Genomic DNA, 144,179 nt, shown 5'->3' with positions numbered 1-144,179 from the left:
CTTGCATTGATGTTAGACTGGGTCAGTTACTGTAGAATAATTAGGATTTGTATGCACCATTCACTGAAGTTAGTTTTCAGTACTACGAAACAAATATGTATTTCAGGTGGATGAATATTTCTGATTATAATCTTGTGAAAAGTTGATTATAAATCCACATACATGAACATGAATGAATTTAGAAAGTGTATATTAGACACATATATTTCATATTTTGAAAAATTTGGAGAGTATATCTATATCTATATCTATATCTATAACTATATCTATATCTATATCTATATATCTATCTATCTATATATATATATATACACACACACACACACACACACACACAACACTCACAGACATTAAAAAGTACCAATATAAATGCCAATCAAAATTCATCAGTAAATATATATCATCCACAAATGCAAAAATATTTATTTTACTGAACATGAGTTTATGTATAATGTTGTTCTACTAGGACGCTCTTTTATAGGTTGAATTTTCATTTCCAACAGCATTTAGGAGGAGTGAACTCTTCTCAAAATTTGTATCTGCCAAGACAGCCACTTCACAAAAATGTACGTGTGATACCTGATAGGATTCTATATATGCATATAAATATACATGTGTGAATGGGCTATAGAAAAGGGAAACAAGAATTCAAATATTTGTTAAGTTTAAAAACACATGGAGAATATTTCAATTAAAATTTGACTTGATTTATAACTCCTACCTTATATAATGCAAATGTCAAGTCCAACTATACAACATGTCTCCTCTGAAGTGCTTGTATTTTTATTGTGTTGGGTTAATTTTCTCCATTATATTGGAATGAATAGTCTGAGTCTACTAGGTATGGGTTAGTGTCAGGGATTCAGTATTTCGAATGGAAAATTGGAAAATGAATCCAATGTGTATGTAAATATATGCTGCACAAATATCCTCCCACTCTCATCCAGAACAATGTTTGACATTACCTTCACCCCAAGTAAGACACAATTAGAGGAGAAGAGTTACAAAATCAGTGAATACATATCTGGAATGGAAAATGCTCAGGAGTTCACAACCTTGGAGGTGGTAGAGGAGTTTCCAAAACTAAGGGACAGGGTAAACACTCCACAAACATGGAGCTCTGCTGACCTAAAAACTTTTTGAGAAAGTGCCTCTGAGCTTCCGCACTTGAAATATATGTTGTTTTCAGGAGAATTGGCTTCCTTTGTAGTGAGACCATCGAAGCTGAGTCTGCCTCTATGTGACCTGGAGGACATGGTTTCTTATTTTCCAATGAACAAGATGAAGCAGTGCTGAATCCTCTCTTTGTAGGTAAACTGAGGCCACTGGGGCCTAAGTGTCTCCCCGTGTGGACTGTGAAGCCATTTGGTCCTCCTCCACTTTTTGTGGTGTTTTTGCTGCTGCACTGTGAGTTTGGTATTTGTTTCACGAAATACTAGGAGCTAAACTGGGACACAGTGCTGGAGGGAGTTCTGTCACGTGTGGTGGGTCAGGGTCTGCAAGAGAATGCACCAACTAGGCTTCTATCTCTCACAGCTTGCCCCATTGCCCCCTTGTCCATATCAACCTGATTCTTAATTTTCCTCTGAAAACTCTCCATATAACAAGATGGCTTTACATATAAGGGTCTGCTGGCTCTATCATGTCAGTTACAAGCCATTTGGAATCCAATGGTAGATCCACATGGCCCCACCACGGATTTTTTATCAAACACCTCCCCACCACTGCTCTAGACCCTCTACTCAGCAGGCTTCAACTTACTGGCATCTCTGTTCTACACCATTTTCATGAAATCCAGTAAATCAAGGCACTGTCTGGTATACTCATGATCAGCAACAGGACATCCAATGTTTCTCCAGTGCCACCTGGTCATAGGAATTTCAAAAATTTCATGGTATTTATCTAGCCATTTTTCAAGCATGATGTTGGAGGCACTGTGGGTTTCAATTCATTCAGCAAACATTAAATGGTGAGGAAGCTCATTTCAATGAAATCTCTGGAGAACTCTCACAGGCAAGGCTTCCCAAAGAGTGGACAAAAGGTCACATTAGGCCAGGCCCATTGAGGTCTACAATGTGAAGTCCATTTGTTTTTTGACTCTCAACTCTGGCTGCCATTTTTTAAGAATAAATCCATGTGATATCCTTGCTGAGATTCCCAGGCCTCTGTGGAAATCCACCCGGGGCCTAGGTCTCACTTTCCAAGAGCGACTTTCATGTGTGGCCTCTTAAAATCCCAACAAAATTCATGGCAATGCTTCTCTGAGTTCAGTTCCAAAACCCAGTCTCTAAGGGGAATCACACCAGAGTTCAAGCCCACGTGGACCCAGTCATTTTTTCCAATGCCACACAAATGACCAAAATTAAAACCAAAACACTCCCACATGGCCCTCATCTTATTCCATATAGTCAATCATCTTAACCTCTGGCTGGGGGTTTCCATGAGGGGCGCAGCCCAAGACAGTGTCCAAAATCAGCTCGCTTGCCCCTCATTTGCCTAAAGACAGGGTGGCCTGGACACCGTTTCTGTGTACCAGGAATGATCAAATAAGCCTGCCGTTAATTCTTCTGTGTTTCTCCAATTTGAAGCCTACTGATTTCAGGAATCGATTCTTCATGTGATTTGAAGTTATTAGAAAACCCAAGCACCTCTGCAGAGATTTGAAGAACTTATTTGATCCAAAGAATCTCTATTCTCACTTGATGGCGTTCGGGAACCTAACAGAGGAAGGCAAGAGACTTCATCCACAATGAATGATTTTTCCCCTTATGGTTTTGGACGCACGCATGGGATCATTCTTTAGATTCATCAGGTGCTGAGAATCTAAGTCACAGCCACACAGAAGGCCAAGAGGCTGATTCAGACACATCCATTCTCAAAGCAATGAAGCAAGAAGCCACAGGTGATGCCCATTCATTTGTATTTGAAAACTGTTTTCTTCAGGTTTCACAAAGGGATGGCCTGAGGCAAAGACCTTCCTGACATTCAGTGCAACACAACAATAAGTAAGCAAATTGCCCAAAGCAGGGTTTCTCCACTGAGACTTTCCTGGTCACACTGATATCTGAGTTTTCTGAAATGCTCGCCATTCTGTTCAGCTATCCATTACATAGACATGTCACAGAGCTTGGAGGTGGTAAATATTTTGGACACAAAACCATGAGCCTATTCTGGAGAGTGGCCAGAATTCAGGAAGAAAACAGCAACTTAGAAAGATAGCAGGTATTGCACATCGATAAGACAAGCTGCAGTCCATTCATATATTGGGCAGGGTGAATTATGGGAAGATTTATACTAGACAGGACACATCCACTAATGCATTCTCTTTTTAATGTCTACAACAACAGACACATTGGGATACACCGAAACAGAAACACTCGCCGTATCAAACTACTTACTAGAAACTGTCCACTCCAAACCAAACAAACCGCCTTTCCTATCTATTCTCAGAACATGAGACAAAACAACAAACCCACACCCAGTCCCACAAAGGCACCTCCTTCCCCCAAGTAGGTCTGTGACTATCCGGAGTTTCCTCTGACTGGTGGGCCATACTATGTTCCCCCGAAATGGCCTGTCTTCTCTCAGATCTTGTTTCCTTGATCAACTCTGTGTAGTTGTCAGGAAAAAGTGGTGAGCCACTACCTGTTTTCTCAGGAAAGGTCCCTCTTCAGAGTTCACCTGGCATTAGGCCATCCTCTCATCAGTAGGTACCAAGAAAACTGACTCTATCCTTGGTAAATCCAAACAAGTGAGTCCACTGTGTCTGGGACTGGGACTGCCTCTGGGTGCCTGGCTTCTTGGATACAAATTTCAGAGAGTTCCATCACCAAGAAAATGAGGTATGTTACTTTCTTTGGAACTGAATGAGGTCACTGCCTTGGCAACCACTTTGTCCTAACTGTTGCTTCCAAGGGTCCCATGAGATGGAGGCTTCCCCTACTTCCTGTGACACTTTCACAAGGTAGAATGGTATATCAACCATAGGCACACAGGAACAGCTCTCCATACAGGCCTGGTTTGGTCCATCTTCTCTACAATAAGAAGAGAGAGGCTGATTCAGACACATCCCTTCATCCTGCCCAGGTTGTTTGCCATGGAAGATGACTTTTGCTCTCTCAGGTGCTTCATACCTGCCTACAACTTCTCCAGGTATCATTTCTGCATGGACCTTTGAGGTTCTCAGCAGGTGGAAGATCCCATACTTTCCTGTATTGTAAGAACCACTCTGTCTCTGCTCTTCTGTAAAATGAGATTGAGGGAACAGTGTATGCTTAGGGTTAATAACAGGTTTGATTTGGGTTATGAATCATTTTGTGTAATGAATAATGGTATTGGGAACCTGTGATATTTACAAGAATATAGAGGTGAAATAAAAGTATGAAAACAGAAATCTAGGTGCGATTTGAAGCCCAGAAGGGTTTTGCCCTTGATTGGGATACTTACCTTTGAATTATGTTCTGCAAAGATGTCTCAGATAATTTGATATACAAGGGAAGAGGACCTTGTACCTATGATGATTGAATTTAGAAGAGAACATCCAGCCAAAAAGGGATAGTCGTTAGGATTAGGAAGATAGTCGGTAGCTTTAGGATGAAGAGTGAGTATAGGATTTGGACCAAATGTTTTTTTAGCAATAGGGTTTCGGATATGAAGTGAATGTAAATGTCAGTACATATGAAGAGTCAGTCACTATGATGAACTGGGGAAAATATGTAGAAAAGCAGATATCAATAGAAACATTACGAAATCAGGCAAAGTATAAATTGAGTGATAGAATTAGACATTTTCAACAGGGTTGAGTTTGAATATATAAATTAGAAAGAAACAAATGTGTGGTCATCAATAGGATTGACAATTGATAGCATTAGGCAACCTGGACATGGATGTTTTTAGTAATCTATGTTCACTTTCCATTTAGGCTTTGGTACAATCATAAGTGTGACCTTTCCATTTTTTGTCCAGAATATTACTGTGATACTGAGGTGACATGAGTATTTCTTTCACCATTTCTGGGAGCAATATATTGAAGATTTAAAATTAGAATTGGGGGTACAAAGAGGTGTACCCTGTGTCTATGAACATAGAGATAAAGCATGAATACACCATACTGTGAATAAATAATATAACTTTTTTGAACTTTGAATAATGAATTGAATTGATATCTGAAAAATTACAGGAAATCGTATATTGATATACAATCATTCATTCCAACCAGTTATATATCTAATGGAAATATTAGTGTTTTGGTTTATCATGAAGAGTGTGTGAGTTTTGCTTCAAAAGTGATTATTGAAATCGAAAATAATGTGTTTGGAAAGAAGTCTCATGAAAAGACCAGTCAAGAAACCCTGACAATACATGTGTTCTGAAGCAAGAAGTGATTAAAGTTGAAACAAATGCCTATAAATTTGTGAACTTGTGAATGAAGTGTATAACTTAAAATGTGCAAAAACTGAAGAAATAATAATTTACCAGTGTTGAATACATATGAACGTCAAATTACATATCATCTCCCATAGGAATCTACTTGCATTGATGTTAGACTGGGTCAGTTACTGTAGAATAATTAGGATTTGTATGCACCATTCACTGAAGTTAGTTTTCAGTACTAGGAAACAAATATGTATTTCAGGTGGATGAATATTTCTGATTATAATCTTGTGAAAAGTTGATTATAAATCCACATACATGAACATAAATGAATTTAGAGAGTTTACATTAGACACATATATTTTATATTTTGAAAAATCTGCAGAGTGTACAGATATATTATACACACACACACACACACACACACACACACACACACAAAACACTCAGAGACATTTAAAGTAGCAATATAAATGCCAATCGAAATTCATCAGTAAATATATATCATCCACAGATGCAAAAATATTTATTTTACTGAACATGAATTTATGTATAATGTTCTTCTACTAGGAAGCTCCCCTATAGTTTGAATTTTCAGTTCCAACAGCGTTTAGGAAGAGTGAACTCTTCTCAGAGTTTGTATATGCCAAGTCAGCCAACTCAAAAATGTATGTGTGATACTTGGTAGGATTCTATATGTGCATATAAATATACAAGTGTGAATAGGCTAAAGAGAAAGGGAAACAAGAATTCTCGTATTTTTTAAGTTTAAAAACTCATGGAGAACTTCTCCGATTAAAAATTGACTAGATTTATAACTTTTACCTTATATAATGCAAAAGGCAAGTCCAAATATACAACATGCCTCCAATGAACTGCTTGTATTTCTATAGGTTTGGGTTATTTTTCTCTATAATATTAGGATGAGTTGTCTGAGTCTAGTACGTATGGGTAAGTGTCAGGGATTCAATATTTCAAAATGAAAATTGGAAAATGAATCCTATTTGTATGCATATATATGCTGCACAAATATCCTCCCACTCTCATCCAGAACAATGCCTTGACATTACCTTCACCCCAAGTAATGCACAATTAGAGGAGAAGAGTTAGAAAATCAGTGAACACATATCTGGAATGGAAAATGCTCAGGAGTTCACAACCTTGGAGGTTGTAGAGGAGTTTCCAAAAGCAAGGGACAGGGTAAACACTCCACAAACATGGAGCTCTGCTGGCCTAAAAACTTTTTGAGAAACTCCCTCTGAGATAGGGCACTTGAAATATATGTTGTTTTCAGGAGATTTGGCTTCCTTTGTAGTGAGACCATCAAAGCTGAGTCTGCATCTATGAGACCTGGAGGACATTGTTTCTGATTTTTTAATGAACATGAGGCAGCAGTGCTGATATTTTTCTTTTTAGGTAAACTGTGGCCTCTGGGGTCTAAGTGTCTCCCCGTTGAACTGTGAAGCCATTTGGCCCTCCTACACTTTTTGTGGGGTTTTTGCTGCTGCACTGGTAGTTTGGTATTTGCTTCATAAAATAGAAGGAGTTCAACTGGGACACAGTGCTGGAGGGAGTTCTGTCACGTGTGGTTGGTCAGGGTCTGCAGGAAAATGCACCAACCAATCTTCTATCCCTCAAAGCTTGTCCCATTGCATCCTTGTCCATAGCAACCTGATTCTGAACATTGCCCTGAATCCTCTCCATATAACAAGATGCCTTTACTTATAAGGGTCTGCTGGCTGCACCATGTAAGCCACAAGCCATTTGTAAGCCAATGGAAGATCCAAATTGCTCCAACACAGAAATTTTATCACACTCCTGCCCATCACAACTCTAGGCCCACTTCTCAGCAGGCTGCAACTTACTGGGACCTCTGTTCTACACCATTTTCATAAAACCCAGTCAAGCAAGGCACTGTCAGGTACATCCATGATCAGCAGCAGGACATCCAAAGGTTCTCTAGTGCAACCTAGTCATGGGAATTTCAAAAATTTCATGGTATTTATCTAGACATTTTTAAAAGATGAAGTTGGAGGCACTGTGGGTTTCTATTTATTCAGGAACCATTAAGTGGTGTGGAAGATTATTTCCATGAAAGCTCTGGAGAACCCTCACAGGCAAGGCTTCTCAAAGAGTGGACAAAAGGTCACATTAAGCCAGGCCCATTGAGGTCTACAATGTGAGGTCCATGTGTGTTTTGACTCTCAAATATGGCTGCCAAGTCTTTCGAATGAAATCATGTGATACCTTGGCTGAGATTCCCAGTGCTCTGTGCAAAGCCATTCTGGGGCTAGATCTCAGTTTCCAAGGGTGACTCTCATACATGGCCTCTTTAATCCCAACACAATACATGGCAATACTTTTCTGAGGTCAGTTTCTGAACTCAGTCTCTAAGGGGAATCACACCAAAGTTCAAGCCCAGGTAGACCCAGTTATGTCTTCCAACTGCCACACAAATATCCACAATTAAATCCAAAACACTCCCACATGTCACTCATCTTTTCTATATACACACTCATCATAACCTCTGGCTGGAGGTTTCCATGAGGGGTGCAGCCCAAGACAGTGTCCAAAATAACCACCCTTGCCCCTCATTTGCCTAAAATCAGGGTGGCCTGGACATCCTTCCAGTGAATCAGGAGTGATCAAATTGGCCGGCCATTAAGATGGCACTGCTTCTCCAATTTGAGGCCCACTGACTGTGGGGTTTATAGTCTTTATGTGATTTGGAGTCATGAGAAAAATCAAGCACTTATGGGCTATCCTTTGCAGGGTTTTGAGGAACACATTTGAGCCAAATTATCACTATTCTCACTTGATGAAGGTCAGGAACCTTACAGAGAAATGCGAGAGACTTCATCCAAAACGAATGCTCTTTTGTCCATTTTGGTTTTGGATGCACACATGGGATCTTTCTTTAGATCCATCAGGTGCTAAGAATCTAAGCCACAGCCTCACACAGGGCCAAAAAGCTGATTCAGACACATCCCATTCCAAAGCAATTAAGCAAAGAGCCACAGGTGATGCCCTTTCATTTCTATTTGAAAACTATTTCTTTTGGCTCTACAATGGTGTGGCCTGAGGCAAAGACGTTCCGGACATTCAGGGCAACAGAACAATTGGTAAGCAAAAGGCCCAAAGCAGGGTTTCTCCATTAGAATTTTCTGGTCACACTCATATCTGAGTTTTCTGAGATGCTCCCATTCCTTTCAGCTATCCAGTACATGGCCAAGTCTCAGAGCTTGGAGGTGGTACATATTTTGGACACAAAACAATGAGCCTATTCTGGAAATTGGCCAGAATTCAGGAAGAAAACAGGAACTTAGCAAGATTGTAGGAGTTGCCCACCCATAAGTCAAGCCACAGTCCATTCATAAATTGGGCAAGATGAATCTTGGGAAGCTTTCTACTAGTCAGGACACATACAATGATTCATTCTCTTTTCTAATGTCTAAAACCACGGACACAGTGGGATACACAGACAAAGAGACACTGGCCTTGTCAAACGACTTACCAGAAACAGTTCACTCCAAAACAAACAAACCGCCATTCCTACCAATTCTCAGAACATGAGACAAAACCTCAAACCCACACCCACACACACAAAGGCAGCTCCTTCCCTCAAGTAGGTCTGTGATTATCAGGAGTGTTCTCTGACTGGTGGGCCATACTATGTTCTGATGAAATCGCCTGTCCTGTGTCAGATATGGTCTCATTGGCCCAATCTGTGAAGTTGTCACTAGCCAGCTGTGAGCCACTACCTGCTTTCTCAGGAAAGGCCTCTCTTCAGAGCTTTCCTGACATTTGTCCATCCTCACATCAGTAGGTACCAAGAAAGACTGACTCTGTCCTTTTTAAATCCAAACAAGTGAGACCACTGGGACTGGGAATGGGACTGGCTCTGCGTGCCTGGCTTGCCGGATCCAAAGTTCAGAGAGTTTCATCACCAAGGAAGTGAGGTGAGATTACTTCCTTCAGGAATTGAATGAGGTCACTGCCTTGGCAACCACTTTGTCCTAACAGTTGCTTCCAATAGTCCTATGAGATGGAGGCAGCCCTTACTTCCTGTGACACTTTCACAAGTTAGAATGGTATATCAACCATAGGCACCCAGGAACAGCTCTCCACACATGCCTGGTATAGTCCATCTTCTCTACATTAAGAAGAGAGAGGCTTATTCAGACAAAACCCTTCATCCTGGAAAGGTTGTTTGCGATGGAAGATGACTTTTGCTCTCTCAGGTCCTTCATAGCTGCCTAATCTTCTCCAGGGATCAAATCTGCATGGACCTTTGAGGTTCTCAGCAGGAGGCAGGTCCCCTACATTCCTGTATTGTAAGACGAACTCTGTCCCTGCTTTCTGTAAAGTTATATTGAGGAAAGAGTGTATGGTTAGGGTTATTAACATGTTCAATTTGGATTACGAATCATTCTGCAGGATGATTAATAGTATTGGGAACCTGCGATATTTACAAGATTATAGAGGTGAAATATAAGTATGAAAACAGAAATGTTGGTAAGATTTGAAGCCCAGAAGGGCATTAGGCCCTTGATTGGGATACTTAGCTTTTAATTACGTTCTACACAGATATCTCAGATAAATTGATAATCAATGGCATAGGACCTTATACCTTGGATGTTTGATTTTAGAAGAGAACATCCACTAAAATTGAGATAGTCGGTGGGATTAGGAAGATAGTCGGTAGGTTTATAAAAAAAAAAAGTGAGTATAAAATTTGGACAAAAAGTTCTGTAGCAGTAGGGTTTCGGTTATAGAGTGAATGTAAATGTCAGCACATGTGAAGAGTCAGTCACAATGATTAACTGGGGAAAATATGTAGGAAGGAAAATATAAATAGAGACATTACGAAATGAGGAAATTATATAGTGAGTGATAGGATTAGACATTTTCAACAGGGTTGAGATTGAATACATAATCTTAGGAAGAAACAAATATGTAGTCACCAATAGGAATGACATTTGAAAGCATTAGGCAACCTGGACATGGATGTTTTTAGTAAGCCATGTTCACTTTCTATTTAGGATCTGGTACAATCATAAGTGTGACCTTTGCATTTTGTGCCCAGAAAATTATTGTGATCAAATATATATGTAGATCATATGATATGTGTATTTCTTCCACCATTTCTGGGAGCAATATTTGAGGACACATAAATTAGTATTGTGGGTACCAAGTGGTGTACCCTGTGTCTATGAATATAGAGATAATGCATGAATAGACCATAGTGTGAATAAATAATATAACTTTTTTCACTTTAAATAATGGATTGAATTGATATCTTAAAATATATAGGAAATCATATATTGAAATAAAATCATTCACTCCAACCAGTTACATATATAATGGTAATCTTAGGGTTATTGTTTATCATGAAGTGTCCGTGAGTTTTGTTTCAAAAGTGTTTATGGAAATCGAAAATAATGTGTTTGGAAAGAAGTCTCATGAAAAGACCAGTCAAGAAATATGGAGGAATCCATGTGTTCTGAAGCAGGAATTGATTGAAAGTGAAACAAATGCCTATAACTTTGCTAAATTGTGGATGAAATATATATCCTGTGATGTGCATAAACTGATGAAATAGTAATGTACCAGTGTTGAATAAAAATGAAGGTCAAAGTACACATCATATCCCATAGGAATCTACTTGCATTGATGTTAAACTGGGTCAGTTACTGTAGAAATATTAGGATTGCATGCATTATTCACCATAGTTAGTTTTATTTTTTTTCATTTTTATTTATGGTTGTTCAAAACATTACATAGTTGTTGTTATATCATATTTCACACTTTGATTCAAGTGCGTTATGAACTCCCATTTTTACCCCGTGTACAGATTACAGAATCACATCAGTTACACATCCATTGATTCACATATTGCCATACTAATGTCTATTGAATTCTGTTGCCTTTCCTATCCTCTACTATCCTCCATCCCCTCCCCGCCCCTCCCCTCTTCTCTCTCTACCCCCTCTACTGTAATTAATTTGTCCCCCTTGTATTATTTTTCCCTTTCCCCTCACTTTCCCTTGTATGTAATTTTGTATAACCCTGAGGGTCTCCTTCCAATTCCATGCAATTTTCCTTCTCTCTCCCTTTCCTTTCCACCTCTCATCCCGGTTTAATGTTATTCATCTTGTCATGCTCTTCGTCTCTCCTCTGTTCTTAGTTACTCTCCGTATATCAAAGATGACATTTGGCATTTGTTTTTTAAGGATTGGGTAGCTTCACTTAGCATAATCTGCTCTAATGCCATCCATTTCCCTCGAAATTCTATGATTTTTTTCATTTTTCAATGCAGAGTAATACTCCATTGTGTATAAATGCCACAGTTTTTTATTCATTCTTTTATTGAAGGGCATCTAAGTTGGTTTCACAGTCTTGCTGTTGTGAATTGTTCTGCTATGAACATCGATGTAGCAGTGTCCCTGTAGCATGCTATTTTTAGGTCTTTAGTGAATAGACTGAGTAGGGGAATAGCTGGGTCAAATGGTGGTTCCATTCCCAGCTTTCCAAGAAATCTCCATACTGCTTTCCAAATTGGCTACACCAATTTGCAGACCCACCAGCAATGTACAAGTGTACCTGTTTCCCCACATCCTTGCCAGAACTTGTTGTTGTTTGACTTCATAATGGCTGTCAGTCTTAGTGGAGTGAGATGGTATCTTAGGGTGGTTTCGATTTGCATTTCTCTGACTGCTGGAGATGGTGAGCATTTTTTCATGTACTTGTTGATTGATTGTAACTCCTCATCTGATAAGTGTCTGTTGAGGTCCTCAGCCCATTTGTTGATTGGGTTATTTGTTATCTTATTGTCTAATTTTTTGAGTTTTTTGTATACTCTGGATATTAGGGCTCTATCTGAAGTGTGAGGAGTAAAGATTTCTTCCCAGGATGTGGGCTCCCTATTTACCTCTATTATTGTTTCTTTTGATGAGAAAAAAACTTTTTAGTTTGAGTAAGTCCCATTTGTTGATTCTTGTTATTAACTCTTGTGCTATGGTTGTCCTATTGAGGAATTTGGAGCACGACCCCACAGTATGTACATAGTAAGCAAATTTTTCTTCTATCAGACGCTGTGTCTCTGATTTGATATCAAGCTCCTTGATCCATTTTTAGTTAACTTTTGTGCATGGCAAGAGAAAGGGATTCAGTTTCAATTTGTTACATATGGATTTCCAGTTTTCCCAACACCATTTGTTGAAGATGCTATCCTTCCTCCATTGCATGTTTTTAGCCCCTTTATCAAATATAAGATAGTTGTAGTTTTGTGGATTGGTTTCTGTGTCCTCTATTCAGTACCATTGGTCCACCCGCCTGTCTTGGTACCAGTACCATGCTATTGTTGTTACTATTGCTGTGTAGTATAGTTTGAAGTCTGGTATCGCTCTACCGCCTGATTCACACTTCCTGCCTAGCATTGTTTTTGCTATTCTGGGACTTTTATTTTTCCATATGTATTTCATGATTGCTTTCTTTATTTCTACAAGAAATGCCTTTGGGATTTTGATTGGCATTGCATTAAACCTATAGAGAAATTTTGGTAATATCGCCATTTTGATGATGTTAGTTCTACCTATCTATGAACAGGGTATATTTTTACATCTTCTAAGATCTTCTTATATTTCTCTCTTTAGGGTTCTGTAGTTTTCATTGTATAAGACTTTCACCTCTTTTGTTAGGTTGATTCCCATCTTTTTTTTTTTTTTTTAGGATATTGTGAATGGAGTGGTTGTTCTCATTTCCATTTCAGAGGATTTGTCGCTGATATAGAGGAATGCCTTTGATTTATGCGTGTTGATTTTATATCCTGCCACTTTGCTGAATTCATTTATTAGCTCTATTAGTTTCTTTGTAGACCCTTTTGGGTCTGCTAGGTATAGAATCATGTCATCTGCAAGAGTAATAATTTAAGTTCTTCTTTTCCTATTTTTATGCCTTTAATTTCTTCCATCTGTTTAATTGCTCTGGCCAGTGTTTCAAGAACTGTATTGAACAGAAGTGATGAGAGAGGGCATCCCATTCTTGTTCCAGATTTTAGAGGGAATGCCTTCAATTTTTCTAGATTCAGAATGATGCTAGCTTGAGGATTAGCATAGATTGCTTTTACAATATTGAGGTATGATCCTGTTATTCCTAGTTTTTCTAGAGTTTTGAAGATAAAGGGATGCTGTACTTTGTCGAATGCTTTTTGTGCATCTATCGAGATGATCATATGGTTCTTATTTTTAAGTCTATTGATGTGGTGAATAACATTTATTGATTTTCATATATTGAACAAGCCTTGCATTCCACGGATGAATCCTACTTGATCATGGTGCACAATTTTTTTAATATGTTTTTGTATCTGATAAACCAGAATTTAATTGGGGATTTTTGCATTTAGGTTCATTAGAGATATTGGTCTGTAGTTTTCTTTCTTTGAAGTGTTTATGTCTCGTGTAGAAATTAGGGTGATATTGGCCTGGTAGAATGAATTTGGAAGATCTCCCTCTTTTTCAATTTCCTGAAATAGCTTGAAAAGTATTGGTATTAGTTCATATTTAAAGGGTTTGTAAAACTCTGCTGTATACCCATACTGTCCTGGTCTTTTCTTAGTTGGTAATCTTTGGATGGTTTCTTCTATTTCCTCAATTGATATTGGTCTGTTTAGGTTGTCTATATCCTCCTGACTCAATCTGGACAGATCATATGACTTAAGAAATTTTTCGATGCCTTCACTATCTTCTATTATATTGGAGTATAACGAATCAAATTAATTTCTGATTATCTTCTGTATTTCAGAAATATCTGCTGTGATTGCCAGGGGGTGATAAATAACTTGTGTAGATTGATACAGCAGGAGTGGAAGCCGTTTATTGTAGCATCTGAGCGATATTTATACATTTTACATACCTTATCTAATTAGCATAAAATAGATACAGCAGTCAACCAATAAGGAATCTCCACACTTAATGGCTTGCTTTTGTTACTTCACAAACCACTCCCTATGACATTTGGCCAGGCGCCATCCAGACTTCTTTACAGACCCTAACATTACTCTGGCAAAATACCAGGTGCCATCCTGACTTGTTTATAGACCTTAACATGTGATATTGCCTTTTTCATCCCGTATGCTAGTAATTTGAGTTTTCTCTCTCCTTCTCTTCATTAGCATGGCTAAGGGTCTGTCGATTTTATTTATTTTTTGAAAGAACCAACTTTTAGTTTTCTCAATTTTTTCAATTGTTTCTTTTGTTTTGATTTCATTAATTTCAGCTTTGATTTTAATTAAATCTTATCTTCTACTTATTTTGTTGTTGTTTTCCTCATCTTTTTCTAGGATTCTGAGATGAAGTATGAGATCACTTATTTGTTGTTTTTTTTTTTTTCTTTTTTAAGGAATGAAATCCAAGCAATGAATTTTCCTCTTAGAATGGATTTCAATGTGTCCCATAGATTCTGATATGTTGTGCCTGTGTTTTCATTTATCTCTAAGATTTTTTAAATTTTCTCCTTGATGTCTTCTATAACCCATTGATCATTCAGTAACCTATTGTTCATTCTCCAAGTGATGCATGATTTTTCCTTCCTTCTTTTATCCTTGATTTTTAGTTTCATTCCATTATGATCAGATAAGATGCATGGTATTATCTCTACTCCTTTATATTGTCTAAGAATTGCCCTGCGACATAATATATGATCTATTTTTGAGAAGGATTCATGTGCTGCTGAGGAAAAATGTAACTGCTTGATGTTGTGGAGTATATACTATATATGTCAATTAAGTCTGGGTTATTAATTGTGTTATTGAGTTCTATAGTTTTCTATTTCAACTTTTGTTTGTAAGACCTGTCCAGTGGTGAGAGAGGTGTGGTGAAGTCTCCCATGATTATTGTATGGTGGTCTATTAGACTCTTGATCTTGAGAAAAGTTTGTTTGATGGACATAGCTGCACCATTGTTTGGGGCATATATATTTATAATGGTTATGTATTGTTGGTGTATGGTTCTCTTGAGCAGTATGTAGTGTCCCTCTTTATCCCTTTTGCTTAACTTTGGCTTGAAATCTATTTTATTTGATATGAGTATGGACACTCCTGCTTGTTTCCGAAGTCCATATAAGTGATATGATTTTTCCCAACCTTTCACCTTCAGTCTATGTATGTCTTTTCGTATCAAATGCGTCTCCTGTAGGCAGCATATTATTGGGTCTTGTTTTGTGATCCATTCTACTACCCTGTTTTTCTTAATTGGTGAGTTTAAGCCATTAACATTTATGGTTATTATTGAGATAATGGTTGTTCTTCCAGCCCTATTTGTTTATTTATGTTATTCAACATGGATTGTTTTCTTCTTTGATTATTTCCCCCCCTTACTGTACTACCTCCAACTGTTGGTTTTTATTGTTATTTTCCATTTCCTCTTCCTGTAATATTTTGCCGATGATGTTTTGAAGAGATGGTTTTCTAGCTACAAATTATTTTAACTTTTTTTTATCATGGAAGGTTATAATTTTATCTTCCATTCTGAAGCTTAATTTTGCTGGATACACAATTCTTGGTTGGAATCCATTTTCTTTCAGTGTTTGAAAAATGTTATTCCAGGATCTTCTAGCTTTTAGAGTCTGTGTTGAAAGATCAGCTGTTATCCTGATTGGTTTACCCCTAAATGTAATCTGCTTTTTTTCTCTTGTAGCATTTAAAATTCTCTCCTTATTGTGTACGTTGGGCATCTTCATTATAATGTGTCTAGGTGTGGATCTCTTATGATTTTGCACATTCGGTGTTCTGTAGGCTTCTAGGACTTGGGAGTCAGTCTGATTCTTCAAGTCTGGGAAGTTTTCTCGTATTATTTCATTGAATACATTGCTCATTGCTTTGGTTTGGACCTCTATACCTTCCTGTATTCCAATGACTCTTAAGTTTGGTCTCTTTATGTTATCCCATATTTTTTGGATATTCTGTTCATGGTTTCTTAACAGTCTTGCTGAGCTGTCTATGTTCTTTTCAAGTTGGAATACTTTGTCTTCATTGTCTGATGTTCTATCTTCTAAGTGTTCTACTCTGCTGGTAGTATTCTCAATTGAGTTTTTAAGTTGGTTTATTGCTTTCTGCATTTCTAGGATTTCTGTTTGTTATTTTTTAGAACCTCTATCTCCCTGTAGAGAGATCTTTTGCTTCTTGGATTTGTTTATGTAATTCATTGTCGAAGTGATCTTTCATTGTCTGATTTTGCTGTCTAATGTCTTCCTTGAGACTCCAGATCATCTTAACCATGTATATCCTGAGTTCTTTATTTGACATTCCATCTGCTGCAGCTATTACCTCTTCTAAAATTGTGTTGACCTGCATTGCTTGTGGTCCTTTTTTCCTTGTCTTATCATACTGCTCGCTTTTCTTTCTGCTTGGTGAAACTGTTGTGATTTTGATATTTTCCACCTATATATTTATATTGCTCTTGTATAGTTGGAAAGTCTCCCTTGCATGGGAGAGGGAGGGCAGTGCTGCTCCTCCAATTAGGGTGATCTAACTACCTTGCTGACGGGCCACTGGGATTGTTTTCCTGATCAGTTGCAGGTCTGCCTACCATGCAGGTGCGGGAGGCAGCTCTGCTCTGCCCCTCCTCCAATTGGTGTGACGTGTCTACCAGGCCCATGGACCCCTGGGGTGTTCTGCCGATCGGTCGCAGATCTGCCTACCTTGTAGGTGCTGGCGGCAGCTCTGCTCTGCCCCTACTCCAATTGGGGTGACGTGACTACCATGCAGGTGTGTTGCTGGGCCTGTTCCGCCAGTCTGTCGCAGGTCTGCCTACATTGCGGGCACGGGCAACGGATCTGCTCTGCTCCTATTCCAAACGGGGTGAAGTGTCTGCCACGCCGGCAGTGCGATGGGCCTCTTCTGCCAGTCGGGTGCAGGTGTGCCTACCTTGCGGGCGCGGGTGATGGCTCTGCTCTGCCCCTACTCCAATTGGGGGGTCGTGACTACCATGCCGGCAGGTTGCTGGGCCTGTTCTGGGTGCGGGCGAAGTCTCTGCTCTGCCCCTACTATTATTGGGGTAACCTGACTACCATGCCAGTGGGCCACTGGGATTGTACTAGGTGCGGGAGAAGGCTCTGCTCTGCAACTACTCCAATTCGGGTGATGTGACTACCACGCCTGTGGGTTGCTGGGCCTGTTTTGGGCAAGGGTGGTGGCTCTGCTCTGCCTCTATTCCAATTGGGGTGACGTGACTACCATGCAGGTGTGTCGCTGGGCCTGTTCCGGGCATGGGCGGTGGCTCTGCTCTGCCCCTCTGGCTTGATGACAAAGTGAGAGAGACCCGGGTGTTTGTGACTCACTTTCTTTACCAGGAGACCAACTGTTTCTGTCACCGCTGGTATCAATGAAGTTATCTCCTCTGCTGCTTTCTGATGACATCAGATCTCTGCCATGTTGGTATCCCATGAAAAGGCAGCATTTCGTTCCCTTTGCTGGGTGACTAAAGCAATGGGTGAACGGCACTCACAAGCCCCGTCTCAATCCTGTTGCCACAGCCTATGAAGGCTCGGTTGATATTTACCTCCACAGTATTCAGCAAGACCCGGTCCGAGAAGCAGTTTCCGCGGGTTCTTTAGCCCTGGGCCAGATCAGTTCCGGGAGGCGGAATTCGGCCGCTCTGGGCTCGGTGTATGTTCTAATAGAAGCAGGCTCCAAGATGCAGTTTCTGCGGGTTCTTTAGCACTGAGCCTGAGTAATTTGACTGGAAGACAAAGGTGAATGGCATCCTAAAATTACCTGTTCTATAGCTGAATAAGCTGCGATCAGTCAAAAACAGGGATGGTGACTTCACCTCTCCAAGATAGTGGCCGCTGGGTTCCTCTGTGGTCTGACCGGTGTGGAGAAATGATTGGACTGCATGCTTCCCTGTCTCAAACCCAGAATTTAGCACTGAGCACAGTGATTGCATACCTGGCAGGAGCCCACAGTATCTGCACCGCTGTATATTTGCGTTGCTATCTCGTCGTTTCCCAGCACGTGCCACAGACTCTAGCCGCGGAGCGATTTCCTGAATAAGCCGCATGACCTTCTGTGAGGACAAATCACTCACATTTGAGCCCCCGTAGCTGATCCTCTTGAGAGGGAAATATGTACACTAGGTTTTGGAGAACCACAATTTTGCTGGAAATTCCTAACAAGATAGGTTTTAGCCATTCTAACTCGTCATTCTCCCGCACAGTGATGTGGTACATGGGGGTGATGCACTCCCTTCACAGCCATCAAATGATCCCCTGAAGTTAGTTTTCAGTACTAGGAAACAAATAAGTATTTCAGGTGGATGAATATTTCTGAGAATAATCTTTTGAAAAGTTGATTATAAATCCACATACATGAATATGAATGAATTTAGGGAGTGTAAAATAAGAAAAATTTACTTCATATTCTGAAAAATCTGCAGAGTGAAAATATATATATATACATACACACAGAGACATTAAAAAAGTAGCATTATGTATGCCAATCAAAATTCACCGTGAAATATATATCATCCACAGATCCAAAAATATTTATTTTAATGAACATGGATTTATGTCGTTCAACTAAGAAGCTCACCAGTATGTTGAATTTTCAGTTCCAACAGCATTTAGTAGGAGTGATCTCTTCTCACAATTTGTATCTGCCAAGCCAGCCACCTCACAAAATGTACGAGTGATAACAGGTAGAATTCGATATGTGCATATAAAAATACATGTGATGAATAGGCTACAGAGAAAGGGAGACAGTTATTCACATATTTGTTAACTTTTAAAACACATGGAGAACTATTTCAATTAAAATTCGCTAGATTTATAACACCTACCATTTATCATACGAAAGGCAAGTCCAACTATACACCATGCCTCCTGTGAACCTCTTGTATTTCTATTCTGTTTGGGTTATTTTTCTCCATAATATTAGGATTAGAAGTCAAAGTCTATTAGGGTATGTGTTAGTGTCAGGGATTCAGTATTTCAAATGGAAAATTTGAAAATGTATCCAATGTGTATGCAAATATGTGCTAGACAAAAAACTTCCCACTCTCATTCAGAACAATGCCTTGACATTACCTTCACCCCACATAAGACACAATTAGAGGAGAGGAGTTAGAAAATCTGTGAATACATATGTGGAATGGAAAATGCTCAGGAGTTCACAAATTTGGAGGTGGTAGAGGAGTTTCCAAAAGTAAGGGACAGGGTAAACACTCCACAAACATGAAGTTCTGCCAGCCTGACATCTGGAGAAACTGCCTCTGAGTTTGGCAATGAAATATATGCTGTTGTCAGGAGCATTAGCTTCATTTGGAGTGAGACCATCAAAGCTGGGTCTTCATCTCTGTGACATGGATGATATTGTTTCTTATTTTCCAATGAACATGAGGCAGCAGTGCTGAATTTTCTATTTGTATGTAACTTGTGGCCACTGGTGTCTAAGTGTCTCCCCATGTGGACTGTAAATCCATTTGGTCATCCTCCACTATTCGTGGTGTTTCTTGCTGCTGCACTGGGAGTTTGGAATTTGCTTCATGAAATACAAAGAGTTCAATAGGGACACAGTGCTGAAGTGAGTTCTGTCAATTGTGGTGGGTCGGGTTCTGCAGGAGAATGCACCAACCAGGCTTCTATCCCACATTTCTTGCCCCATTGACCATAGCAACCTGATTCTGAACATTGCCCTGAAACCTCTCCATATAACAATATGCTTTTACATATAAGAGTCTACTGACTGCAAAATGTCAGTCACAATCCATTTCCAAGCCAATGGCAGATCCACATGCCCCAACACAGATGTTTTATCACACACCTGCCAACAACTGCTCTAGGACAACTACTCAGCAGGATCCAACTTACTGGCATCTCTGTTCTACACCATTTTCATAAAACCAAGTCAATCAAGGCAACTGTCTTACATACTCATGATCAGCAACAGGACATCCAAATGTTCTCCAGTGCCACCCGGTCATGGGAATTTCAAAAATTTTTATGGTAATTATCTATCCAATTTTCAAGGAAGAAGTCGGAGGCACTGTGGGTTTCAATTTATTCAGGAACCATTAAATGGTGAGTAAGCTCATTTCAATGAAAACTCTGGAGAATTCTCACAGGCAAGGCTTCCCAAAGAGTGGCCAAAATGTCAGATTAAGCCAGGCCCATTGAGGTCTACAATGTGAGGTCCATGTGTGTTTTGACTCTCAAAAATGGCTGCCAAGTCTTTAAGAATAAAATCATGTGATATCCTGGCTGAGATTCCCTGTGATCTGTGGAAAGTCAACTTGGGCCTAGATGTCATTTTTCAGGGGCAACTCTCATGCATGGCCATCTAAAATCCCAACACAATTCATGGCAATACTTCTCTGAGATCAGTACCAGAACTCAGTCTCTAAGGGGAATCACACCAGAGCGCAAGCCCAGGTGGACCCAGTCATCTCTTCCAACCACCATTCAAATGTCCACAATTAAAACCAAAACACTCCCACATGGCCCAAATCTTCTTCCATATAGACACTCATCATAACCTGTGGCTGGAGGTTTCCATGAGGGGAGAAGCCCACGTCAGTGTCCAAAATAAGCTTCCTGCCCCTCATTTGCCTAAAGTCAGGGTGGCGTGGACACCCTTCCAGTAAACCAGGAGTGATCAAATAGGCCTTCCTTTAATACTGCTTGGCTTCTCCAACTTGAGGCCTACTGACTTTGAGGTTTAGATTCTTTAAGTGAATTGGAGTCATGAGAAAAAACAAGCACCTATGGGCTAGCCTCTGCTGGGTTTTGAAGAACTCATTTGACCCAAAGGATCCCTGTTCTCACTTGATGGATGTCAGGAACCTACCAGAGGAAGGCAAGAGAGTTAATCAACAATATCTGATCTTTTTGCCATTTTGGTTTTGGATGCATGCATGGGATCTATCCTTAGATCCATCAGGTGCTGAGAATCTAAGCCACAGCCTCACACAGGGCCAAGAGACTGATTCAGACATATTCCTTTTCAAAGCAATTAAGCATGGATCCACAGGTGATGCCCATTCATTTGCATTTGAAAACTGTTTTCTTCAGGCTTCACAAAGTGGTGGCTTGAGGCAAAGATCTTCCTGACATTCAGGGCAACAGAACAATAGGTAAGCAAAAGGACCAAAGCAGGGTTTCTCCACTGAGACTTTCCTGGTCAATTAATATCTGAGATTTCTGAGATGCTAGCCATTCCCTTCAACTATCTAATACATGGCCATGTCACAGATATTGGAGGTGGTACATATCTTGGACAAAAAAACCATGATACTATTCTGCAGAGTTGCCAGAATTGAAGGAGAAAACAGGAAATTATGAAGCTAGTAGGTTTACCCATCCATAAGGCAAGCCTGAGTCCACTCATATATTGGGCACAATGAATGCTGGCAAGCTTTCTAGTAGACAGGAAACATCCATTGATGCATTCTCTCTTCTCTTGTCTACAATCATGAACACAGTGGGATACACAAACACTCGCCTTGTCAAAGGACTTACTAGAAATAGTCCACTCCAAACCAAACAAACTGCCTTTCCTACCTATTCTGAGAACATGAGACAAAACCACAAAATCACACTCACACCCACAAAGGCACCTCCTTCCCCCAAGTAGGTCTGTGACTCTCCGGAGTGTCCTCTGACTGGTGGGCCATACTATGTTTCCCCGAAATAACCTCTCCTGTCTCAGTTCTGGTCTGCTTGGCCAACTCTGTGAAGTTGTCAAGAGCCAGTGGTGAGACACTACCTGCTTTCTGAGGAAAAGCCCCTCTTCAAAGGTTTCCTGGCATTTGGCCATCCTCACATCTGTAGGTTCCAAGAAAGAGTGACTCTGTCCTTGGTAAATCCAAACATGTGAGACCATTGGGACTGGGACAGGGACTGTCTCTGGGTGCCTGGCTTCCTGAATCCCAAGTTCAGAGAGTTTCATCATCAAAGAAGTGAGGTGAGGTCACTTCCTTCAGGATCTGAATTATGTCACTGCCTTGGCAACCACTTTGCCCTAACAGTTGCTTCCAAAAGTCCCATGAGGTGGAGGCTGCCCCGGTTTTCCTGTAACACTTTCACAAGTTAGAATGTTATATCAATCATAAGCACCCCGGAACAGCTCTCCACACAGAACTGGTTTGGTCCATCTTGTATACATTAAGAAGAGAGAGAATGATTCAGACACAACCCTTCAACCCGACCAGGATGATTGCCATGGAAGATGACTTTTGCTTTCTGAGGTCTTTCATAGCTGCCTTCATCTTCACCAGGGATCATTTCTGCATGAACATTTGAGGTTCTCAGCAGGTGAAGATACCCTACATTCCTGTATTTTAATACCAACTCTGTCCCTGCTCTTCGGTAAAGTTAGTGTATGGTTAGGGTTAATTATATGTTCGATTTGGGTTAGGAATCATTCTGCAGGATGAATAAAGGGATTGGGTACCTGTGATATTTATAAGAATATATAAGTGAAATATATGTATGAAAACGGAAATCTAAGAAAGATTTGAAGCCCAGAAGGGCATTGGGCCCTTGATTAGGATACATAGTGTTGAATTACGTTCTGTACAATTGTCTCATTTAAATCCATATACAATGGCACAGAACCTTGTACCTTGGATGATTGAATGTAGAAGAGAACATCCAGTCAAAAAGGGATAGTCGGTAGGATTAGAAAGATAGTAGGTAGGTTTAGGAAGTAGAGTGAGAATATGATTTGGAATAAAAAGCTTCTTTAGCAATAGGGTTTCGTTTAGAGAGTGAATGTAAATGTCAGTACATGTGAAGAGTCATTCACAATGATGAACTGGGGAAATTATGTAGAAAAGCAGGTATCAATAGAGACATAACGAAATCAGGCAAAGTATAAATGAGTGATAGGATTGGACATTTTCAACAGGGTTGAGTTTGAATATATAATCATAGGAAAAAACAAATATGTTGTCACCAATGGGATTGACATTTGAGAGCATTAGGCAACCTGGACACAGATGTTATTAGTTATCCATGTTCACTTTCCTTTTAGGCTTTGGTACAATCATAAGTGTGACATTTACATTTTTTTGTTCAGAATATTACTGTGGTAAAATGTATATGTAGATCAGGTAACATGAGTATTTCTTTCACCATGTCTGGGAGCAATATTTTGAAGACATATACATTAGTATTAGGGGTACAAAGAGGTGTACACTGTGTCTATGAATATAGAGATAATGCATGAATAGATGATAATATGAATAAATAATGTAACTGGTTCCACTTTAAATAATGAATTGAATTGAAATCTGAAAATATATAAGAATCTTATATTGATATATAATCATTCATTCCAACCAGTTATATATCTAATGGTAATATTAGGATTATGGTTTATCATGAAGGGTGTTTGAGTTTTGCTTTATAAGTGATGATGTTAAACGAAAATAATGTGTTTGGAAAGAAGTCTCATGAAAAGACCAGTCAAGAAACATAGAAGAATCATGTGTTCTGAATCAGGAAGTGATTGATTGTGAAACAAATGCCTCTAAATTTTCTAACTTGTGAATGAAATATATATCCTATGATGTGCATAAACTGAAGACATTGTAACGTATAAGTGTTGAATAAAAATGAAAGTCAAAATACACATCATGTCCCCTAAGAATATACTTGCATTGATGTTAAACTGGCTCAGTAACTGTAGAAATATTAGTGTTTGTTTGCACCTTTCACTGAATTTAGTTTTCAGTACTAGAAAACAAATATGTATTTCTGGTGGATGATTATTTCTGAGAATAATCTTGTTGAAAGTTGATTATAAATACACATATATGAATATGAATGAATTTAGGGAGTGTATAAAAAGACACATATATTTCATATTTTAAAAAATCTGGAGAGTGTATATATATATACACTCTCATACATACACACTCACATGCACAGATATAAAAAGGTAGCAATACAGGAGATCCATCATGAAGGCAGACATGGAAAAATCAAGTCTCTGACCTCTTCAGCTGCGCGGGCATATGGAGTCATAAACTGTCTAAATGCTGTTTGCTCAGAATCACTAGGCAATGTTGACCTGATATGGATCTGGGGCGAACAGTCTGGGCCCCTCAGAACACACACCGAGCCTGGATCGGCTGCATTCAACCTCCGGTTTGCCTGGTTCTCGTGACTCAGCACTAAGATCCCGCTGAAATAACTGTTCGGCCCTTCTGAACTTTCAGAGGTAAAAGCAAACCAAGCCTTCAAAGGCAGTGGCCACAGGATTGAAACGGCGCTTGGGAGAGACAGTCAGGACCCACCCATTGCGTTGGTTACCTTGCAAAGGGAACAAACGGTCACCATTTGCATGGGATACCACCATAGCATAGAAATGACGTCACGGGCAGAGAAGATAACTTCATTGAAACCAGCGTGACAGGTGTGTAATCCCTTAGCCATCTCTCTCAACACAGCGGGGAAACCTTAAGGGCCCCTCCCAGCTCTGCCGTAAGGGCCTCTCCCAGCTCTCCCATGAGCGCGATAGCCAGACCTAGGGAATCAGGATTGGCTCGAGACTAGCGGCGTGGAATTCCCGGGTCCTGATCCCACAAGTGCTGACAATTGTGGTCTCTTACACCACGTACCGGGGGCATGGCTCCCAGAGGGCAAGAAAATTCGCTGGGGGTCCTCAGCCCCAAGCTCTACAAACTTAGGGTCTGAGGGAGGCAAACAGGGAGAGTGTGCCCAGGCGTTCATGAAAACAGGGCTGCCAGGAGTAGAGTTCTGGCTTGTAACCACTATTGTGGTGAGCGTCACAGGTGAGCAGGGCATGGCTTGAGGAAGCACAAGAGAAGGCCCTAGGCACTCAGGATTGGAGATCCGCCAAGTCTGGGAGGAAGAGCTGCTGCACAGTGATTGGTTCCCACTTATTCAGAGGAGAAGCTTGGCCCAGTGCACACAGCTCCAAATACTGAAAGAGAAGTTAATTGAACTCTATGACTGCATGTATTATTATTTTTTTTATTTATAATTTTTCTATTTCTTTCATTTTCATTGTTGTTGTTGTTGTTGTTCTTTAACTTTTTTTAATGTTTTTATTTTTTTATTTTATCATTATTATTATTAATATTATTCTAAATTTTAATTTTCATTTTTTAATTATAATTATTATTTAAATTTTTTTTCTTTCTTTATTTTCTATTTTTTTCTTTTGTCTTTTCATTTCTTTTCAATTTTCTTATTCCCTCTTCCTTGAATTCTACCTGCCTACTCTCATTCTCTTTAGTGAATTCTTCCCTTCCCTTCTAATATCTTTCCTCCCAAGCATCAAATAAATTTATAAGAGTAAGCAGTAACTCAGCAGTCAAACAAAATAAGAAGTAACATGAGCAGCATAAAAAAGCAAGGAAGAAAAGTAGTACAAACAATGATGGACAGCCTAAATATTCAGAAGGACCTAGAGTCATCAGAAAAATGTTCATATAAAGAACTCAATGAATACCTTAGACAGATGGAATGGAACCTTAAAGAGGATACGAGACAGCAATTCCAAACAGTGAAAGAACACATTGAAAATGAATTACATAAACAGATATAAAAAGAAATTAAGCATCTTTATTAGGAGATAGAGATTATAAAAAAATCAAACAATAATTCTAGAAATGAAGGAAATGATAAACCAAATTAAAAACTCAATTGAGAGTATCACTAACAGAGTGGAGCAAGTAGAAGACAGAATGTCAGATAATGAAGACAAAATATATCATCTTGAAAAAAGTCTAGCCAACAAAGAAATGCTGGTAAAAAGTCATGAGAAAAACATCCAAGAGATATGGGATAACATATCCAAGAGATATGGATAGAGGAAGGTACAGAGATTCAAATCAAGGGAATGAGTTACCTGCTGAATGAAATAATTACAGAAAACTTTCCAGAAATAAAAATGGAAACGGATAAAAAAAATTGTAGATGCTTACAGGACACCGAGCACACAAAATCACAGTAGACCAATGCCAAGACACATTGTTATGAAGATATCCAATATACAGAACAAAGAGAAAATATTAAAAGCTACAAGAGAAAGGAGGCAGATTAGAATCAGGGGTAAACCAAAAATGTTAACAACGGATTTTTCATCACAGACGCTGAAAGTGAGAAGATCCTGGAACAACGTATTTCAAACACTTAAAAACAATGGATGTCAACCAAGAAATCTGTATTCAGCAAAATTAAGCTTCAGAATTAAGACAATGAAATAAAAATATTTTGTAATAAACAAAAGCTAAAAGAATTTGCAGCCAGAAAACCAGCATTGCAAAGCATCTTAAGGAAAACACTACACGAGGAAAAAATGAATATCAACAACGAAAACCATCAGTGGGAAGTGCCTCAGTAATGACAGAGGGCGGGGGAAAAGCTAATCATGGATCAACAAACTAAATTAAAAAAAAAGATAAATAATCAAAGACAGGTGGCAATACAAATCATATATCAATAGTAACTCTAAACGTTAATGGCTTAAACTCTCCAATAAAGTGACATAGGCTTGTAACGTGGATTAAAAAAAAACAAATCCAACAATATGTTGCTTCCAGGAGACACATCTAAATGGAAAAGACATACACAGGCTGAAGGTGAAAGGTTGGGAAAATTTATACCATGCACACGGTCCTTGTAAGCAAGCAAGGGTGGCCATCCTCATATGGAATAAAATCGACTTCAAGACTAATTTAATCAAAAGGGATAAGGAAGGACATTATATACTGTTAAAAGGAACCATTCACCAACAAGACATAACAATTATCAATATTACGCAGCAAATAATGGTGCTGCGACATTTATAAAACAAAATCTCCTCAAGTTCAGGAATCAAATAGACCACAACACAATAATTATGGGAGACTTCAACTCACCTCTCTCACCATTGGACAGATCCTCCAAACAAAAGTTGAATAAAGAAAATATAGAATTCAATATCACAATCAATACCCTAGACTTAACTGACATATATAGAATATATCAACCATCATCAAGTGGATATACTTTTTTCTCACCAGCACATGGATCCTTCTCAAAAATAGACCATATATTATGCCATAGGGCAACACTCAGTAAATATAAAGGGGTGGAGATAATACCATGAATTTTTTTCTGATCACAATGGAATGAAACTGGAAACCAATGGTAAAAAAAGGAAGGAAAAATCCTACATCACATGGAAAATGAACAATATGTTACTGAATGATCAATGGGTTACAGAAGACATAAAGGAGGAAATCAAAAAATTCTTAGAGATAAACGAAAATACAGACACAACATATCAGATTCAATGGGACACAATGAAACAAGATTCAACAGGCAAATTCATCGCCTGGAGGTCATTCCTCAAAAAAAGAAAAAAATAAAAACAACAAATAAATGAGCTCTCACTTCATCTCAAAGCCCTAGAAAAGGAAGAGCAAAACAACAGCAAATGTAGCAGAAGGCAAGAAATAATTAAAATCAGAGCGTAAATCACGAAATTGAAACAAAAGAAACTATTAAAAAAATAACAAAACTAAAAGTTGGTTCTTCAAAAAAATAAATAAGATGGACAGACATTTAGCCATGCTAATGAGGAGAAGAAGAGTGAGAACTCAAATTACTATCATATGGGATGAAAATGCAATATCACAACAGATGCTACATAAATACATAAGACAATTAGAAATTATTTTGAAGACCTATATTCCAATAAAATAGAAAATAGTGAAGACATCGATACATTTCTTAAGTCATATGATTTGTCTAGACTGAGTCAGGAGGATACACACAATTTAAACAGACCAATATCAATCGATGAAATAGAAGAAGCAATCAAACGACTACCAACCAAGAAAAGCCCAGGACCGGATGGGTATACAGCGGAGTTTTACAAAACCTTTAAAGAAGAATTAATACCAATACTTTTCAAGTTATTCAGAAAATAGAAAAACAGGGAGCTCTGACAAATTCATTCTATGAGGCCAACATCACCCTGATTCTGAAACCAGACAAAGACACCTCAATGAAAGGAAACTACAGACCAATATCTCTGATGAACCTAGAGGCAAAAATTTTCATTAAAATTCTGGTGATTTGGATACAAAGGCACATCAAAAAAATTGTGCACCATGATCAACTAGGATTCATCCCTGGGATGCAAGGAGGGTTCAATATATGGAAATCAATAAATGTTATTCACAACATCAATAGACTTAAAAATAAGAACCATTAGATCATCTTGATAGATGCAGAAAAACCATTAGACAAAGTAGAGCATTCCTTTATGTTCAAAACATTAGAAAAACTAGGGATAACAGAAACATACCTCGACATTGTAAAAGCTATCTATGTTAAACCTCAGGCTAGCATCATTCTGAATAGAGAAAAATTGAAGGCATTCCCTCTAAAATCTGGAACAAGACAGGGATGTCCTCTATCACCACTTCTATTCAATATAGTTCTCGAAAAACTGGCCAGAGCAATTAGACAGATGAAAGACATTAAAGGCATAAAAATAGGAAAAAAAAGAAAGTATCACTATTTGAAGATGACATGATTCTATACATTGAAAACCCAAAAGGGTCTACAGAAAAAACTACTAGAACTAATAAATGAATTCAGCAATGTGGCAGGAAATGAAATCAACATGCATAAATCAAAGGCATTTCTGTATATCAGCGACAAAACTTCTGAAAAGAAAATGAGGAAAAACACTGCATTCACAATATCCTCATAAAAAATTAAATACTTGGGAATCAACCTAACAAAAGAGGTGAAAGATTTATACAATGCAAACTACAGAACCCTAAAAAGAGAAGTAGAATAAGATCTTAGAAGATGGAAAAATATACCCTGTTCATGGATAGGCAGAACTAACATCATCAAAATGGCGATATTACCAAAAGTTCTCTATAGGTTTAATGAAATGCCAGTCTAAATCCCAAAGGAATTTTTTGGAGAAATAGATAAACCAATCATGAAATTCATATGGAAAAATAAACGACCCAGAATAGCAAAAGCAATTCTAAGCAGGAAGTGTGAATCAGGCAGTATAGCGATACCAGATTTCAAACTATATTACAGAGCAATAATAACAAAAACAGCATGGTACTGGTACCAAAACAGGCGGGTGGACCAATGGTAGAGAATGGAGGACACAGAGACTAATCCAAAAAGCTACAACTATGTTATATTTGATAAAGGAGCTAAAAGCATGCAATGGAGGAAGGATAGCATCTTCAACCAATCTTGTTGGGAAAACTGGAAATCCATATGCAACAAAATGAAACTGAATCCCTTTCTCTCACCATGCACAAAAGTTAACTCAAAGTGGATCAAGGAGCTAGATTCAAATCAGAGACTCTGCATCTGATAGAAGAAAAAGTTGGTTCCGATCTACATATTGTATGGTCAGGCTCCAAATTCCTTAATAGGACACCCATAGCACAAGAGTTAATAACAAGAATCAACAAATGGGAGTTACTTAAACTGAATTTTTTTTTTCTCAGAAAGAGAAACAATAAGAGAGGTAAATATGGAGCCTAGATCATGGGAACAAATTTTTACTCCTCACCCTTCAGATGGAGCCCTAATATCCAGAGTATACAAAGTATACAAAGAACTCAAATAATTAGACAATAAGATAACAAATAACCCAATGGGCCAAGGACCTGAACAGACACTTCTCAGAGGAGGACATAGAATCAATCAACAAGTACATGAAAAAATGCTCTCCATTTCTTGCAGTCAGAGAAATGCAAATCAAAACCACCCTAAAATACCATCTCAATCCAGTGAGATTGGCAGCCATTATGAAGTCAAACAACAACAAGTGCTGGCGAGGATGTGGGGAAAAGGGTACTCTTGTACATTGCTGATGGGACTGAAACTGGTGCAGCCAATTTGGACAGCATTATGAAGATTCCTGGGAAAGCTGGGAATGGAAGCACCATTTGACCCAGCTATTGCCCTTCTCGGACTATTCCCTGAAGACCTTAAAAGAGCGTACTGCAGGGATACTGCCACATCGATGTTCATAGCAGCACAATTCACAATTGCTACACTGTGGAACCAACCCAGATTCCCTTCAATAGATGAATGGATAAAAATATGTATTTTTTTATATACTATGGAGGATTACGCAGCACTAAAAAATGACAAAATCATGGAATTTGCAGGGAAATGCATGGCACTAGAGCAGATTATGCTTAGTGAAGCTAGCCAATCCCAAAAAAACAAATACCAAATGACTTCTTTGATATAATGAGAGCAACTAAGAACAGAGCAGAGAGGAAGAGCATGAAGAAAAGATTAACATTAAGCAGAGACATGAGGTGGGAGGGAAAGGGAGAGAAAAGAGAAATCGCATGGTAATGGAGGGAGACCCTTATTGTTACAAAAAATTACATATAAGAGGTTGAGAGTGTAATGGGAAAATAAACAATAAGAGAAATGAATTAAAGTAGGTAGGGTAGAGAGAGAAGATGGGAAGAGAGGGGAGGGGGGATAGTAGAGCATAGGAAATGTAGCAGAATACAACAGTAACTAATAAGACATTATGAAAAATATGGATGTGTAACTGATGTGATTCTGCAATCTGTATTTGGAGTAAAAATGGGAGTTAATAACCCACTTGAATCTAATGTATGAAATATGATATGTCAAGAGCTTTGTAATGTTTTGAGCAACCAATAAAAGAAAAAAAAAGTAGCAATATATATGCCAATCGAAATTCATCATGAAATATATATAATCCAAAGATCGAAAAATATTCATTTTACTGAACATGGATTTATGTATAATGTTATTCAACTAGGAAGCTCACCCGTAGGTTGAATTTTCAGTTCCAACAGCGTTTAGGAGGAGTCATCTCTTCTCACAATTTGCATCTGCCAATTCAGCCACCTCACATGTGTGTACAAGTGATATCAGGTAGGATTCTATATGTGCATATAAAAATACATGTGCTGAATAGGCTACAGAGAAAGGGAGACAGGGATTCACATATTTGTTAATTTTAAAAACACATGTAGAACTATTTCAACAAAAAATTGACTAGATTTAAAACTCCTACATTATATAATGCAAAAGGCAATTCCAACTATACACCATGCCTCCTCTGAACTGCTAGTATTTCTATTCTTTTTTGGTTATTTTTCACCATCATTTTAGGATTATTAGTCAGAGACTAGTAGGGTACGGGTTATTGTCAGGGATTAAGTATTTCAAATGGAAAATTGGAAAATGAATCCAATGTGTATGTAAATATGTGCTACACAAAAATCTTCCCACTCACATCCAGAACAATGCCTTGACATTGCCTTCGCCCCAAGTGAGACACAATTAGAGTAGAAAAGTGTAAAAATCTAGGAATACATATATGGAATGGAATATGCTTGGGAGTTCAAACCTTGGAGGTGGTAGAGGAGTTTCCAAAAGTAAAGGACAGGGTAAACACTCCACAAACAAGGAGCTCTGCTGGCCTAAGATTTCTTGGGAAATGGCCTCTGAGGTTGGGATCCTGAAATATATGTTGCTGTCATGAGCTTTAACTTTCTTTTGTAGTGAGACCATCACAGCTGGGTCTGCATCTATTTGACTGGGAAGAGATGGTTTCTTATATTCCAATGAACATGAGGCAGCAGTGCTCAATTCTCTCTTTGTAGGTAAACAGTGGCCACTGGAGGCTAAGTGTCTCCCGGTGGTGACTGTGAAGACATTTGGTCATCCTCCACTTTTCATGGTGTTTTTTGCTGCTGCACTGGGAATTTGGTATTTGCTTCACAAAATATAAGAAGTTCATCTGGGATACAGTGCTGGAGGGAGTTCTGTCACTTGTTGTGGGTCAGGGTCTGCAGGAGAATGCAACAACCAGGCTTCTATCCCACAGAGCTTGCCCCAATAACCATAGCAACCTTATTCTGAACATGGCCCTTAAAACTCTCCATATAACAAGATGCCTTTACATAAAAGGGTCTCATGTCTGCACTATATCAGTCACAAGCCATTTGGAAGCCAATGGCAGATCCACATGGCCCCTCCATGATGTTTTATCACACACCTTCCCACCACTGCTCTAGGCCCACTACTCAGCAGGCTCCAAATTACTGGCATCTCGTGTTCTACACCATTTTCATGAAACCCAGTCAAACAAGGCACTGTCTGGTATACACATGATAAGCAACAGGACATCAAATTTTCTGCAGTTTCACCTGGTCATGGGAATTTCAAAAATTCCATGGTATTTATTTAGCAATTTTTCAAAAATGAAGTTAGAGGCACTGTGGGTCTCAATTCATTCAGGAACCATTAAGTGTTGAGAAAGTTCATTTCAATGAAAGCTCTGGAGAACTCTCACAGTCAAGGCTTCTCAAAGAGTTACCAAATGGTCACATAAAGCCAGGCCAATTGACGTCTACAATGTGAGGTTCATGTTTGTTTTGACTCTCATCTATGGCTGCCAAGTCTTTCAGAATAAAATCATGTGATATCCTGGCTGAGATTCCCAGGCCTCTGTGGAAAGCCACCCTGGGCATAGATCTCAGTTTCCAAGAGTGAGTCTTATGTGTGTCCTCCTAAAATCCCAACACAATTCATGGAAATACTTCTCTGAGGTCAATTCCAGAATGCAGTCTCTAAGGGGAATCACACCAGAGTTCAAGCCTAGGTGGCCACAATCATCCCTTCCAACCGCCACAAAAATTACCACAATTAAAATCAAAACACTCCCACAGGGCCATCATCTTCTTCCATGTAGACACTCATCATAACCTCTAGCTTGAGGTTTCTATGAGCCCAAGGTAGTGTCCAAAATAAGCTCACTTGCCCCTTATGTGCCTAAAATCCTGGAGGCCTGGACACTCTTCCTGTGAACCAGGAGTGATCAAATATTCCTGCTGTTAAAGTGTTCCACTTCTCCAATTTCGGCCTACTGGCTGTAGGGTATAGATTCTTTATGTGATTTGGAGTCATGAGAAAACCCAAGCACATATGGGCTAGCCTCTGCAGGGATTTCAAGAACTCATTTGACCCAAAGGATCCCTATTCTCACTTGATGGAGTTCACGAGCCTAAAACAAGAAGGCAAAAACATTCATCCACAATGACTGCTCTTTTGGACATTTTAGTTTTGGAAGCACATGGGATCTTTCTTTAGATCCATCAGGTGCTGAGAATCTAAGCCACAACCTCATACAAGGACAAGAGGCTGATTCAGACACATCCCATTCCAAAGAAATTAAGCAAAGAGCCACAGGTGGTGTCCATTCATTTCCATATGAAAACAGTGTTCTTCAGGCTACACAAAGGGGTGGCCTGAGGCAAAGACCTTTCTGACATTCACTGTAATAGAAATAGAATTAAGCAAATGGCCCAAAGAATGGTTTCTCCACTGAGACTTTACTGGTCACACTGATATCTGAGTTTTCTGAGATGCTCTCATTCCCTTCAGCTATCCAGAACATTGCCATGTCACAGAGCCTTGTGGTGTTACATATCTGGGAAACAAAACCATGAGTCTATTCTGGAGAGTGGCCAGAATTCACAAAGAAAACAGGAACTTTAGAAGATAGTAGATGTTGACCATCCATAAGGCAAGCTGCAGTCCATTCATCAATTGCGCAGTATGAATCGCGGAAGCTTTCAACTAGAGACAACACATCCATTGATGCATTCTCTTTTCTAATGTCTACAACCATGGATACAGTGGGATACACAGACATAGAAACACTCACAATGTCAAACGACTTACTAGAAACAGTCCACTCCAAACCAAACAAACCACCTTTCCTACCTATTCTCAGAACATGAGAAAAAACCACAAACTCACACCTACAATGCAAAGGCACTTTCTTCCCCCAAATAGGTCTGTGACTATCCAGAGTGTCTTCTGACAGGTGGGCCATATTATGTTCCCCCAAAATGGCCTGTCCTGTTTCAGATCTGGTCTCCTTGTCCAACTCTGTGAAGTTGTAAGGAGCCAGTGGTGAGCCACTACCTGCTTTCTCAGGAAAGGCCCCTCTTCAGAGCTCTGCTGGCATTTGGCCATCCTCACATCAGTAGGTACCAAGAAAGACTTACTATGTCTTTGGGAAAAGCAAACAAGTTAACCCACAGGGTCTGGAGTGGGACTGGCTCTGGGTGCCTGGCTTCCTGGATCCCAAGTTCAGAGAATTCCATCACCAAGGAAGTGAAGTGAGGTCACTTCTTTCAGGAACTGAATATGGTCACTGCCTTGGTAACCACTTTGTCCTAACAGTTGCTTCCAAGCTTCCCATGAGATACAGGCTGCCCCAACATCCTGTGACACATTCAGAAGTTAGAATGGTATATCAACCATAGGCACCCTGGAACAGCTCTCCACAGAGGCCTGGTTTGGTCCATCTTCTCTACATTAAGAAGAGAGAGGCTGATTCAGACACATCAATTCATCCTGACCAGGTTGTTTGCCATGGAAGATGACTATTGCTCTCTCAGGTCCTACATAGCTGCCTACATCTTCTCCAAGGATCATTTCACCATGGATCTTTGAGGTTCTCAGCAGGTGTAAGATCTTCTACATTCCTATACTGTAAGACCCACTCTGTCGCTGCTCTTAAGTTAGTTATATTGAGGGAACAGTGTATGGTTAGGGTTAATAACATGTTCGATTTGGGTTACTAATCATTCTGCAGGATGAATAATGGTATTGGCAACCTGCGATATTTACAAGAGTATACATGTGTAATATAAGTATGAAAGCAGAAATCTAGGTAAGATTTGAAGCCCAGAAGGGCATTGGGGACTTGAGTAGGATACTTAACTTTGAATAATGTGCTGCACAGATGTCTCAGAAAAATCAATATACACTGGCTTCGGACCTTGTACCTTGGATGATTGAATGTTGAAGAGAACATTCAGTCAAAAACCGATAGTCGGTAGGATTAGGAAGGTAGTTGGTAGGTTTAGAAAGAAGAGTGAGTATAGGATTTGGAGTAAAAGTTCTTCAGCAATAGGGTTTCGGGTAGAGAGTGTATGTAAATGTCAGCACATGTGAAGAGTCAGTCACATGGTGAACTGGGGAAAACATGTAGGAAAGCAGATATTAATAGAGACATTAGGAAATCAAGCAAAGTATAAAGTGTGTGATAGGGTTAGACATTTTCAACAGGTTTGAAGTTGAATATATAATCTTAGGAAGAAACAAATATGTAGTCACCAATAGGATTGATATTTGAGAGCATTAGGCAACCTGGACATGGATATTTTTAGTAATGCATGCTATCTTTCCATTTAGGCTTTGGTACAATTGTAAGTGTGACCTTTGCTTTTTGTGCCCGGAATATTTCTGTGATAAAATGTGGATGGAGATCAGGTGACATGAGTATTTCTTCCACCATTTCTGGGAGCAATATTTTGAAGATTTATAAATTAGTATGGGGGTACAAATAGGTGTACCCTGTTTCTATTAATATAGACATAATGCATGAATACACCATACTGTGAATAAATAATATAACTGGATCCACTTTAAATAATGGATTGAATGGATATCTGAAAATATATAAGAAATGTTATATTGATATACAATCATTAATTCCAACCAGTTATATATCTAGTGACTATCTTATGGTTATGGTTAATCATGAAGGGTGTGTGAGATTTTCTTCAAAATTGATTATGGAAATCGAAAACAATATATTTGGAAAACAAGTCTCATGAATAGACCAGTCAAGAAACATAGAGAAATACATGTGTTCTGGAGCAGGAAGTGACTGAAAGTGAAATAAATGCCTATAAATTTGCTAACTAGTGAATGAAATATATATCCGATGATGTGCATAAACTGAAGAAATAGTAATGTACCAGTGTGGAATAAAAATTAACGTCAAAATACACATCGTGTCCCATAGGAACCAACATGCATTGATGTTAAACTGGGTCAGTTAATGTAGACATATTAGAATTTGTATGCACCTTTCACTGAAGTTAGTTTTCAGTACTAGGAAACAAATATGTATTTCAGGTGTATGAGTATTTCTAAAAATAATCTTGTGAAAAGTTGATTATTAATCCACATACATGAACATGAATGAATTTAGGGAGTGTATATAAGACACGTATTTTTCATATTTTTAAAAATCTGGAGAGTACACACACACACACACACACACACAAACACAGAAATTAAAAGTAGCAATACATATGCCATATAAGACACATATTTTATATAAGACACATATTTTTCATATTTTTAAAAATCTGGAGAGTATATATATATATATATATATATATATATATATATATATACTCACACACACACACACACACACACACACGAACATAGAAATTTAAAAGTAGCAATACATATGCCAATCGAAATTCATCATGAAATCTATATCATAAAGATGCAAAAACATTCATTTTACTGAACATGGGTTTATGTATAATGTTGTTCCACTGGGAAGCTCACCCATAGGTTGAATTTTCAGTTCTAACAGCGTTTAGGACGAGTGATCACTTCTCACGATTTGTATCTGCCAAGTTATGTAACTCAAAAGAATGTACGTGTGATACCATGTAGGATTCTATTTGTGCATATAAAAATACATGTGCTGAATAGGCTCCAGAAAATGGGATACAGTAATTCACATATTTGTTAATTTTAAAAACACATGGAGAACTATTTCAATTAAAAATTGACTAGATTCATAATACCTACCCTTTATCATGCAAAAGGCAAGTCCAACCCTGAAATGCATGTATTTACGTACTTTTGGGTTATTTTTCTCCATCATATTAGGATTAGTAGTCAGAGGCTATTAGAATATTTAGTGTCAGGGATTCAGAATTTCAAATGGAAAAATAGGAAAATTAATCCAATGTGTATGCAAATATGTGCTAAAACAAATCTTCCGACTCTCATCCAGAACAATGCCTTGAAATTATCTTCGCCCCAAGTAAGACACAATTAGAGAAGAAAAGTTGCAAAATCTGTGATTACATTTCTGGAATGGAAAATGCTCAGGAGTGCACAAACTTGGAGGTGGTATAAGAGTTTTCAAAAGTAAGGACAGGGTACACACTCCACAAACATGGAGCTCTGCATGCCTAAAACTTTTTGAGAAACTGCCACTGAGGTTGGGCACTGATATATAGGTTTTTGTCAGTAGTTAATCTTCCTTTGTAGTGATACCCTCAAAGCTGGGTCTGCATCTATGTGACCTGGAGGACAAAGTTTCTTATTTTCCAATGAACACGAGGCAGCAGTGCTGAATTCTCTCTTTGTAGATAAACTGTGGCCCCTGGGGGTTTATTTTCTCCCCTTGTGGACTGTGAAACCATTTGGTCATCCTCCACTTTTCGTGGTGTTTCTTGCTGCTGCACTTGGAGTTTGGTACATGCTTAACGAAATACAAGGAGTTCAACTGGGAAAAAGTGCTGGAGAGAGTTCTGTCACGTGTGGTGGGTTACAGTCTTCAAGAAAATGCACAAACCAGGCTTCTATCTCTCAAAGATTGCCCCCTTGTCCATAGCAACCTGATTCTGAACATTGCCTTGAAACCTCGCCATATAACAAGATGCCTTTACATATAAGGGTCTGAAGTCTGCACTATGTCAGTCACAAACCATTTGGAAGCCAATGGCAGATCCACATGGACCCACCATGATATTTTATCACACACCTGCCCACCACTGCTCTACGCCCACTACTCAGCAGGCTAAAAATTACTGGCATCTCTGTACTAAACAATTTTCAGAAAACCCTGTCAATCAAGGCACTGTCTGGTACACTCATGATAAGCAATAGGACATCCAATGTTTCTGGAGTGCCACCTGGTCATGGGAATTTCAAAAATTTCTTGGTATTTATCTAGCCATTTTTCAAGGATGACGTTGGATGCACTGTGAATTTCAATTATTCAGGAACCATTAAATGTTGAGAAAGCTCAATTCAAAGAAAATTCTGGAGAACTCTCACAGCCAAGCCTTTCCAAAAGTGGACAAAAGGTCACTTGAAGCCAGCACCATTGAGGTCTACAATGTGAGGTCCTACGTGTTTTGACTCTCAACTATGGCTGCCAAGTCTTTCAGAATAAAATCATGTGACATCCAGGCTGAGATTCCCAGTTCTTTGTGGAAAGCACCCTGGTCCTAGATCTCAGGTTCCAAGGGTGACTCTCATCTGTGGCCTCCTAAAATCCCAACACAATTCATGGCAATACTTCTCTGAGGTCAGGTTCAGAACTCAGTCTCTAAGGAAAAACACACCAGAGTTCAATCCCTGGTGACCCAGTCATCTCTTCCAACCGCCACACAAATGACCAGAATTAAAACCAAAACACTCACACATGCCCCTCATCTTCTTCCATATAGACACTAATCATAACCTTGGCTGGAAGTTTCCATGAGGCACACAGCACAAGACAATGTCAAAATAAGCTCCCTTGCCCTTCATTTGTCTAAAGTCAATGTTTCTGGACACCGTTCCTGTGAACCAAGGCTGATCAAAGATGCCTGCCATTAATACTGTTCTGCTTCTCCAATTTGAGGCATACTGACTGTCAGGTATAGTTTCTTTATGTGATTTGGAGTCATGAGAAAACCCAAGCACCTATGGGCTAGCCTCTGCAGGGCTTGAAGAACTCAGTTGACCCAAAGGATCCCTCTTCTCACTTGATGGAGATCAGGAACCTTACAGAGGAAAGCAAGAGACTTCATCCACAATGATTGCTCTTTTGGCCATTTTGAAATTGGATGCACACATGGGATCTTTGTTTAGATCCATCAGGTGCTGAGAATCTGAGCCATGGACTCACACTGCACTAAGAGGCGGATTCAGACATATCCCTTTGCAAAGCAATTAAGCAAAGATCCACAGGTGATGCCCATTTATTTCCATTTGAAAACTGATATTTTCAGGCTTTAGAAAGGTGTGGCCTTAGGCAAAGACCTTCCTTACATTCAGGGCAACAGAACAATAGGAAAGCAAATTCCCAAAGCAGAGTTTCTCCACTGAGACTTTCCTGGTCACACTGATATCTGAGTTTTCTGAGATACTCACCATTCCCTTCAGCTATCCAGTACATGGCCATGTCCCAGATTGTGGAGGAGATACATATCTTGAACACAAAACCATGAGCCTATGGGAGAGTGGCCAGAATTCAGGAAGAAATCAGGAATGTAGAAAGGTAGTAGGTGTTGCCCATCTATAAGGTAAGCTGAAGTCCATTCATAAATTGGACAAGATGAATGCTGCGAAGATTTCTACTAGACAGGAGACATCCTTTGATGCATTCTCTTTTCTATTGTCTACAACCACGGACACAGTGAAATACACAGAAACACTCACCTTCTCAAAGGACTTACTAGAAACAGGCCACTCCAAATTAAACAAACCGACTTTCCTACATATTCTTAGAACATGAGACAAAATCACTAACACACACACACACACACCCACAAAGGCACCTTCTTTCCCCAAGTAGGTCTGTGACTATCCAGAGCATCCTCTGACTGGTGGGCCATACTATGTTCCCCTGAAATGGGTTGTCGTATGTCAGATCTGGTCTCCTTGGCCAAAACTGTGAAGTTGTCAGGAGCCAGCGGTGAGCCACTGCCTGCTTTATCAAAAAAAAAGCCCCTCTTCAGAGCTTTCATGGCATTTGTCCATCTTCAATTCAGTAGTTGCCAAGAAAGACTGACTCTGTCCTTTGTTAATCCAAACATGTGAGACCACTGGGACTGGGACTGGGCCTGCCTCAGGGTGCCTGGATTCCTGGATCCAAAGTTCAGAGTGTTTCATCAACAAGAAAGTGACGTAGGTCACTTCCTCTAGAACTGAATGAGGTCACTGCCTTGGCAACCACTTTGTCCTAACAGTTGCTTCTAAGGGTCCATGAGATGGAGCGTGCCCCTACTTCCTATGACACTTTCACAAGTTAAAATGGAATATCAACCATAGGCACCCGGGAACAGCTCTCCACACAGGCCTGGTTTGGTCCATCTTCTCTACATTAAAAAGAGAGAGACTGCTTCAGACACATCCCTTCATCCTTACCTGGTTGTTTGTCATGGAAGATGACTTTTGCTCTCTCAGGTCCTTCATAGCTGCCTATATCTTCTCCAGGGATCATTTCTGCATAGACCTTTGAGGTTCTCTGCAGGTTGAAGATCTCTTGCATTCCTGTATTGTAAGACCAACTCTGTCCCTGCTCTTCTATAAAGGTAGATTGAGGGAACCGTGTATGGTTAGGGTTAATAACATGTTTGATTTGGGTTAGGATCATTCTGCTGGATGAATAATGGTATTGGGAACCTGCGATATTTATAAGATTATAGAGGTGAAATATATGTATGAAAACAGAAATCTCAGTAAGATTTGAAGCCCAAAAGGTCATTGGGTCCTTGATTGGGATAGTTAGCTTTGAATTATGTTCTGCCCAGATGTCTCAGATAAATCTATACACAATGGCATAGGATCTTGTACCTTGGATGATTGAATGTTGAGGAGAACATCCATTCAAAAAGGGAGAGTTGGTAAGATTACAAAGATAGTTGGTAAGATTAGAAAAAAGTGTGAGTATAGGATTTGGACAAAAAGTTCTTTAGCAATAGGGTTTCAGGTAGACAAAAAGTGTAAATGTCAGCACATGTGAAGAGTCAGTCACAATGATGAACTGGGGAATATATGTAGGAAAGCAGATATCAATAGAGACATAAGGAAATCAGGCAAAGTATAAAATGAGTTATAGCAATAGACATTTTCAACAGGCTTGAGATTGAATATATAATCTTAGGAAGAAACAAATATGTAGTCACCAATAGGATTGATATTTGGGAGCATTAGGCAACCTGGACATGGATGATTTTCATAATCCTTACTCACATTCCATTTAGGCTTTGGTACAATCGTAAGTGTGACTTTGCATTTTGTCGCCAGAATATTACTGTGATAAAATGTATATGTAGATCAGGTGACATGAGTATTTCTACCACCATTTCTTGGAGCAATATTTTGAAGAGGTATAAATTAGTATTGGGGGTACATATAGGTGTACCATGTGTGTATGAATATAGAGATAATGCATGAATAGACCATACTGCGAATAAATAATATAACTGGTTCGAACTTTAGAAATTGGAATAAATTGATATCTGAAAATACACAGGGAATCATATATTGATATACATCCATTCATTCCAACCATTTATACATCCAATGGTAATATTACAGTTGTGGTTCATCATAAAGAGTGTGTGAATTTTGCTTCAAAATTGATTATGGAAATCGAAAATAATGTGTTTGGAAAGAAGTCTCATGAAATGACCAGTCAAAAACAAAGAAGAATACATATGTTCTGAAGCAGGAAGCGATATAATGTGTTACAATTTTCTTTAAATTTATGAAGTTGTGGATGAAATGTATATTCTATGATGTACAAAAACTGAAGAAATAGTAATGTACCAGTGTTGTATAAAAATGAACGTCAAAATACACATCATGTCCCATAGGAATCTACTTGCATTGATGTTAAAGTGGGTCAGTTACTGTAAAAATATAAGGATTTGTTTGCACCATTTACTGAAGTGAGTTTTCAGTTCTATAAAACAAATATGTATTTCAGGTGGATGAATATTTCTGAAAATAATCTTATGAAAAGTTGAACATAAAACCATATACATGAACAAGAATGAATTTAGGGAGTGTATAATAAGACACATATATTTCATATTTTGAAAAATCTAGAGTGTATATATATATATATATATATATATATATATATATATACAAAACACACAGAGACATTAAAAAGTAGCAATATATATGCCAATTAAAATTCATCGTGGAATATATATCATCCACAAATCCAAAAATATTAATTTTACTGAACATGGATTTATGTATAATGTTTTTCAACTAAGAAGCTCACTCATAATTTGAATTATCAGTTCCAAAAGCGTTTAGGAGGAGTGATTTCTTCTCACACTTTGTCTCTGCCAAGATAGCCACCTCTCAAGAATATAGATGTGATACCAGGTAGGATTCTATATGTTCATATAAAAATACATGTGCTGAATTGGCTACAGAAAAAGGGAGACAGGAATTCACATATGTGTTAACTTTAAAAACACATGCAGAACTCTTTCAACAAAAAATTGACAAGATTTATAACTCCTACCCTATATCATGCAAAAGGGAAGACCAACTATACACCATGCCTCCTCTGAAGTGCTAGTATTTCTATTCTGCTTGGGTTATTTTTCTCCATTATATTAGAATTAGTTGTCAGAATCTAGTAGGGTATGGGTTAGTGTCAAGGATTCAGTATTTCGAATGGAAAATTGAAAAATGAATCCAGTGTGTATGTAAATATGTGCTCCACAAAACTCTTCCCACTCTCATCCAGAACAATGCCTTGACAATACCTTCGCCCCAAGTAAGACACAATTAGAGGAGAAGATTTAGAAAATCTGTGAACAAATATCTGGAATGGAATATGCTCAGGAGCCCACAAACTTGGAAGTGGCAGAGGAGTTTCCAAAGGTAAGGGACAGGGTAAACACTCCACAAACATGGAGGTCTGCTGGCATAGAGACTTCTTGAGAAACTGCCTGTGAGGTTGGGCACTTGAAAAATATGTTGTTGTCAGGAGCTTTAGCTTCCTTTCTAGTGAGACCATAAAAGCTTGGTCTGCATCTATGAGACCTGGAGGACATGTTTTCTTATTTCCCAATGAACATGAGGCAGCAGTGCTAAATTCTCTTTTTAGGTAAACTGTGGCCACTGGGGGCTAACTGTCTCCCCATGTGCACTGTGAAGCCATATGGTCATCCTCCATTTTCGTGGTGTTTCTTCCTGCTGCACTGGGAGTTTGATATTTGCTTCACAAAATACAAGGAGTTCAATTGGGTCATAGTGCAAGAGGGAGTTCTGTCATGTGTGGTGGGTCAGGTTCTGCAGGAGGATACAAGAACCAGGATTCTATCCCACATAGTTTGCCCCCTTGACCATAGCAACCTGATCTGAACAATGTCCTGAAAACTCTCCATATAAAAGTTGCCTTTACATGGAAGGTTCTGCTGGCTGCACCATGTCAGTCACAAGCCATTTGGAAGCCAATGGAAGATCCACATGGCCCCACCACAGATGTTTTATCACATACCTGCCCACCACTGCTCTAGGCCAACTATTCAACAGAGTCCAACTTACTGGCATCTCTGTTCTACACCATTTACATGAAGCCCAGTCAATCAAGGCACTGTCTGGTATATTCATGATCAGTAACAGGACATCCAAAGGTTCTCCAGTGCCACCTGGTGATGGGAGTTTCCAAAATTTTATGGTATTTTTCTAGCCATTTTTCAAGTATGAAGTTGGAGGCACTGTGAGTTTCAATTCTTTCATGAACCATTAAATGGTTAGGAAGCTCATTTCAATGAAAGCTCTGGAGAACACTCACAGGTAAGGCTTCCCAAAGAGTGGCCAAAAGATCACATGATATTATGCCCATTGAGGTCTACAATGTGAGGTCCATATGAGTTTTGACTAACAACTATGGGTGCCAAATCTTTCAGAATAAAATCATGTGGTTTCCTGGCTGAGAGGCCTAGTGCTCTGTGGAAAGCCAGCCTGGACCTAGCACTTAGTTTCCAAGGGCGACACTCATGCCTGGCTTCCTAAAATCTCAACACTATTCATGGCAATACTTCTCTGAGGTCAGTTTGAGAACTCAGTTTCTAAGGGAATCACACCAGAGTTCAAGAACATGTGGACCAAGTCATCTCTTTCAACCGCCACCCAAATGACCACAATTTAAAACAAAACACTCCAATGTGGTGCTCATTTTTTTCCATATAGACACTCATAATGACCTCTGGCAAAAGTTTTCCATGAGGGGCACAGCCCAAGACCGTGTCCAAAATAAGCTCTCTTGCACCTAATTTGCCTAAAGTCAGGGTGGCCTGGACACCCTTCTTGTGAACCAGGAGAGATCAAATAGGCCTCCCATTAATACTGCTCCGTTTATTCAATTTGAGGCCAACTGACTGTGGGGTTTGGATTCCTTATGTGAATTGGAGTCTTGAGAAAAGCCAAGCAACTATGGGCTAGCCTCTGCAGGGCTTTGAAGAAATCATTTGACCCAAAGGATCCCTATTCTGACTTGATGGAGGTTAGGAAAGTTACAGAAGAGGCGAGAGACTTCATCCACAAGGACTCCTCTTTTGGCCATTTTGGTTTTGTATGTACACATGGGATCTTTCTTTAGATCCATCAGGAGCTGAGAATCTAAGCCACACCCTCACCCAAGGCAAATAGGCTGATTCAGACACATCCTTTCCAAAGCAATTAAGCAAAGAGCCACAGATAATGCCCATTCATTTCCATTTGAAAACTGTTTTCTTCAGGCTTCACAAAGTGGTGGACTGAGGAAAAGACCTTCCTGACATTCAGGGCAACAGAAGAATTGGTAAACAAAAGGCCCCAAGCAGGGTTTCTTCACTGAGACTTTCCTGGTCACACTGATATCTGAGTTTTCTTAGATGCTCGCCATTCCCTTCAGCTATTCAGTACATGGTCATGTCACAGAACTTCAAGGTTGTACATATCTTAAACACAAAACCATGAACCTATTCTGGAGAGTCACGAGAATTCAGGAAGAAAACAGGAACTTAGGTAGATAGCAGGTGTTGCACATCAATAAGGCAAGCTGCAGTCCATTCATAAATAGGGCAGGATGAATGCTGGGAAGCTTTCTACTAGATAGGACATATTCATTGATGCATTCTCTTTTCTAATGTCTACAACCACGGACATAGTGGGATACACAGACATAGAAACACTCACCTTGTCAAACGACTTACTAGAAACAGTTCACTCCAAACAAAACAAACCGCCTTTCATACCTATTCTCAGAACATGAGACAAAACCATAAACCCACACCTACACCACAAAGGCACCTCCTTCCCCCATGTAGGTCTGTGACTATCCGGAGTGTCCTCTGACTGGTGGGCCATACTATGTTCTCTGGAAATGACCTGTTCTGTCTCAAATCTGGTCTCCTTGGCCAACTCTGTGAAGTTGTCAGGAGCCAGCGGTGAGCCACTGCCTGCTTTCTCAGGAAAGGCCCCTATTCATAGCTTTCCTTGCATTTGGCATTCCTCACATCAGTAGGTTCCAAGAAAGACTGAGTCTGTCCTTGGTAAATCAAAATAAGTTTGACCACTGGGACTGGGACTGGGACTGGCTCTTGGTGCCTGGCTTCCTGGATTCCAAGTTCAGAGAGTTCCATCACCAAGGAAGTTAGGTGAGGTCACTTCCTTTAGGAAATGAATGAGGTAACTGCCTTGGCAACAACTTTGTCCTAACAGTTGCTTCCAAGGTTCCCATGAGAAGGAGGCTGCCCCTACTTCCTGTGACACTTTCACCAGTTAGAGTGGTATGTCAATCATAGGCATGCAGGAGCAGCTCAAAACATGCCTGCTTTGATCCATCTTCTATACATTAAGAAGAGAGTGGCTGATTCAGACACATCTCTTCATCCTGAGCAGGTTGTTTGCCATGGAAGACTTTTGCTCTCTCAGGTCCTTCATAGTTCCCTACATCTTCTCCAGGGATCATTTCTGCATTGACCTTTGAGTTTCTCAGCAGGTGGAAGATCCTCTATATTCCTGTATTTTAAGACCAACTCTGTCCCCACTTTTCTGTAAAATTAGATTGAGAGAACAGTGTATGGTTAGGGTTAATAACATGTTCGATTTGGTTTAGAAAGGAAACTACACGGTTGAGCAAACAGGGTCCTACAGTTAGCAATAATATGAGGATTATTAATGGACCGGCCCTGGCAGATAAAAGCATAGTTAATCAGGTTGACTATGTGAACAAAGACTCAAACCTCCCATCTGGGGCCTCTGTCTCTCTTTGACGCTCTTCAAGTCGTTTTCTTAATTTACTCATAGATTCTTTTACAACTCCAGTATTGTCGGCATAAAAACGACATTCTTCGCTCAATGCAAGCAAAAAGGCACCTTTCTCTCATGAAGAGGAGGTCCAACACTCGCCTGCTCTGTAAAACAACTTCAGAGAGAGAGAGAGGTTAAAATTCCTGTAAAGCTGTGATGTCGGTTTTTAATGTCTTTAAGCTTTGGTCTATTTCTGCTTCTAATTGTGTCTTTGCTGTGTCTCATGGAATAGGGCAGTTGTTCCTGTGCCCACCCCTTCAGCAATTATTATTCCTAATAGGATGGCTAAAGTGAGGGATACAGGTTCCCAGTGGAACCGGGTTGTATGCCCCCCTATTTGAACTTTAAATGAACCTACGTCATGATAGAGCACTCTGAAAAACATCTGCATCATTACATAATTAATCACATCTATTGACCATTTTATGAAAACATAAATAATGTTAAAGTGTATAGAATTATACTGTTTTATGGATGGACAAGAAAATGCACCTACGATCGCACCAAAGTGAGGAAAACATTCTTTTTTGGTTGCATCTGGATTTAGAGGGCATTGCTTCTGTTGTAATCAATTAATCCCCTGAACCCCAAGTTTTGGTAGTTTTAGAATTTGTACCCAACATGTAAGGGAAGGGGCTCAGAAGTTCACAGTCTGCAGAAATTCACAAAAATTAGTTTTTGTTTCTGTTTTTTTTTTTTCCTCTGTTCTGGGCAAGTTAACTTTTCAAGGACACCTTGGAAAGGGAGAGCTTTATTGTCTCTTTTTTTTTCTCCCTGCCAGCTGTCACCATGGATCCCAGTTGCTAACTTTTTTATCTTAGAAATGTAGCCATCTCGGTGAATCCCCAGCTCAAGGCCAGAGGCCTTGTTCACATATTTTGTGAAAAACTGGTAAGGCGGTGTCTAGCTTAGGGGTGGTGATTTTTCCAGCCAGTGGCCAAGTAGAACAGGGCAACACGAAAAGTGGAAGTTTATGTACATTGAACTCTTTCAGAGGGACTCTTTTGCTGAAAGACCTAAAGTAAGCCTTGGTGAACACTTCTGGAGAAGGTCATTTAAGACATTTCTGTGGACCTGGTACAGAGGGGGAAGACGGGGTATTCGAGGCTGAGAGCAGCTCCGTGGATGTAAGAATGAGAAAAGAGAGATGTAAAAGAAAAATGGGAAAGGGGTTTGGGATTTTCCTAGAACAAAACTTGAGCAGTAGAACAGGTAGAGCAGAGGGGAAGATGGGAGTAAATATACCAAAAAGCCTTTGAGGGACTTTAAATTCTTAGAAACCTATTTTCAGTGATGACAAAGCAACTTTAAAGGTCATTTTCATTACATCTTGCATAGGGTTCTGAGGGCTCTTCTCAGCTGGTTTGAGCTTTGGGTTAGCTTGCTAGAGGACTTGGTGGGACCTAGTGCAGGCACTGACAGGAAAAGAGAGGAGTGAGTGGGTGAAGGGGTACCTCGGTACCTGCTACCTCAGCAAGGGGGCAATGTTCTGAGAACCAGCAGAGGTTTGGGTTTTTGATTTAGTAATTGGAGAGGAGAAATCAGGTTGCTGAGATGGGAGTGATATCAGAGAGTCAAGAGCAGAAGGCTGAGGGTGAGGAACTATTGGAGAAGCATAGTACAGGATGTGAGCAAAGGAGGGAAAAGGATTCCACATAGGGAAATTTCCCCCTTTTGAGAACTTGCCGAAGTTAAAAATGTCACGCAGAATTTGAAGATCTAGAGAACCCTCTGGGGGCCATAGTATTTGGTTGTCTAATTGGTAATATGGATAATGCTGTGTACTGAATTTGATGAGGAGTTTGGGTTCCATCAGGCAGCCCCTGTATGCTCACATTCCATTGACTTACACAAGAAGTCGGCTTCTCCCCAACACAGCCGTGGCTGTTTGTGGCTTTGATAGTCCGCCAGGCAAACATAGTAATCTAGGCTAGCCAACCTGAATCTGTCTCGCGTGTCCCTGCATCCATAATGTTTGTTTCCATTATCTAAGGTACAGAAGAGATTTAATGGAATTTTAGTGGGATCCTCTTCATCAGGGATATCTCAATAGGAAAGACCTATACCGAGCTGACAAATGTCTGGGTGGAGAGATGGCCACCAGGTCTCTATGGGGGCTGTATGCGAGATAGACCATACTTCTTGTCTAGTAGGATTTGTGATCAGCCATTGCTGCTGAACGGGGTGATGAGGGTTAGAACTACTGGTGGCCAAGGGGAGAGTCTATAGTCTTATCCACATAGCGAATACGCAATTTGAAATGGTTACCAGACTTTTCCAGTTTCCAACAAGAGTCTGGACACAGTGAAGGCTTGAGATGAGAGGCATGGATCCAAAAAGTGATTCCGTCTACTTTTACCGCTTTAAGTTTTATAAGTAGCACCTGGTATGTTCCTTTCCAGTGGGGTTCCAGGGATGACACCTGATGTTGTCTTATGTAGACGAAGTCTCTTACTTGATATTGATTTAGAGTCCCCTCCTCCCCAGGTTGGTAGGCAGTGGCCAGCTGTTTCCACAGGTATCGCTGAGTTCTTTCAATGACTTAAGTCTGTCAAGCAAGGGGGTGTGGAAGTGATTGTTAGGCCTTAGAGTTGGGGTTAGGTCCCATACTGGATGATGGACATCATAGAGAATTTCATAGGGGGTGAGGTTACACAAAGAAAGAGAGGGAGTATTTCTCGCATGAAACAGTGCATAAGGCAGGAGCATAATCCAATCTTTTATGCCGGGCTCTAAGCTTAATTTCGTTAAGGTCTCTTTAATGATTCTATTTATTTTTTCTACCTGTCCTGAGCTCTGGGGTATATAAGCATAATGTAACTTCAAATTATTCCACAGGGTCCCAGTTATCACCTGACTTACCTGGGCCATGAACACCAGTCCATTATCAGACCCTATTACCTTAGGCAGACTGTATCTTGGAAAAATATCTTTCAGGATCTTCTTGAAAATCAATTGTGAAGTTTTTTTTTTTTTTTTTTTTTTTTTTTTTTTTTTTTTTTTTTTTTTTTTTTTTGTGTGTGTGTGTGTGGAAGGCTGCAGTCCATCCTGAAAATGTATCTACAAAGACTAGGAGATATTTAAGTCCATACCTTGCTGGCTTAATTTCACTATTATCCACTTCCCAAAATTGTCGTTTTCTGGTTCCTTGTAGGTGCTTTCCTCTAGGAAACTGGAAGGGTAACCATTAACCAATTGACGGACTAGACAGGCTTTTGTTACCCGTTCAGTTATTTCCTTTCGCTGTGAGTCGGTTAATGGAAAACTCTGTTCTTAATCCTTCAGGAATGCCTGCAGTTTCTTTGAACCAAGGTGAATGAGTTGATGTACATTTTAACGTAGTGTAGGGCTTTCTGTAATTAGAGCCTGAGCTCAGTGAAGTTGAGGCGTTCAGTGTCAGTGTCCATAGATGTTATCAAAAACTTCCTGGTGATCTGGGGTCCATTGGAATTGGGCATCTCCCTTTAACACTGGGTATAAAGGAGCAGCTAAGGACGCAAACCCAGGTATCCATAACCTGCAAAAGCCAGCAGTCCCAAGAAACTCTCTGAGTTGGCTCCTGTTAGATGGGGGTGGTATCTACACAATGGTTTGTTTTCTGGGCTCAGTGAGCCATTGTTTACTGCCCCTAAGGAAGCAGCCCAGGAAGATTACTTCATGCTAGCAAATTTGGGCCTTTTTGGCCGAAAATCTATACCCGAGTTGAGCAAGCTCATATAATAGTGCTTGGGTCCCAGACTCACAGTTTTCCTTGGTGTTGGCTGCCAGTAGTAGGTCATCCACGTATTGAAGCTGGGTGACTTTGGGGTGCGTAGTTCTGAAATTGCTGAGATCTATTTGGAGGGCTTCATCAAAGAGAGTGGGGGAGTTTTTGAACCCCAGTGGGAGTCTAGTCCAAGTTAGTTGACCAGACGTTCAGGTTTCTGGGTCTACCCACCCAAAAGCAAACAGCAACTGACTATCTTTATGCACAGGCAAGCAAAAGAAAGCATTTTTTAAGTCCAGAACAGTATACCATTTCCGCTCAGGGTTCAGAGTGATAAGCAGATTGTACAGATTAGGTACCGTGGGGTGAATGTCCTGCACTCTGTTGTTGATCTCTCTTAGGTCTTTAATGGGGCGATAGTCCCCGGTTCCTGTTTTTTTTTTTCTAGTAGCAGGGGAGTGTTCCAGGCCAATTGACAGGGCCTTAAGAACCCTAAGGCCAGATATTTCTGAATATGGGGCCTTATCTCATCTTTATCTTTTTTTGCTTAGAGGATATTTTTTGACATTGATTGGGGAGGCTGAGGTTTTTAACTCCACTGTTATTGGAGGTTGTTTCACGGCCAGGCCTAACCCAGTAATTTTTGCCCAGGCATCTGCATAATCTGTTATCCATTTCTGGGGTGGCTTGCCTGTTTGATCAGTCTTGGGGGGTGTGAAGAGTGGATGTTCATCTTCTACTAATATAGTTAAAGCTGTGACTATAGGAGTTTTTACTGAAGAATTTAGAAATTTCATTTGGGGGCCTTCAGGGTTAAAAGTTATTTAGGCCAAGAGCTTTGTGAGCAGATCTCTGCCCATCAATGGGTCCAGGCATTCCTGGATTACTAGGAAGGAGTGATGGATTTTTCCTTTCCCTAGGTCCATGGTCCTCTTAGTAGTCTAAGCCCGATATTTACTGCCATTAGCCCTTTGAACTACAGACCTTTTATTTGATAGAGGGCCCAATGGGGCCTTAAGGTCTGATTATACTGCTCCTGTATTCATTTCAAAGTTAAGTTTACTGGGGTCCGCTGCACTTCAAAAATTACCCTGAGCTAGGGGAAGGGATCTGAGCCCCAACTTTCTTAGTCATGCTCTAGAGTCAGAATGGCTGGCTGGCGTGGCTGTCTCTTTATAGGGCACTCTTTGGCCCAGTGTCCTTTTTTTTTGTACAGTAGGCACATTGATCTGAGGCCAGGGGTGGCCTCTTGCATGGCCCCAGGTATCCCTTCCTGTCACCTTATGTCTTAATTTCTGGCCTCTTTCTTGTTGTGACCAGGATCTTGGTCAATCCCTTAGTCTGTCTTTTGCTTCTCTCATCCTTCCTTTGCTCCCTTTCTTTCTCCCTGTTTCTCTCTTATAGTATACTTTCTCGGCTTCTCTGACTAAATCTCTCTTTTAAATTTTTTTAATATCCATGGCAGCTTGCCCAATTAAGGCCATCGTTACAGATGAATTTTGATCCACTGCCTGAGGATCGAAAGGAGTATATCTCTTATATGCCTCCATAATTCTTTCTAGAGACAAAGAGGGAGATTCATCAGGCCTTTGAATAATTTCTCTTACCATGGCCAAATTAGTTGGTCACCTAGCAGCCCCTTGGAGACCCGCTATTAGAGCCAGGCAATAATTGGACAGATGCTCTTTATCTTCAATGGTGTTGGGGTTCCAGTTGGGTTGGTTTAAGGGTAAGCTGGCTTTGATTATGTTGGGAAGTTGTGTTGGTCGCCAATCAGTTCCGAGGATATTTTTATTTTAGCTTCTTGGAGGTTTTTCTCTTATTCCTCTGTCAGAAAGAAAGTCCCTAGGAGTTTTTGGCAGTTATCCCAAGTAGGCAGGTGTAAAAACGTTGGCGAGTTCTCTGAGTTCTTTTAGCCGGGCCAGCTTCCTCCAGGGAAGGAGGGGCTCTGTGTGCCGCGGGACAGTCATCTGGATGGTGCTGGGCCATCCTAGCTTCTTTGAATGGTGGAGAGGCTGAGTCAGCAGCAGGGGAATTACTTAGAGGGTGTTGGGAGTTGGGGGATGAAGGCAGAGAATAAGGAGGGGGAGAAGAGTCCAGTAGAGTCTTGAGACTCAGGGAGAACAGAGGGTGCAGGAGGAGGAGCAGAGAGTTAAATAGATAGAATCGTGGGGGAAGGAGTAGGAGCAGTGCAGGGACAAGGAAAGGCTTCACCCTTGGAGGAGGAGATTTGCAGAGGTCCTGACAAGTTAAGATATATGGCTGTTGATCTGGATGTCTACGTGGCCCCAGCTAAAAGACAATATCTCAAACTTTTCAAATTAGTGCGAAGTAGAAAGATCCTTCTAGGGGCCATCCGACTACAAAGGTGGGTCATTCTGAGACACTGAATCTGCCAGATCCGGCGTTTTACTGAAAAAGAAAGATTCTGAGCCCTTAGGTAGACTTTGGTCTAGTGATCAAGGGTCAGGAACAGAGGCATTGAAGTGCTGTGTCCCATAATGAAATATACACAGACAATAAAAGCAATGACACACGACACAGACAAGACAAGACAATAAAGACAGGCAATGGACATCCAATACTGAGACCAGGACTGAGTAGCCGGCAAAACACGATGGGCTGGCAATACCGAATCCGAAACAAAATATCACTGAATCGAGGAGACGATTGTTCCTGGATTTCACGAGTTCATCCCCCAGGGACATGGCCTGTGGCTGTGTGACATGTGTGTCAGCCACCGTGGAAGAGAGCTCACGCTCTTTACCAATAGCCATTTTGTGAAACCCTAACCTGAATCCTGAAACCAGAAAGAGGGGCCTTATTTATCCCCAGAAGAGCCCGTTGGGGGTCTTTCATCTGCGGCTGCCGGATCTCACTGGGGCCACCTGATGTAAAGATCGGGGGAGGGTCGGTGGAAGAGACCACCAAGAGACTGTCTCATGCAACAGCAAAGGGTTTATTGGGAGTCCGGCATGCAAGGGCTCAGAGCTCACTTGAATAGAGCAGAGAGCCCTGAGAACAGCTTAAGAAGTGCTTATATATTTTCCTTGGAGAGGGCAGGGAGGGAAGTTTATTGATGGGTAAGGGCGAGTGGGTGGTTTGTGTGCAAATGGTTGACCGAGTACATTTTGCAGTTTGGCAATTGGGGACAGCACATTCTGGGAACAAGAATAGCAAACAGTTCTCAAGATTTCAACAGTGTTTTGTTAAGCATACAGAAAATCAAGAAGTGACAAATACCTATTTTATTAACCTTTCAATATAAGTATGAAAACAGAAATCTAGGTAAGATTTGAAGCCCAGAAGTTCATTGGGCCCTTGATTGGTATACTTAGCGTTGAATTACATTCTGTAGTAATGTCCCAGAAATATGGATATACAATGGCATAGGACCTTATACCTTCTCGGAGGTCAATTCCAAAACACAGACTCTAAGGGGAATCACACCAAAGTTCAAGCCAAGGTGAACCCAATTATCTCTTCCAACTGCCACACAAATGACCACAATTAAAACCAAAACACTCCCACATGGCACTCATCTTATTCCATATAGACACTCACCATAACTTCTGGCAAGAGGATTCCATGAGAGGCGCAGCACAAGACAGTGTCCCAAATAAGCTCCCTTTCCCCTCATTTGCCAATAGTCAGGGTGGCCTGGACACCCTCCCTGTGGACCAGGAGTTATCAAATAGGTCTGCCATTAATACAGCTCTGTTCTCCAATTTGAGGCCTATTGACTGTGGGGTTAGATTCTTTATATGAATTGGATTCATAAGAAAACCCAAGAACCTATGGGCTAGCATCTGCAGGGCTTTGAAGAACTCATTTGACCCAATGGATCCCTATTCTCACTTGATGTAGGTAAGGAACCTTACAGAGGAATGTGAGGGACTTCATCCACAGTGACTGATTTTTGGCCATTTTGATTTTAGATCCACACATGGGATCATTCTTTAGATCCATCAGGTGCTGAGAATCTAAGCCACAGGCTCACACAGGGCCAAGAGGCTGATTCAGACACATCCCTTTACAAAGCAATTAAGCAAAGAGCCACAGGGGATGCCCATTCATTTCTGTTTGAAAACTGTTTTCTTCAGGGTTCACAAAGGCGTGGCCTCAGGAAAAGAACTTACTGACATTCAGGGCAACAGAAAAATAGCTAATCAAAAGTCCCATTGCAGGGGTTCTCCACTGAGACTTCCCTGGTCACATCGATATCTGAGTTTTCTGAGATGCTTGCCATTCCCTTCAGCTATCCAGTACATGTCCATGTCACAGTGCTTGGAGGTGGTACATATCGTGGACTCAAAAGCATGAGCCTATTTTGGAGAGTGGCTAGATTTCAGGAAGAAAACAGTAACTTAGGAAGATAGCAGGTGTTGCCCATCGATATGGCAAGCCCTAGTGCATTCATAAATTGGGCAGGATGAATGCTGGGAAACTTTCTACTAGACAGGAAACATCCATTGATGCATTCTCTTTTTCTAATGTCTACAACCACGGACACAGTGGGATACACAGACATAGAAACACTCGCCTTGTCAAACAACTTACTAGAAACAGTTCACTCCAAACCAAACAAACCGACTTTCCTACCTATTCTCAGAACATGGGACAAAACCACAAACACACATCCACACCCACAAAGGCACCTCCTTCCCCCAAATAGGTCTCTCACTCTCCGGAGTGTCCTCTGACTGCTGGGCCATACTATGTTCCCCCAATATGACCTATCCTGTCTCAGATCTGGTCTCCATGTCCAACTCTGTGAAGTGGTCAGGAGCCAGCTGTGAGCCACTACCTGCTTTTTTAGGAAAGGCCCCTCTTCAGAGTACTCCTGGCATTTGGCCATCCTCACATCAGTAGGTACCAAGAAAGACTGACTCTGTCCTTGCTAAATTGAAGCAAGTGAGAGCACTAGGACTGGGACTGGGACTGACTCTGTGTGCCTGGCTTCCTGCATCCCAAGTTCAGAGAGTTCCATTACCAATTAAGTGAGGTGAGGTTGCATCCTTCAGGAACTGAATGAGGTCACTGCCTTGGCAACCACTTTGTCCAAACAGTTGCTTTCAAGCGTACCATGAGAAGTAGGCTTACCCTACTTTCTGTGGCACTTTCACAAATTAGAATGGTATATCAACCATGGGCACCAAGAAACAGCTCTCCACAAAGGCCTGATTTGGTCCATCTTCTCTATATTAGGAAGAGAGCCTTTAGTCCGGGGAGCACTGCAGTGAACCTCTGCACTAAAACTATTAGCAAGCACCTGGTGGAGGAGTCCTCCATCGGTAAGTGGCGCCTTTATAACATCTGATATCCGGTTAAGGGAGATCTCTTCTGATGACAGAGATGTGGCCTCGGGAGGCTGACATATACTCATTTCCAGGAGAGTAACCAGAATCGTTCTGTCCTCTGTTCTGTTCTGTAGGGAATTCCTGAGGAACTGTAGAGAGGGGCCGAAGGGCACGCACGCGCTCCTACCCTGGAGCTTTAGCAAGATGTTGCACTGTTCCACTCTTTTTCTGTTTAGGCGCCGGGTTTCTGTTTTTTGTGTTTTGTTTTGTGTTCTATTTTTTTGATTGTTTGTTTGTTTTTGTTTGTTTTGTTGTGTGATTTCAGTGGTAAAAACTTAAGGATTTTGGACGTAAAAATTGGTAATAAAAAGAGTAGCCTGACACCACTTTGGACTGTGTTTTAGGGAACTGCGATGAATTTTACCCCCCTTTGTTAAGCAGGATGATAGAAGCTCCTAGCTGGCTGCCTGGAGCACACCCATTGCAGAGGGTAATGCCTGCTGGGGACCTAAGAACTGAGCATCTCCCAGGTTAACAAGTGAAACTCCTTTAAAACCCCTTGTCGCTCCAGATCAAGAGAGTCACAACCTTTGGCAGAGTCCCCTGTGTTTCTCCTTTGTTCGCAAAGCAATAAACCTCCCTTTTTTTTTTTTTCAAAACTCAGTCCTCATTATTAAATTGGTATTAATTGGCTTCAAGTTCAGGAATCGAACTTTAATTTACAAATTTGGTACCCCCCCTCGGCCCCGGAACTTTGTGAGAGCTGTCTACTGAAATATTAGGAGATGAAGCATGCTTGGTGTGGAACTGAACAAGAGGAGCTAATCCTGTAAGTAAAAGGAGGGACTGAGGGACTCCCAGCAGCTGCCAAAGCCCTGTTGATTCAGGAAATTACCTCCTTCCTTCCTGCACTGTAAGAATTATGCCACCTCTGTCTTGTTAAAAAAGAGAAAAAGAAAAAGGGGACACTAAATGCAGTGAAGTCACCATGGAGACACTTTATTTTACATTTCAGGTTGCCCCTCTGTTAAAACATGTGGTCCCCCCCCTGTGGATATCTATGGTGCACACTGGTGTAGGAGATTTTTCTCTTATCTGCTCTGGTTTAAAGGGTTCTCTCTGACAGCCATAGTCTGGACCTCCTTTCTGTCTGTCTTGTGTCTTTGTATCTGGCCCTTTAAGACATGTGCAATAATGTGTTGATATTATAAATTGTTTCTTGGGAATGATCTTAGCTGAATGTGTGTCTAAATGATGATGTTTTATTTTAACAATCTGGTATCTGAATGGGTTTTTGAAACATTGCACAATCTTGCAGTTAAAAGTCGGGTTTAGGTAATTGTTTAGTTTATGATTTCAGATAATTCATGCCAGAGAACTTAAATACTTAGGATGGAAAACTGAAGAACTCTACTTCGAAGTTGACAAGTAACTTCCCAATCATACAGTCTTTTTTTTTCACCAATTTTGAATTGGATAGCCTGGGAAAATGTCACTGTGTGTACCAGCGCATTAATTTGGACAAGGATAGTAAATCATAGAATGGTATCTGTTGACAAAACAAGATGTATAGATATAAAATTTTGTGAATTGTATCTTAAATTTGTATCATAATTTTCAATATCCGAACCTCCAAATTATGGTTAAAATGCATTAGGCCTGAGGTGTCTGCTCAGAATAGCAGTGTTTCCTGCTTCTTCCAGACCTCAGCCATGACTTACGTTGAAATGTAAATGAAAGAAGCCTGCAAGCTTAGTAGGAGACTGATTGGAGGCCTAAGGGAAAAAAAGGTAAATTGTATGGTATTTACTAATTACTAGCCAGTCACTTTTTCTAGGACTCTTTTTTTTTTCCTTAGATACTTTTTTTTTGAGCTCATGATTTTGAGCATACAGAACTAGGTTAATGTTTTTCAGATCAGTTCTATCTTTGAACAACTGTAGACTTTTTGAAACATTGCAAAGGAGATTTCACCTGAGAAAAGCTACAAGGCCTTTACTATTATTATGTGTGCACACTTTTGTTATGTGTTGTATGTCTATATATACATATGTCCGTATATCATATATATGATACACAAATTAACATATACAAGGAGCACTCATAAAAAAGCGCTCATTAAAAAAAATTAAAAATGAGATCCAAAGATCTTTAATTCACGTGATTTAAATGTTTCAATTTAACAGATAAAAATCAATGTCTTTAAATTTAAGCTTACAAATTTTTCTAGGTGTTCAAAAATCTAATAAAATATTAATATCTACAAAATGTCTAACATGCCTTGGTTCTAGGACCTTTCCTTCAACATAAAAATGTTTTACACTGTTCAATACATTTCTCTAATATTTTGATAAATAAGTAAAGTAAATTCGATATGGGATTACTCATTCATGAGTACTTTTGTTAGATATCTGATTGATTTACTAAGGTCTGAATAAGTTTTTATTAAAGTCTGTATAAGAATATAAAAATCAGTCATGTGTTAATGAGACAAAAATTTCTTAAAACATAAGTTTACCCATAAAGTTGTGTTTATTAAGTTTTATTTTCTCTAGAGCAAGCAACCATAAAAATTAAACAACTGATTAAATAAGAACTGTTATTTTAGAGCACTGTACTGCCATTGCTTTAAAAGCTAAACTTGGTTAATGTAGAAACATCAATGTAATTGTGATGCTATCAATGTTTTCATATCTTACAGGTATGCCAGTCTGTAAGGTAGAAACTTTAAAAGAGCATTATATCAAGCTGGTGCTCTGAAGTTGTATGGTAAAAAATATATTGGGATTTATTTACCTGTTATCAATAAGATATGTAAACTTTTATGTTACTTTTTACATTGGGAACAATTTAAATGTATTTTTTAGTTAATGAGGGCCTAATCGATGTAAAGGTTAAAAACTTTCAGCCTTTCTTTAATTCATGTTTTAAATGTGATATCATATGGTGTTAGCTAATGTTCATGTGACCTCAAACAATTTATGTAAACTTTGTCAAATGATATTTAAAAATAAAGATTAGCTTTAGACCTAAAATAATTAAGATTTATAAAGAGCCCTGCCTTACCTGAGATAAGGCTCTGTGTCCCATCTTACTACATGTGAGAAAGCCTACGAAAAAAGTAGGTCAGATAATATTTCTTTAAAGTTATGTTAAAAAGTTGGGTTTTTTTTAATGTCAATATTCCTAGGATCTCAAACAGGGGATATAATGTATAACTCAGCCAAAAAATTCAGGGTAGCTATTACACAAGCTAAATATTTTTACTTTTGATAATTTTATTTTGAAATTATTTTATAAGTGATCTAAAGATTCTCTGTTACTGTTTTACAAACGTGTTGCTTTAAGAACACAACATGGGTTTATTCCAGATAATAAATCATTACTTACAATACAGACAGAATAATACAGATCCCAATTAATAAAAAGATAATTATATAGTTATAGACATTAAAGCCCAGTACTCTTAATATAAGGCTGTTAAAATTTATTTGCTGCATGATTAAGATTAGGATTTAAAATTAAAGTTAAATGAAAAGGGCCAAGAAAACCAATATTTGGATTTTGCCCTCTGAGTCAGTCTAAATCCAGGGAACAGGGAACTTCTCTAAAGAGCTTTGAAACTCTGAGCCACATAACCTCCTCCTGATCAGGGAGATTAATGAGACCACTGGAGAACAGAAAGCCAATCAGTGTATTTGTTACGAAGAGGAGAGTCATCAAAGAAAGGAGACATCCCTGATGCTTCCGAGGGAAGCCAAATGGTCAAGCAAGATCTGGACCCACCTAGCGCAAATGGCACTAGCAGAACTGAGAATCTGCTCTCAAGTTTCCCCAGAATTGACTCCCATAAAAGCTCAGCTGACTCTTAACAATAGATGGAAACAAAAGTCAGTTTGACTGCTTCATCTTAAACACTTAGCAAAGACAGTTAAGAACAAAATACATCCATTACTGGGCATTTTAAATAATAATAATAATAATAATAATAATAATAATAATAATAATAATATAATTTTAAGGTATGCACTTTATGTTTGCCTCCCAAAATAAGTTAGACTGGTGGCTACAAAGAAGAATTCTCAGACAGGAATGCCTGATACTTATAAAAAGAGACTATCAAGAAGACCTGCCACAGGGAGAAGTTTTCAGTTTAAGGCCTACAGATATTCCTAACCTACACAGGTAGGCTTGGTGTTTGCTAGTACAATTATCTAGCCCTGAGTAACAGAATTAAAGGTTTCTCTAAGAGACACAGAGGTCATACTAGTAAAAGGATTTTACAAGATCAGATGACATTAAATTATTATACTGTATCTTATGGGGAAGGACAAGTGTAACAGTAAAAGTTAAATATTAAGTTGACAGTCCTGATAACTGGGGATATTAAAGACTGGTGAGGGAACTTCTATACAGTGACATGTTCCAGCTGCTGCAACATTTATTCAGTACTCATGGTTTTTGTTTCTCTCATAGAAGAACCCATCCCCAGATGACTTTACAAACTGTTCTTCCCCAATCAGACTTCAAACCGAACTGACTTCTAAAAGGCAACTCATGTCCCTCATGCCATGCCCACTCACGTCACCCTGTCTCAGGTCAGAAGAAGAAAAAATGAGTGACACCACTCTTCTTACAACAATGGAGAGAAAGATAAATAGACTATCAATAAAAGTAATTAATTAAGTCAGGTAAAATCAGGGAGATCGGTTTTGAGTGAGTTCTAAAAATTTGGAGACTCTTACCTGAGGGATTAAAATTTCCTCAGTGCTCTTACCGTAATCTATCAAAGATTTGAAAGGGACACAAAGAAAAGGGGGGAATGATAGACCCAACCTGATCTTTTATTAAAATTGGGAGCCATCTTGCCAAAAAGCCATGAAAAGATAATTTTGGCTTTACCATAAATTACTTCAAATTCTAAACCTGCTTGGAATGCCTGCCCGCGCCTTGAACTCACCCATGCCCGGCTCTCTGACCAGATAGCAGCTCTCTCTGAAACTTTAGTGACACATCATAAATATTTGCCTTCTCTGGCCAGACAACAACGCTCTCTGAGGCTCTAATGGTCTTCATGAATTCTGATGTAGGAACAGCAAAAAAAATGTAGACTGCCATTAGTGTGATGTTTGTCAGAGTTCTGTTATCTGTAAACCCCCTTTTGTGTAATTTTCTGTGCTATTAAGCTGCCTGTAGGAAAGCTGGGGTTGCTGTCTTATTCCCGCCATTTTGTGAGGGAGAGGCAGCACAGCCGGTGGAAATAATAAGCTTAATTTAATTTGATTTTAATTAGAGTCAGTGGTCTTTTCTTGTGTCCTGGTCTAACAGGTAAACACTCCAAAAACATGGAGCTCTGCCGGCCTAAACACTTCTTGAGAAACTTCCTCTGAGTTTGGGCACTTGAAATATATGTTGTTGTAAGGAGCTTTAGCTTCCTTTCTAGTGATACCATCAAAGCTGAGTCTGCATCTATGTGATCTGGAGGACATGGTTTCTTGTATTCTAATGAACATGAGGCAACAGTGCTGAATTTTCTCTTTGTAGGTAAACTGTGGCTAAGTGTCTCCCCGTGTGGACTGTGAAGCCATTTGGTCATCCTCCACTTTTTGTGGTGTTTCTTGCTGCTGTACTGGGAGTTTGGTATATGCTTTATGAAATACAACGAGTTCAACTGGAACCCAGTGTTGGAGGGAGTTCTGTCACTTGTGGTGGGTCAGGGTCTGAAGGAGAATGCACCAACCAGGCTTTTATCTCACAGAGCTTGCCCCCTTGTCCATAGAAATCTGACTCTGAACATACCCAGAAACCTCTCCATATAACATGATGCCTTTACATAGAAGGGTCTGCTGGCTGCACCATGTCAATCACAAACCATTTGGAAGGCAATGGCAAATCCTCATGGCCACACCACAGATGTATTATCACACACCTACCCACCACTGCAATAGGACCACTACTCAGCAGGCTCCAACTTACTGGCATCTTTGTTCTACACCATTTTCATGAAACCCGGTCAATCATGGCATTCTCTGGTACACTCATGATCAGAAACAAGGCATCTAAAAGTTCTCCAGTGCCACCTGGTTAAGGAAATTTCAAAGATTTCATTGTATTTATCTAGCCATTTTTCATGGATGAAGATGGAGGCACTGTGGGTTTCAGTTTATTCAGGAACTATTAAATGTGAGGAAGGTATTTTCAATGAATTCTCTGGAGAAATCTCACAGGCAAGTCTTCCCATAGAGTGGTCAAAAGGTCACATGAAGCCAGGCCCATTGAGGTCTTTGATGTGATGTCCATGGGTGTTCTGACTGTCAACTATGGCTGCCAAATCTTTCAGAATAAAATCATGTGATATCCTAGCTGATATTCCAAGGCTCTGTGGAAAGCCACTCTGGTATTTGATCTCAGTTTCCAAGGGCGAATCCCATGTGTGGCCTCCGAAAATCTGAACACAGTTTATGGCAATATTTCTCTGAGATCAGTTCCAGAACTCAGACTCTAAGGGGAATCACACCAGAGTTCAAGCCCAAATAGACCCAGTCATCACTTCCAACCGCCAAACAAATGACCACAATTAAAACCAAAACACTCCCACAAGGCCCTCATCTTCTTCCATATAGACACTCATCATAAGCTGTGGCTGGAGGTTTCCATGAGGGGCTCAGCCCAAGACAGTGTACAAAATAACCTCCTTTGCCCGTCATTTGCCTAAAGTCAGGGTTGCCTGGACACTCTTCCTGAGAACCAGGAGTGATCAAATAAGCCTGCCGTAAATACTGCTCTGATTCTCCAATTTGAGGCCTACTGACTCTCGGGTATAGATTCTTTATGTGAATTGGAATCATGAGAAAACCCAAGCACCTATGGGCTATCCTCTGCAGGGTTTGAAGAACTCATTTGACAAAAAGGATCCCTATTTTCACTTGATGGAGATCAGGAATCTTACAGAGGAAGGCGAGAGACTTCGTCCACAATTACTGCTTTTTTGGCCATTTTGGTTTTGGAAGCACACATGTAATTGTTCGTTAGATCCATCAGGTGCTGAGAATCTATTGAACAACCTCACACATGGCCAAGAGTCTGATGCAGACACATCCCTTTCCAAAGCAATTAAGCAAATATCTACAGGTGATGCCCATTAATTTCCATTGAAAACCGTTTTCTTCAGGCTTCACAAAGGGGTGGCCTGAGGCAAAGACCTTTCTGACATTCAGGGCAACAGAACAATAGGTAAGCAAATGGCCCAAGGCAGGGTTTCTGGAATGATATCTGAGTTTTCTGAGATGATCCCATTCCCTTCAGCTATCCAGTACATAGCCATGTCACAGAGCTTGGAGGTGGTACATGTCTTGGAAACAAAATCATGAGCCTATTCTGGAGAGTGGCCAGATTTCAATAAGAAAACAGGAATTTAGGAAGACAGTGGTTGTTGCCCATCTATTAGGCAAGCCAAAATCCATTCATAAATTGGGCAGGATGAATGCTGTGAAGCTTTCTAGTATTCAGGAGACATCCATTGATGCATTCTCTTTTCTAATGTCTACAACCACGGACACAGTGGGATAAACAGACATAGAAACACTCGCATTGTCAAAAGACTTACTAGAAACAGTCCACTCCAATCCTAACAAACCGACTTTACTACCTATTCTCAGATCATGAGACAAAACCACAAACTCACACCCACACCCACAAAGTCACCTCCTTCCCCCAAGTAGGTCTATGACTATCCGGAGTGTCCTCTGACTGATGGGCCATAGTATGTTACTCCAAAATGGACTGTCCTATGTCAGATCTGGACTCCTTGGCCAACACTGTGAATTTGTCAGGTGCCAGTGGTGAGACACCACCTGCTTACTCAGGAAAGGCCCCTCTTCAGACCTTCCTGACATTTGGCCATCCTCACATCAGTAGTTACCAAGAAAGACTGATTCTGTCCTTGGTAAATCCAAACATGTGAGGCCACTGGGACTGGGACTGGGACTGCCTCTGGGTGCCTGGCTTCCTGGATCCATAGTTCAGAGAGTTCCATCACCAAGAAAGTGATGTAGGTCACTTTCTTCAGGAACTGAATGAGGTCACTGCCTTGGCAACCACTTTGTCCTAACAGTTGCTTCCAAGTGTCCCAATTGATGGAGTCTGCCCCTACTTCCTGTGACACTTTCACAAGTTTGAATGGTATATCAAACATAGGCACCCGGGAACAGCTCTCCACACAGGCCTGGTATTGTCCATCTTCTCTACATTCAGAAAAGAGAGACTGCTTCAGACACACCCCTTGATCCTGACCAGGTTGTTTGTCGTGGAAGATGACTTTTGCTCTCTCAGGTCCTTCATAGCTTCCTATATCTTCCCCAGGGTTCATTTCTGCATGGACCTTTTCGTTTCTCAGCAGGTGGAAGATTTCTTACATTCCTGTATTGTAAGACCAACTATGTCCCTGCTTTTCTGTAAAGTTAGATTGAGGGAACAGAGTATGGTTAGGGTTATTAACATGTTTGATTTGGCTTAGGAATCATTCTGCTGGATGAATAATGTTATTGGGAACCTGCGATATTTATAAGAATATATAGAGGGGAAATATATGTATGAAAACAGAAATCTAGATAAGATTTGAAGCCCAGAAGGGCATTGGATCCTTGATTGGGATACTTAGGTTTGAATTATGTTCTGCACATATGTCTCAGATAAATCTATACACAATGGCATAGGACCTTGTACCTTGGATGATTGAATGTCAAAGAAAACATCCAGGCAAAAAAGGATAGTTGGTAGGATTAGGAAGATAGTTCGTAGGATTAGGAAAAAGAGTGAGTATAGGATTTGGACAAAAAGTTCTTTAGCAATAGGGTTTCGGGGAGAGAGAAAATGTAAATGTCAGCACATGTGAAGAGTCAGTCACAATGATGAACTGGGGAAAATATGTAGGAAAGCAGATATCAATAGAGACATTAGAAAATCAGGCAAATGATAAAGTGATTGATAGGATTAGACATTTTCAACAGGCTTGAGTTTGAAAAAATAATCTTAGGAAGAAACAAATATGTAGTCACCAATAGGATTGACATTTGAGAGCATTAGGCAACCTGGACATGGGTGATTTTCATAATCCATACTCATATTCCATTTAGGCTTTGGTACAGTCGTAAGTGTGACTTTGCATTTTGTGGCCAGAATATTACTGTGATAAAATGTATATGTAGATCAGGTGACATGAGTATTTGTTGCACCATTTCTGAGAGCAATATTTTGAAGAGATATAAATTAGTATTGGGGGCACAAATAGGTGTACCATGTGTGTATGAATATAGAGAGAATGCATGAATAGACCATACTGTGAATAAATAATATAATTGTTTCCAAATTTAGAAATTGAAATAAATTGATATCCCAAAATACACAGGAAATCTTATATTGATATACATACATTCATTCCAACCAGTTATACATCTAATGGTAATATTAGGGTTGTAGTTTATCATAAAATGTGTGTGAGTTTTTCTTCCAAATTGATTATGGAAATCGAAAATAATGTGTTTGGAAAGAAGTCTCATGAAATAACCAGTCAAAAACAAGGAGGAATACATGTGATCTGAAGCAGAAAGTGATTGAATGTGTTACAAATGTCTTTAAATTTGTGAACTTGTGGATGAAATGTATATTCTACGATGTATAAAAACTGAAGAAATAGTAATGTACCAGTGTTGAATTGAAATGAACATCAAAATACACATCATGTCCCATAGAAATCTACTTTCATTGATGTTAAATTGGGTCAGTTACTGTAGAAATATAAGGCTTTGTTTGCACCATTCACTGAAGTGAGTTTTCAGTTCTAGGAAACAAATATGTATTTCAGGTGGATGAATATTTCTAAAAACAATCTTATGAAAAGTTGATTATAAAACCACATACATGAACATGAGTGAATTATTTAGGGAGTGTATAATAAGACACATGTATTTCATATTTTGAAAATTCTCTCTCTCTCTCTCTCTCTCTCTCTCTATATATATATATATATATATATATATATATATATATATATATATATATATATATATATATATATCACAGATACATTAGTAGCAATATATATGCCAATCAAAATTCATCATGAAATATATATCATTCACAGATCCAAAAATATTAATTTTACTGAACATGGATTTATGTATAATGTTTTTCAACTAAGAAGCTCACTCATAGTTTGAATTTTCAGTTCCAAAAACATTTAGGAGGAGTGATCTCTTCTCATACTTTGTATCTCCCAAGTTAGCCACCTCACAAAAATGTACGTGTGATACCAGGTAGGATTTTATATGTGCATATAAAAATACATGTGCTGAATTGGCTACAGAAAAAGGGAGACAGAAATTCACATATGTGTTAACTTTAAAAACACATGGAGAACTATTTCAACAAAAAATTAACAAGATTTATAACTCCTACCCTATATCATGCAAAAGGCAAGACCAACTATACGCCATGCCTCCTCTCAACTGCTTGTATTTCTATTCTGTTTGGGTTATATTTTTCCATCATATTAGGATTAGTAGTCAGAGTGTAGTAGGGTATGTGTTAGTGTCAGGGATTCAGTATTTTGAATGGAAAATTGAAAAATGAAGCAATGTGTATGTAAATATGTGCTACAAAAAAATCTTCCCACTCTCATCCAGAACAATGCCTTGACAACACCTACGGCCCAAGTATGACACAATCAGAGGAGAAGAGTTAGGAAATCCGTGATTACATATCTAGAATCGAATAAGATCAGGAGTTCACAACCTTGGAAGTGGTAGAGGAGTTTCCAAAAGTAAGGGACAGGGTAAACCCTCCACAAACATGAAGGTCTGCTGGCCTAGAGACTTCTTGAGAAACTGCCTGTGAGGTTGGGCACTTGAAATATATGTTGTTGTCAGGAGCTTTAGCTTCCTTTCTAGTGAGACCATAAAAGCTGGGTCTGCATCAATGTGAGCTGGAGGACATGGTTTCTTATTTTCCAATGAACATGAGACAGCAGTGCTGAATTTTCCATTGTAGGTAAACTGTGGCCCCTGGGGGCTAAATGTCTCCCTGTGTGGACGTTGAATCCATATGGTCATCCTCTATTTTCGTGGTGTTTCTTGCTGCTGCACTGGGAGTTGGGTATTTGCTTCACGAAATACAAGGAGTTCAACTGGGACACAGTGCGGGAGGGATTTCTGTCACGTGTGGTGGGTCAGGGTCTGCAGTAGAATACAAGAACCAGGCTTCTATCCCACATAGCTTGCCCCCTTGACTATAGCAACCTGATTCTGAACTATGTCCTGAAACCTCTCTATGTAACAAGGTGCCTTTACATATAAGGGTCTTCTGGCTTCACCATGTCAGTCACAAGCCATTTGGAATCCAATGACAGATCTACATGGCCCCACCACAGATGTTTTATCACACACCTGCCCACCATTGCTCCAGGCCCACTACTCAGCAGGATCCAACTTTCTGGCATCTCTGTTAAACACCATTTTCATGAAAACCAGTCAATCAAGGCACTGTCTGGTATACTCATTGTTGGGAAAAGTATAAACAGCAGACATACCCCAGAGAAAAACCCCAACATGGTGCCTAAGGACTTCTTCTTCCTACCTTCTTTTTTCTGCAGTGGTGCGAAATGTTCCCAACCGTGTGAACTTTCCCGCTGGTGCCAATTTGAAATTTCGCTGGTGGGGAACCTTAGCCCCAATAAGAACTAATTCCTGGGCTCCAGAGCTGATATCTGAAAGAACTTACCAATAAACGGTTTGCCTGCCATTTATCTAAGCCCTTCCATCTTCCCCTTAGTTCTATATAAGCACACAGCTTTTTGCAATAAAATTGGAATTCTCCCAGCGAAGTGCCTTTGTGTGGGAAGTTCTTTCATTCTGTTGCCCCCTGTGAGGATACAGGTGAGCTCTTTCTAACAAGAGCCCCATCCCCTGCTCCGCCCAGACACTCCGCCCTGGTCCACTCTTTTCAGATGCCGGCTTTCTGCACTCACCACAGATCTGATATATGTAAGCCTCCCCTGACCCTGGCTCTCCAACTCCCTTCGGGCTACCGCTGGTTTTGTGACCATGATCCTCTGGCACACTCTAGACGCCCTATAGGAGGCAGGAAATTCCTGCCACTAAGACCTTTACTGGTCGCAGTGGACCCTCTGGTGACCCGTTTTCCTTTGGGGCATGAGGCTTCTAAGTTTCTGTGGTTTTTTCTCCTCTGCTGCCACTGCTGCTGCTGGCTAGAGTTGCTGTTTGCTGCGGGGCTGCTGTGTCTGGCTGAAGCTGCCTCTCTGCTCAGGGAAAACTGAACTCCTGTCCTGGAACTGCATTCTACCAGAACCGGAGTTCTGTTTTCATTACTGACTTTTTCCGCTGCGTTTGAACACTTTCCTGACGTCAGGTTGCCCGTGGCTCCGAATCCATTGGGTCTCACAGATCGCACTTCACTGGTGGCGACCAGGTAGTGCCCTCTGTATTTCCTCATGACGGCTGGTCATTTTGGGGACGCCCACCTGACCCCCGTTTACCCTGAGCTTCCTGGAAGCCGTTCCAGCCCGGGTTTTCTATTTGTGTCTCTCGCTTACTCTTATTCCCTCTCTCTCTCTCTCTCTCTCTCTCTCTCTCTCTCTCTCTCTCTCTCTCTCTTCCTTCTCTCCCTGTGACTATGGGCACCTCTTCATCTGTACCTGAAGCCTCACCTCTCAAATGTTTAATAAAAAATCTGGCCACACTCTCCCTCACACCAGACATCAAGCCCAAACTTCTAATCAAATTCTCTACCCAAGATTGGCCTACATATCCACTGGATAATGGCAATCATTGGCCTCCAGAAGGCTCCTTACATCCAAACCTTCTCTGGGACCTTTTTAACTACTGCCAGCATCTGAAAAAGTGGAGTGAGATTCCCTGCATTTAAGGTTTTAGCCTTCTCACACAGCACCCTGTCACTGCTCCTCCTGCCCTCCCTCTCAGGTCCTCCTTGTTTGCAAACCCTTCTCTTCCCCTACTTCTACTCCTGACTTCACAGATTCTTCCTCATTCAACCCAGCAGATGAACCCCCACCTTATCCCCTAGTCCTATCTGCCCCTTCTCTCCCGCTATACCCTCCTCTTCCTCTGCCTGATTCCACGGTTCCTCAGCCTTCCATTTCATCCTCCTCCCCTCCGCCCTCTTCTGCCTGCTCCACCTCCTCCTCTTCCAAAGAGACCCTCCCTTCCCCTCCCTCTCCTTCCTGTCCGCCTCCTGCCTCTTTCAGTCCTCCTGTTACCAGGTCTAAGGGACTCCTTCCCACCCCCAAGACAATCGCACCCCTTTGTGAGGTAGCTGGTCCCGAGGGTGTCATCAGAGTCCAAGTGCCCTTCTCCATGTTAAACATTACTCAGCTAGAGAGGAAGTAAGGCTCTTTCACCACTGACCCCACCACTTACATTAGGGAGTTTCAATGGGTCCTGCAAGCATATAGCCTCACTCATCATGACATCTACATGCTCTTGGCCAATACACTTCTCCCTGAGGAAAGGCAATGGGTCTGGGAGCTAGCCCAAGCCCATGCTGATGAAAATCATAGGACCAATCTTAACCACCCCACAGGCCCTCATGCTGTCCCAGAGCAGGATCCTCTATGGGATTATAACACCCCTGAAGGCTTACAGTCTCGTGACCTTTTACATCCTGCCTCTTGGAGGGCCTGAAAAAGGCCATCCACAAGGCTGTTAACTTTAAAAAGGTGCAGGAGGTCATTCAAAGGAAGGAGGAAACACCTTCAGAATTCCTGGATAGACTAACCAAGGCCCTTCAACAGTACACAAACCTCAACCCAGAAACCCCTGATGGCCGTCATGTCTTAATGACATATGTTCTGGCCCAAAGCTACCCTGACATTAAAGCCAAGCTTAAAAAGCTTGAACAGGGCCCTGCTACTCCTTAGACCAAAATTCTCACTTTCAAGGTTTTTTATGATAGAGAGGATGAAAGTGAATGCCGTAGGCAGAGGGGTGAAAATGCCAAATTCCAAATGTTGGCCCAGGTCATTCAGAGAAGGCCATCACCACGCCATCCCAATATGACACCCCCAGGAGCTTGCTTCAAATGTGGTAAGGAGGGACATTGGGCCAAGGATTGTCCTTCACTGAGGACACCCTACAACCCCTGCCCAAAATGCCATCAAAGGGAACACTGGGGGGCAGACTGCCCAACAACCCGAAAGGGAGGTTGGTCACCCGCCCGGCAACCACAGCCTCTCTTGGGCTTGGCATAGGAGGATTGACGGAGCCCTGGGCTTTCGTTCCAGACTATTACCATCAAGAATCAAGAGTCTAGGGTTAACTTCCTGGTGGATGGATGCTTCATTACCTTCCTCTTGGAAACTGGTGCCACTTTTTCAGTCTTAAGGGAGTATTGGGGTTCTACCACACCCTCAAAAACTCCTATTGTCAGGGTAGGAGTTAAACAGATTTTCCCTCAAACCCCCCCATCATGTTATATGCAGGGATCCCTTTTTTCCTTCACTCACTTCTTTCTCGTTATGAGCCATTGCCCCATTCCCCTTCTGGGAAGGGACATAATCTCACTATTAAAAGTCAACATTCACATATCACCCCACACCTCTCCTACCTCTCATTTCCTCATGATGTTCCTAGGGGCAGATACACCTCCTTCATGCACTCTCCCACGACTCTCTAAACCAGTTAAGCCTGAGGTTTGGGACACAACTACACCCTTTATGGCTAAATGCAGTCCTATTCATATTGTCTTACGGGACCCTTCAAGATATATTAGTCAACTACAATATCCACTCACAACCACAGCCCTCCTCGAATTAGAACCCATCATCCAGGATTTATTACGAAAGGGGTATCTTAGGCCTACACACTCTCCTTTCAACACCCCTATTCTGGCACTTAAGAAACCTAACGTGTCCTACAGGCTGGTTCAAGACCTTCTCCTTGTCAACTCCTCTTCGGTCCCCATCCACCCGCTAGTGCCCAACCCTTACACCCTCCTCTCTCAGATTTCTGCCACTACTACCCAATTCTCGGTCCTAGATTTAAAAGATGCATTCTTTTCTATTCCCTTGTTCTCAGAATCTCAGAATATCTTTGCTTTTACGTGGACTGACTCTCACATCCACCATTCTCATCAGCTTTCCTGGACTGTCCTCCCACAGGGATTCAGGGATAGCACCCATCTCTTTGGCCAAGTTCTTGCCCAGGACCTCACATCCTTTCACCCGACCTGTCCTGACTCTATTCTCCTTCAATATGTCAATGACCTTCTTCTATGTAGTCCCTCTGGGAACACTCTCAATCCCACACCGCTCAGCTTCTTAATTTCCTAGCAGACAAGGGATATAGGGAGTCTCCCCACAAGGCCCAGGTTTCCCAGTCGTCTGTCACCTCTCTTGGTTTTTGCCTTACACCCGGGAAAAAGGAAATAACACTGGATAGGAGGCAACTCCTCTCTGATCTTCCAGTGCTGCATATGAAAGCCAAAATATTATCATTCCTAGGATTAGCAGGTTATTTTAGGGCCTGGATCCCAAATTATTCTCTTCTATCCAAACCCCTGTATGACCTAGCAAATGGACCCCCTAGTGAATCTCTTGTATCCTCCCCCATCTACCACTTCCGCAGGCTTCAGCAACTCCTCTTAAAGGCACCTGCCCTTCACCTTCCTGATCTTTCAACACTATTTCATCTATATGTCCATGAAAAAGGGGGGAAAGCACTTAGGGTCTTAGGTCAAAACTATGGGCCTACATTTGCACCTGTGGCATATTTTCCAAGAAACTAGACTCTACCATCAGTGGGTGGTCCCCTTGCTTAAGAGCTCTGGTTGCTGGACAAATTTTACACAAAGAAGCCTCTAAGCTGACTTTTGGAGCACCTTGAACTATCCTCTCCCCACATCACTTGAAAGATCTTTCAGCTTATAAGGGCCTTCAAACCCTTCCTCCATCCAGAGTTCTGTCGCTCCTAATTTCCTTTCTGAAAAACCCTAATATTACTTTAATCCCCTGCTCTGCACTGAACCCTATCTCACTGCTCCCAATGACTCCCACGTCTAACACACCAACTCATAATTGCTTGGAAACCTTAGATGATTTCCTCCCCTGTCATTCTTCCATTTCTGAGGAACCACTCACCAAGCCTGACCTTATCTGGTTTACTGACAGCAGTTCCTTTTGGCAGAACGGCACTCATTACTCTGGATACACTGTAGTTTCAGCCACTGAGATTATAGAGGCCAAAGCTTTGCCTTCAGGAACTACCAACCAGCAGATTGAACTTATAGCAGCCAGTCGTGCCTGCCTTCTAGCACAAGGCAAATCCCTCACCCTCTATACTGATTCAAAATATGTCTTCCAGATCTTATTATCCCATGCTTCAATATGAAAGGAGCTAGGCCTACTTACCACCAAAGGTAATGCGATCACTAATTCGGCTCTTATAACCAATCTGATAGAGGCCTCCCACTTACCCACCCAGTTAGGAGTTGTCCATTGTAGGTCCCATCAGAAGGATGGCTCTCTTATCACTGAGGGCAATGCCAAAGCTGACCAGGCGGCACGAATGGCTGCTGCCACTTCCAATTATGGCCCCCATGGGGGACATATTATGGACACTTTAGACAGCTCATCTGAAGCCCCTACTTCTTCCAGTAAGAACAAGGATCTTTTCAAGTTCCTTCATACTCTACACCATTCCAATTCTCAGTCTTTGACCCTTTTTTTACAGAGCTTCTTCTCCCTCAACCCTTCTGACATAGCCATGCTAGAGAATATAGCCTCTAATTGTCAGATCTGTCAGCGGACCAACCCTCATACTCCTTTAAGGCCCAAACCTTTCCCTTTCCTCCAAGCCCGGGGACACATTCCCGCTGCTGACTGGCAAGTAGACTTCACCAACATGCCCACAGTATGGCACATTAAATACCTCCTTGTCTTTGTGGACACTTTCTCTGTTTTGGTTGAGGCATTTCCCACTTCCAATAAAAAGGGTTCCACTGTAGCTTCAATCTGACAGACATCATCCCCAGGTTTTTTATGCCCACTTTCCTACAATATGACAATGGCCCTGAGATTATTTCTAGGATCACACAAAAGGTCTCTCAAGCCCTCTCCTTCAAGTGGAATTTCCACTGTCCACATTACCCCCAGGCTTCAGGGAAAGTGGAAAGGGTAAATCGTACTCTGAAGGAAGTCCTTACCAAATTGACAATGGAATTAAACTTAGACTGGGTCAAAATTCTTCCCTTGGCTTTGCTTCGAATCAGAGCTCTCCCTAAGATACCATCTTTACTGTCTCGCTTTGAGATAATGTACGGAAGACCTCTTATACCCCCTGGGTTGGTCATTTCACAAGGACCTCTCACCCGAGATTTGTCTTTGGCTCTCTTGTTTCATCTCCGCTCGGAACACTGGAAATATCAGAACTGGCTTCTTCCGGACCCAGTCTCCTCTTCAAACACTCCTCCCTTAACACCTGGGAGTCTAGTCTATTATAATACCCCAGAGGAGAAAGGGACTCTTGCACCAAAATGGGAAGGCCCCTTTCCTGTCATTCTTTGTACCCCCACCGCCGCCAAACTCTCCTTACAATACAACCGTCTCACTCCCTGGATTCCCATTTCTAGGTTGAAGCCATATCACCAGGAGGCCCCACCTGCTGACGACAGGACCACCCCAGAGGAACTCAAAGAATCACCTCCTGAACCTCCCCTGTTCTCCTGCTTTCCACACCCATCTCACCCATTTAAGTTGTGGTTCACACGGTGTTCCCTGCAGCCAAATTCCTCTTAAAGAAGGCACAATGAGCTCTCCCAACACCCTAGTCTTCTCTAACTGCTTGTTTTTTGTGCTCTGCTTCTTTTTTGTGCTCTGTCGGGACTGGTCTTTACCCTCCTAACCTACTATGTATTTATTCACTCTTTGGGAACGATACTCAGAACATGGCATGCAGAAGATCTGCGCAGTGGATGCAACTACTTGCTTCATCCACAACTGCACCTCTATTTCCCTAAAATTGTCACCTTCAAGGACCTTCGTCCCTGGTAGCTGGAACTGGCCTTTCATTTGCTTCCTTTTTAATCAAACCAAAGACTATTGTCATTGGTGGCCTGAGATATATAATGGGTGTCCCTGTTGGTCATGCAGGTTCCATGATGAACGTGGTAGCTGTTCTTACCACTCACTTGGTTACCCTGAAGGGTGGACTTCTAGTTACCTAAAGTGGCATAAAGGCTCTTCATCCGATAACAATGGATCGTATACTTCAGATATACCTGACCCCAAGGCCAAACGTTGGGGCTATGTTGAGTTTGCTGTCTATGCTCAGACAACCTCAGCCAGACCCACAGGGTGGATGACTGTTGGCTGCACCCTGATTACGCCACCTAAGGCAACCATCCAGGTAGTCGAACACATTAAGGAGTCAGAATCAAAACTTCGAGATCTTATCCATAGCTCATCCAAAGAGGATTCAGAGCCTTCAACCCCCTCAGGTCCCCCTTCCACATGGCTCAATTTGCTACACCAAACTCTTCGATTATTAAACTCCTCCCCTCTTTTGGTGCCTACTTCTCAGTGCTTTCTCTGTGCTTCACTTAGTCGTCCACTTCTAGCAGCGGTCCCATTAGTGGCAGGAAATATTTCAGCAAAAACCTACAATTTCTCTAAGTAAGGACAACCCCTACATGTGACACATATCCCACTGTGGGAAATTTATTCCAACAATACTTTATTTCCTTTCATCTGTATCCACCTGCCAATAATGAATCCTTTACCCATTGAGCTATAGCACCCCATAGAGCCCTGCGTTTATGCAACCTGGACATTTCATCTGGTGTAATGGGTCTTTAAGTACCTCAACGATCAATGTCTCTGGCTCCTGTTTCTTGGTTACTGTAGTTCCTCTGCTGTCGTTGTATACTCAAACCGAATTCCCACAGTTGGCCCTACCTTCCCGCACCCGTAGGACAGTCTTTCTGCCGGTTCTGGTAGGCCTCACTTTAACAACCTCAGTGGCGCGTCTCGGACTCTCTGGTGGAGCTATAGGTCATGCATATGGGCATCCAATGACCTGCAACAAAAACTGCAGGAAGCACTCGATACCACTGCTGAGTCTCTGGGCTCCTTGCAGTGGCAGGTTTCTTCATTGGCACAAGTGGCTTTACAGAACCGAAGGGCAATTGATCTTCTCACAGCAGAAAAAGGGGGTACATGCCTATTCCTCAGAGAGAATGTTGCTATTATGTTAATGAATCTGGGCTAATAAAAAAAAAGTTGTTAAATTGCAGGAATTATCGACCCAATTGCTCAAACCTACCTCCTCCAATCCCATAACGAGGTTCTTCCAATCCTATCTTTCCATGTACTTACTACCTCTCTCTGGGCCCCTTATTGGGATGCTCCTTTTTTGTGCTCTCTTGCCCTGCATAATGAAATGCCTTCAAACCCAACTGCAAAAAATCCGTAATCAAACTTTCAACCAGCTTTTGCTTAGCACTACCAGCCTCTGATGACCGATGAACCCCCAACATCTCCAAAAGAACAGTTCACTCAGTGATGAAGCTCACTACCAGGCACGATGGAATGCAATGGACATCAGACAGTGGGATACATCGAGCTCGGAGTATCTCTTAATCTGCCATCCTGGATTAATGAGTCTTTATGTCCTTCTAAGCTTCCTCATGGCCCTTGGCCTCTTCTATGTCAGTCCCCCAACATGGAACTTCTGCCAAAAATTGACCTTTGCTTTAATTTTTATCTTTATTCTGTTTTTATTCACTCTGATCTTCTTCATGTGCTGTGGCACCTTGTCCAGGCAACGCTTCCAGTATTTTCTAGAGTCTCTTTTACAGGACCAGTGGCTGATACCAACAATCTCCTCCATCCAGGACTGGTTCCATGCCATCGACAACTTGAGGCTTCAGGGAACTTTCATTGACTTCACCCCTACGGAAGTAGCTGTCTATAGCCACTGGGTTTTATTTCTTGCTGACATGATATTTCCAGACCTGCCCCCCGAGCATTCATCCCCTTCCCTTTCTAGGCCCCACAGCACCCCCATACAGCAGGAAGCAGCCGGATCTACAAATGACGCCCCACTTCCTAAGAAAACAAAAAGGGAGGAATGTTGGGAAAAGTATAAATGGCAGCCATACCCCATAGAAAAACCCCAACATGGCGCCTAAGGACTTCTTCTTCCTACCTTCTTCATTTCTGCAGTGGTGCGAAAAGTTCCCGCCCTTGTGAACTCTCCCGCCAGTGCCAATTTCAAATCTCACTGGTGGAGAACCTTAGCCCCAATGAGAACTAATTTCTGGGCTCCGGAGATGATATCTGAAAGAACTTGCTTTCAATAAATGGGTTGCTGCCATTTATCTAAGCCCTACCATCTCCCCCTTAGTTCTATATAATCACACAGCTTTTTTGCAATAAAATTGGAATTCTCCCTTTAAAGTGTCTTTGCGTGGGGAATTATTTCACTCATGATCAGCAACATGACATCCAAAAGTTCTCCAGTGCCACCTGGTCATGGAAATTTCAGAAATTTGTTGGTATTTATTTAGCCATTTTTGAAGGATGAAGTTGGAGGCACTGTGGGTTTCAATTCATGCAGGAACCATTATATGGTAAGGAAGCTAATTTCAATGAAATCTCTGGAGAAATCTCACAGGCAAGCCTTCCCAAAGAGTGGCCAAAAGGTCACATGAAGCCAGGATTATTGAGGTCTACAATGTGAGTTCCATGTGTGTTTAGACTCTCAACTATGGCTGCCAAGTCTTTCAGAATAAAATCATGCATGTGATATCCTGGCTGAGATTCCCAGTGCACTCTGGAAAGCCACCCTGGCCCTCGATCTCAGTTTCCAAGGGCGATTCTCATGCGTGGCCTCCTAAAATCCCAACACATTTCATGGCAATACTTCTCTGAGGTCAGTTCCAGAACTCAGTATCTAAGAGAAATCACACCAGCGTTCAAGCTGAGGTGGATCCAGTCATCTCTTTCAACCGCCACCAAAATGACCACAATTAAAACCAAAACACTCCCACATGGCCATCATCTTCTTCCATATAGACACTAAAACTCTGGCTGGAGTTTTCCATGAGGGGTGCAGTCCAAGACAGTCTCAAAAATAAGCTCTCTTGCCCCTCATTTGCCTAAATTCACGGTGGCCTGGACACCCATCCTGTGAACCAGGAGTGATCAAATAGGCCAGGTGTTAATACTGCTCTGCATCTCCAATTTGAGGCCTACTGACTGTCAGGTATAGATTCTTTATATGATTTGGAGTCATGAGAAAACCCAAAAACCTATGGGCTAGCCTCTGCAGGGCTTTGAATAAATAATTTGACCCAAAGGATCCCTATTCTCACTTGATGGGGGTCAGGAAACTTACAAATGAATGTGAGAGACTTCATTCACAATAATTGCTCTTTTGGCCATTTTGGTTTTGGGTGCACACATGGCATATCTCTTTACATAAATCAGGTGCTGAGAATCTAAGCCACAACCTCACACAGGGCCATGAGGCTTATTCAGACACATCCCTTTCCAAAGCAACTAAGCAAAGAGCAACAGGTGATGCCCATTCATTTGCATTTGAAAACCGTTTTCTTCAGGCTTCACAAGGGGCTGGCCTTAGGCAAAGACCTTCCTGACATTCAGGGCAACAGAACAATTGATAAGCAAAAGGCCCAAAGCAGGGTTTCTCCACTGAGACTTTCTTGGTCACACTGATATCTGAGTTTTCTGAGATGCTCGCCATTCACTTCAGCTATCCAGTACATGGCCATGTCACAGATCTTGGAGGTCATACATATCTTGGACACAAAACCATGAGCCTATTCTGTAGAGTGGCGAGAATTCTGGAAGTAAACAGGAACTTAGGAAGATAGCAGGTGTTGCCCATGGATAAGGCAAGCCTCAGTTCATTCATAAGTTGGGCAAGATGAATGCTGGGAATCTTTCTATTATACAGGACACAACAATTGTTACATTCTCTTTTCTAATGTCTACAACCACGGACACAGTGGATACACAGACATAGAAACACTCGCCTTGTCAAACGACTTACTAGAAGAAGTCCACTCCAAATCAAACAAACCGCCTTTCCTACCTATTCTCAGATCATGAGACAAAACCTGAATCACACCCACAAAGGCACATCCTTTCCCCATGTAACTCTGTGACTATCCGGAGTGTCCTCTGAGTGGTGGGCCATACTATGTTCCCCCAAAATGGCCTGTCCTATCTCAGATCTGGTCTCCTTGGCCAAATCTGTGAAGTTGCCAGGAGCCAGCAGTGAACCACCACCTGCTTTCTCAGGAAAGGACGCTATTCAGAGCTCTCCTGGTATTTTGCCATCCTCACATCTGTAGGTACCAAGAAAGACTGACACTCTCCTTGGTAAATCCAAACAAATGAGCCAATGGGTATGGGACTGGACTGGCTCCAGGAGCCTGGTTTCCTGGATCCAAAGTTCAGAGAGTTCCATCACCAAGAAAGTGAGGTAGATCACTTCTTCAGGAACTGAATGAGGTCACTGCCTTGACAACCACTTTGTACGAACAGTTGCTTTCAAGGGTCCCGTGAGATGGAGGCTGCCCCTACTTCCTGTGACATTTTCATAAGTTAGAATGGTATATAAACCATGGGCACCACTCTCCACCTAGGACTAGTTTGGTCCATCTTCTCTACATTAAGAAGAGAGAGGCTGATTCATACACATCCCTTCATGCTGACGAGGTTGTTTGCCATAGAAGATGACTTTTCTCTCTCAGTCTTTCATAGCTGCCTACATCTTCTCAAAAGATCATTTCTGCATGGACCTTTGATGTTCTCAACAGGTGGAAGATGCCCTACATTCCTGTATTGTAAGACTAACCCTCTCCCTGCTCTTCTGTAAAGTTTGATTGAGAGAACAGTGTGTGGTTTGGGTTAATAACATGTTCAATTTGGGTTAGGAATCCTTCTGCATGACAAATAATGGTATTGGGAAACTATGATATTTACAAGAATATATAGGTGAAATATAAGTATAAAAAGAGAAATCTAGGGAAGATATGTAGCCCAGAAGGGCATTGGGCCCTTAATTGGTACAATATCTTTGAATGATGTTCTGCAAAAATGTCTCAGATAAATCTTTATACAATGGCATAGGAGCTTGTACCTTGGATGATTGAATGTCGAAGAGAACATCCACTCAAAAAGAGATAGTCGGTAGGATTAGGAAGATAGTCGGTAGGTTTAGAAAGAAGAGTGAGTATAGGATTTAGACCAAAAGATCTTAAGCAATAGGGTTTCGGGTAGACAATGAATGTAAAAGTCAGCATATGTGAAGAGTCAGTCACAATGATGAACAGGGGAAAATATGTAGGAATACAGACATAATAGAGACATTACTAAATCAGGCAAAGTATAAAGTGAGTGATAGGATTAGACATTTTCAACAGGCTTGAGGTTGAATATATAATCTTAGGAAGAAACAAATATGTAGTCACCAATACAATTGACATTTGAGAGCATTAGGCAACCTGGACATGGAAGGTTTTAGTAATCCATGCTCACTTTCCATTTAGGCTTTGGTACAATCTTAAGAGTGACCTTTGCTTTTTTGGTCCAGAATATTACTGTGATAAAATGTATATGTAGATCAGATGACATGAGTATTTCTTCGACCATTTCTGGGAGCAATATTTAAAATATGTATAAATGAGTATTGAGGGTACAACGAGGTGTACCCTGTGTCTATAAATATAGAGATAATGCATGAATAGATCATACAGTTAATAAATAATATAACTGGTTCCACTTTAAATAATGGATTGAATTGATATCTGAAAATATATAAGAAATCATATATTGATATAGAATCATTCATAACAACTAATTATACGTCTAATTGTAATCTTAGTGTTATGGTTTATCATAAAGAGTGTGTGAGTTTTGCTTCAAAAGTGATTATGGAAATCAAAAATAATGTGTTTGGAAAGAAGTCTCATGAAAAGACCAGTCAGAAACATGGAGGAATATATGTTTCTGAAGCAGAAAGTGATTGAAAGTGAAATAAATGCCTATAAATATGTGAAAGTGTGGATGAAATATATATCCTATAATGTGCATAAACTCAAGAAATAGAAATCTACCAGTGTTGAATAAAAATGAACTTCAAAATAAATATCATGTCCCATAGGAATCTAGTTGCATTGATATTAAACTGGGTTAGTTACTGTAGAAATATTAGGATTTATATGCAGTTTTTTTCCTAGTAGTTTTAAATACTAGGAAACAAATATGTATTTCAGGTGAATAAATATTTCTGAGAATAATCTTGTGAAAATTTGATTATAAATCCATATATATGAACAAGAATAAATTAATAAATTTAGGGAGTGTATAATAAGACACATATGTTAAATATTATGAAATATCTGGAGAGTATATATATATATATATATATATATATATATATATATATATATATATATACCAATCTAATTAAACAGTGAAATATATATCATCCACATTTTACTGGATATGGATTTATGTATAACTTTTTTTAACTAGGAAGCTCCCCCATAGGTTGAATTTTCAGTTCCAACAGCGTTTAGGAGGAGTGATCTATTCTCACAGTTTGTATCTGCCAAGTCATGTAACTCACAAAAATCTGCGTGTGATACCAGGTAGGATTCTATACGTGCATATAAAATTACATGTGCTGAATAGACTACAGAGAAAGGGAGACAAAAATTCACATATTTGTTAACTTTAAAAGTACATGGAGAACTATTTCAATTAAAAATGGACTAGATTTATAACTCCTACCCTATATAATGCAAAAGGCAAGTCAAAGAATACAACATGCCTCCTCTGAACTGCTTGTATTTCTATTCTGTTTCGGTTATTTTTCTCCATCATATTATGATTAGTACTCAGAATCTATTAGGGTATGTGTTAGTGTCAGGGATTCAGTATTTCAAATGTAAAATAGAAAAAGTAATCCAATGTGTATACAAGTATGTGCTAAACAAAATCTTCCCACTCTCATCCAGAACAATTCCTTGACATTACCTTCGCCCAAAGTAAGTCATAATTAGAGGAGAAGAGTTAGAAAATCTGTGAATGTATATATGGAATGGAATATGCTCAGGGGTTTACAACCTTGTCAGTGGTAGAGGAGTTTCCAATAGTATGGTACAGGGTAAAAACTCCATAAACATGGAGCTCTGTTGGCCTAAATACTTCTTGAGAAACTGCCTCTGAGGTTGGGCACTTGAAATATATGTTGTTGTCAGGAGCATTAGCTTCTTTCTAGTGAGACCATCAAATCTGTGTCTGCATCTATGTGACCTGGAGGAAATGGTTTCTTATTTTCCAAAGAAACATGAGGCAGCAGTGCTGAATTCTCTCTTTGTAAGTAAACGGTGACCACTGGGGGATAAGTGTCTTTTCATGTGGACTCTGAAGCCATTTGGTCATCTTCTATTTTCGTGGTGTTTCTTGCTGCTGCACTGGGACTTTGGCAATTGCTTCATGAAATAAAAGGAGTTCAACTGGGACACAGTTCTGGAGGCAAATCTGTCATGTGTGGTGAGTCAGGGTCTGCAGGAGAATGCACCAACCATGCTTCTAACCCACATAGCTTGGCCCCATGTCCATAGCAACCTGATTGTGAACATTGCCCGGAAACATCTCCATATAACAAGATGCCTTTACATGTAAGGGTCTGCTGGCTGCACCATGTCAGTCACAAGCCATTTGGAAGCCAATGGCAGATTCACATGGCCCCAAAACAAATTTTTTATCACACACCTTCCCACCACTGCTCTAGGCCCAATACTCAGCAGGTTCCAACTTACTGGCATCTCTGTTCTACACCATTTTCATGAAGCAGAGTCAATCAAGGCACTGTCTGGTACACTCATGATCAGCAACATCCAAAGGTTCTCCAGTGCCACCTGGTCATGGGAATTTCAAAAATTCATGGTATTTATCAAGGCATTTTTCAAAGATGACATTGGAGGCACTGTGGGTTTCAATTCATTCAGGAACCATTAAATGGTGAGGAAGCTCATTTCAATGAATGCTCTGAAGAACTCTCACAGGCAAGGCTTCCCAAAGAGTGGCCAAAAGGTCACATGAAGCCAGGCCCATTGAGGTCTACAATGTGACGTCCATGGGTGTTGTGACTCTCAACTATGGATGCCAAGTGTTTCAGAATAAAATCATGTGATATCCTGGCTGAGATTTCCCGGGCTCTGTGGAAAGCCACCCTGGGCCTAGATCTCAGTTTCCAAGGGTGATTCTCATAGGTGGCCCCCTAAAATCCCAAAAAAATTCATGGCAATACTTCTCTGAAGTCAGTTCCAGAACTCAGTCTATAAGGGGAATCACACCAGAGTTCAAGCCCAGGTGGTCCCAGTCATGTCTTCCAACTTTACACAAATGACCAAAATTAAAACCAAAACACTCCCATATGGCCCTCATCTTCTTCCATATAGACACTAATCATAACCTCTGGCTGTAGGTTTCCATGAGTGACGGAGTCCAAGAGAGTGGCCAAAATAACTCCCTTGCCCCTCATTGGCGTAACATCAGGGTGGTCTGGACACCCTTCATGTGAACCAGGATTGATCAAATATGCTATAGGTTAATACTTCTATGCTTCTCCAATTTGTGGAAAACTATCAGGTATATAGTTTTATGTGATTTGCCATCATGAGAAAACACAAGCACCTCTGCAGGTCTTTGAAGAACCCATTTGACCCAAAGGATCCCTATTCTCACTTGATCGAGTTCAAGAACTTTAAAGATAAAGGCAAGAGACTTCATCCACAATGACTGCTCTTTTGACCATTTTGGTTTTGGATGCACACATGGGATCTCTCTTTACATCCATCAGGTGCTGAGAATCTAAGCCACAACCTCACACAGGGCCAAGAGGCTGATTCAGACACATCCCTTACCAAAGCAATTAAGCAAAGAGCCACAGGTGATGCCCATTCATTTCCATTTGAAAACTGCTTTCTTCAGTCTTCACAAAGGGGTGGCATGAGGCAAAGACCTTCCTGACATTCAGGGCAACAGAACAATAGGTTAGCAATAGGCCAAAAGCAGGGTTTCTTCACTGAGACTTTCCTGGTCACACTGATATCTGAGTTTTCTGAGATGCTAGCCATTCCCTTCAGCTATCCTGTACATGGCCATGTCACAGAGCTTGGAGGTGGTACATATCTTGGACACAAAACCATGAGCCAATTCTGGAGAGTGGCCTGAATTCAGGAAGAAATCAGGAACTTAGGAAGATAGCAGGTGTTACCCATCCATAAGGCAAGCCGCATTCCGTTCATAAATTGGGCAGGAAGAATGCTGGTAAGCTTTCTACTAGACTGGACACATCAATTGTTGCATTCTCTTTTCTAATGTCTACAACCATGGACACAGTGGGATACACCGACATAGAAACCTTCACCTTGTCAAATCGCTTATTAGAAACCGTCCACTCCAAACCAAACAAACCGCCTTTAATACCTATTCTCAGAACATTAGATAAAATGACAAACACAAACCCACACCCACAAAGGCACCTCTTTCCTCAAAGTAGGTCTCTGACCATCGGGTGTATCCTCTGACTGGTGGGCCATACTATGTTCCCATCAAATGGCCTGTCTTGTCTCAGATCTGGTTTCTTTGGCCAACTCTGTGAAGTTGTCAGGAGACAGCGGTGAGCCACTTCCTGCTTTCTCAGGAAAGGCCACTCTTCAGAGCTTTCCTGTCATTTGGCTATACTCACATCAGTAGGTAGCAAGAAAGACTGACTCTGTCCTTGGTAAATCAAAAGAAGTGAGACCACTGGGACTGGGACTGGGACTAGATTTGTGTGACTGGCTTCCTGGATCCCAAGTTCACAGAGTTCCATCACCAAGGATGTGAGGTGAGGTCACTTCCTTCAGGAACTGAATGAGGTCACTGCCTTGGCAACCACATTGTCCTAAAATTTGCTTCCAAAGGTTTCATGAAATGGAGGCTTCCCCTACTTTCTGTGACACTTTCACAAGTTAGAATGGTATATCAACCATTGGTAACTGGGAACAGCTCTCCACACAGGCCTGGTTTGGTCCTTCTTCTCTACATGAAGAAGAGAGAGGCTGATTCAGACACATCACTTCATGCTGACCATGTTGTTTGCAATGGAAGATGACTTTTGCTCTCTCAGTTCCTTCATAGCTACCTACATCTTCTCTAGAGATCATTTGTGCATTGACCTTTTAGTTTCTCAGCAGTTGGAAGATTCCCTACATTCCTGTATTTTAAAACCAACTCTGTCCTTGCTCTTCTCTGATGTTAGATTGAGGGAACAGTGAATGGTTAGGGTTAATAACAGGTTTGATTTGGAATAGAAATCATTCTGCTGGATGAATAATGGTATTGGAAACCTGCAATATTTACAAGAATAAATAGGTGAAATATATGAGTATGAAAACAGAAATCTAGTTAAGATTTGAAGTCCAGAAAAGCATTGAGCCCTTGATTTCGGCATTAAGCTTTGATTTATTTTCTGCACAGATGGGATACTTTGCTTTGAATTATGTTCTGCAAAGATGTCTCAGATAAATTGATATACAATTGCATAGGACCTTGTAACGTGGATGATTGATTGTAAAAGAGAACTTCCCGTCAAAAAGGAGTAATCGGTAGTATTAGGAAGATAGTCAGTAGGTTTATAAAGGAGAGTGAGTATAGGATTTGGACCAAAAGTTATTAAGCTATAGGGTTTTGGGTATACAGTGAATGTAAATGTCAGCACATGTGAAGAATCAGTCACAATGCAGAACTGGGGAAAATATGTAGGAATGCAGATATCAATAGAGACTTTAGGAAATCTGGCAAAGTATAGTCGGTAGTGAAATGTTAATAAAAAATAGGGACTTGTCACTTCCTGTTTTTCTGTATGCTTAATAAAACACAGTTGAAATCTTGAGAACTGTTTTCTAATCTTTTTCCCAGAATGTGCTGTCCCCAACTGCCAAACTGCAGAATGTACTCCCTCACCCAGTTGCACGCAAACTGCTCACTCACCCAGACTCATCAATAAACTTCCCTCCCTGCCCACTTCAAGGAAAGTATATGAGCTCTGCTCTATTCAAATTAGCTCTGAGCCCCAGCATGCTGGACCCCCAATAAACCCTTTGCTTTTGCATGAGAGAGTCTCTTGGTGGTCTCTTCCCCCAACGCTCTCCCGACCTTTATATATGGAGGTTCCACCGAGATCCGGCAGGGGCGGAAGAGAGACCTCAATGGGCTACTCTAGGGAAAGTAAGGTGCCTCTTTCTGGTTTCAGGTTTCAGGTTAGGGCTTGGCAAAATGGCTGTTGATGCAGTTGCATGAGCTCTCTTTGACGGTGGCTGGCAGATGTGTCACAGAGCCACAGGCTCTGGGGGATGCCACAGAGGACTTGGGAATCAAGGAACAATAGTCTCCTCGACTCAGTGATATTTTGTTTCAGATTCAGTATTGCCAGCCCATCGGGTTTTGCCCGCTGCTCAGTCTTGGTCTCAGTGTTGGACGTTCATTGCCTGTCTTTATTGTCTTGTCTTGTCTGTGTCGTGAGAGTTGCTTTTACTGTTTGTGTATCTTTCATTTTGGGACAGGTCACTTCAATGCCTCTGTCTCTGTCCTTGATCACTGGACCAGAGTCCGCTTAAGGGCTCAGAATCTTTCTTTGTCAGTAAAACGCTGGACCTGGCAGACTCTCTGTGCCTCAGAATGGCCCACCTTTGCATTCGGATGGCCCCTAGAAGGATCTTTCTACTTCCCACTAATTTAATAAGTCAGAGATATTGTCTTGCAGCCAGGGCCACATAGCCATCCTGATCAACAGCCATATATCTTAACTTGGCAGGACCTCTGCAAATCTTCTCCTCCATGGGTGAAGCCTTTCCTTGCCATGTCCCCGCTCCTACTCTTTTCCCCACGATCTCTCAAACCCTCTGCTCATCCTCCTCCTCCACCCTCTGTTCTCCCTGAGTCACAAGATTTGACTCTACTGGACTCTCATCCCCCTCCTTATCTTCTACCCTCATCCCACAACCCCCAACACCCTCTAAGTGATTCCCCTGCTGCTGACTCAGCCTCTCCGCCATTGGAGAAAGCTAAGCCAGCCCAGCGCACTCCAGATAACTCCCCTGCAGCACACACAGCCCCTCCTCCCCTGGAGGAAGCTGGCCTGGCTAAAGGAACTCGACGGCGGCAAATGATTTAAAACCCTGAAACGCCCGTGTTGCTCCCCCTCCATCCCTACGGGCCAATGATTGACAACGGCCATGGAGGAAAAATGCAAGCCTACCAGTATTGGCCTTCTCCTCTTCAGACCTATATAAATGGAAAAATAACAATCCTCCTTTTACCGAGGACCCAACCTGGCTCTCAGGTCTGGTTGAGTCATTGATGTTTTCACACCAGCCTACTTGTGATGACTGCCAACAACTCATAGGGACTCTCTTCATGACAGAGGAACAAAAGAGAATCCTACTGGATGCTAGAAAAAAATATCCTTGGACTAAATGGGTGACCAACACAACTTCCCAACATAATCAAAGCCGGCTTTCTCTTGAAACGACCCAAGTGGGACCCCAACACATTTGAAGGTAGGGAGCATCTGTCCACTTATCACCGGGCTCTAATAGTGGGTATCTTAGTGGCCGCTAGGCCACCAACTAATTTGGCCAAGGTAAGAGAGATTATTCAAGGGCCTGGTGAACCTCCCTCTATGTTCCTAGAGAGAACTATGGAGGCATATAGGAGATATACTACTTTCGATCCTCAGGCAGAGGATCAAAAGGCATCTGTCACAATGGCCTTTATTGGGAAAGCTGCCCTGGATATTAAAAGAAAGTTACAATGCTTAGATGGATTACAAGATATGATTTTGAGAGATTTAGTCAGAGAAGCCAACAAGGTATACTATAAGAGAGAAACTGAGGAAGAGAAAGGAGCAAAGGGAGGATGAGAGAAGCAAAAGACAGACTAAGGCATTGACTAAGGTCCTGATCACAACAACAAACAGGCCAGAAATTAAGAAACAGAGAGACAGAAAGGGATACCTGTGCCCACACTACAGGCCACCCCTGGCCTCAGATCAATGTGCCTACTCTAAAGAAAAAGGACACTGGGCCAAAGAGTGCCCTAGAAAGAGACAGCCACGCCAGCCAGACATTCTGACTCTGGAGGATGACTAAGAAAGTCGGGGCTCAGATCCTCTCCCCGACCTCAGGGTAACTTTTGAAGTGGAGTGGACCCCAGGAAACTTTGAAGTAGATACAGGGGCAATATACTCAGCCCTTAAGGCCCCATTGGGCCCTCTATCAAATAAAAGGTCTCTAATTCCAGGGTCTAAATGCATTAAATATCAGGCTTTGACAACTAAGGGGACCATGGACCAGGGGAAAGGATAAATCCATCACTCCTTCCTAGAAATCCCAGAATGCCTGGCCCCATTGATGGGCAGAGATCTGCTCACCAAGCTCTGGGCCAAAATAACTTTTAACCCTGAAGGCCCCCAAGTGGAATTTCTAAATCCTTCAGTAAATACTCCTATAATCATGGCTCTAACTATGTCAGTAGCAAATGTTCATCAACTCACTCATCTTTGTTCAAAGAAACTGCATTCATTCCTGAAGGATCAAGAACAGAGTTTTCCACTAACCGACTCACAGTGAAAGAAAATAACTGAATGGGTAACAAAAGCCTGTCAGGTCCATCAATTGGTTAATACTTACCGTTCCAAGCTTCCTGCAGGAAAGCACCTATGAGGAACCAGACCAGGAAAATTCTGGGAAGTGCACTTTACTGAAATTAAGCCAGCAAGGTATGGACTTAAATATCTTCTAGTCTTTGAAGATACATTTTCAGGACAGATTGAAGCCTTCCCCACAAAAAAAAAAATAAATACAAAAAAATAAAGAAAAAAAAAAAAGAAACAGCGCAAATGGTTGTCAAGAAGATCCTGGAAGACATTTATTCTCCCCTTGACGACCAGTAGTCTTAACCCTCATCAGCCCCTTAAGCAGCGATGGCTGACCACAAATCCTACTGGAAAAGAAGTATGGTCTATCTCACATACAGCCCCCTTACGGACCTGGTGGCCATCTCTCCACCCAGACATTTGTCAGCTGGCTATAGGTCTTTCCTATTGGGATATCCCTGATGAAGAGGATCCCACTAAAATTCCATTAAATCCATTCAGTACCATAGAAAATGGAAAAAAACATTATGGATGTAGGGACACGTGAGCCAGTTGCAGCTTGGCTAGCCTAGATTACTATGTTTGCCTGGCGGAGTATCAAAGCCACAAACAGTCATGGCTGTGCGAGGGGGAGAGCAGACTTCTTCTGTAAGTCATGGGGCTGTGAGCATACAGGGACTGCCAGATGGAACCCAAACTCCTCATCAAATTCTGTAAACAGCATTGGCCATATTACCAATTAGATAATCAAAATCGATGGCCCCAAGAGGGGTCTCTAGATCCTCAAATTCTGCGTGACCTTTTAAACTTCTGAAAGTGCTCAAAAGGGTAAAAGGAGATTCCCCTATGTGGAGGCCTTCTCCCTCCTTTGCTCACATCCTGAACTATGCTTCTCCAATAGATGCTCACCCTCAGCCTTCTGCTCCAGACTCTCTGCTGTCACTCCCACCTCAGCAACTTGATTTCTCCCCTCCAATATCTAGATCAAAAACCCAAATCTCCACCAGTTCTCAGACCATTTCCCCCTTGCTGAGGTCGCAGGTACTGAGGTACCACTCCACTCACTCACTACTCTCTTCTCCTGTCAGTGCCCGCACCGGGTCCCACCAGATCCTCTTACCAGCTAATGCAAAGCTCAAACCCACTGAGGAGAACCCTCAGACCCTTATCCAAAATGTAATGAAAATGGCCTTTAATGTTGCTTTGTCATCACTGAAAACAGGTTACTAAAAATTTAAAGTCCCTCACAGGCTTTTTGGGATACTCACTCCCGTCTCCCCCTCTGTTCTATCTGTTCTACTGCTCAAGTTTTTGTTGCTATTAAGATCCCAAAGCCCTCTCCCAATATTCTTTTACATCTCTCCTTACTCATTCTCAGATCCACGGAAGTTGCTCTCATCCCTGCCTTCCAAGTCGTCCCCCTCTGTACCAGGCCCACAGAAAAGTCTTAATTAACCTTCTCCAGAAGTCTTCACCATGCCTGATTTACGACTTTCAGCAAAAGAGTTCCTATATAAGAGATCACTGTAGATAATCTTCCTATTTTCGTGTTGCCCTGGTCTCCTTGGCAACTGGCTAAAAAAAATCAGCACTCCTAATCTAGACACACCCTTAACAGTTTTTCACAAAATATGAGAAAAAAAAACAACCTCTGGCCTTGAGCTGGGGCTTCACAGAGATGGCTACATTTCTAAGATTAAGAAGTTACAAACTGAGCTGCATGGAAACAGCTGGCAGGTTGAAAAAAAAGAAAGGGAAGAAAAAGCTCTCCCCCACATAGGTGTCCTTGAAAAGTTAACTTGCCCCAAACTTAGGAAAAAACAGAAACGAAAACTGCTTTTTGTGAACTTCTGCAGACTGTGAACTTCTGAGCCCCTTTCCTTACGTGTTGGGTACAAAATTCTGAAACTACCTAAACTTGGGTTTCAGGGGATTAATTGATTACAACAGAAGCAATGCCCCCTGAATCTGGTTGCAAAAAAAAAGACTGTTTTCCTGTCTTTGGTGCTATCTTAGGTGCCTTGCCTTGTCCGTCCCTACAGCAGTATAATTCTATATACTTAAACACTGTTTATGTTTTCATGAAATGGTCAACAGATGTGATTAATTGTGTAATGGTGCAGATGTTTCCCTGAGTGCTCTATCATGATGCAGGTTCATTTGAAGATCAAAGAGGGGGGCATACAACACGATTCCGCTGAAAACATATGTCCTTCACCTTAGCCATTCTATTACGAATAGTAGTTACTGCAGAGTTGGGCACGGGAACCATTGCTCTGGTCCATGGGACACAACAAATGACCCAAAGCAGCAATAGATCAAAACTTAAAGATATTAGAAACCTCCATCACAGCTTTGCACGAATCTTTAACCTCTCTCTCTGAAGTTGTTTTACAGAACAGTCGAGGGTTGGACCTCCTTTTCATGAGAGAAGGGGGCCTTTGTGCTTCATTGAGGGAAGAATGTTGTTTTTATGTCGACAATACTGGAGTTGTAAAAAAAATCTATGAGAAAATTAAAAAGATGCCTTGAAGAGTGACAACGAGAGAGAGAGGCCCAAGAATGGTAGTTTGAGTCTTTTTTTACACAGTCTCCCTGGTTAACTACGTTTTTATCAACCCTAGCCGGTCCAATAATAATCCTCATATTATTGCTAACTATAAAACCCTGTTTTCTCAACCGTGTAATATCTTTTCTCCAAGCTCAAATTGGACAAATTAAACTTATGGTAATACCCCACTAGCAGACATAGAATGTGACACCCCACAACGATCACTTTTATGATTAAAAGTAGCCAGAAGAAGAATTGGGGAATGAAAGGTTAATAAAATATGTACTTGTCACTTCCTGTTTTTCTGTATGTGTAACAAAACACTGTTAAAATCTTGAGAACTGTTTGCTAATCTTGTTCTTAGAATATGCTGTCCCCAATTACCAAACTGCAGAATGTACTCCCTCACCCGGTTGAATACAAACCGTCCACTCTCCCTGACCCATCAATGAACTTCCAGCCCTGCCCTCTGCAAGGAAAGTAAATAAGCTCTGCTTAAGCTGTTCTCAGGTCTCTCTGCTCTATTCAAGTGAGCTCTGAGCCCCAGCATGCTGGACCCCCAATAAAACCTTTGCTGTTGCATGAGATAGTCTCTTGGTGGTCTCTTCCTCTGGCACTCGCCCGAACTTTACTTGGATGATTGAATGTAGAAGAGAACTTCCATTCAAAAAGTTATAGTCAGTAGGATTAGGAAGATAGTCGGTAGGTTTAGGAAGAAAAGTGAGTATAGGATTTGGAACAAAAGTTCTTTAGCAATAGGGTTTTGGTTAGAGAATCAATGTAAATATCAACACAAGTGAAGAGTCAGTCACAATGATGAACAGGGGAAAATATGTAGGAAAGCAGATATCAATAGAGACATTAGGAAATCAGGAGAAGAATAAAGTGAGTTATGGGATTAGATATTTTCTACAGGGTTGAGGTTGAATGTATGAGCTTAGGAAGAAACAAAGATGAAGTCAACAATAGGCTTGACATTTGAGAGCATAAGCGTAGCCCAAGACAGTGTCCAAAATAAGCTCCATTGCCCTCATTTGCCTAAATTCCCGGTGGCCTGTACATCCTTCCTGTGTACCAGGAGTGATCAAATGGGCCTGACCTTAATACTGCTCTGCTTCACCAATTTGAGGCCTACTGAGGGTAGGGTACACATTCTTTATGTGAATTGGAGAGATGAGAAAACCCAAGCACCTATTGGATAGCCTCTGAATTAATTTGAAGAAATCATTTGACCCAAATGATCCCTATTCTCACTTGATGGAATTCAGAAACCTTACAGAGGAAGGCAAAAGACTTCATCCACAATGACTGCTCTTTTTGCCATTTTGGGTTTGGATGCACAAATGGGATCTTTCTTTAGATCCATCAGGTGCTGAGTGTCTAAGTCAAAGAAGCACACTGGGCCAAGAGGCTGATTCAGACACACCTCTTTCCAAATCAATTAAGAAAAGAGCCAAAGGTGAATCCTATTCATTTCCATTTGAAAAATCTTTTCTTCAGGATTCACAAAGCTGTGGCCTGAGACAAAAACCTTCCTGACTCTCAGGGCAACAGAACAATAGGTAAGCAAACGGCCCAAATCAGGGATTCTCCACTGAGAATTTACTGGTCACACAGATATCTGAGTTTTCTGAGTTGCTCGCCATTCCCTTCAGCTATCCAGTACATGGCCATGTCACCGAGCTTGGAGGTAGTACATATCTTGGCCACAAAATCATGAGCCTATTCTGGAAAGTGGCCATAATTCAGGAAGAAAACAGCAACTTAGGAAGGTATCAGGTATTGCCCATCAATAAGGCAAGCCACAGTCAATTCATAAACTGGGCTGGATGAATGCTGGGAAGCTTTCTACGAGACAGGACACATCCATTAATGCATTCTCTTTTCTAATGTATACAAGTACAAACACAGTGGGATACACAGACATAGAAACACTTGCGTTGTCAAACGACTTACTAGAAACTGTTCACTCCAAATCAAACAATCCACCTTTCTTACCTATTCTCAGAATATGAGACAAAACCACAAACCCACACCCACACCCACAATGGCACCTCCTTCCCTCAAATAGGTCTGTGACTATCCGGTGTGTGCTCTGACTGATGGGCCATGCTATGATCCCCCAAAATGGCCTGTCCTGTCTCAGATCTGGTCTTCTTGGCCAACTCTGTGAAGTTGTCAGAAGCCAGGAGTGAGCCACTACCTGCTTTCTCAGGAAGAGCCCCTCTTCCGAGCTTTCCTGGCATTTGGCCATCCTCACATCAGTAGGTACCAAGAAAGACTGACTCTGTCCTTGGTAAATCCAAAAAAGTGAGACCACTGGGACTAGGACTGGGACTGGCTCTGGGTGCCTGGCTTTCTGTATCCCAAGTTCAAAGAGTTCCATCACCATGGAAGTGAGATGAGATCACTTTCTTCAGGAACTGAATGAGATCACTGCCTTAGCAACCACTTTATCATAACAATTGCTTCCAACGGCCCCATGTGATGGAGGCTGCCCCTACTTCCTGTCACACTTTCACATGGTAGAATGGTATATCACCTGTAGGCAAAAGGGAACAGCTCTCCACACAGGCCTGGTTTGGTCCATCTTCTCTACATTAAGGAGAGATTGGCTGATTCTGATGCAACCTTTCATCCTGACCAGGTTGTTTGCCATGGAAGATGATTTTTCTCTCTCAGGTCTTTCATAGCTGCCTACATCTTCTCCAGGGATCATTTCTGCATGGAGCTTTGAGGTTCTCAGCAGATGGAAGATCCACTACATTCCTGTATTGTAAGACCAACACTGTCCTTGCTCTTCTGTAAAATGAGATTGAGGGAACAGTGTATGGTTAGGGTGAATAACATGTTCCATTTGGCTTATGAATCATTCTGCTGGATGATTAATGGTATTGGGAACCTGTGATATTTATAAGAATATAGAGGTGAAATACATGTATGAAAAAATAAATCTAAGTAAGATTTGAAGCACAGAAAATCATTGGGCCCTTGATTGGGATACTTAGCATTGAATTACGTTCTCACAGATGTCTCAGATAAATCGATATACAATGGCATAAGACCTTGTACGTTGGATGATTGAATGTAGAAGAGAATATCCAGTCAAAAAGGGATAGTGAGTAGGATTACGAAGATAGTCAGTAGGTTTAGGAAGAAGAGTGAGTATAGGATTTGGAAAAAAAAGTTCTTCAGCAATAAGTTATCAATTAGAGTGTGAAAGCAAATGTCAGCACATGTGAAGGTTCAGTCACAATGGTGAACTGGGGAAAATATGTAAGAAAGCAGATGGCAATAGAGACATTATGAAATCAGGCAATGTATAAAGTAAGGGATAGGATTAAACATTTTCAATAGGGTTGAGTTTGAATATATAATCTTAAGAGGAAACAAATATGTAGTCACCAATAGGATTGACATTTGAGAGCATTAGGCAACCTGGACATAGATGATTTTAGTAATCCATATTTTCTTTCCATTTAGGCTTTGGTACAATCATAAGTGTGATCTTTGCATTTTGTGTCCAGAATATTTCTGTGATAAAATGTATATGTAGATCAGGTGACATGCGTATTTCTTCCACCATATAAATTAGTATTGGGGGTACAAAGAGGTGTACACTGTGTCTATGGATATAAAGAAAAAGCATGCATAGACCATACTGTGAATAAATAATGTAACTTGTTTTACTCTAAATAATGGATTGAATTGATATCTGAAAATATATAAGAAATCTTATATTGGTATACAATCATTCATTCCAACCAGTTATACATCTATTGGAAATATCAGAGTTATAATTTATCATGAAGGGGATGTGAGTTTTGCTTCAAAAGTGATTATGGAAATCGAAAATAATGTGTTTTGAAAGAGGTCTCAGGAAGAGACCAGTCAAGAAACATGGAAGAATACATGTGTCCTGAAGCAGGAAGTGATTGAAAGTGAAACAAAATCGTATAAATTTGCGAACTTGTGGATAAAATATATATCCTATGATGTTCATAAACTTAAGAAATAGTAATGTACCAGTGTTGAATAAAAATGAATGTAAAAATACAAATCATGTACCATAGGAATCTACTTGCATTGATGTTAAACTGGGACAGTAACTCTTGAAATATTAGGATATGTATGTACCATTAACTGAAGTTAGTTTTCAGTACTAGGAAACAAATATGTATTTCAGGTGGATGAATGTTTCTGAGAATGATATTGTGAAAAGTTGATTATAAATCCACATACGTGAACATGAATGAATTTAGGGAGTGTATATAAGGCACATATATTTCATATTTTAAAAATCTGGAGAGTGTATATATATATATATATATATATATATATATATATATATATATATAACAAAACACACACAAAGACATTCAAAAGTAGCAATAGATATGCCATTCGTAATTTATCGAGATATATATATCATTCACAGATCCAAAAATATTCAATTTACTGAACATGGATTTATGTATAATGTTGTTCAACTAGGAAGCTCACCCATTGGTTGAATTTTTAGTTCCAAATAAATTTATAAGACTAAGCATTAACTCAGCACTCAAACAGAACAAGAAGTAACATGAGCAGCATAAGAAAGCAAGAAAGAAAAGGAGTACAAACAATGAAAGACAGCCTAAATATTCAGGAGGACCTAGAGTCATCAGAAAAATGATCATAGAAAGAACTCAAGGAATACCTTAGACAGATGGAATGGAACCTTAAAGAGGATACGAGACAGCAAATCCAAACAGTGAAAGAACACATTGAAAATGAATTACATAAACAGATTAAAAAAAAGAAGTTAAGCATCTTTATACGGAGATAGAGATAACAAAAAAAAATCATACAATAATTCTAGAAATGAAGGAAACGACAAACCAAATTAAAAACTCAATTGAGAGAATTACTAACAGAGTGGAGCAAGTAGAAGACAGAATGTCACATAATGAAGACAAAATATATCATCTTGAAAAGAGTCTAGCCAACTCAGAATGGCTGGTATAAAATCACGAGAAAATCATCCAAGAAATATGGGATAACATATAAAAAACAAATTTATGAGTCATCTGGATAGAGGAAGGTCCAGAGATTCAAACCACGGGAATGAGTAACCTACTGAATGAAATAATTACAGAAAACTTTCCAGAAATAAAAAAAAAAACCGATATACAAATTGTAGATTCATAGAGGACACTGAGCACAAAAAATCACAGTAGACCAACACCAAGACATTTGTTATAATCATGTCTAATATACAGAACAAAGAGAAAATATTAAAAGCTACAAGAAAAAGGAGGCAGACTACATTCAGGGGTAAATCAATGAGGTTAACAACGGATGTTTCATCACAGTTGATGAAAGCGAGAAGATCTTGGAACAACGTATTTTGAACACTGAAAGACAATGGATGCCAACCAAGAATTCTGGATTCAGCAAAATTAACCTTCAGGTACGACAATGAAATAAAAATCTTTCATGATAAACAAAAGCTAAAAGAATTTGCAGCCAGAAAACCAGCATTGCAAAGCATCTTGAGAAAAACGCTACATGAGGAAGAAATGAAAAACAACAACCAAAACCATCAGTGGGAAGTGCCTGGGAAATGACAAAGTGCAGGGGGAAAGCTAATCATGGAGAAACAAAGTAAATTAAAAACAAAGAAAAATAATTAAACATGGCTGGCAGTACAAACCATACATCAATAGTAGCTCTAAACGTTTATGGCTTAAAATCTCCAATAAAGCATCATAGGCTGGTAACTTGGATTAATTAAAAAAATCCAACAATATGTTGCCTCCAGGAGAAACATCTGAATGGAAAAGACATACACAGGCTGAAGGTGAAAGGTTGGGAAAATTTATGCCATGCACACGGTCCTCGTAAGCAAGCACGGGTAGCCATCCTCATATCGAATAAAATCGAAGTCAAGACTAAGTTAATCAAAAGGGATAAGAAGGACATTATATACTGTTAAAAGAAACCATTCACCAACAAGACATAACAATTGTCAATATTTATGGACCAAATAATGGTGTTGCAACGTTCATAAAACAAATTCTCCTCAAGTTCAATAATCAAATAGACCACAACCTAATAATTATGGGTGACTTCAACACACCTCTCTCACCATTAGACAGATCCTCCAAACAAAATTTGAATAAAAAAAATATAGAACTCAATATCACAATCAATATCCTAGAATTAACTGACATATATAGAACATATCAACCATCATCAAGTGGATATACTTTTTTTTCAGCAGCACATGGATCCTTCTCAAAAATAGACCATATATTATGCCGTAGGGCAATCCTCAGTAAATATAAACAGGTGGAGATAATACCATGCATTTTATCTGATCATAATGGAATGAAACTGTAAATCAATGATAAAAGAAGGAAGGAAAAAATCCTACATCACTAGGAAAATAAACAATATGTTACTGAATAATCCATGGGTTACAGAAGACATAAAGGAGGGAATCAAAAAATTTTTAGAGATAAATGAAAATACAGACACAACATATCGGAATCTATGGGACACAATGAAAGCAATTTTAAGAGGGAAATTCATCGTCTGGATGTCATTCCTCAAAAAAAGCAAAAACCAACAAATAAATGAGCTCACACTTCATCTCAAAGCCCTACAAAAGGAAGAGCAAAACAACAGCAAATGTAGCAGAAGGAAAGAAATAATTAAAATCAGAGTGGAAACCAATGAAACTGAAACAAAAGAAACTATTGAAAAAACTAACAAAAATAAAAGTTGGTTCTTCGAAAAAATAAATAAGATCAACAGACTCTTAGCCATGCTAATGAAGAGAAGAAGAGAGAGAACTCAAATTACAAACATACAGGAAGAAAAAGGCAATATCACAACAGTTGCTACAGAAATACAGAAGACAATTAGAAATTATTTTGAAAACCTATATTCCAATAAAATAGAAAATATGAAGCATCGGTAAATTTCTTAAGTCACATGATTTGCCCAGACTGAGTCAGGAGGATACACACAATTTAAACATACCAATATCAATGGATGATTTAGAAGAAGCAATCAAAAGACTACCAACCAAGAAAAGCCCAGGACCAGATGGGTATACAGCGGATTTTTAAAAAACCTTTAAAGAAGAATTAATACCAATGCTTTTCAAGTTATTTCGAGAAACAGATAAAGAGGGAGCTCTGCCAAATTCATTCTATGAGGCCAACATCACCCTTATTATGAAACAAGACAAAGACACCTCAATGAAAGAAAAGTACAGACCAATATCTCCGATGAAGCTAGATGCAAGAATCCTCAGTAAAATTCTGGCGAATCGTATTGAAAGGCACATAAAAAAAATTGTGCACCACAATCAAGTAGGATTCATCCCTGGGATGCAAGGATGTTTCAATATATGGAAATCAATAAATATTATTCACCACATCAATAGACTTAAAGATAAGAACCATATGATCATCTCGATAGATGCAGAAAGAGCAGTTGACAAAGTACAGCATCCCTTTATGTTCAAAACATTAGAAAAACTAGGGATAACAGGAACTTACCTCGACATTGTAAAAGCTATCTATGCTAAGCCTCAGGCTAGGATCATTCTGAATGGAGAAAAATTGAAGTCATTCCCTCTAAAATCTGGAACAAGACAAGGATGCCCTCTATCCACACTTCAATTCAATATAGTTCTCAAAACACTGGCCAGAGAAATTAGACGAATGAAATCGAAGGCATAAAAATAGGAATAGAAGAACATAAATTATCACTATGTGCTGGGTGACATGATTCTATAGAATCATAGAAGACCCAAAAGGGTCTACAAAAAAAAACTACTAGAACTAATAAATGAATTCAGCAAAGTAGCAGGATATAAAATCAACACGCATAAATCGAAGGCCTTTCTTTATATCAGCAACAAATCTTTTGAAACGGAAATGAGGAAAAACAGTTCATTCAAAACATCCTCAAAAAAAATTAAATACATGGGAATCAACCTAACAAAAGAGGTGAAAGATTTATACAATAAAAACAATAGAGCCCTAAAAAGAGAAGTAGAAGAAGATCTTAGAAGATGGAAAAATATACCCTGTTAATGGATAGGCAGAACTAACATCATCAAAATGGCGATATTACCAAAAGTTATCTATAGGTTTAATGCAAGGCCAATCAAAATCCCAATGGCATTTCTTGTAGAAATAGATAAAGCAATCATGAAATTCATATGGAAAAATAAAAGACCCAGAAATACAAAAGCAATTCTAAGCAGGAAGTGTGAATCAGGTGGTATAGTGATACCAGATTTCAAACTATATTACAGAGCAATAGTAACAAAAACAGCATGGTACTGGTACCAAAACAGGCGGGTAGACCAGTGGTACGGTATACAGGACACAAGAGACTAATCCACAAAGCTACAACTATGTTATATTTGATAAAGGAGCTAAAAGCATGCAATGGAGGAAGGATAGCATCTTCAACAAATGGTGTTGGGTAAACTGGAAATCCATATGCAACAAAATGGAACTGAATCCCCTCCTCTCGCCATGCACAAGAGTTAACTCAAAGTGGATCAAGAAGCTAGATATCAAATCAGAGACTCTGCATGTGTTAGAAGAAAAAGTTGGTTCTGATCTACATATTTTGGGGTCGGGCTCCAAATTCCTTAATAGGACAACCATAGCACAAGAGTTAATAACAAGAATCAACAAATGGGACTTACTTGAATTTAAAAGTTTTTTCTCAGCAAAAGAAACAATAAGAGAGGTAAATAGGAAGCCTACATCATGGGAACTAATTTTTACTCATCACACTTCAGATAGAGCCCTAATATCCAGAGTATACAAAAAACTCAAAAAATTAGACAATAAGATAACAAATAACCCAATCAACAAATGGGCCAAGGACCTGAACAGACACTTCTCAAAGGAGGACATACAATCAATCAATAAGTACATGAAAAATGCTCACCATCTCTAGCAGTCAGAGAAATGCAAATCAAAACCACCCTAAGATACCATCTCATTCCAGTAAGATTGACAGCCTTTAGGAAGTCAAACAACAACAAGTGCTGCTGAGGATGTGGGGAAAAGGGTACTCTTGTACATTGCTGCTGGGACTGCAAACTGGTGTGGCCAATTTGGAAAGCAGTATGGAGAATCCTGGGAAAGCTGGGAATGGAACCACCATTTGACCAAGCTATTGCCCTTCTCGGACTATTCCCTGAATCTTAAAAGAGCGTATTACAGGGATACTGCCACATCGATGTTCATAGCAGCACAATTCACAATTGCTAGACTGTGGAACCAACCCAGATGCCCTACAATAGATGAATGGATAAAAAAAAATGTGGAATTTATACACCATGGAGTAATATGCAGCACTAAAAAATGACAAAATCATGGAATTTGCAGGGAAATGGATGGCACTAGAGCAGATAATGCTTAGTGAAGCTAGCCAATCCTAGAAAACAAATACCAAATGTCTTATTTGATATAATGAGAGCAACTAAGAACAGAGCAGGGAGGAAGAGCAGGAAGAAAAGATTAACATTAAACAGAGACATGAGTTGGGGGGGGAGGGAGAGAAAAGGTAAATTTCATGGTAATGGAGGGAGACCCTCATTGTTACACAAAATTACATATAAGAGGTTGTGAGGGGAATGGGGAAAAAAAACAAGGAGAGAAATGAATTACAGTAGATTCGGTAGAGAGAGAAGATGGGAGTGGAGGGGAGGGGGGATAGTAGAGGATAGGAAAGGTAGCAGAATACAAGTTACTAATAGGGCATTATGTAAAATGTGGATGTGTAAACGATGTAATTCTGAAATCGATATTTGGGGTAAAAATGGGAGTTCATCACCCACTTGAATCTAATGTATAAAATACGATATGTCAAGAGATTTGTTATGTTTTGAACAACCAACTAATAAAATAAAATAAAATAAAATAATTGAAAGAAAAACACATGGAGAACTATTTCAACACCAAATTGACTAGATGTATAACTCCTACCTTATATAATGCAAAATGCAAGTCCAACTATACACCATGCCTCCTCTGAAATGCTTGTAATTCTATTCTGTTTGGGTTGTTTTTCTCCATCTTATTAGGATTATTAGTCAGAGTCTAGTAGGTTAGGTGTCAGTGTCCGGTATTCAGTATTTCGAATGGAAAATTGGAAAATGGACCCAATGTGTATGCAAATATGTGCTACATAAAAATTTTCCCACTCTCATCCAGAACAATGCCTTGACATTACCCTCGCGCCAAGCAATATATCATTAAAAGTCAAGAGTTAGAAAATCTGGGAATAAATATCTGGAATGGAATATGCTCAAAAGTTTACAACCTGGGAGGTGGTAGAATAGTTTCCAAAAGTAAGGGACAGGGTAAACACTCCACAAACATGGAGCTATGCTGGCATAAAGACTTCTTGAGAAACTGCCTCTGAGTTTTGGCACTTGAAATATATGTTGTTGTCAGGAGCTTTACCTTCCTTGTAGTGAGACCATTAAAGCTGGGTCTGCATTTATGTTACCTGGAGGACATGGTTTAATATTTTCCAATGAAAATGAAGTAGCAGTGCTGAATTCAATCCTTGTCGGTAAACTGGGGCCACTTGAGGCTAAGTGTCTCCCCGTGTGGACTGTGAAGTCATTTGTTCATCCTCCACATTTTGTGGTGTTTATTCCTGCTGCACTGGGAGTTTGGTATTTGCTTCACGAAATACAAGGAGTTCAACTGAAAAACAGTGCTGGAGGGAGTTCTGTCATATGTGGTGGGTCAGGGTCTGCAGGAGAATGCACCAACCAAGGTTCTATCCCTCATAGCTTGCCCCTTGACCATAGCAACCTGATTCTGAACATTGCCCTGAAACCTCTCCATATAACAAGGTCCCTTTACTTGTAAGGGTCTGCTGGCTGCACCATGTCAGCCACAAGCCATTTGGAAGCCAATGGCAGATCCACATGGCCCCACCACAGATATTCCATCACACACCTGCCCACCACGGCTATAAGCCCATTAGTCGGCAGACTAAAACTTACTGGCATCTCTGTTCTACACCATTTTCTTGAAACCCAGTCAATCAAGGCACTGTCTGGTATACTCATAATCATCAACAGGATATCCAAAGGTTCTCCAGTGCCACCTGTTCATGAAAATTAAAAAAAAAAATTCATGGTATTTATCAAGCCATTTTTCAAGCATGAAGTTGGAGGCAATGTGGGTTTCAATTCATTCAGGAACAATTAAATGTTGAGGATGCTCATTTCCATAAAAGCTTTGGAGAACTCTCAGAGGCAAGTCTTCCCAAAGAGTAGCCAATAGGTCACATGAAGCAAGGTGCATTGAGGTCTACAATGTGAGGTCCATGTGTGTTTTGACTCTCAACTATGGCTGCCAAGTCGTTCAGAATAAAATCATGTGATATCTTGGCTGAGATTCCCAGTGCTCTGCAGAAAGCAAACCTGGGCCTAGATCTCAGTTTCCAAGGGCGAATCTCATGCGTGGCCTCCTAAAATCCCAACACAATTCATGGAAATACTTCGATGACGTCAGTTCCAGAATGCAGTCTCTAAGGGGAATCACACCAGAGTTGAAGCCCAGGTGGATACAGTCGTCTCTTCCAACCGCCACACAAATGACCACGATTCAAACCAAAAGAAACCCACATGACCTCATCTTCTTCCATTTAGACACTCATCATAACTTCTGGCTGGAGGTTTCCATGAGGGGTTCACCCCAAGACAGTGTCAAAAAAATCTCCCTTGCATCTCATTTGCCTAAAGTCAGGGTGGCCTGTACACCCTTCCTGTGAACCAGGAATGATCAAAAAGGCCTGCCATTAATACTGCTCTGCTTCTCCAATTTGAGGCCTAGTGACTGTGGGTTTTAGATTCTTTATGTGAATTGGAGTCATGAGAAAATCTAAGCACCTATGGGCTAGCCTCTGCAGGGCTTGAGGAACTTATTTGACCCAAAGAATCCCTATTCTCACTTGAGGGAGGTCAGGAAAGTTACAGAGCAAGGTGAGAGACTTCATCCACAAGGACTGCTCTTTGGCCATTTTGGTTTTGGATGTACACATGTAATATTTCTTTAGATCCATCAGGTGCTGAGACTCTAAGCCACCACCTCACACAGGCTCAAGAGTCTGAATAAGACACATTCTTTTCAAAAAATTTAAGCAAAGAGCCACAGGTAATGCCCATTTATTTCCATTGGAAAACTCTTCTTTTCAGGCTTCAAAAAGGTGTGGCCTGAGGCAAAGGCCTTCCTGAAATTCAGGGCAACAGAACAATAGGTAAGCATAAGGCCCAAAGCAGGGTTTCTTCACTGAGATTTTCCTGGTCCCAGTGATTTCTGAGTTTTCTGAGATGCTCGCCATTCCCTTCAGCTATCCAGTACATGGCCATGTCAAAGAACTTGGAGGTGGTACATAACTTGGACAAAAAACCATGAGCCTATTCTGGAGAGTCTCCAGAATTCAGGAATAAAACAGGAACTTAGGAAGTTATCAGGTGTAGCCCATCGATCAGGCAAGCCGCAGTCCATTCATAAATTGGGTAGGATGAATGCTGTGAAGCTTTCTACTAGACAGGACACATCCATTTATGCATTCTCTTTTCTAATGTCTACAACCACAGACACAGTGGGATACACAGACACAGAAACACTCGCCTTGTCAAGGGACTTTCTAGAAAATGTTCACTAAGTCCAAACAAACCGCCTTTCCTATCTATTTTCAGAACAAGGGAAAATCACAAACCTACACCCACACCCACAGAGGCACCTCCTTAACCCAAGTAATTCTGAGACTATCTGGAGTGTCCTCTGACTGGTGGGCCATATTATGTTCCCTCAAAATGGCATGTCCTGTCTCAGATCTCCTCTTCTTATCCAACTCTGTGAAGTTGTCAAGAGCAAGCAGTGAGCAACTACCTTTTTTCCCAGGAAAGGACTGTCTTCAGAACTCTCTTGGCATTTGGCCATCCTCACATCAGTAGGTACCAAGAAAGACTGATTCTCTCCTTGGTAAATCCAAACAAGTGAGAACACTGGGACTGGGACTGGGACTGGCTCTGTGTGCCTGGCTTCCTGGATCCCAAGTTCAGAGAGTTCCATCAACAAGGAAGTGAGGTGAGGTCACTTCCTTCAGGAACTGAATGAGGTCACTGCCTTGGCAACCACTTTGTCCTAACAGTTGCTTCCAAGGGTCCCTTGAGATGCAGGCTGCTCCTACTACCTGTGACAGTTTCACAAGTTAGAATAGTATATCAACCATAGGCACCAGGAAACAACTCTCCACACAGGCCTGGTTTGGTCCATCTTCTCTACATTAAGAAGAGAGAGGCTGATTCAGACACAACCCTGCATCCTGACCAGGTTGTTTGCCATGGATGATGACTTCTGCTCTCTCAGGTACTTCATAGGTGCCTACATCTTCTCCAGGGATCATATCTGCATAGACCTTTGAATTTCTCAGCAGGTGAAAGATCCCCTATATTCCTGTATTGTAAGACCAACTCTGTGCCTGCTCTTCTGTAAAGTTAGATTGAGGGTAGATAGTATGGTTAGGATTAATAACATGTTTGATTTGTGTTAGGAATCATTCTGCTGGATGAATAATGGTATTGGGAACCTGAGATATTTTTAAGAATATAGAGGTGAAATATTGTAATGGTCAGGCAAGTATAGGAGGAAGAGACGACCAAGAGACTGTCTCATGCAACAACAAAGGGTTCATTGTGGGTCCAGCATGCTGGGGCTCAGAGCTCAGTTGAATACAGCAGAGAGCCCTGAGAACAGCTTAAGCAGAGCTTATGTACTTTCCTTGGAAAAGGCAGGGATGGAAGTTTATTGATTGGTCAGGGCGAGTAGGCGGTTTGCTTTCAACTGGGTGACTGAGCACATTCTGCAGTTTGGCAGTTGGGGACAGCACATTCTGGGAAAAAGATTAGCAAACAGTTCTCAAGATTTCAACAGTGTTTTGTTAAGCGTACTGAAAAACAGGAAGTGACAAGTACCTATTTCATTAACCTTTCATTCCCCACTTCTTCTTCTGGTTACTTTTAATCATAAAAGTGATCATTGATGGGTGTTACATTTTATGTCTGCTAGTGTGGTATATTGTTGTCTGATTACCATAAGTTTAACTTGTCCAATTTGAGCTTGGAGAAAGAAAACTCCATGGTTGAGCCAACAGGGTCCTACAGTTCGCAATAATATGAGGATTATTAATGGACCAGCCAGGGCTGATGAAAGCATAGTTAACCAGACGGACTGTGTGAACCAAGACTCAAACCACCCTTTTTGGGCCTCTCTTTCTCGTTGACACTCTTCAATGCGTTTTCTTTATTTACTCATAGATTCTTTTCAACTCCAGTGTGGCAGGCATAAAAACAACATTCTTCCCTCAATGCACTACAAAGTCCCCCTTCTCTCATGAAGAGGAGGTTTTAACCCTCGCCTGTTCTGTAAAACAGATTCATAGAGAGAGGTTAAACATTCCTGTAAAGCTGTGATGGAGGTTTTATTATCTTTAAGTTTTGGTCTATTGCTGCTTCTAATTAGGGCATTGGTTGTGTCCTTTGGACTAGGGCAGTGATTCCTGTGCCCACTCATGCAGCAACTCCTATTCCTAATAGGATGGCTAAAGTGAGAGATACAGGTTCCCAGCGGAACTGGGTTGCATGCCCTCCTATTTGATCTTTAAATGGACCTGCGTCATCATAGAGCACTCTGGGAAACATCTGCTCCATTACATAATTAATCACATCTGTTGACTATTTCATGAAAACATAAACAATGTTTAAGTATATAGAATCTTTCTGTTGTAGGGACGGACAAGGCAAAGCACCTAAGATAGCACTGAAGACAGGGAAACAGTCCTATTTGGTTGCAAATGGATTTAGAGGGCATTGCTTCTGTTGTAACCAATTAATCCCCTGAACCCCAAGTTTAGGTAGTTTCATAATTTGTACCCAACATATAAGGGAAGGGGCTCATAAGTTCACAGTCGGCAGAAGTTCACAAAAAGCTGTTTTTCTATCTTTTATTTTATCCTCTGTTCTGGGCAAGTTAACTTTTCAAGGACACCTGAAAGGGGGAGAGATTTTTTTTTTCTTTTTTTTTCTCCCTGCCAGCTGTTACCATGGAGCCTACTTGGTAACTTCTTTATCTTAGAAATGTAGCCATCTCTGTGAAGCCCCAATTCAAGGCCAGAGGCCTTGTTCACATATTTTGTGAAAAACTAGTATGGGTGTGTCTAGCTCAGGAGTGCTGATTTTTTTTAGCCAGTTGCCAAGTAGACCAGGGCAACACGAAAAGAAGAAGTTTATCTACAGTGAACTCTTTTAAAGGAACTCTTTTGCTGAAAGTCCTAAAGTCAGCCATGGTGAAGACTTCTGGAGAAGGTCATTTAAGACTTTTCTGTGGGCCTGGTACAGAGGGGGAAGACGTGGAAGGTAAGTCTGAGAGCAGTTTCATGGATCTGAGAATGAGGAAGTAGAAATGTAAAAGAATATTGGAAAAGGGGTTTGGGATTTTCCTAGCAACAAAAACTTGAGCAGTAGAACAGGTAGAGCAGAGGGGACGATGGGAGTGAGTATCCCAAAAAGCCTGTGAGGGATTTTAAATTCTTAGTCACCTGTTTACAGTGATGACAAAGCAACTTTAAAGGCCATTTTCATTACATCCTGGATAGGGGTCTGAGGGATCTCCTCAGCTGGTTTGAGCTTTGGGTTAGCTGGTAAGAGGACCTTATGGGACCCGGTGCGGGCACTGACAGGAGAAGAGAGGAGTGAGTGTGTGGAGGGGTACCTCAGTACTGGATACCTCAGCAAGGGGGCAATTGTCTGAGAACCGGCAGAGGTTTTGATTTTTGATCTAGTAATTGGAGGGGAGAAATCAGGTTGCTGAGGTGGGAGTGCCAGCAGAGAGTCTGGAGCAGAAGGCTGAGAGTGAGCATCTATTGGAGAAGTATAGTTCAGGATGTGAGCAAAGGAGGAAAAAGGCCTCCACATAGGGGAATCTCCTTTAACCCTTTTGAGCACTTGCAGAAGTTAAAAAGGTCACACAGAATGTGAGGATCTGGAGACCCCTCTGGGGGTCATAGGTTATGGTTGTCTAATTGGTAATATGGCCAATTCTGTGTATTGAATTTGATGAGAAGTTTGGGTTCCACCAGGCAGTCCCTGTATGCTAACATCCCCATGACTTACAGAAAAAGTCGGATTTTCCCCCACACAGCCGTGGCTGTTTGTGGCTTTGATAGTCTTCCGGGCAAACATAGTAATCTAGGCTAGCCAACCTGCATCTGGCTCACGTGTCCCTACATCCATAATATTTGTTTTCATTATCTATGATACGAAAGGGATTCAATGAAATTTTAGTGGGATCTGCTTTATCAGGGATATCCCAATAGGAAAAACCTATAGGCAGCTGACAAATGTTGAGATGACCAACAGGTCCCTATGTGGGCTGTAAGCGAGATAGACCATTCTTCTGGTCTATGAGGATTTGTGATCAGCCATTGCTGCTGAATGGGCTGATGAGGGTTAGGACTAGTGGTGGCCAAGGGGAGAGTCTATAGCCTTATCCACATGCCAAATACACAATTTGAAAGGTTTACCAGTCATTTCCAGTTTCCAGCAAGAGTCTGGACAGGGCGCAGGCTTGAGATGGGAGGCATGGATACAGGAAAGGATTCCGTCTATATTTACTGCTGTAGGTGTTATAAGTAGCACGTGGTATGTTCCTTTCCAGCGGGGTTCCAGGGATGACACCTGATGTCATCTTATGTAGATGAAGTCTCTTACTTGATGTCGATGTGGAGTCTCCTCGTCCCCAGGTTGGTAGGCCGTGGCCAGCTGTTTTAACAGGTATCGCTGAGTTCTTTCAAGAGCTTTAAGTGTGTCAAGCAAGGGGGTGTGGAAGGGATCCTTAGGTCTTAGAGTTGGGGTTAGGTCCCTTACTGGAGGAGGGGCAACATAGAGAATTTCACAGGGGGAGAGGTTACACAAAGAAACAGAGGGAGCATTTTTTTAGATGATACAGTGCATAAGGCAGGAGTATAGTCCAATCTTTTAGCTGGTTTCTAAGCTTAATTTCATTAAGGTCTCTTTAATGGTTCTATTTATTTTTTCTACCTGTCCTGAGCTCTGGGATCTATAAGCATAATGTAGCTTCCAATTAATCACCAGGGTACAGGTTAACCCATGACTTACCTGGGCCATCAACACCAGTGCATTATCAGACCCTATTACCTTAGGCAGGCCGTATCTTGGGAAAATATCCTTCAGGATCATCTTGACCTCGATTTGAGCCATTGTTTTTTTTTTTTTTTTTTGGGGGGGGGGGAAGGTTTCAATCCATCCTGAAAATGTATCTACAAAGACTAGGAGATATTTAAGTCCATACCTTGCTGGCTTAATTTCAGTAAAGTCCACTTCTGAGAATTTTTCTGGTCTGGTTCCTCGAAGGTGTTTTCCTGCAGGAAGCTTAAAAGGGTAAGCATTTACCAATTGATGGACCTGAGAAGCTTTTGATACCCATTCAGTTATTTCCTTTCGCTGTGAGTCGGTTAGTAAAAAACTCTGTTCTTGATCTTTCAGGAATGCCTGCAATTTCTTTGAACCACGGTGAGTGAGTTGATGTACATTTTCTACTGACATTGTTAAAGCCATGACTATAGGAATTTTTACTGAAGGATTTAGAAATTCCACTTGGGGGCCTTCAGGGTTAAAAGTCATTATGGCCCAGAGTTTGGTGAGCAGATCTCCACCCATCAATGGGGCCTGGCACTCTGGGATTACTAGGAAGGAGTGATGGAATTTTCCTTTCCACAGGTCCATGTACCTCTTAGTTGTCCAAGCCCGATATTTACTGCCATTAGACCCTTGAACTAGAGACCTTTTATTTGATAGAGGGCCCAATGGGGCCTTAAGGGCTGAGTATATTGCCCCTGTATCTACTTCAAAGTTTACTGGGGTCCCTTCAACTTCAAATGTTATTTACTATAACTGTGAGTTGGTTAGTGGAGTTGGTTAGACTTCATCCACAATGAGTGCTCTTTTGGAGATTTTGGTTTTGGATGCACACAAGGGATCTTTCTTTAGATCCATCAGGTGCTGAGAATCTAAGCCACAGCCTTACACAGGGCCAAAATGCTGATTCAGACACATCTCTTTCCAAAGCAATTAAACAAAGAGCCACAGGTGATGTCGACTCATTTCCATTTGAAAACTGTTTTCTTCAGGCTTCACAAAGGGGTGGCCTGAGGCAAAGACCTTCCTGACATTCAGGCCAACATAACAATAGGCAAGCAAAAGGCCCAGAGCAGGGTTTCTCCACTGAGACTTTCCTGGTAACACTGATATCTGAGTTTTCTGAGATGCTCCCATTCCATTCAGCTGTCCAGTACATGGCCTTGTCACAGGTCTTGGAGGTTGTACATATCTGGGGCAAGATGAATCCTGGGAAGCTTTCTCCTAGACAGGAAATATCCATTGATGCATTCTCTTTTCTAATTTCTACAACCACAGACACAGTGGGATACACAGAAATAGAAACAATCGCCTTGTCAAATGACTTACCAGAAACAGTTCACACCAAACCAAACAAACTGCCTTTCCTACCTATTCTCAGAACATGAGACAAAACCGCAAACACACACCCACACCCAGAAAGGCACCTCCTTCCCTCAAGGAGGTCTGTGACTATCCAGAGTGTTCTCTGACTGGTGGGCCATTCTATGTTCCACCGAATTGGACTATCTTGTCTCAGATCTAGTCTCCTTGGCCAACTCTGTGAAGCTGACAGTAGCCAGCAGTGAGCCATTAGCTGCTTTCTCAGGAAAGGCCCCTCTTCTGAGCTCTTCTGGCATTTTGCCATCCTCACATTAGTAGGTACCAAGAAAGACTGATTCTCTCCTTGGTAAATCCAAACAAGTGAGACCACTGGGAGTGGGACTGGGACTGGCTCTGGGTGCCTGCCTTCCTGGATCCCAAGTTCAGAGACTTCCAAAAACAAGGAAGTGAGGTGAGGTCACTTCCTCCTGAAATGAATGAGGTCACTGACTTGGCAACCACTTTGTGCTAACAGCTTCTTCTTATGGTCCCTTGAGATGGAGGCTGCCCCTACTTCATGTGACACTTTCACAAGTTAGAATGGTATATAAACCATAGGCACCTGGGAACAGCTCTCCACAAAGGCCTGGTTTGGTCCATCTTGTCTACATTAAAAAGAGAGAGGCTGATTCAGACACAAACCTGTATCCTGACCAGGTTGTTTGCTATGGAAGATGACTTTTACTCTCAAAAGTCCTTCATAACTGCATATATCTTCTCCAGGGATTATTTCTGCATGTATCTTTGAGGTTCTCAGCAGGTGGAATATCCCCTACATTCCTGTATTGTAAGACCAACACTTTCCCTGCTCTTCTGCAATGTTAGATTGAGGGAACAGTGTATGGTTAGGGTTAATAACATGTTCGATTTGTGTTAGGAATAATTCTGCGGGATGATTAATGGTATTGGAAACCTGCGATATTTACAAGAATATATAGGTGAAATATAAGTATGAAAACAGGAATCCTGGTAAGATTTGAAGCTCAGAAGGGCATTGGGCCCTTGATTGGGAGACTTAGTTTTGCATTATGTTCTGCACACATGCCTCAGCTGAATCGATATAAAATGGCATAGGACCATTTTCCTTGGATGATTGAATGTCAAAGAGAACATCCAGTCAAAAAGGGACAGTAGGTAGGATTAAGAAGATAGTCAGTAGGTTTAGAAAAAAGCGTGAGTATAGGATTCGGACCAAAATTATTTTAGCAATAGGGTTTCGGTTAGAGAGTGAATGTCAATGTCAGCACATGTAAAGAATGAGTCACAATAATGAGCTGGGGAATATATGTAGGAAAACAGATATCAATAGAGACATTACGAAATGAGACAAAGTATAAAGTGAGTAATAGGATTAGACATTTTCAACAGGCTTGAGTTTGAATATATAATCTTAGGAAAAAACAAATATGTAATCACCAATAGGATTTTCATTTGAGCACATTAGGCAACCTGGACATGGATGTTTTTAGTAATCCATGTTCAATTTCCGTTTAGGTTTGGTACAATCATAAGTGTGACGGTTGTGTTTTTTGTGTCCTGAATATTACTGTGATAAAATGTATATGTAGATCAGGTGACATGGGTATTTCTTCCACCATTTCTGGGAGCAGTATGTTGAAGACGTATTAATTAGTACTGGAGTTCAATGAGGTGTATCCTGTGTCTATGAATATAGAGATAATGCGTGAATAGACGATACTGTGAATAAATAATATAACTGATTCCACTTTAAATAATGGATTGAATTAATATCTGAAAATATATAGGAAATCTTATATTGATAAACAATCATTCATTCCAACCGGTTATACATCTAATTTTAATATTAGGTTTATGGTTTATCATGAAGAGTGTGTGGGCTTTGTTTCAAAATTGATTATGGAAATCATATATAATGTGTTTGGATAGAAGTCTCATGAAAAGACCAGTTAAGAAACCTGGAGGAATACATGTGTTTTGAAGCATAAGTGATTGAAAGTGAAACAAATGCCTATAAATTTGTGAACTTGTGGATGAAATATATATCCTATGATGTGCATAAACTGAAGATATAATAATGTACCAGTGTTGTAAAAAAATTAACGTCAAAATACACATTATGACCCATACGTATCTACAGGCAATGATGTTTAAGTGGGTCAGTTACTGAAGAAATATTAGGATTTGTATGCAACATTAACTGAAGTTAGTTTTCAGTACTGGGAAACAAATATGTATTTCAGGTGGATGAATATTTCTGAGAATAATCTTGTAAAATGTTGATTATAAATCCACATACATGAACATGAATGAATTCAGGGAGTGAATATAAGACACATATATTTCATATTTTGAAAAATCTGGAGAGTGTGTATATATATATATATATATATATATATATATATATATATATATATATATATTAACACACAGACATTAAAATGTAGCAATATTTATGCCTATTGAAATTCATCATTAAATATATATCATCAACAGATGCAAAAGTATTTATTTTAGTAAACATGGATTTATGTATAATGTTTTTCAACTAGGAAGCTCACCCATAGTTTGAATTTTCAGTTCCAAAATCGTTTTGGAGGAGTGATCTCTTCTCAAAATTTGTATCTTTCCAGTAAATGTAACCTCAAAAGTATGTATGTGTGATACCAGGTAGGATTCTATATGTGCATATAAAATTACATGTGCTGAATAGGCTACAGAGAAATGGAGACAGGAATTCACATATTTGTTTACTTTAAAACACATTGAGAACTATTTAAACAAAAAATTTACTGGATTTATAACACCAACCCTTTATCATCCAAAAGACCAGTCCAACTATACACCATTCCTCCTCTGAATTGCTTGTATTTCTATTCTGTTTGGGTTATTTTTCTCCATCATAATGGTTTAGTAGTCAGAATCTAGTCAGCTATTGGTTAGTGTCAAGGATTCAGTATTTCGAATGGAAAATTAGATAATGAATCCAATGTGTATGCAAATATGTGCTACACAAAATTTTTCCACTCTCATCCAGAATAATGCCTTCACATTACTTCGGCCCCAAGTAAGACACAATTAGAGGAGAAAAGTTAGAAAATCTGTGAATACCTATCAGGAATGCAAAATCTTCAGGAGTTCACAACCTTGGAGGTGGTAGGGGAGTTTCCAAAAGTAAGGGAAAGGGTTGATAGATCCAACCTGATCTTTCATTAAAATTAGGGGCCATCTTGCCACAAAGCCATGAAAAGATAATTTTGGCTTTACTATAAATTAGGGCAAATTCTGAATCTGCTTGGAATGCCTACCAGTGCCTTGAACTCACCCATGTCTGGATCTCTGACCAGATAGCAGCACTCTCTGAAACTTTAGTGATACCTCATAAATATTTTTCTTTCCCTGGCCAGACAACGTGTCTCTGAGGCTCTAATGGTCCTCATAAATTCTGATGTTAGGGCCAGCAAAAAAAAAAATGTAAAATACCATTAGTGTGATGCTTGTCAAAGTTCTCTTATCTGTAACCCCCCTTTTGTGTATCTTTCTGGGCTACATTTCTGGGCTGTAGAAAAGTTGGGTTGCTGTCTTGTTCCCGCCATTTTGGGAGGGAGAGGCAGCCTGGCCGGTTGAAATAATAAGCTTGCCTTAATTTGATTTTAATTGGAGTCAGTGGTCTTTTCTTGCATCCTGGTCTAACATTTTGGAGTTCCAAAGTGAGATGACCCTGCCCGACCAGATCACAAGACCAGACTGTGGAAATTCTGAAACTGGCCTTCCCTCCAGGGCTCCACACTGGAGAGCCACTCTAGGGGGTGTGCAACTTGAGACGTTCCAAGGCCTTGGATTGAGCCTTCAGTCCATGGAGCACTGCAGAGAACCAAAGCACTAAAACTATTAGCAAGCTCCTGGTAGAGGAGGCCTCCATAGGTAAGTGACGCCTTTATAACATCTGCTATCCAGTTAAGGGAGAGTACTTCTGATGACAGGGAGGTGGCCTGGGTAGGCTAACATATACCCCTCTCCGGGACAGTAATGAGAATGGTTCTGTCCTCTGTTCTGTTCTGTAGGGAATTGCTCTTTAAATTTAAGCTCACAAGGTTTTCTAGGTGTTCAAAAATCTAATTAAATATTAATGTCTACAAAAGGTCTAATATGCCTTTGTTCAAGGACTTTTCCTTCAACAACAAAAAAATGGTTTACAATTTTCAATACAATTGTCTAATATTTTAATAAATAAGTAAAGTAAATTTCATATGGGATTACTCATTCATGAGTAGTTTTGTTTGATATCTGATTGATTTACTAAGGTCTGTATAAGTTTGTACTAAAGTCTGTATAAGATTGTAAAATTAAGTCATGTGTTAAAGAGACAAAAAATTTCTGAAAACATAAGTTTACCCATAACACTGTGTTTATTAAGTTTAATTTTTTCTAGAGCAAACAACCATAAAAATTAAACAACTGATTAAATAAGAACTGTTATTTTAGATAACTCTACTGCCATTTCTTTAAAAGCTAAACTTGGTTAATGTAGAAACATCAATGTAATTGTGATGCTATCAATGTGCTCATATCTTCCAGGTATACAAGTCTGTAAGGTAGAAACTTGAAAAGAGCATTATATCAATCTGGTGTTCTAAAGTTATATGGTAAAAAAATATATTGGGGATTTATTTACCTGTTATCAATAAGATATGTAAAGTTTTATGTTACTTTTTACATTGGGGAACAATTTAAATGTATTTTTAAGTTATTGAGAGCCTAATCTATGTAAAGGTTAAAAACTTTCACCCTTTCTTTAATTCATGTTTTAAATCTGATATCATACGGTGTTAGCAAATGTTCATGTGACCTGACACAATTTATGTAAACTTTGTAAAATGATATTTAAAAAACAAAGATCAGCTTTAGATCTAAAACACTAAAGATTCATATAGAGCCCTGCCTTAACTGAGATAAGGCTGTGTGTCCCATCTTACAACATGTGCGAATGACTACAAAAGCAGTAGGTCAGATTTTATTTCATTTAAAGTTATGTTCAAAAGTTTCTTTGGTTTTCGTTTTCTGTCAAGATTACTAGGATTTAAACAGGGGATATAATGTATAACTCAGCCAAAAAATTTAGGGTAGCCCTTACACGAACTAAGTATTTTTACTCTTGTTAAAAATTTTTATTTTGTAATTTCCTTATAAGTGATCTAAAGATTCTCTGTTACTGTTTTACAAACGTGTTGCTTTAAGAACACAAAATGGGTTAATTTAAGATAATAAGTCATCACCTATAAGACAGAATAATACAGATCCCAATTAATAAAAAGATAAATAATTATAAAGTTATAGACATTAAAGCCCAGTACTTGTAATATAAGGCTGTTAAAATTTATTTGCTGGATGTTTCAGATTAGGATTTAATTAAAGTTAAATGAAAGGGGCCAAGAAAACCAATATTTGGCTCTTGCCCTCTGAGTCAGTCTGAATCCAGGGAGCAGGGGACTTCTCTAAAGAGCTTTGCAACTCTGGGCCAAATAACCTCCAGATCAGGGAAAATAATGAGACCACTGGAGAACATAAACCCAATGAGTGCATTTGCCATGAAGAGGAGAGTTATCAGAGAAGGGAGACATCCTTATGCTTCTGAGGGAAACCACATGGTCAAGCAAGACCTGGACGCACCTAGCGAAAATGGCACTATCATAACTGAGAAGCTGCTCTCAAGTTTCCCCAGAATTGACTCCCATAAAAGCTCAGCTGACTGTGAAAAGTAGATAGAAACAAAAGTCATTTTGACTGTTTCATCATAAACAGTTAGCAAAGACAGTTAAAGCGAAAATACAGCCATTCCTGGGCATTTTAATTAATAATAATAATAATAATAATAATAATAATAATAATATTTTAAGGTATACAATTTATGTTAGCCTCCCAAAATAAGTAAGACTGGAAACTAAAAGAAGGATTCTCAGACAGGAATGCCTGGTAACTATAAAAAAGAGACTATCAAGAGGAGCTGCCAGAGGCAGATTTTTTAGGTTAAGACCTACTGATATTCCTAACCTAAACAGGTAGTCTTCGTGTCTGCTAGTACGATTATCCAGCCCTGAGTAACAGAATTAAAGGTTTCTCTTTTAGACACAGAGGTCATACTAGTAAAAGGATTTTGCAAGATCAGATGACATGAAATAATTACACTGTATCTTATGGGGAAGGACAACTGTAACACTAAAATTAAAAGGTTATGTTGACAGTCCAGATAACTGGAGAAACTAAAGTCTGGTGAGGGAACTTCAATACAGCGACATGTTCCAACTGCTGCAACATTTATTCAGTACTCATGGTTTTTGTTTCTCTCAACTTTCAGGGCAGCTGAACAATAGGTAATCAAAAGGCCCAAAGCAGGGTTTCTCCACTGAGACTTTCATGGTCACACTGATATCTGAGTTTTCTGATATGGTCGCCATTCCTTTCAGCTATTCAGTACATGGCCTTGTCACAGAGATTGGAGGTGGTACATACCTTGGACACAAAACCATGAGCCTATTCTAGAGAGTGGCCAGAATTCAGAAAGAAAACAGGAACTTAGGAAGATAGCAGGTGTTGCCCATCGATAAGGCAAGCTGCAGTACATTCATAAATTGGGCAGGATGAATGCTGGGAAGCTTTCTACTAGACAGGACACATCCAATGATGCATCCTCTTTTCTAATATCTACAAGCACGGACACAGTGGGATACACAGACATAGAAACACTCGCCTTGTCAAATGACTTAGTAAAAACTGTTCACTCCAAACCAACTAAACCGCCTTTTCTACCTATTCTCAGAATATGAGACAAAACCACAAACCCACACCCACACCCACAAAGACACCTCCTTCCCCCAAGTAGGTCTGTGACTATCCGGAGTTTCCTCTGAGTGGTGGACCATGCTATGTTCACCAGAAATGGCCTGTCCTATCTCAGATCTGGTCTCTTTGGCCACCTCTCTGAAATTGTCAGAAGCGAGTGCTGAGCCACTACCTGCTTTCTCAGAAAAGGCCCCTCTTCAGAGCTTTCCTGGCATTTGGCCATCCTCACATCAGTAGGTACCAAGAAAGACTGACCCTGTCCTTGGTAAATCCAAACAAGTGACACCACTGGGACTGGGATTGGGACTGCCTCTGGGTGCCTGGCTTCCCAAATCCCAAGTTCAGAGAATTCCATCACCAAGGAAGTGAGGTGAGGTCACTTCATTCCTAAACTGAATGAGGTCACTGCCTTGGCAACCAGTTTGTCCTAACAGTTGCTTCCAAGGGTCCCATGAGATGGAGGCTTCCCCTACTCTCTGTGACACTTTCACAAGTTAGAATGATAAATCTAGGCACCCATAAACATATAATGATAAACATAAACATAAAATGATAAACATAGGCACCCAGGAACATCTCTTCACAATTGCCTGGTTTGGTCCATCTTCTCTACATTAAGATCAGAGAGGATGATTCAGACACAACCCTTCATCCTGACCAGGTTGCTTTCCATGGAAGATGACTTTTGCTCTCTCAGGTCCTTCATAGCTTCCTACATCTTCTCCAGGGATCATTTCTGCAAGGACCTTTGTGGTTATTAGCAGGTTAAAGATCCCCTACATTCCTGTATTTTAAGACCAACTCTGTCCCTGCTCTTCTGTAATGTAAGATTGAGGGAACAGTGAATGGTTAGGGTTAATAACAGATTCAATTTCAGTTAGGAATCATTCTACAGGATGAATAAAGGTATTGGGATCCTGCAATATTTACAACAATATATAGGTGAAATATAATTATGAAAACAGAAATCTAAGTAAGATTTGAAGCCCAGAAGGTCATTGGGCCCTTGATTGGTATACTTAGCTTTGAATTACTTTCTGCACAGATGTCTCAGATAAATCGATATACAATGGCATAGTATCTTGTACCTGGGATGATTGAATGTAGAAGAAAACATCCAGTCAAAAAGTGATAGAATTTAGGATTAGGAAGATATTCGGTAGGATTAGGAAGAGAGTGAATATAGGATTTGGAACAAATGTTCTTTAGCAATAGGGTTTCGGTTAGAGGGTGAATGTAAGTGTCAACACATGTGAAGATTCAGTCACAATGATGAACTGGGGAAAATATCTAGTAAAGAAGATATCAATTGAGACATTACAAAATCAGTCAAAGTATAAAGTGAGTGACAGGATTAGACTTTTTCAAAAGGGTTGAGTTTGATTATATAATCTTTGAAAGAAACAAATATGTAGTCACCAATAGGATTTTCATTTGAGAGAATTAGGCAACCTGGACATGGATGTTTTAGTAATCCGTGTTCAGTTTCCGTTTAGGTTTGGTACAATCATAAGTGTGACCTTTGCTTTTTGTGTCCAGAATATTACTGTGATAAAATGTATATGTAGATCAGGTGGCATGGGTATTTCTTCCACCATTTCTTGGAGCAATATTTTGAATACATACAAATTAGTATTGGGGTTCAATGAGGTGTACCCTGTGTCTATGAATATAGAGATAATGCATGAATAGACGATACTGTGAATAAATAATATAACTGATTCCACTTTAAATAATGGATTGAATTGATATCTGAAAATATATACGAAATCTTATATTGATATACATTCATTCATTTCAACCAGTTGTACATCTAATGTTAACATTAGGGTTATGGATTGTCATGAAGGGTGTGTGAGTTTTGCTTCAAAATTGATTATGGAAATCGAAAATAAAATGTTTGGAAAGAAGTCTCACTGAAAGACCCGTCAAGAAACCTGGAGGAATACATGTGTTCTAAAACAGGAAGTGATTGAAAGTGAAACAAATGCCTATAATTTGCGAACTTGTGGATGAAATATATATCGTATGATGTGCATAAACTGAAGAAATTGTAAAGTACCAGTGTTAAATAAAAATGAATGTCAAAAGTCACATCATATCCCATAGGAATCTACTTGCATTGATGTTAAACAGGATGAGTTACTGTAGAAATATTAGGATTTGTATGCACCATTCACTGAAGTTAGTTGTCAGTACTAGGAAACAATATGTATTTCGGGTGGATGAATATTTTTGAGAATTATCTTGTGAAATATTGATTATAAATCCACATACATGAGCATCAATGAATTTATAGAGTGTATAATAAGACATATATATTTCGTATTTTGAAAAATCTGGAGTGTGTGTGTGTGTGTATATATGTATATATATACATATAACACAGAGACATTAAAAAGTAGCAATATATATGACAATTGAAATTTGTTGTGAAATATATATCCTCCACATATATTTGGATATATACATGTATATGTATATATATACATATAACACACAGACATTAAAAAGTAGCAATATATATGACAATCGAAATTTGTTGTGAAAAATATATCATCCACAGGTCCAAATATATTTATTTTACTCAACATGATTTATGTATAATGTTGTTCAACTAGGAAATTCACGAATAGTTTGAATTTTCAGTTCCAACAGCGTTTAGTAGGAGTGATCTCTGCTAACAATTTGTATCTGCCAAATCAGCCATCTCAAAAGAATGTACATGTGATACCAGGTAGGAATCTATATGTGCATATCAAATTACATGTGCTGAATAGGCTACAGAGAAAGGGAGACAGGAATTTTTTTATTTGTTAAATTAAAAACACATGGAGAACTATTTCAACAAAAAATTGACAAGATTTATAACAGCTACACTTTATCATGCAAAAGGCAATTCCAACTGTACACCATGCCTCTTCTGAACTGCTTGCATTTCCAATCTGTTTGGGTTATTTTTCTCCATCATATTAGGATTAGTAGTCAGAGTCTAGTAGGGTTTGGGGTAGTGTCAGGGATAAAGTATTTCCAAAGGAAAATTAGAAAAAGGATTCAATGAGTAGGCAAATATGTGCTACAAAAAATCCTCCCACACTCATCCAGAACAATGCCTTGACATAACCATTACCCCAAGTATGACACAATTAGAAGAGAAGAGTTTGAAAATCCGTGATTATATATCTGGAATGGAACATGCTCAGGAGTTTAAAAACTTGGAGGTGTAGAGGAGATTCCAAAAGTAAGGGACAGGGTAAACACGCCACAAACATGGAGCTCTGGTGGAATAAAGACTTATTGAGAAACAGCCTCTGAGTTTAGACACATGAAAAATATGTTGTTGTCAGGAGCTTTAGCTTCCTTTGTAGTGAGACCATCAAAGCTGGGTCTGCATCTATGTGACCTGGAGTAAGTGGTTTCTTATTTTCCAATGACCATGAGGCAGCAGGGCTGAATTCTATCTTTTTAGGTCAACTCTGGCCATTGGGGACAAAGTGTCTCCCCCCCCTGTGGACCGTGAAGTCATTTGGTCATCCTCCATTTTTCCTGGTGTTTCTTGCAGCTGCACTGGGAGTTTGGTATTTGCCTCACGAAATACAAGGAATTCAACTGGGACACAGCGCTCGAGGGAGTTCTGTCACGTGTGGTGAAACAGGGTCGGCATGAGAATGCACCAACTAGGCTTCTATCCCATATAGCTTGCCCCCTTGACTATAGCAACCTGATTGTGAACATTGCCCTGAAACCTCTCCATATAAGAAAATGCCTTTACTTGTGAGGGTCTGCTGGCTGCACCATGTCAGTCACAAGCCATTTTGAAGACAATGGCAGATCCACATGGCCCCACCGCAGATGTTTTATCACACTCCTGCCCACCACTCCTCTAGGCCCACTACTCAGCAGGAAGCAAGTTACTGGCATCTCTGTTCTACACCATTTTCATGGAACCCAGTCAATCAAGGCACTGTGTAGTACACTCATGATCAGAAACAGGACATCCAAAGATTCTCCAGTGCCACCTGTTCATGGAAATTTCAAAAATATCATGGTATTTATCAGGAAATATTAAATGGTGAGGAAGCTCATTTCATAGAAAGCTGTGGAGAATTATCACAGGCAAGACTTCCCAAAGAGTGGCCAAAATGTTACATGAAGCCATGCCCATTGAGGTTTACAATGTGAGGTCCATGTGTGTTTTGCCTCTCAACTCTGGCTGTCAAGTTATTCAGAATAAAATCATGTGATATCCTAGCTGAAATTCCCAGTGCTCTGTGGAAAGCAAACCTGGCCCTAGATCAGTTTGCAAGGGCAACTCTTTTCCGTGGCCTCCTAAAATCCCAAAACAATTCATGGCAATATTTCTCTGATGTCATTTCCAGAACTCAGTATCTAAGAGGAATCACACCAGAGTTCAAGCCAAGGTGGACCCAGTCATCTCTTCCAACTGCCACACAAATAACCAAAATTAAAACCAAAACACTCCCACATGGCCCTCATCTTCTTCCATATAGACACTCATCATAAACTCTGGTTGGTGGTTTCCATGAGGGACACAGCTCAAGACAGTGTCAAAAATATGCTCCCTTGCCACTCATTTGCCTAAAGTCAGAGTGGCCTGGACACACTTCCGGTGAACCAGGAGTGATCAAATAGGCCTGCCATTAATACTGCTCTGCTTCTCCAATTTAAGGCCTACTGACTGTCAGGTATAGCTTCTTTATGCGATTTGGAGTAATGAGAAAACCCAAGAACTTCTGCATTGCTTTGAAGAACTCATTTGACCCAAAGGATCCCTATTCTCACTTGATAGAGGTCAGGAACCTAACAGAGGAAGGCAAGAGACTTCATCCACAATGACTGATCTTTTTGCTATTTTGGTTTTGGATGCACATATGAGATCTTTCTTTAGATAAATTAGGTGCTGAGAATCTAAGCCACAGCCTCACACAGGGTGAAGAGGCTGATTGAGACACATCCTTTTCCAAAGCATTTAAGCAAAGAAACACAGGTGATGCCTATTCATTTCCATTTGAAAACTGTTTTCTTCAGGATTCAAAAAAGGGTGGCCTGAGGCAAAGACCTTCCTGACATTCAGGGCAACAGAACATTAGGTAAGCAAAAGGCCTAAAGCAGAGTGGCCAGAATTCAGGAAGAAAACAGGAACTTAGGAAGATAGCAGGTGATGCACATCAATAAGGCTAGCAACACTCTATTCATAAATTGGGCAGGATGAACGCTGGAAAGCTGTCTACTAGACAGGAAACAATCATTGATGCATTCTCTTTTTTAATGTATACATCCACAGACACAGTGTGATACACAGATATAGAAACACTCCCCTTGTCAAATGACATTCTAGAAGCAGTCCAGTCCAAACCAAACAAACCACTTTTCCTAACTATTCTCAGACCATGAGACATAACCACAAACACACACCCACACCCACAAAGGCACCTCCTTCCACCAAGTAGGTCTGTGACTAACTGGAGTGTCCTCTGACTAACTGACTTTCCCTGAAATGGCCTGTCCTGTCTCAGATCTGTTTTTTTTGGGCAACTCTCCGAAGTTGTCAGTAGCCAGTGCTGAGCCACTACCATCCTTTTCAGGACAGGCCCCCTTCAGAGCTTTCATGGCATTTGCCGATCCTCACATTAGTAGGTACCAAGAATGACTGACCCAATCCTTGTTAATTCCAATCAAGTGAGCACACTGAAACTGGGACTGGGACTGGCTCTGGATGCCTGGCTTCCTGGATCCCATGTTCAGAAAGTTAAATCAACAAGAAAATGAGGTGAGGTGACTTCTTTCAGGAACTGAATGAGATCACTGCTTTGGAAACCATATGTCCTAACAGTTGCTTTCAAGAGTCCCATGAGATGGAGGCTGCCCCTATTTCCTGTGACTCTTTCACAAGTTAGAATGTATATCAACCATAGGCACCCTGGAAGAGCTCTCAACACAGGCCTGGATTGGTCCACCTTCTCTACATTGAGAAGAGAGTGCCTCATTTAGACCATCCAGATCAAGTTGTTTGCCATGGATGATGACTTTTGCCCTCTCAGATCCTTCATAGCTGAATACATCTTCTCCAGGGATCATTTCTGCATGGACCAATGAGGTTCTCAGCAAGTGGAAGATCCCCTACATTCCTGTATTTTAAGACCAACTCTGTCCCTGCTCTTTTGTAAAGTTAGATTGAGGAAACAGTGTATGGTTAGTATTAATAACATGTTCAATTTGGGTTAGGAATCATTCTGCTGGATTAATAATGGTATAGGGAACCTGCGATATTTATAAGAATATAGAGGAGAAATATACATATGAAAACAGAAATCTAGGTACGATTTGAAGCCCAGAAGGGCATTGGGCCCTTGATGGGGATACTTAGCTTTGAATTACGTTCTGCACAGTTGTCTCAGATAAATCAGCATACAATGGTATAGGACCATTTACCTTGGATGATTGAATGTAGCAGAGAACATCCAGTCAAAGAGGAAGAGTCGGCAGGATTAGGAAGGTAATTGGTATATTTTGAAAGAAGAGTGAGTATAGGATTTGGACCAAAAGTTCTTTAGAAATAGGGTCTCTGGTAGAGAATGACTGTAAATGTCAGCACATGTGAAGAGTCAGTCACAATGATGAACTGGTGAAAATATGTACGAAAGCAGATATCAATAGAGACTTTAGGAAATCAGGCAAAGTATAAAGCGAGTGATTGGATTAGACAATTTCAACATGCTTGAGAGAATATATAATCTTAGGAAGTAACAAATATGTAGTCACCAATAGGATTGACATTAGAGAGCATTAGGCAAACTGAACGTGGATGTTTTTAGTAATCCCTGCTCACTTTCCATTTAGATTTTGGTAGAAGCATAAGTGTGACCTTTGGTTTTTGTGTCCAGAATATTACTGTGATAAAATATATTTGTAGATAAGGTGACATGAGTATTTCTTCCACCAGTTCTCGGAGCAATATTTTGAAGACTTATAAATTAGTATTGGCGATACAAATAAGTTTACCCTGTGTCTATGAATACAGAGATAATGCATTAATAGATCATAATGTGAATAAATAATATAACTTGTTCCAATTTTAAATAATGGATTGAATTGATATCTGAAAATATACAGGAAATCTTATATTGATATACATACATTCATTCCAACGAGTTAAACATCTAATGGTAATATTAGGTTTATGGTTTATCAGGAAGAGTGTGTGAGTTTTGCTATTGTGGGTGAAGGGAAATGCGAGCCAGATGCAGGTTGGCTAGCCTAGATTACTATGTTTACCCGGCAGTTATCAAAGCCACAAAAGCCAAGGCTGTGTGAGGGAAAAGCTGACTTCTTCTGTGAGTCATGGGGATGTGAGCATATAGGGGCTGCCTAGTGGAACCCAAACTTTTCATCAAATTCAGTACACAGCATTGGCCATATTACCAATTAACAACCAAAACCGATGGCCCCCAGGGGGGTCTCTAGAACCTCGAATTCTGTGTGACCTTTTTAACTGCGGCAAGTGCTCAATAGCGTGGAAGGAAATTCCCCTATTTGGAGGCCTTTTACCTCCTTCACTCAAATCCTGAACTATGCTTCTCCAATAGATCCTCACCCTCTGCCTTCTACTCCAGATGCTCTGCTGTCAATCCCACCTCAGCAACCTGATTTCTGCCCTCCAATTACTAGATCAAATACCCAAACCACCGCTGGTTCTCAGACAATTGCCCCCTTGCTGAGGTAGCAGGTACTGAGGTACCCCCTACCCACTCACTCCTCTCTTCTCCTGTCAGTGTCCGCACCGGGTCCCAACAGGTTCTTTTACCAGCTAACCCAAAGCTCAAACAGGCTGAGGAGAGCCCTCAGACCCCTATCCAAGATGTAATGAAAATGGCCTTTAAAGTTGCTTTGTCAACACTGAAAACAGGTTACTAAGAATTTGAAGTCTCTCACAGGCTTTTTGAGATACTCACTCCTATCTTCCCCTCGGGTCTATCTGTTCTACTGCTCAACTTTTTGTTGCTAGGAAAATCCCAAACTCCTTTCCCATTATTCTTTTACATCTCTTCTTCCTCATTCTCAGATCCACGGAGCTGCTCTCACCACCCGCCTTTCACGTCTTCCTCCTCTGTACCAGGACCACAGAAAATTCTTAACTGACGTTCTCCAGAAGTCTTAACCATGGCTGACTTTAGGACTTTTAGCAAAAGAGTCCCTATGAAGGAGTTCAATGTAGATAAACTTCCTCTTTTCTTGTTGCCCTGTTCTACTTACCATGGGCTGGAAAAATCAGCTCTGCTATGCTAGACACCCCTTTACTAGTTTTTCACAAAATATGTGAACAAGGCCTCTGGCCTTGAGCTGGGGCTTCACAGAGATTTCTACATTTCTAAGATAAAGAATTTACCAACTGGGATCCATGGTAATAGCTGGCAGGGAGAAAAAAAAAGAGAAGACAAAAGCTCTCCCCCTCCCAAGTGTCCTTAAAAAGTAAACTTGCATAGAACAGAGGAAATAAAATAGAAACAAACACAGCTTTTTGTGAACTTCTGCAGACTGTGAACTTCTGAGCCACTTTCCCTACATGTTGGGTACAAAATTCTGAAACTACCTAAACTTGGGGTTCAGCGGATTAATTGATTACAACAGAAGCAATGCCCTCTAAATCAGTTGCAACCAAATAGGACTGTTTCCCTAGCTTCGGTGCTATCTTAGGTGCCTTGCCTTTTCTGTCCCTACAAAAGTGTAATTCTATATAATTAAACATTGTTAATGGGTTCATAAAATGTTCAACAGATGTGATTAATTATGTAATGGTGCAGATGATTCCCAGAGTGCTCTATCATGAAACAGGTTCATTTAAAAATCAAATAGGGGTGCAAAAAACTCGGTTCCACCGGGAAGCTGTATCACTCACTTTAGCCATCCTATTCGGAATAGGAGTTGCTGCAGGGGTGGGCACCGGAACCACTGCCCTAGTCCATGGGACACAACAAATAACCCAATGAGAAGTACCAATAGACCAAAACTTAAAGGTATTAAAAACCTCCATCACAGCTTTACAGGAATCTTTAACCTCGCTCTCTGAAGTAGTTTTACAGAACAGGCGACGTTTGGACCTTCTCTTCATGAGAGAAGGGGCCTTTGTGCTGCACTGAGGGAAGAATATTGTTTTTATGCTGACGATACTGGAGTTGTAAAAGAATCTATGAGTAAATTAAAAAAACGCCTTGAAGAGTGTCAACGAGAGACAGAGGCCCAAAAAGGGTGGTTTGAGTCTTGGTTCACACAGTCCCCGTGGGTAACTACACTTTTATCAGCCTTGGCCGGTCCTTTAATAATCTTCATATTATTGCTAACTGTAGGGCCCTGTATGCTCAACCGTGTAGTTTCCTTTCTCCAAGCTCAAATTGGACAAGTTAAACTTATGGTAATCAGACAACAATATTCCCGACTAGCAGACATAAATTGTGACACCCCCCAATGATCACTTTTATGATTAAAAGTAACCAGAACAAGAAGTGGGGAATGAAAGGATAACAAAATAGGTACTTGTCAATTTCTGTTTTTCTGTATGCTTAACAAAACACTATTGAAATCTTGAGAACTGTTTGCTTATCTTCTTCCCCGAATATACTGTCCCCAATTGCCAAACTGCAGAATGTACTCCCTCACACATTTGCAAACAAAACGTCCACTTGCCATGACCCATCAATAAATTTCACTCCCCGCCGTAACTAAGGAAAGTATATAAGCTCTGCTTAAGCTGTTCTCAGGGCTCTCTGATAAATTCAAGTGACCTCTGAGCCACAGCATGCTGGACCCCCAATAAACACTTTGCTGTTGCATGTGACAGTCTCTTGGTGGTCTCTTACTCCAACGCTCGACCAACCTTTACATTGGTACAATCATAAGTGTGACCTTTGCTTTTTGTGTCCAGAATATTACTGTGATAAAATGTATACGTAGGTCAGGTGACATGAGTATTTCTTCCACCATTTCAGGGAGGAATATTTTGAAGACATGTAAATTAGTATTGGGGGCATAAAGAGGTGTACCCTGTGTCTATGAATATAGAGATAATGCATGAATAGACAATATTGTGTATAAATAATATAACTGGTTCCACTTTAAAGAATGGATTGAATTCATATCTGAAAATATATAAGAAATCATATATTGATATACAATCATTCATTCTAACCAGTTATACATCTAATGGTAATATTAGGGTTATGGTTCATCATGTAGGGTGTGTGAGATTTGCTTCAAAAGTACTTATGGATATCAAAAATAATGTGTTTGGAAAGAAGTCTCATGAAAAGACCAGTCAAGAAACATGAAGTAATATATGTGTTCTGAAATAGAAAGTGATTGAAAGTGAAACAAATGCCTATAAATTTGCGAACTTGTGGATGAAATATATATTCAATGATGTGCATAAACTAAAGAAATTTTAATGCACCAGTGTTGAAAAAAATTAACTTCAAAATACACATCATGTCCCATAGGAGTCTACTTGCATTGATGTTAAACTTGGTCGGTTACTGTAGAAATATTAGGATTTGTATACACCATTCACTGAAGTTAGTTTTCAGTAGTAGGAAAAAAATATGTATTTCAGGTGGATGAATATTTCTGAGAATAATCTTGTGAAAAGATGATTATAAATCCACATACCTGAATATGAATGAATTTAGGAAATGTATAATAAGACAGATATATTTCATATTTTGAAAAATCTGGAGAGTGTGTGTGTGTATATATATATATATATATATATATATATATATATATATATATATACACACAGATATTAAAAAGTAGCACTATATGCCAATTGAAATTCACCATGAAATATATATCATTCACAGATCAAAAATATTCATTTTACTGAACATGGATTTATATATAATGTCGTTCAGCTAGGAAACTCACCCATAGGTTGAATTTTCAGTTTCATCAGCATTTAGGAGGAGTGATCTCTTCTCACAATTTGTATCTGCCAAGTCAGCCACCACAAAATAGTGTACGTGTGGTACCAGGTAGGATTGTATATGTGCTTATAAAAATACATATGCTGAATAGGCTACAGCGAAAGGGAGAGAGGAAATCACATATTTGTTAACTTTAAAAACAACTGGAGAACTATTTCAACAAAAAATTGACAAGATTTATAACTCCTACCCTATACAGTGCATAAGGCAAGTCCAACTATACACCATGCCTCTTTTGAAATGCTTGTATTTCAATTTTTGGGGGTTACTTTTCTCCATAATATTAGGATTAGTACACAGAGTCTACTAGGGTACGGGGTAGTGTCAGGGATTCAGTATTTCAATTGGAAAATTGGAAAATGAATCCAATGTGTATGCAAACATGTGCTACACAAAAATCCTTCCACTCTCATCCAGAACAATTCCTTGACATTTCCTTTGCCCCAAGTAAGGCACAATTTGAGGAGAAGAGTTATAAAATCTGTGAATACATATCTGGAATGGAAATTGCTCAGGAGTTCAGAACTTTGAAGGTGGTAGACGAGTTTCCAAAAGTAAGGGACAGTGTAAACTCCACAATCATGAAGCTCTGCTGGCCTAAAGACTTCTTCAGAAACTGCCTCTGAGGTTGGGCACTTGAAATATATGTTGTTGTCAGGAGCTTTAGCTTCCTTTGTACTGAGACCATTAAAGCTGGGTCTGCATCTATGTGACCTGGAGTACATGGTCTCTTATATTCCAATGAACATTAGGCAGCAGTGCTGAATTCTCTCTTTGTGGATAATTGTGGCCACTGGTTGCTAAGTGTCCCCCCATGTGGACTGTGAAGCTATTTGGTCACCTTCCACTTTTTGTGGTGTTTCTTCCGCTGCACTGGGAGTTTGGTATTTGCTTCACGAAATACAAAAAGTTCAACTAGGACAAACTGCTGGAGGGAGTTCTGTCAGTGTCGTGGGTCAGGGTCTACAGGAGAATACACCAATCTGGCTTCTATCCCACATAGCTTGCCCCATTGACCATAGCAACCTGATTCTGAACATTGCCCTGAAACTTCTCCATATAACAAGATGCCTTTACATACAAGGTTCTGCTGGCTGCTCCATGTCAGTCACAACCCATTTGAAAGCCAATGGCAGATCCACATGGTCGCACCACAGATTTTTTAACACACGTGCACAACACTGCTCTACGACCACTAATCAGCAGGCTCCAACTTACTGACATCTCTGTTCTATATCATTATCATGAAACCCTGTCAATCAAGGCAGTGTCTCTTACACTCAAATCAGCAACAGGACATTCATGGTTGTACAGTGCCACCTGGTCATGGGAATTTCAAAAATGTCATGGTATTTATGTAGCCATTTTTCAAGGATGAATTTGGAGGCACTTTGGGTTTCAATTCATTCAGGTACCGTTAAATGGTGAGGAAGCTCATTTCCATGAATGCTCTAGAGAACTCTCACAGGCAAGGCTTCCCAAAGAGTGGCCAAAAAGTTACATGAAGCCAGGCCCATAGAGGTTTACAATGTGAGGTCCATGTTTGTTTTGACTCTCAACTATGGCTGCCAAGTCTTTCAGAATAAAATCATATGATATCATTGCTGAGATTCCCTGTGCTGTGTGGAAAGCCACCCTTGGTCTAGATCTCAGTTTCCAAGGGTGACTCTCATGCGTGGCCTCCAAAAATCCCAACACATTTCATGGCAATAATTCTCTGAGGTCAGTCCCACAACACAGTCTCTAAGGGGAATCACACCAGAGTTTAAACCCCGGTGGACCCAGTCATCTCCCAACCGCCACACAAATGACCAGAATTAAAACCAAAACCTCCCACATAGCCCTCATATTCTTCCATATATACACTCATCATAACCTGTGGCTGGATATTTCCATGAGGGGCACATCCAAAGACAGTGTTCAAAAAAAGCTCCCTTGCCCCTCATTTGCCAGAAGTCATTGTGGTCTGGACACCCTTCCTGTGAACCAGGAGTGATCAAGTAGGCCAGCTCTTAATACTGCTCTGCTTCTCAAATTTGAGGCCTACTGACTGTCAGGTATAGACTCTTCATGTGATTTGGAGTCATGAGGAAACCCAAGCACCTCTGCATGGCTTTGAAGAACTCATTTGACCCAAAGGATCCCTATTCTCACTTGATGAAGGTCATGAAACTAAGAGAGAAAGGCAAGAAACTTCATCCACAAAAACTGAACTTTTTGCCTTTTTTTGTTTTGGATGCACACATGGGATCTTTCTTTAGATCCATCTGGTGCTGAGAATTTAAGCCACAGCCTCATACAGGGCCAAGATGCTGATTCAGATGCATCCCTTTCCAAAGCAATTAAGCAAAGAGCCACAGGTGATGCCCATTCTTTTCCATATAAAAATTATTTTCTTCAGGCTTCACAAAGTGTGGCCTGAGGCAAAAACCTTCCTGATATTAAGGGCAACAGTACAATAGGCAAGCAAAAGGCCCAAAGCAGGGTTTCTCCTCGGAGACTTTCCTGGTCACACTAATATCTGAGTTTTCTGAGATGCTCCCATTCCCTTCAGCTATTCAGTACATGGCCATTTCACAGAGTGTGGAAGTGGTTTATATCTTGGACACAAAACCATGAGCCTATTCTGGAGAGTTTCCAGAATTCAGGAAGACAACTGGAACTTGGGAAGATAATAGGTTTTGCCCATCTATAAGGCAACCTGCAGTCCATTCATAAATTGGGCCGGATGAATGATGGGAGCTTTCTATTAGACAGAACACATCCATTGATGCATTGTCTTTTCTAATGTCTACAACCACGGACACAGTAGGATACACCGATATAGAAACACTTGCCTTGTCAAATGACATACAAGAAACAGTCCACTCCAAACCAAACAAACCGACTTTCCTATCTATTCTGAGAACATGAGACAAAACCACATACTCACATCCATACTCAAACAGCACCTCCTTCTCCCAAGTAGGTGTGTGAATATATGGAGTGTCCTCTGACTGGTGGGCCATACTCTGTTCCCCCGAAATGCCCTGTACGGTCTCAGATCTTGTCTCCTTTTCCAACTCTGTGAAGTTGCCAGGAGCCATTGGTGAGCAACTATCTGCTTTCTCTGGAAAGGCCCCTCTTCAGAGATCTCCTGGCATTTGGCCATCCTCACATCAGTAGGTACCAAGAAAGACTGACCCTGTCTTTGGTAAATCCAAACAAGTGAGCCCAATGTGACTGGGACTGGGACTGGCTCTGGATGCCTTGCTTCCTGGATCCCAAGTTCAGAGAGTTCCATCACCAAGGAAGTTAGGTAGGTCAATTCCTTCAGGAACTGAATGAGGTCACTGCCTTGACAACCACTTTGTCCTAACAGTTGTTTCATAGGGTCCCATGAAATGGAGGCTGCCCCTACTTCCTGTGACAATTTCAAAAGTAAGAATGGTATTTCAACCATAGGCACCTGGGAACAGCTCTCCACACAGGCCTGGTTTGGTCCATCTTCTCTATATTAAGAAGAAAGTGGCTGTTTCAGACACATCCCTTCGTCCTGACCAGAGTTTTTGCCATGGAAGATGATTTTTGCTCTCTTAGGTCCTCTATAGCTGCCTACATCTTATCCAGGGATCATTTCTGCATGGACCTTTGAGGTTCTCAGCAGGTGGAAGATCCCCTATATTCTTGTATTGTAAGACCAACTCTGTACCTGCTCTTCTGTATAGTGAGATTGAGTGAACAGTGTATGGTTAGGTTAATAACAGGTTCGATTTGGGTTAGGAATCCTTCTGCGAGATGAATAATGGTATTGGAACCAACAGAAATCTAGGTAAGATTTGAAGCCCAGTAAGGCATTAGGCCTTCGAGTGGGATACTTAGTTTTGAATTATATTCTGCACAGACGTCTCAGATAAATCGATATACAATGGCATAGGACCTTGTATCTTCGATGATTGAATGTCGAAGAGAACATCCAGTCAAAAAGGGATAGTAAGTAGGATTAGGATGATAGTTGGTAGGTTTAGAAACAAGAGTGAGTATAGGAGTGGGACCAACATTTCTTTAGCAATAGGCTTTTGGGTAGAGATTGAATATAAATGTCAGCACATGTGAAGAGTCAATCACAATAATGAACTGGGATAACATCCTCACTCCATGGGTGCATCCTCCCCCAAGTGGAGGGGTCCATGGGGGACGAGCCCTTATGGCAAGGGCAGAAGATGGTTGGTCAGAGCTGTTACTCATACTTTTATATAAGAAAGAGAGATCTGTGGGGATGTAAACTTAAGAAATAAGCCTGTGAGAAGGGTAGAACATCCTTTTAAATGTTGGCAGCACGGTCTTCCATCTACAGACGATGATGGACCTGTATGGGCTTAGAGGCCAAAATATTAATCTGTTCTTTAATAAATTGTACAAGCCTGTTTATAATGCAGGGTCCTATGGACACAATTATAAGTAAACCCAACAAAGGGCCTAATAGGGGAAGAAGGTAGGGTAGAAATCCATTAAGCCCACTCCAGAGGGGATTTTCAAATAGTTCGCATCATCTCTTTCTAGATCTTATTGAAGGTGCTTAATTTTAGTGCATACTATGCCTGATTTATTGGCATAAAAGCAGCATCGTTCCCCTAAGCCCAAGCAAATACCTCCCTGGTTATCTGTCAGCAAATCTAAGCCTCGTCTTTTTGAAGGAACACTTCTGCCTGGGAGTCTATTTGGTCCTGCAGATCTTTAATGGTTCCTGATAGAATTTGTACATCATTTATAAGTTGTTGAGACAGGCGATGGTAAGAGTGTATAACTGTGCATAAGCCAGTGTACCTGTGCCCACAGCAGCTGTTATTCCTAGGCTGGCAATGAGTGGTAAGGCCTATATTGCCCGCCTGTGTCTTTTGACTAAGGTGTCTAGGCTAGGACTATAGTTACATCAGGGAGTAATAAGGCAAGAACAGAGCCACCGGTCCAATTCGCTGGAAGCCTGGGGAAGGCCAAGTTTCCTCCACACATTAAAATTCTGCCATTGGGGAGACAAAGAGTTGGGGTGGGTGAGGAATAATTTTGTATGTTGAGCAATTTTCAAAGAAAGTAACTCCAACATCAATATCATAGGTGTTATTCTGCATCGTGCCTAAAAGACATAATATAATAGTGCCTATAAGTTGTACTTAAAAAGAAAATCCGCGTTGGCATGTATTATCATTGTCTATGATAGAATTAATAGGAACTGCCATAGTCATGATTGCCCCTGTTGTCATGCAGAGCCAGCAATCACCAGCAAGGGTGTGGTTGGAATTATTAAGCAAGGAGAAGGTAGTTTCCAAAATATCAAATGTATTGGTATCTAAACCTGGGAGCTGGGATTTAGGCTACATTAATGGATGATATATGAGCTCAGGGATTTGGGGTTTCAAAAGTTTGATTATCTGAGGATGCTTGACAGCATCAGTGGTTCTTCCACCATCAGTGACCCCTGTAGGGGCCTCAATGGGCCAGCAGGAGGGTTTACCGACAGGGCCTTGGAAACCAGCTGACTGTAGCTTGGTGTATTTGCCTTCTCCTCCCTGGTCAAATAGAACGGGGGTATAATGAATAGTGGTCCCCCCTGCTGCATGAGTTTTAATTTGGGAGGCTTCAAAAAATTGTTCTCCCTGCTTGTTAACACAAATTGAGGGCGACACATAACAAGAGTCATGCCTCGCCTGGGTATGCGAACAGGTTGCAGAAGAATTTTGGAGAGCTTTACTTGTACTAGGGGGAATAAACTTTGGCTTGTTAACACATACCCATTTAGGCTGATGAACTCCTCCAAGTTTATGGTCAACCTCGGCATGGAGGTAAGCCACCTTAGTCACGCAGTCAGCAGTCTGGGTCCAACTAGTGGGAGCCTGAGTCCAAGATCATCCCTTGCATTCACAGGGGGGCCCAAAAACTTACTCCATGATGTTGGAACGTGGAGGGCCAAGACCTCCATGTACAAACCTGTTAAGCAGAAGTGCCTAAAGCAGGATCCTCACACAGATTGTTGGCTGCATCTGAAAAAGAAAAAAATTTGTCCTCAGGGGGAGGGCCTCCATCCCTGTGTTGAGGTAAGTCATTAACCTGTTTAACCAGGCATTCTGGTAACCATCTTGGGGCTGATTGCTCTTGGTCCAAAAGACAAGCTGAGCCTCGTCCCCAGATGAGGACAGGATCTGGACCTTTCCATTTATTTGTAATGGAATTGCACCACATATGAGGTGGGCGAACAGAATTGGACAAGGGATGCCAGTTTCTGTCTGCGGCCGAATGGCCTTCACTGTCTAGGGTAAGAAAAATAAGGGCAAATAAGGCATGATTAAGGCGATGCCTGGGAGTGGTGAATCCAAGGGCGGAAGCCTTATGGAGGGTTATGCAAGTCTATAAGGTAAGGTGGGCACGTTCCACAACGCCTTGACCCTGAGGGTTGTATGGAATTCCAGTATATGACGAATTTGCAACGTAGCACAAAACTATTTAAACTTGGCACAGGTATATGCAGGATAATTATCTGTTTTAATATGTATTGGTTTACCCATTATGGAAAAGGCTGAAACAAGAGGAGAAAGGATATATTTGGTAGCCTCTCCTGAATGTGGTGATGCAAAAATAAAGTCGCTGAAGGTATCTATAGAAACGTGTATATATTTGGTAATTCCAAATTCAGGAAAATGAGTAACATCCATTTGCCAAAACTGATTGGGCAGTAATCCTCGGTGGTTAACTCTCATGTGTTGAATGGGGAGGGAGACAGTGCAACCTGGGCATGCTTTTACTATTTCTCGTGCCTGTTGCCTGGTAATTTTACAAAGTAATTGAAGGCTCTTGGAATTTAGATGGTGAAGATTGTGTAACTCCGTGGCCTTTTGAATGGAGCCAACAAAAATTGGAAAGATGGAACGAGTTGCTGCATCAGCTTGGGCATTATCTTGTGTTAGAGGCCTGGGATGATCAGAGTGTGCCCTGATGTGTTCTAAGAAAAATGGGTGTTGTCTGGCCTGAATTAGCTGCTGAAGCTGGTGAAACAGAAAGGCCACATAGGAAGAAGCCTTAATGGTCGGGGAAATCTCCAGCAGGGGCACAGAATGAGCAATGTAGGCACTGTCTGTATAAATATTAACAGGATTATAAAAAAATATTATAAAAACTTGTGTTATGGCAAACAATTCCACAAACTGTTCTTACTGATAGATAGTATCAAAGGTGGTAGGCTGGTTATTGACAACAAAGAGCGCTCAGCCATTACTGGAACCGTCTGTAAAGACATTAAGGGCTTGAGGAATGGGAGCCTTTTGAGTAATTTTGGGAAAAATAAATGGATGTAACTGGACAAAATGTAAAAGGGGGTCATTGGAAAGGTGGTTATCAATTGTTCCCCAAAAGCCTGATAGGGCAATACCCCATTCATCTGCTGTCTGTATTAAAAATTCGGTTTGGTCCTTCGTATATGGAATTAAATTATTATGAGCTTCTTTGCCAAAATGTTGTCAAGAAACAAATGACCTTTAATAATAATAGAAGCTACCTGAGCAAGATTAACAGTATTAACCTTGGAGGATGTGGTGGGTAAATGGACCCAAAGCAAGGGGCAGCCTTTATTTTTAAAATGTGGATCTCGCTGCCAAAATATTCCTGTGGGTGTATGAGGAGTTTGTAAAATAACCAGAACCAGAGGAAGGTTATAAGAAATTTGTTTAACAAACTGTTGGGCAATGGCTTCTGTGACTTGGTTTAATGCCGGTAATGCCTCGGGTGTAAGCTTTTGAGAGGAGGAGGGGTGGGAATCACCTCTCAAAATATCATTAAGGGACAAAAGTACACAAGTGGGTAATTTTAAATATGTTCTTAGCCATTTAATATCCCCCAGTAATTTTTGAAAATCTTTAAGAGTGTGAAGATGGTCCACACATAGTTGTATTTTAGGAATTTGAATCTGATTATCTTGAAGTTTAAGGCCCAAATAGGTATAGGTATAAGGGTCCTGTGTTTGAACCTTATCAGAAGCAATCTGTAGTCCCAAGATAGTGAGGGTTTTGTAAAGGTCCAGGTAACAATTATTAACGTCATGGATATTAGGTGCAGCAATTGACAAATCATCCAATTAATGTAAAACATGAATTTGTGGACATTGCTCTCTCACAGGGTCTACTGCTTGAGCAACGTATTTTTGGCAAAGACTAGGGCTGTTGGTTATACCTTGGGGAAGAACCTTCCATTGAAATCTCTGCATAAGGCCCTGAAAATTAATGTGAAAGAGACTAAAGGCAAAATAGGGTCTATCCTCAGGATGCAAAGCAATGGTAATAAAGCAATCTTTTAAGTCAATAACCATTTTACAATAGTCTTTGGGAATAGCCACTGGTGTGGGAATGCCTGGCTGTAGTGCTCCCATCAGGCATATAACTTTATTAATGACACACAAATCTTGTAAAAGGCGCCACTTGCCTGATTTTTTCTTGATAACAAAAATAGAATTATTCCATGGTGAGCTTGATGGCTCTACATAGCCGGCTGCCAGCTGTTCCTGCACTAACATGGAGGCAGCCTCCAATTTTTCTTGGGTAAGGGGCCACTGATCCACTGACACAGGAGTCTGAGTCTCCCAAATAATTTTATCTGCATGGGGTACAGGAGGGTCAGGGACCAACACTAAAAATCCAAATACCCAAGTCTATATGTATTTGTTTTTTGTATGGGTTGTATAGGCTCAACCAGTCCTTGTCTCAGTCTCCCCATGCCTGTACCAGGGACAAAATTCATATAAAGCATTTGATGAGTCACCATGGAATTGGGACTGGAAAGAATAACTTACATTTGACTCAAAATATCTCAGACGTATAGGTTAACAGGGAGGTCAGGAACAAAGAAAGGAGTGACAGTTCCCTTATTACCCTCTTTATCAGTCCAGCTAAGAGCCCTAGAGCTGACCAGAGGATTTTTTGACTGTCCTATCCCTTTAAGGTCTGTCAAGGATGGGGTGAGGGGCCAACCTGTTGGCCAGTATTTTTTAGAAATAATTGTGGCATCAGCTCCAGTATCAAGAATTCCTTGGAATTCCTTTCCTTCAATAAGTAAGATAAGGGTGGGTCTATTGTGAGAAATGGGCTGAACCCAATATACATCAGAGGAGCCCAAGGAGGTAGTCCCCCTTGGTAGGTTTGAGTGGTGGAAGTGCCTCCTGAATCCAAGGGAAGGAGTATTAATTGTGCAAGTCTTGTTCCTGCTGAGATGGCCGCAACTCCATTAATAGCTGTGGCCAGTATTTTTATTTCTCCAGTGAAATCATTATCATAAATGCCAGGGAAGACCTGAACACCTTGTAAGGTAGTAGAGGCTCTTCCAAGAATAAGAGCACACGTATGAGATGGAGTGGGACCCATAATTCCAGTGGGTATTATCTGGGGCCCTTGCATTGAGTCTAATATTGTATTGGTGGCAGCAAAAAGGTCCAATCCTGCACTGCCTGGGGTGGCTAATTGGAATGAGGCAATTGTGGAGAAGGATTTTGAGATAGGCTGCTGAGGGCATTTGTCTTAGATCTACACTCACTGGCCCAGTGATGACCTTTACCACATCTAGGGCAAAGGGTAGCTGGGGGCAGTTTAGCCTCAGTTTGAAAAGACACTATTCTTAGGCTTTGTTTGCCTGTCAGACACTCACGTGCAAAATGGCCTGGTTGTTTACAAGTAAAGCATGTACGTGAGCCAGGATTGTGAAAGGCCTTGGTAAAGGCGGCACCGATGGCGAGACCCATGGCAAGGGCTACACCCACCCCTGCACAGAGTCTAATAAAGTCAGAAAGTTTCACTTTTTTCTTATGTGGTCGAAGAACATCCTGACATGCCAGGTTGGCGTTTTCAAAGGCAAGATGTTTTACAAAGGTGTTTTCGCTTTCACTTGGTCCAAGCAAGAAACCCGCAGCTAGGTTAAGCTGGGGAACAAAGTCGCTATACGGCTTGTCGTGCCCTTGTCGAATTTTTGCCAGGGAAGTGGTAGCGGAGGCCTTTTGAGGAAGGCGTCTCCAAGCATGTAAGCCAGCCATCTGAATCTGTGTCAAAAGTCCAGCAGGGAAACGTGCCAGTTAAGTTTTAGTGTCAAAAGGCGCATTGCCCACTAGCTTAACATAAGTCCAGGAATTAGAGGAGGGCTTAGTTAAATTTTTCTGAGCAGTTTCCTGACAGTGCTCTTTGAAATCTGCATTCCATAACAGGAAGTCTCCGGGATTGAGGGTAGCTTGGTCTAAAAATTTCCAATCATTGGGAGTAAGACATTGTGTCATGTAGCTTTCTAATAAAGCCTACGTGTAGGGTGCAGTGGGTCCATAGTGAGCACAAGACTTTTTAAGTTTTTTCAAGAAAACGCAGGCTTAATGTTTTGTAGACACTCTGGGTTCCTTCCTGCCTAAGGATGAAGTCCTCATCCTCTGAGTCCTGATCTCCTTGATCCATTTCCCCCGCTTCCTCCTCTTGATCCTCGTCTAAGTCTTTGACATCAACCTGGGCAGGCTTAACTATCTAACTGAGGGTGACTGAAAGGTAAGAACAGTCCAATGGAGCGGCTTAGCCTTTGTATTAGACCACTTTGGGCCAACTTGCGTTGACTCCATGCCTAAGGCTAATGAATAAAGCTCAGAGTCAAGGGATCTTAATTCTTTTTAAACTTGGATCTCTTCCAGTCTATGTTGGAGAGACTCTCCCAAGGGAGCCAGGTTAGGCAAGGGAATTGGGGACAAAATATCTGGTGGGGGGATTTGGCCCCTGAAGGGCCGGAGCACAAAAGGCAGGAGAGATATAGGAGGGAGGTGGATGTATAAGTCCTATAGGCTGTGGCTGGGTCCTAAGCAGTGGCGGGTCTTCTGAATCATAGGGAGCTGCTTCCTTCTCCAAGTTAGCCTTCACCCCAGAGGTCAATGTGTCTCCAGGATTTAAAACTGGATAAAGGCGGTTGGTAACCATTGGAGCCCTATCCATTAATGTGGTATTTTGAGGGGGACCAGGAAGGTTTCCAGGGTCCTGGGGAGACTGAGAATGGTCTATGTCTATACTAACTGATGGGCATGCGAGGGGGGACGAGAGGTCTTTTGCATAGTCTCTTTCCCAATCCTGAAAAGTTTTAAGGTACCATTGTCAAAGTGTGAACTTTTAAGAAATTCATTAATTAATTTCCAGTAAGAAAAGGTGGGAACAGGCAATTTTTCTCTCCAAAGGATTCATAATAATCTTTTAAACAGTCTCCTACTCTAAGCCATCTTTTACCATTAATGGTCCCTTCAAGGTGAAATCATAGACACGATTCCCCTATGTATGAAAAGAAAAATTTTAAGTCCTTTTTCTTAACACGTGCCCCCATGTCTTGAAGGACTTCTTGAGGCCTGACAAATACAAATCATGTGACGAAACTGCTTGTCCCATGGTGGGTCACTCCCCGTGCGTCATCCCCACTCTCCTCCTGGATCTGTCTCCCGGTGGTGTCTGCTGAGGCAATTGCGAGCTCCGCTTGACCAAGTTTTCCAGGAGGATGGGGTTCCCTATCACTCAAAGGCACGAGCCCCAGTCAGTGGGCGCCAGATGTCCCGGCTGGCAGGACACATCAACGTGGGCAGCGAACCTAGATAGGGAGGAATGAAGGGACAAGAGACACGAGAGATGACAGCAAGACAGGAGTTCTGATCAACCTTCAAAATACATTGTTCACACAGGGGATTTTATATGCTGGAGATGAGAAAGCTCTCTTATCGGCAGTTCCTGGATGTCTACACAAGGTGAGATAACCTCAGGATATTTCAGGAAGACAGATGGCCACAGTATGTCTCAGGGACACAGATGGCTAAATGATGTCTCCAAGAGATGATGTCTCCCTGGGTGTTGTTTCTTGTAAGTGTCAGGCTATTCTTTGAAGGAGAATTCCTTCTACCACTGACAGTCAGGGATTCAGTATTTCCAATGGAAAACTGAAAAAAGAATGCAATGTGTATGCAAATATGTGCTACCCCCAAATCTTCCCATTTTCATTCAGAACAATGCCTTGACATTGCCTTCACCCCAAGTAAGACACAATTAGAGAAGATTTGAAAATCTATGAATACACATCTGGAATGGAAAATGCTCAGGAGTTCACAAACTTGGAGGTGGTAGAGGAGATTCCAAAAGCAAAGGACAGGGTAAAAACTCCACAAACATGGAGCTCTGCCGGCATAAAGATTTCTTGAGAAACTGCTTCTGAGGTTGGGCACTTGAAATATATGTTGTTTTCAGGAGCTTTAGCTTCCTTTGTAGTGAGCTCATCAAATCTGGGTCTGCATCTATGTGACCTGGAGGACATGGTTTCATATTTTCCAATGGATATGAGGCAGCAGTGCTGAATTTTCTCTTTGTAGGTAAACTGTTGCCACTGGGGGCTAAGTGTCTCCCAGTGTGGACTGTGAATCCATTTAATCATCCTCCACTTTTTGTGGTGTTTCTTGTAGCTGCACTGGGAGTTTGGTATTTGCTTCTTGAAATACAAGGAGTTAGACTGGGACACAGTGCTCGAGGGAGTTCTGTCATGTGTGGTGGGTAAGGGTCTGCAAGAGAATGCACCAACCAGGCTTCTATCCCACATAGCTTTCCCCCTTGACCATAGCAATCTGATTCTAAACGTTGCACTGAAACCTCTCCATATAACAAGAAGCCTTTACATACAAGGATCTAGAGGCTGCACTATGTCAGTCACAAACCATTTGGAAGCCAATGCAAATCCAAATGACCCCACCACAGATATTTTAACACACACCTGCACTCCACTGCTTAGGCCGACTACTCATCAGGTTCCAAATTACTGGCATCACTCTTCTACACCATTTTCATGAACACCAATCAATCAAGGCACTGTCTGGTACACTCATGATCATCAATAGGACATACAAAGTTTCTCCAGTGCCACCTGGTCATGGGAATTCAAAAATTTAATGGTATTTATCTAGCCATTTTTCAATGATGACATTGGAGGCATTGTGTGTTTCAATTAACTCAGGAACCATTAAATGGATAAAAAGCTCATTTCAATGAAAGCTCTAGAAAACGTAAACAGGCAAGGCTTCCCAAAGACAGGCCAAAAGGTCACATGAAGCCAGGTCCATTGAGGTCTACAATGTGAGGTCCATGTGTGTTTTGACTTGCAACAATGGCTGCCACGTCTTTAAGAATAAAATCATGTAATATCATTCCTGAGATTCCCAGTGCTCTGTGGAAAGCCACCCTGGGCCTAGATCTCAGTTTCCAAGGGCGAATCTCATGCGTGGCCTCTTAAAATTTCAACACAATACACATCAATACTTCTTGGAGGTCAGTTCCGGAAGTCAGTCTCTAGGGGAATCACACCAGTGTTCAAGCCCAGGTGGATCCAGTCAACTCTTCCAACCACGATTTAAATAAAAACAATTAAAACCAAAACACTCCCACATGGTCCTCATCTTCTCCCATGTAGACACTCATCATAACCTCTGGCTGGAGTTTTCCATGAGGGTCGCAGGCCAAGACAATGTCCAAAATAATCTCCCTTGCACCTCATTTGCCTGAATTCAGGGTGGCCTGGACACCCTTCCTGTGAACCAGGAGTGCTCAAATAGGCCTGCCCTTAATACTGTTCCATTTCTCCAATTTGAGGCCTTCTGACTGTGGGGTTTAGATTCTTTATGTGAATTGGAGTCATGAGAAAACCAAGGTCCTCTGCAGAGATTTGAAGAACTCACTTGACCCAAAGGATCCCTATTCTCAATTGATGGATTTTAGAAACCTAAAAGGCGTAGGCAATAGAATTCATTCACAATGACTAAACTTTTTGCCATTTTGGTTTTGGATGCTCACATGGGATCATTCTTTAGATCCATCAGGTGCTGAGAATCTAAGCCACAGCCTCACACAGGGCCAAGAGCCTGATCCAGACACATCCCTTTCCAAAGCAATTAAGCAAAGAGCCACAGGTGATGCCCATTCATTTCCATTTCAAAACTGTTTTCTTCAGGCTTCACAAAGGGGTTGCCTGAGGCAAAGACTTTCCTGACATTGAGGGCAAAAGAACAATACGTAAGCAAAAGGCCCAAAGCAGGTAATATCCACTGAGATTTTCCTTGTCACACGGATATCTGAGTTTTTTGATATGCTAGTCATTCCCTTCAGCTATCCAGTACATGGTCATGTCACAGACCTTGGAGTTGGTACATACCTTGGACACAAAACCATGAGCCTATTCTGGAGAGTGGCCAGAATTCAGGAAGAAAACAGGGACTTATGAAGGTAGTAGGTGTTGCCCATCCATAAAGCAAGCCACACACCATTCATAAATTGGGCAGGATGAATGCTGGGAAGCTTTCTACTAGACAGGACACATCCATTGTTGCATTCTCTTTTCTAATGTCTACAACCAAGGACACAGTGGGATACACAGACATAGAAACACTCACCTTGTCAAAGAACTTACTAGAAACAGTTCACTCCAAACCAAACAAACCACCTCTCTCATCTGGTTTCTTTGGCCAACTCTGTGATGTTGTCAGGAACAAAGTGTTGAGCCACTACCTGCTTTCTCAGGAAATGTCCCTCTTCAGAGCTCTCCTGGCATTTGGCTATCCTTACAGCAGTAGTTACCGAGAAAGACTGACTCTGTCCTTGGAAAATCCAAACAAGTGAGCCCACTGGGACTGGGATTTGGACTGCCTCTTGGTGCCTGGCTTCTTGGATACCAAGTTCAGAGAGTTCAATCACCAAGGAAATGAGGTATGTCACTTTCTTTGGAACTGAATGAGGCCACTGCCTTGGCAACCACATTGTCCTAAGAGTTACTTCCAAGGGTCCCATGAGATGGAGGCTTCCCCTACTTTCTGTGACACTTTCACAAGTTAGAATGATATATCATGCATAGGCACCCAGGAACAGCTCTCCACACAGGCTGGTTTAATCCATCTTCTCTACAATAAGAAGAGAAAATCTGATTCAGACACATTGCTTCATCCTGACCAGGTTGCTTGCCATGGAATATGACTTTTGCTCTCTCAGGTCCTTCGTACCTGCCTACAACTTCTCTGGGTATCATTTCTGTATGGACCTTTGAGGTTCTCAGCAGTTGGAAGGTCCCCTACTTTCCAGTGTTCTAAGAACAACTCTGTACCTGCTCTTCAGTAAAATGAGATTGAGGGAAGAGTGTATATTTAGGGTTAATAACAGGTTCAATTTGGGTTAGGAAATATTCTCTGTGATGAATTATGTTATTGGGAACCTGCGATATTTACAAGAATATAGAGGTGAAATATAAGAATGAAAACAGAAAGCTAGGTATGATTTGAAGGCCAGAAGGGCATTGGGCCCTTGATTGGGATACTTAGCTTTGAATTATGTTCTCCACAGATGTCTCAGAAAATTTGATATACAATGGCATAGGACCTTGTACCTTGGAAGATTGAATGTAGAAGAGAACATCCACTCAAAAAAGGATAGTCATAAGGATTTGAAAGATAGTCGGTAGGTTTAGGAAGAAGAGTGAGTATATGATTTGGACCAAAAGTTCTTTAGCAATAGGGTTTCTTATTTTCCAATAAACATGAGGAAGCAGTGCAGAATCCTCTCTTTGTAGGTCAACTGTGACCACTGGAGACTAAGTGTCTCCCCGTGTGGACTGTGAAGCCATTTGGTCCTCCTCCACTTTTTGTGATATTTTTGCTGCTGCACTGGGAGTTTGGTATTTGCCTCACGAAATACAAGGAGCTCAACTGGAACACAGTGCTGGAGGGAGTTCTGTCACGTGTGGTGGGTCAGGGTCTGCAAGAGAATGCACCAACCAGCCTCTATCCGTTATAGCTTGCCCCATTACCCCCTTGTCCATATCAACCTGATTCTGAACATTGCCCTGAAACCTCTCCATATAACAAGATGCCTTTACATATAAGGGTCTGCTGGCTGCACCATGTCAGTCAAAAGCCAATTGGAATCCAATGGTAGATCCTCATGGCCCTACCACTGATGTTCTTTCACACACCTGCCCACCACTCCTCTAGGCCCACTACTCAGCAGGCTCCAACATACTGGAATCTCTGTTCTACACCATTTTCATGAAACCCAGTAATTCAAGGCACTGTCTGGTACCCCCATGATCAGCAACAGGACATACAAAGCTTCTCCAATGAATTTCAAAAATTTCATGGTATTTTTCTAGCCATTTTTCAAGGATGAAGTTGGAGGCACTGTTGGTTTCAATTCATTCAGAAACCATTAAATGTTGAGGAAGCTCATTTCAATGAATGCTCTGGAGAACTCTCACAGGCAAGTCTTCCCAAAGAGTGGCCAAATTGACACATGAAGCCAGGCCCATTGAGGTCTACAGTGTGAGGTACATGTGTGTTTTGACTCTCAACTATGGTTCCGAAGTCTTTCAGAATAAAATCATGTGATATCCTGGCTGAGATTCAAAGTGATCTGAGGAAAGCCACCCTGGGCCTAGATCTCAGTTTCCAAGGGTGACTCTCATGCGTGGCCTTCTAAAATCCCAACAAAATTCATGGCAATACTTCTCTGAGGTCAGTTCCAAAACCCAGTCTCTAAGGGGAATCACACCAGAGTTCAGGCCCTGGTGGAGCCAGTCATTTCTTCCAACCGCCTCACAAATGACCAATATTAAAACCAAAACTCTCCCACATGGCCCTCATCTTCTTCCATATAGTCACTCATCGTAACCTTTGGCAGGAGTTTTCCATGAGGGGCGCAGCCAAAGACAGTGTCCAAAATAAACTCCCTTGCCCCTCATTTGCAAATATTCAAGGTGGCCTGGACACCCTTCCTGTGAACCACAAGTGATCAAATAAGCCTGCCGTTAATACTGTTCTATTTCTCCAATTTGAGGCCTACTGACTTTTAGGTATAGATTATTTATGTGATTTGGAGTCATGAGAAAACACAAGAACCTCTGCGGGATTTTGAAGAACTCATTTGACCCAAAGAATCCCTAACACATTAATCCCTAACACTCGTTAATACGGCACTGCTTCTCCAATTTGAGGCCTATTGACTGTGGGGTTTAGATTCTTTATGTGAATTGGAGTCATGAGAAAGACCAAGCACCTATGGGCCAGCCTCTGCAGGGTTTTGAGGAACTCATTTGACCCAAATGATCACTAGTCTCACTTCATGAAGGTCAGGAACCTTACACAGGTAGGCGAGAGACTTCATCCACAATGCCTGCTCTTTTGGCAATTTTTGTTTTAGATGCACACGTTGGATCTTTTTTTTAGATCCTTCAGGTGCTGAGAATCTAAGACACAACCTCACACAGGGCCAAAAGTCTGATTCAGACACATCCCTTTCCAAAGAAATTAAGTAAAGAGCCACAGATGATGCCCTTTCATTTCCATTTAAAAACTGTTTTCTTCATGCTTCACAAAGGTTTGGCCTGAAGAAAAAACCTTCCTCACATTCAGGGCAACAGAACAATTGGTAAGCACAGAGCTTGGATGTGGTACAAATCATGGAAACAAAATCGTGAGCCTATTCTGAGAGTGACCAGTTTTCAGGAAGAAAACAGGAACTTAGGAAGATAGTAGATGTTGCCCATCCATAAGTCAAGCCACAGTCCATTCATACATTGGACAAGATGAATCCTGGGATGCTTTCTACTAGACAGGACACATCCATTGATGCATTCTCTTTTCTAATGTCTACAACCACGGACACAGTGCATACACAGAAAAAGAAACACTCGCCTTGCCAAACGTCTTACCAGAAACAGTTCACTCCAAACCAAACAAACCACCTTTCCTAACTATTCTCAGAACATGAGACAAAACCTCAAACCCACACCCAAACCCACAAAGGCACCTCCTTCCCCCAAGTAGGTCTGTAACTATCGGGAGTGTCCTCTGAATGGTGGGCCATACTATGTTCCGCTGAAATGGCCTGTCCTGTGTCAGATCTGGTCTCCTTGGCCAACTCTGTGAAGTTGTCATGAGCCAGCGGTGATCCACTACCTGGTTTCTCAGAAAAGGCCCATCTTCAGAGCTTTCCTGACATTTGGCCATCCTCACATCAGTAGGTACCAAGAAAGACTGACTCTGTCCTTCGTAAATCCAAACA

The sequence above is a fragment of the Callospermophilus lateralis genome, chromosome 15 (genome assembly GCF_048772815.1).
Source record: "Callospermophilus lateralis isolate mCalLat2 chromosome 15, mCalLat2.hap1, whole genome shotgun sequence".
Lineage (NCBI taxonomy): Eukaryota > Metazoa > Chordata > Mammalia > Rodentia > Sciuridae > Callospermophilus > Callospermophilus lateralis.
This window is presented reverse-complemented; position numbering follows the sequence as displayed.